This window comes from Brachypodium distachyon, chromosome 3 (genome assembly GCF_000005505.3).
Source record: "Brachypodium distachyon strain Bd21 chromosome 3, Brachypodium_distachyon_v3.0, whole genome shotgun sequence".
Taxonomy (NCBI): domain Eukaryota; kingdom Viridiplantae; phylum Streptophyta; class Magnoliopsida; order Poales; family Poaceae; genus Brachypodium; species Brachypodium distachyon.
The window spans coordinates 2,871,402-2,993,948 of record NC_016133.3 but is presented as its reverse complement, the minus strand read 5'-3'; the positions used below and the strand labels follow the sequence as shown (position 1 = coordinate 2,993,948).

At 44.8% G+C, this 122,547-nt stretch overlaps 11 protein-coding genes, 4 long non-coding RNA genes, 2 other non-coding genes and 9 pseudogenes across 33 annotated transcripts; 18 read left to right on the top strand and 8 right to left on the bottom strand.

The window, feature by feature from the left end:
• The first annotated feature begins 5,379 nt into the window (after positions 1 to 5,379).
• On the top strand, positions 5,380 to 7,023 carry LOC100834505 (senescence associated gene 20). Its single transcript, XM_024462238.1, has one exon. The coding sequence runs from the start codon at positions 5,602 to 5,604 to the stop codon at positions 6,136 to 6,138; it is 537 nt and encodes a 178-aa protein (XP_024318006.1). The 5' UTR covers positions 5,380 to 5,601; the 3' UTR covers positions 6,139 to 7,023.
• Positions 7,024 to 7,153: 130 nt separating this feature from the next.
• LOC100834206 lies at positions 7,154 to 10,167 on the top strand (annotated as a pseudogene).
• Positions 10,168 to 10,989: 822 nt separating this feature from the next.
• On the bottom strand, positions 10,990 to 12,170 carry LOC100833896 (thiosulfate sulfurtransferase 18). 2 transcript variants are annotated; one of them, XM_024461559.1, is made up of 4 exons: positions 11,807 to 12,170; positions 11,616 to 11,686; positions 11,350 to 11,403; positions 10,990 to 11,242 (listed from the first exon to the last, which is right to left on the bottom strand). In XM_024461559.1, the coding sequence occupies exons 1-4, from the start codon at positions 11,994 to 11,996 to the stop codon at positions 11,048 to 11,050; spliced, it is 510 nt and encodes a 169-aa protein (XP_024317327.1). In that variant the 5' UTR covers positions 11,997 to 12,170; the 3' UTR covers positions 10,990 to 11,047. The 2 variants fall into 2 exon arrangements, with proteins under 2 accessions (XP_024317327.1, XP_024317328.1); XM_024461560.1 differs by having other exon boundaries at positions 11,099 to 11,264.
• Positions 12,171 to 12,835: 665 nt separating this feature from the next.
• LOC112272138 lies at positions 12,836 to 13,032 on the top strand. Its single transcript, XR_002965833.1, has one exon. It is a non-coding gene; the product is annotated as a U2 spliceosomal RNA (small nuclear RNA).
• A 3,312-nt stretch (positions 13,033 to 16,344) lies between these two features.
• On the top strand, positions 16,345 to 17,670 carry LOC100843795 (pathogenesis-related protein 5). The gene is made up of 3 exons (XM_003574936.4): positions 16,345 to 16,507; positions 16,603 to 17,281; positions 17,363 to 17,670. The coding sequence occupies exons 1-3, from the start codon at positions 16,444 to 16,446 to the stop codon at positions 17,490 to 17,492; spliced, it is 873 nt and encodes a 290-aa protein (XP_003574984.1). The 5' UTR covers positions 16,345 to 16,443; the 3' UTR covers positions 17,493 to 17,670.
• Positions 17,671 to 17,767: 97 nt separating this feature from the next.
• Positions 17,768 to 17,964, bottom strand: LOC112272123. Its single transcript, XR_002965819.1, has one exon. It is a non-coding gene; the product is annotated as a U2 spliceosomal RNA (small nuclear RNA).
• Positions 17,768 to 26,783, bottom strand: LOC100825844. Of its 5 annotated transcripts, XR_002965009.1 has the most exons (11): positions 26,544 to 26,783; positions 26,346 to 26,404; positions 25,995 to 26,249; positions 25,733 to 25,790; positions 25,537 to 25,661; positions 25,053 to 25,115; positions 24,827 to 24,951; positions 24,010 to 24,151; positions 23,383 to 23,929; positions 18,561 to 21,009; positions 17,768 to 18,181 (listed from the first exon to the last, which is right to left on the bottom strand). XR_002965009.1 is itself a non-coding variant. In XM_010235528.2 (9 exons), the coding sequence occupies exons 1-8, from the start codon at positions 26,584 to 26,586 to the stop codon at positions 24,010 to 24,012; spliced, it is 870 nt and encodes a 289-aa protein (XP_010233830.1). In that variant the 5' UTR covers positions 26,587 to 26,783; the 3' UTR covers positions 23,147 to 23,929. The 5 variants fall into 5 exon arrangements, 4 of the variants coding, with proteins under 4 accessions (XP_010233830.1, XP_024317326.1, XP_024317325.1 ...); XM_010235528.2 differs by lacking the exons at positions 17,768 to 18,181; positions 18,561 to 21,009 and having other exon boundaries at positions 23,147 to 23,929; XM_024461558.1 differs by lacking the exons at positions 17,768 to 18,181; positions 18,561 to 21,009 and having other exon boundaries at positions 23,157 to 23,929; positions 25,995 to 26,241; positions 26,346 to 26,456.
• On the top strand, positions 18,999 to 21,195 carry LOC100833913 (annotated as a pseudogene).
• Positions 26,784 to 28,774: 1,991 nt separating the features above from the next.
• LOC100833587 lies at positions 28,775 to 30,601 on the top strand (annotated as a pseudogene).
• Positions 30,602 to 32,931: 2,330 nt separating this feature from the next.
• LOC100825532 (receptor like protein 3) lies at positions 32,932 to 35,765 on the top strand. The gene has a single exon (XM_014900611.2). The coding sequence runs from the start codon at positions 33,066 to 33,068 to the stop codon at positions 35,205 to 35,207; it is 2,142 nt and encodes a 713-aa protein (XP_014756097.1). The 5' UTR covers positions 32,932 to 33,065; the 3' UTR covers positions 35,208 to 35,765.
• A 1,447-nt stretch (positions 35,766 to 37,212) lies between these two features.
• Positions 37,213 to 43,065, bottom strand: LOC112271724. Its single transcript, XR_002965013.1, has 2 exons — positions 42,753 to 43,065; positions 37,213 to 37,939 (listed from the first exon to the last, which is right to left on the bottom strand). It is a non-coding gene; the product is annotated as an uncharacterized LOC112271724 (long non-coding RNA).
• On the top strand, positions 38,287 to 40,595 carry LOC104583934 (annotated as a pseudogene).
• On the top strand, positions 40,973 to 42,696 carry LOC112268570 (annotated as a pseudogene).
• An 806-nt stretch (positions 43,066 to 43,871) lies between the features above and the next one.
• Positions 43,872 to 45,261, top strand: LOC112271725. Its single transcript, XR_002965014.1, has 2 exons — positions 43,872 to 43,968; positions 44,040 to 45,261. It is a non-coding gene; the product is annotated as an uncharacterized LOC112271725 (long non-coding RNA).
• Positions 45,262 to 45,989: 728 nt separating this feature from the next.
• Positions 45,990 to 47,217, bottom strand: LOC100821225 (heavy metal-associated isoprenylated plant protein 20). Its single transcript, XM_003574947.4, has 3 exons — positions 46,870 to 47,217; positions 46,616 to 46,691; positions 45,990 to 46,490 (listed from the first exon to the last, which is right to left on the bottom strand). The coding sequence occupies exons 1-3, from the start codon at positions 46,954 to 46,956 to the stop codon at positions 46,195 to 46,197; spliced, it is 459 nt and encodes a 152-aa protein (XP_003574995.1). The 5' UTR covers positions 46,957 to 47,217; the 3' UTR covers positions 45,990 to 46,194.
• An 11,695-nt stretch (positions 47,218 to 58,912) lies between these two features.
• On the bottom strand, positions 58,913 to 62,728 carry LOC104583428. Of its 3 annotated transcripts, XR_002965012.1 has the most exons (4): positions 62,426 to 62,728; positions 60,954 to 61,151; positions 59,812 to 60,734; positions 58,913 to 59,274 (listed from the first exon to the last, which is right to left on the bottom strand). It is a non-coding gene; the product is annotated as an uncharacterized LOC104583428 (long non-coding RNA). The 3 variants fall into 3 exon arrangements; XR_002965010.1 differs by having other exon boundaries at positions 58,913 to 60,734; positions 62,426 to 62,721; XR_002965011.1 differs by having other exon boundaries at positions 58,913 to 60,724; positions 62,426 to 62,721.
• LOC104583427 lies at positions 59,726 to 62,005 on the top strand (annotated as a pseudogene).
• A 1,879-nt stretch (positions 62,729 to 64,607) lies between the features above and the next one.
• LOC100832339 (protein SRG1) lies at positions 64,608 to 67,650 on the top strand. Its single transcript, XM_003570900.2, has 5 exons — positions 64,608 to 64,726; positions 64,800 to 65,040; positions 66,231 to 66,490; positions 66,765 to 67,092; positions 67,339 to 67,650. Exons 2-5 carry the CDS (start codon positions 64,810 to 64,812, stop codon positions 67,579 to 67,581), a joined length of 1,062 nt encoding a protein of 353 aa, XP_003570948.1. The 5' UTR covers positions 64,608 to 64,726; positions 64,800 to 64,809; the 3' UTR covers positions 67,582 to 67,650.
• A 1,938-nt stretch (positions 67,651 to 69,588) lies between these two features.
• Positions 69,589 to 80,253, top strand: LOC100832169 (annotated as a pseudogene).
• Positions 80,254 to 87,758: 7,505 nt separating this feature from the next.
• On the bottom strand, positions 87,759 to 92,612 carry LOC104583426. Of its 8 annotated transcripts, none has more exons than XR_002965004.1 (8): positions 91,821 to 92,608; positions 89,784 to 89,955; positions 89,467 to 89,575; positions 89,134 to 89,315; positions 88,589 to 88,673; positions 88,449 to 88,473; positions 88,247 to 88,316; positions 87,759 to 88,109 (listed from the first exon to the last, which is right to left on the bottom strand). It is a non-coding gene; the product is annotated as an uncharacterized LOC104583426 (long non-coding RNA). The 8 variants fall into 8 exon arrangements; XR_001406743.2 differs by having other exon boundaries at positions 87,762 to 88,109; positions 89,467 to 89,593; XR_002965005.1 differs by having other exon boundaries at positions 89,134 to 89,207; positions 89,467 to 89,955; positions 91,821 to 92,612.
• A 2,905-nt stretch (positions 92,613 to 95,517) lies between these two features.
• On the top strand, positions 95,518 to 99,040 carry LOC100831741 (annotated as a pseudogene).
• A 1,662-nt stretch (positions 99,041 to 100,702) lies between these two features.
• Positions 100,703 to 112,178, bottom strand: LOC106866519. Of its 2 annotated transcripts, XM_014900879.2 has the most exons (3): positions 111,452 to 112,178; positions 106,165 to 106,266; positions 100,703 to 101,286 (listed from the first exon to the last, which is right to left on the bottom strand). In XM_014900879.2, exons 1-3 carry the CDS (start codon positions 111,854 to 111,856, stop codon positions 101,218 to 101,220), a joined length of 576 nt encoding a protein of 191 aa, XP_014756365.1. In that variant the 5' UTR covers positions 111,857 to 112,178; the 3' UTR covers positions 100,703 to 101,217. The 2 variants fall into 2 exon arrangements, 1 of the variants encoding a protein (XP_014756365.1); XR_001406913.2 differs by lacking the exon at positions 106,165 to 106,266.
• LOC106866518 (tyrosine-sulfated glycopeptide receptor 1) lies at positions 101,662 to 105,191 on the top strand. 2 transcript variants are annotated; one of them, XM_024461555.1, is made up of 2 exons: positions 102,080 to 102,216; positions 102,402 to 105,191. In XM_024461555.1, exons 1-2 carry the CDS (start codon positions 102,167 to 102,169, stop codon positions 104,914 to 104,916), a joined length of 2,565 nt encoding a protein of 854 aa, XP_024317323.1. In that variant the 5' UTR covers positions 102,080 to 102,166; the 3' UTR covers positions 104,917 to 105,191. The 2 variants fall into 2 exon arrangements, with proteins under 2 accessions (XP_014756364.1, XP_024317323.1); XM_014900878.2 differs by having other exon boundaries at positions 101,662 to 105,191.
• On the top strand, positions 106,699 to 110,920 carry LOC100830828 (annotated as a pseudogene).
• Positions 112,179 to 112,205: 27 nt separating the features above from the next.
• LOC112268550 (tyrosine-sulfated glycopeptide receptor 1-like) lies at positions 112,206 to 116,907 on the top strand. Its single transcript, XM_024461554.1, has 2 exons — positions 112,206 to 115,981; positions 116,818 to 116,907. The coding sequence occupies exons 1-2, from the start codon at positions 112,822 to 112,824 to the stop codon at positions 116,844 to 116,846; spliced, it is 3,189 nt and encodes a 1,062-aa protein (XP_024317322.1). The 5' UTR covers positions 112,206 to 112,821; the 3' UTR covers positions 116,847 to 116,907.
• Positions 116,908 to 118,719: 1,812 nt separating this feature from the next.
• On the top strand, positions 118,720 to 122,254 carry LOC100830520 (tyrosine-sulfated glycopeptide receptor 1-like). Its single transcript, XM_024461556.1, has one exon. It carries the CDS (start codon positions 118,941 to 118,943, stop codon positions 122,070 to 122,072), a length of 3,132 nt encoding a protein of 1,043 aa, XP_024317324.1. The 5' UTR covers positions 118,720 to 118,940; the 3' UTR covers positions 122,073 to 122,254.
• The last annotated feature ends 293 nt before the right edge of the window (positions 122,255 to 122,547 follow it).

Below are 122,547 nucleotides of genomic sequence, written 5' to 3'. Positions count from 1 at the left end.
ACCACTCCAGAAAAGTAGTGACCAATGCCACAGGAAGGATCGCCGTCGATAAGGTGGACGAGGAGTCAGAAAAACCTTATTCGCCGCCATCATCACCATAGCTCGACTGCCGGTCGACGAAACCCTAATTTTTGAGGACCTACTGTAGCACTAATTAAACGTAGAAGAAGAGACGTTGTTCCACGGCCGGCCGGGAGACGAGATCTGTCGGGAGCGGGTGCAGTCTCCGGATCAATCATTCGGAAGCCATGACGTTCAGGGCTTCAAGCCTACTAAAATTTTTGCTTCAAATCAAGTTGGCCTCTTGAGGAATCTTGTTGACCATTGTAGGGCACGGCGTATCTAGCGCTCCCGGCGGCGCTACACACGCACGCGGCGCAGCAGGGTTACAGGGATAGGATAGGGGCACCTGCGTTCGATGGCCCGTCGTGTGCTGAAACACCCGTTGTAGGGCACGGCGTAGCGCAGGACTGGACAGGGGAGGATCATGTCATGTGGCAGCGGAGCGAGGAGCCCCGAGCGCGCGGGCCGCTGAGAGCGCAGCTGGCCGGGCAGTGCGAGTCGCGCGCAACCGGTCAATGGAGGCCGAGCAGTGTCCCGGAGAATGCAACATGGGGGCGCAGCGTACAGTACATACTCGGCATTGTGTGCGGGTGCGGCCGGACCAAAAGCGCCAACCAATAGCGCCGCCCGCTGAGGAAAGGTAGTAAAGTCAAAACGTAACCTGGCACGCTAGCTGTACGTACTGGCCAGTGCATGCCCCAAAACCAACCAAAATGCTCTGGTTCTCCCGGGGGTTTTTGAATAAGTGAAACGTGCAGTGGGCTTTTATGTAAAATGAAGGCAAGCCACGTGTTGCCCTTTCATTGGTTATGACCAAACGTGCACCCGCAAGTCAAGTTATTATATCGCCTGATCCGATTTTACAACTTGTTATACTAAACTGTTCGCGTAATACAAGTTCTTGTACTTGTAGCGTTATTACCTCAAATTCCGCCGATGCAAGACAAATGTTGGTCATCAATAAATACTGTACGATCGAATCTAGACACGACTAGTACGTGCAGGGAGGGACTGGAGAGTTGACCGGCCTGGCCACATATGTCTCGATCGGATCAGCCCTGTATTTGTATATGACCATCTGGATCGTGCATGCGCGCAGATATGCATGCATCCATCTCAGGCCATCTCAGGCTGCGGGTGTATCGGGAGCACCCTCTGGATCGGATCCGCGCACTGGGGGCCTGTAGATCGATGGCTTCAGGGGCCGGCCTGTATATTTCCTGGGGAATCGACTGACCATATATATAGAGACGAGGCGAGCTGCAGGAGGGGGGGACACAGGACTAGCCAGGGTCCAGGGTCAGCAGGGATACTGTACCGGCCACGAATCGCTTCTTCTCTTTGTCCTCTTCAGTATAGCCAGGATTTGAGCTGAGGTTGCAGGAGAGATCGATGGTGGTCACTGGCACAGCTGCGGAGAGCGTCCAGCATCGAGCCGTGGATGCTGCTGCCGCGACGGCGGCGGAGCACGAGGAATTAGCTGCGCATGCGGCGGCCGGTGGTACAAGGAAGAAGAGGAAGATCAAGGCTAGGCCGGAGGCCCGGACCGAGTTCCGCGGCGTGTCCCGGCAGCGGAGCGGCAGGTACAGGGCGCAGATCAAGCACCTGGGGGTCACGCTGTACCTCGGCACCTTCGACACCGCCCACGGCGCCAAAGGCCGTCACTAACTTCCAGCGGCGGCAAGAGCAACCTCCACCCAGGGCCGCCGCTGCGGCCAATGACGGCGAGGCAATGGACTTCAGCGGCTTCCCGGAGGTGCCGCCGGAGCTCGGCTTCCTCCCGTACTACGGCATCATGCAGCTGCCGCCAGGGGCAGTGTCAGTGCGTCGACGATCGATCTCTTGAAAGACTCTTGCCGCCGACGGAGCGGCGGCAGGTGGTGGACGAGCTGCTGAATGACATGGTTTCATAGCGGATGCAAAACGGGCATGCATTAGTAGCCTCACTAAACTGGAGTACTCCCTTCGTTTTCTAGAAATTTAAGCGTTTGGCCAGATTTATAAAAAAATATCAAAGGTGGGAGCAATTAACCCCAGCGAGAGCTAACAGTGTGCCAATGTCCAAAATTGCCACCAAAACAAAAATCCACACTTTGTAAATTCGGGATTGTGTGCGTGTGCCGCCGTGGCGGTGTGCTGGCAGGGTCTTCGTTTCTTCGGGCCGGATTGTGTCATTGTGTGCGGTTTGCTCCGATCTGCGGTTGCCTGGGATGCGCGGCGCAATGCACTGTTTGTTCAGATCGCAAAGTTCGGCGACAGACACAAGATCAGATCCGCCTTTTGCAAGCTGCTGCTGAGCAGGGCTGATCGATCCGGCGAGACCGAAGCAAATCCATTGATTACTGCTCTGTTCTAAATTGTTGTCGAAATATTGCATGTATATAGACATTTTTTAAGAATAGATATGTTCATATTTGAGCAAATTTGAATTAAATTTTTTGGATCAGAAGATACTACTGTAGTACTAGTACGCATACGTACACGTGAGAATTTCGATTTAGACATATTACAGGCCCGTATATATCCTTCTTGCGGAGGGAAAAAAGAGACCGGGAACAGAGGGGATGACAAAACTTGGAAGTGTTTTCGTTCGAGGAGAGGGGTGTACCGGATATCAAGTGCAATATTTTCCTATGATTTTGGTGCGGTGCTACCGTGACCTGCAGCTAAATATGCCACATCCCATCCAGATGGTGGCTCAATCATTTCCTGAGGCATCGTAAGAAAATTACTACCACGTGCTACAGTACAATGTTTTATCGTGCATATATGTAACTGGGCCGAATAAAAAAGGTAAAGAACGAGCGTTCTTTCGTTGTCCTCCTCGCGTGACGCCTTGTGAGCCCCGGCTGCCGGCCACTCGCGGTATTTCTGCCGGCGCACCGTCCCCGCCGCGCGCTGCCGCCGCAAGCCCCGTTGCCGCCGTGCCGTGCTCCATGTCAATGTGGAGGCCGGCGAACGAGGCCGCCGCCAATGGCTCGATCGACAAGTCAAAAAGTAACCTGACAAGCTGCGGTGCACATATAATGCGTAGAGCTACGGCAACGCGAAACCTTCCGCGCGCACTGCAAGCACGTCTCGTTGTACTGTGGAGGCCGGCTTTCACAACGTATCAAATGCTAAATTTGCCATCTCATATTATTTGACAGCGGTGCTAAAACTATCATTTTAACATAGTGTAGCCAAAACTAAATTTCTCCATGTATGGGACCCATCATTGTTAAAACTCATGTATAAAATGTTCTCCCTCTCTTCCCTCATCTACTTTCAACCAACATGGAAGAAGATGCATGCATAAATATTATTTTATATTATTTGGAGGAATTTGACACCGGGAGCAAGTAGGTGATCCGGTTCCATCTTTTTCTTAATTTGGCAACCTCTCCACGGTGGCATGAAGTGGTGCTAAAAGCTAAATTTACAATTTGGCACACACTGTGAAGGCCCTTAGCTTAGTAAGGGCATCTCCAACTCTCCAAGGGAACCTCCAAATCCTTCCCATTTGTCCAAATCTGTCCATATGGGGATCCAAAAGCAAAATACACAACCCAATGGGAACCTTCATTTGTTCAAAAGTAGTCCACACTCCCGTTTCTTTCCCAAATTTGGAAAGAGTATGAGGACTCCCCATTTGTGCAAAACTCATCCAAATCATGTCCACCTGTCTTCTTGGACCAAGGGCATCTCGAAGGGTGAGCCCCTATTCCTCATTTGTCCATTTGAGAGGTCTTTAGACAAATATGGGTGTACAAAATATCAAGTTGTCTAATGATAACTCCTCATTTATCTCTTCATGGGTCTTTGACGTGTGGGCCAAGAAGACAAGTGCACAAGATTCAGGTGAATTTTGCACAAATGAGGACTCCACATACTCTCCCCAAATTTGGGGAAGAAATGGGTGATGTGGATCACTTTTGGACAAATGGAGGTTTCTGTTGGGTTGTGTATTTTGCTCATGAACCCCATATGGACATATTTGGAATGGAGGTTTCCGTTGGGTTGTGTATTTTGCTCATGAACCTCATATGAACAGATTTAGACAAATGGAAAAGATTTGGGTTCCCTTGGAGATGATCGCTGCCTGTTTGTTTCTTGTCCGTGTGTGAAGGATAGCATGCGAAGAAGGAGCCCAACACAAGTCACAGAGAAAAATTTGAATTTTTCAGCTCGAGGCAAAGACGAAGCCACGAGCGTGAGCCTTTTTGTTTAACATTAGTGTTTCTGGAGTTTTATCCCTGCAAATTCAAATATTTAGCCAGAGGCAATAAGTTTTGCAATGAAGAAATGGAAAGCCCACGTGCACTAGCGCGTGAAATTTGGGCCGCAGCAGCCAAACTAGGCCTCTCGCGGGCTGGCTCGTACCTGCCCTGTTCTCTTTGTGTGTTCAGTTCAATTATAAGTACCCCCTTGCCCTCAATTTTTTTTTATAAATACCTCCTTTCGCTCAATTTTTTTTTATAAGTACCCCCTAGAAGAAAAAAATCAATCACAAGTCGCCGTTTTCAGACCATCGCCTTTCGTTACCAGAGCCGCAGTGCCAATTCCGATGCCCATAAACGTCCAAGTTCACGTCGTCATTGTCTCGTGGAGTTGTGGTCGCCAAGTCTGGTTTTCTCAGTCGTCAGACCCTTTTTATGCACCAATGAACATTCTGATTGATCAATAAAACTACTCGTTTGTTTCACACTTTCTCTCGATAAAACTACATCAAGCTTCGTTGTCCTCTGTTTTTATCCCTTTCACGTCCCACTTGTCAATTCCTCGTCCCCTGGATCAAAATAACAATACGGAAATGAACCTGTCGATTTCTTCAGAAACAACAGAGAGTCTTACGTACCCGAGTACGTGGCGTATGCCAATGCGAGCGCCTAATGTTAAGCTGTGCGTGGCATATGCTCTTGTAGTCCTGAACTGTCCTGTCCTGTCCTGTCCTATTGCGTGCTCCAACGGACTCCTATATGTAGAGATTGGGCTAGATAGTACAGAGACAGTCAGACATGGACAGCAAGTTAAGCAAGTCGTCTGTTCTATAGCAGCTAGCGCCGAACCGTGTACGTGGGTGCGTCTGCCTCTTGACTCTCAATTACACTCGCAAATCTTTTAATTATCTTGCGTGCTAGCGCAGTTTTGAAACCAATCAAATAAATTCCTACGTGTAAATTCATTAATCAACCCCAGATGGATCGATACATCGAAAATAAAGATCAAACCTGGCGTTCCACTGCAATTTTCTGCTCCCCCATTTATATATTAATTGGGGTAATATTAATCTTGGAGAAAACGACTTGCAGTTCTTGGACAGAAAATCAAAAAGCCGGCCGTTCACCTCGATGTCTCAGAGAACCATGCCGTCGAGAATGCATGCATATGGGAGCTAGCGTATCTATAACCTATAAATGCTCCCTCTCCCTTCTTGTTCTTCAAGCTCAACTCACACTACTCAGCTCAGCTCTCTCTCTCTCTCTCTCTCTCTCTCAAATTCTCAATCCCCAATTCCCCACCAAGCTTGTTCTTCACGTGGATCGATAAAAGCAAATCATGGGCATCCCATCCGCGCAATCGACGAGATCCAACAAGACGACGAGCGGCACCGGCGCCGGGGCGCGGGCCGTGGTGGAGTCGCTGTACGCGTCGCTGGCCCGGGGCGACGCGGCGGCGGCGACGGCGCTTCTGGCGGCGGACGTCGACTGGTGGTTCCACGGCCCGCGGCGGTGCCAGCAGCACATGCGCCGCCTGCTCACCGGCGAGCTCTCGTCGGCCACGGCCACCGCCGCGTTCCGCTTCGCGCCGGCGCGGGTGGCGGACGTCGGCGAGGGCTGGGTGCTGGCGGAGGGCTGGGCCGCCGGAGCCGGAGAAGAAGGCGAGAAGGACTACTGGGTGCACGCGTGGCGGGTCCGCGGCGGCGTCATCAGCGGCTTCCGGGAGTACTTCAACACGTGCGTCACCGTCAGGGAGCTGGGCCGACGGCCCGGGCCTGTTAAGGAGGAGGGGGATGTGCTGTGGGCCGTCTGGGAGAGCCAGAATCCCTGGCCCAAGGCCCAGCGGTGCATGCCTGGCCTTGTGCTCGCCATTTGAGCCTGCATGTTGCTTTTGGTCAAGAAGGACAAGGCCTGCGATGATGCTGAGATGGTTTTGTTTTTGGAGAAAGAGAAACGAGAGGGAGTGGGATGGTTGTAAAGAGATAAATTGCTCTTCTTGTTAAGATTAGGTACTTGTTAATATTACTAGCACTGCTTGTAGATGATGCTCTTGTGTTGATGAAAATCTCAGATAATCATAATCTCACTTGCGCACTTCTTCAACTATCTTCAATTCATACATGTCATACGTCACCATCTCCTACGCAAAACATACATGCATCAAAGTATCAAACTGAAGCACTCTTAGCTATGACGCAAAAAATGCATGCATCAAACAACAGAATGGCGATGCAAAGCAAGCAGAAAAAAAAAAGTCCAATTACGTACCAATACTAGTTCATATCCATGGGAAAACCAGGGAATAAAGAAGTGCCAAGGGTCCAGAAGAATTGGTGTAAGCAGAGTGATGTTCAGATACATGTATAATGATAGCTAAGAAAAGGAGCAGCTGTGGCAACAAAATCGGCAACGTTCAAAAGAGTAACACAGTGACAATATTCTGCTATGGCCTGCAAAATACTTCTCAGCTCGAACCTCATGCCGAGTCTCAAGCACCTCAAAAGAATTATACCAAGAATGGGAGGTGGCAATGCATCAAGCTAAGTAAAATAAAATATGATTACAATGTCCTGAGAAAAAATTAACTGGAGAACAATTATCGTCATTATTCAACACGTAAACTCGACCTGCCGAGCAGAGGGACAGCAGGAACCCATGCATCCCTGTACATCAAGCTCCAAAAGAAGAAAAGGAAAATAACAAGAGAAAGGAGCCAGAAGTACATCTGTGCATCTGAAATACATTGATGCATGATGCCGCTTTCCGTCCCAGAACACAAAAGGGGAATAACAACAACAACAAAAAAGCCAGATGAAGTCTGTGCATCTGAAATACAGATTGATAAATGAAGCATGATGCACACCTCTCCCCAAGGAAATGACACAAATATGATTTGTACTATACATGAAAAGACACAAAACACAACCATGGAACAGTTCCAAACTGATATAATGGTAATGGACATTTATTCACAAGCTACAAAGAGCTGGTCCCCGCCCCCAACCACTCACACATCCTCCCTCCAGTTAAACATGAAACACAAGTTTTCAAAATGATCTGTGAAGCACGAGTTGGATTTGGCAACCTATGTAGGCATCTTTTCAGAAGTGCACGGGTAGGTACCCCAGGCTATCAATGACAGCCTGGCACTAGCTTATACCATGATGACACTAGTACTGTATGTACTAATGGGCAGAAATACAATAAACAGGTCAGTCAAGATGAGCAAACTAGCAGTAATTAACCTTACCCTCCAAGATATTCTTGGCATGTACAATAACCAGAACCTTGGGGCAGGGTAACAGATTGATTTCTTGTTACCTTTTTTGCTATTTAATTCATCCACAACTATGTTTCGCTACTAGTTGCTAGCCTTTTTACATAGCTAATTGATAGGCATGGATGCTGCTTTCCCATGCTAGTGTTGCTGTCTTTTGTGCACTGTGGCCCAGGGCCAAGCTGCATGGAGAATTTCTTAATGGTGTTATGTAGTTCTGATATGCAAATGGAGACACTGCTAGAAGATAACTAGTACCAGTGCTGCATGCATTCTTCAGACGACAACACAACAAGAAGGGGGTCGATGTGTTCCATCACCGTTCCTCCGGTCGTACTGCAGCTGCTCCTGCTGCTCTCCTTGGCCTCTCCCGCCACCTCATGCACCGAGGAGGAGAAGCGGCCGCTCCTTCAGTTCCTCGCGGGGCTGTCACGAGACGGCGGCCTTGCCGTGTCGTGGCGCGACGACACAGATTGCTGCGAGTGGGAAGGCATCACCTGCAATGGGGATGGGGCCGTCACGGAGCTCTCCCTGGCATCTAAAGGACTCGAAGGGCACATCACACCGTTCCTCGCCAACCTCACCAGCCTACTGTGTGTCGACCTCTCACACAACTCCTTCTCTGGTGGCCTTCCGCCGGAGCTAATGTTCTCCACAAGCATCATCGTCCTCAATGTCAGCTTCAACCAACTCTACGAGGCGCTGCACGAGCTGCAGCCTTCGGTTACCACCAGCCGGCCTCTGCAGGTACTCAACATCTCAAGCAAACAGTTCAGCTCAGAATTTCCATCAGCCACGTGGAAGGTGATGAAGAACCTGATCGCTCTCAATGCCAGCAACAACAGCTTCACTGGGCATGTACCATCTTCTATCTGCCTTGGCTCGCCATCTTTGTCTCTGCTTGACCTCTGTTACAACAAATTGAGTGGCGACATTCCCACTACGTTTGGTAATTGCTCCAAGCTCAAAGTGCTCAAGGCTGGTCACAACAACCTAAGTGGGATTCTCCCTGTTGAAATTTTCCGCGCTACCTCGCTGGAATACCTCTCCTTTCCCAATAATGGTTTGCAAGGAGAACTTGATGGAGCACATATTGTCAAACTCAGTAATCTGGCTACTCTTGACCTTGGAGGGAACCACTTCACTGGCAACATCCCACAGTCCATAGGTCAGCTCAAGAGGCTGAGGGAGCTCCATTTGGGTTGCAACAACATATCTGGGGAGGTGCCATCAGCTCTGAGCAACTGCACACATCTCATATCCATTGTTCTCAACCTCAACAACTTCAGTGGAGATCTAAGCAAGGTCAACTTCTCTACCCTAAACAGCCTTAAAAGTTTAGATCTCATGGGGAATACTCTCAGTGGCATATTTCCAGAAAGCATCTACACATGCAGCAATTTGACTGCACTGCGGCTGTCAACCAACCATTTCCATGGTGAGATCTCATCAAGGATAGGCAATCTGAAGCACCTGTCCTTCCTATCATTGGCTGATAATTCCTTCACGAATATCACACAAGCTTTTCATGCCCTTAAGAGATGCAGGAACATCAGCGCCCTGCTTATTGGCGGTAATTTCATGAATGAGGCCATGCCACAAGATGAAACCATTGACAGTTTCCAGAATCTTCAAGTTCTAAACATGCGCCGGTGTTCGTTGACTGGAAAGATACCAATTTGGCTGTCAAAGCTCCCAAATCTGAAGATCTTAGTATTATTCAACAATCGTCTCACTGGACCAATACCAAGCTGGATCAACTCCCTAAACCACCTCTTCTATCTGGATGTATCTAACAATGGTCTCACTGGAGAAATCCCAATCAACTAGATGCAGATGCCAATGCTGAAATCAAATAAGACTGGCATCTATTTGGACCCTATCCTCCTTGACCTTGATCTACCTATTTATCAAGCTCCATCACTTCAATACCGCATAGGCAGTGCTTGGCCCAAAGGGCTGAATCTTGGTCAGAACAAATTCACCGGTGTGATACCCTCGGAGATTGGTCAGTTGAAAGAGCTCCTTTACCTGAACTTGAGTTTCAACAACTTATATGGAGGGATCCCACAATCGATTTGCAACCTCATGAACCTGCAGGGGCTAGATTTGTCTAATAACCATCTGACAGGTGCAATCCCTGCAGCATTGGAGAACCTTAACTTCCTTTCGCAATTCAACGTTTCAAACAACGACCTAGAAGGACCTATTCCAACAAGCGGCCAGCTGAGCACATTTCAAAATTCTAGTTTCGATGGGAACCCAAAGCTGTGTGGCCCTATGCTTATGCACCATTGTGGTTCGGTTGAAGCAGCTCCCGTCTCCATCATCTCTGCAAAACAATGCAGCAACGAGGTCATCTTTGCAATTTCTTTCGGTGTGTTCTTTGGGGTAGGAGTGCTATATGACCAGCTAGTATTATCCAGATATTTTGGCTAAGCTAGCCCATTTCAACTGTGGTTTGGTCTAGTATGCAATGGATTGGATAGAGGTAAGCATGCCTTAATTGTTCACATCTTTTTATCCACCTGCAATTGGGTGTTACTATTATATTTGTCGAATCTACCAAAGTTGTGTATTGTTCGCTTGCTGAATGCATAATAAATGTAAATGATGTCTGTTTCTCTAGCCAGCAGCCTTGATAGAAAACAAAAGGTGTACAAAAACAACCCCGTGTACAAAATGAACAGCTCAAATCGAGTACAAAGAGGGCTGCTGATATGATAAATGTTCCTATAAAAGCAACTACGGGCAAAATCGACATAAAAATGCGATTACCTGCACCCAAAAATTCAAACTGTAACTTCAAGTTCACCAAAGAAAAAAAACTAGGCGAATTACCTCTGAGCCACATCCGCAGCCGCAGACTGTGGAATCATCTGCGCTACACCGGCCTCCAGCTTCCCGAGGTTTGATGTCCGATTCCCAGGCGGCCGCACGCGCCGGGTGGCTGCGGGCGCGAAGATGCGCTAGGGAAAATCAATCAGGAGCCGCCGTGTCACGCGGGAGTGTTGACTGGGAGACGAACGTAGACGAGAATGGCTGGGGATGAGGTGCTGCGGCCACCGGAATCGAGGGAGGAGGAGGCGGAGCAGCGCAACCTACCTTTTTTTTTTAAGGGGAAGCAGCGCAGCCTACCGGAGTGCGCCATATGGGCCGGAGCCTATCGGTGTTGCGATGTGTTCCAGACTTCCAGTCGAGGAACGTTACTATTGGGCTCGAATTTTATCCATGGACCAAATGCGAGAGGAGAATATGACGTCACTTATATTTGGGCTTTGAAGTTCTCAAAAAACAGTTGGGCTTTTTAATTAGCCCAGTTCAGCTTTGCTTTCTTATTTCCCTTTTTTTTTATTGAAGCTTCGTTTTCTTTTACACTGATTGTAAATTTAAACGAGCATTTTAGCATTTTTTTGGAGATAACTGAGAGTTCATCCTTTAGTCTCTGCATTCATCACATACACACGGTCATTTTATTACAAGATTCGCTCAAATGAACATAAACAGCTCAGGCACATAAAGGCTGAACAAAGCAGAGGATAAAACACGGCTTGGACCTTGAACTAGCAATATAATTCCCAGCTCGTTTAATCTCCCATGGGCATGGCTTTGCCTTTGCTACTGCTGCTGCCCAGCGGGCTGCTGGTCTGCCGCTGCACTCTGCAGGAAGGCCACGTAGCCGCCTTGCAGGCTCCTCGCATTGCTGAACCCCAGCACGCTCAAATCTGAACTTGTGAGCCAGTGAACATCGCTGATTGCAAACTAATTGCCGAGTGAGGATTAATCCCAATGCAAGCCAAAGATAATTACCGCGTTTATGAGGTCCGATGTCGCCAGTTTCGCCCGAACCCCCGTGCGGCAACCCTACGATTTAAGCGAGCACATACACACACAGAATTATTACTACCTGAGAGAGTGAGATTGACAGTATGTAAGTTATTTGATAATTTTGAGATCTCAGTCAATAAAACTGTAAGCATATACACAAGTGTAATATAAGAGAGATCAGTTCATTTTCCACAAGAGGGAAGGGCTGAGAATATGATCATGGGTTAATTAATGTCCTAATTGATTACCACAATCAACTGTTGTTCCTTCCCATACAGCACGGCCACATCATCCACAAAGCATGGGTTCTTCTCCTTCCCTTGGAACAGTTAAACAGAAAAGCAAAAAATCACCAGGGGCAAGTAACCATATATCAAGAGAAGGAGAAAGGCAATTGTTGGAAGACCAGGAAACGAGAAGATAGAAGACGCTGGCTGACCCTGGGGAGTGACGCAGAGGTAGTAGGGGACGTTGCGGGCGCCAGCGGCATGGTCCTTGTCGAAGTCCTCTTGCATCCTGACGTCCAGATAGGCGCCGCCGGAGCTCAGCACAGCGCGCGCTTCGCCGGCATCGACGGCCGGAACGCCGCCTCCCTGCACCTCCTTGCCGGCAGCCGACGCCATTGACATGGTGATTCAGAGATCAATGTATGTATATATGGTCTTGCTTGAAAGTTGAAACCAGCCCAGCTAGCTAGCTCGAGTTGGATCCTGCTCTGGTTCTTAGGATCGTTTATATTGGCAGGGACAAGTCGAGGAGGATCTGAATTCCCCAAAGCCAAATAAAGTCTTCGCCTGCTTAATCAATTCCTGTGTTTCTGTACATGTCGTCATTGCTTAATTAAGTGCCAATGGCAACCAATGTATGAAGGCAAAAAATAGACAATGCTGAAGTTAGTTGTATTTGGTTACAGTGGAAAAAGAAGTCGTATCTGGTTGCCTGCGCTGTCAGCAAATGCAACCTGCCAACATGCAAGCGTTTGTTGGGTTGGGTTGACTTTTTTAGCATTTTTAGATGGCATTGCACAATCAAAGCATGTATTTCTACAATCAAAGGAGTATACAGAAGTGAAGAGCTGGTGTCTACTTTTATCAATATCCAGATGTTTCAAATGGAAGTAGTCTTATTATTGTTGTTCCTAATTGAGATGTCGATGTTAATCTAATGCAGCTCTACGACGAACTTGAGATAATCGTGGCCAGCTCACCTCAGTGTACTCCAGGAAAACACGGAGCAGCATATGTTGAACTTCTGAGAAGAAACCCATCATGTACATGGGCCGTTCAAAGATTAGGGCTGCTTTTAGCTTGTTGGGCTTTGGAGCCCAGTCAATCGGGAGGCGCAGAGGTTGCGCTGGTACCTCTTAAAAAAAAAGGTTGCGCAGGTTAATTAGTACCACCTCGCCTGTTGAGAAGGAGTACTCCGTTGATAGGGCTATAAACTGAGGCAGAGGGCAACGTTTTGAAGCATACCTTTCTCGGCCTTTTGGCTAAGATCAAGTGTAGTATCTGTTCTTATCAGTTTAATATCTGATATGTGGGCCATGTGCCCACAACGATATTAAATTTATTTTTTGTGGGGGAGTGTCCACCACAGTGGCTTGCCATTGGGGCCCTCATGTGTCGCTTGGGTGTTGCACTGCTGCCCAGGCCTGGCGCACCCCAACCAATTCAAATTCGAAATATTTTTATGAATTGAAAAACTTATTATTAGCTCAACCAGTCTTTGATGTGGAAAGAGTGCAGTTTACTGAAATCTTATTTTTTTTCCATGCACTGAATTTCTGCTATTATGACGAGTCTAAATCGAACATACATTTTGTCAGCTCTTGTATTGCCTTTGGGCCTAAAGTTCTATCTCCGGTATGTACTGATTTATTACACGTCACTACTAGCTAGTTTACACATGGAAAACATTGGATAATATTATCTAATATCTAATTAAAATAGCAGAAATTTTAAGGTCCAGATTTTGCAAAAGTTATCGAACGGCGGAGATTCAATCTAGCAATAAGTCACAATACCTAGATTATATACACGCACACAAAGCGCAGACACGTCCGATGGAAATACAAAGTATTCGTAGCTTGCAAGCAAGAGTTCCGATCCAAAACAGAAACCGGGGTCCGATACAATCCTTTTCTGATCCGGCGCAAAAAGATAATCCGTCGATCTATGCATCTCCAGTTCTCCACGTTGATGAGGTTAGCCGCTAAAAAGGAATTCACAAAGATCAACTTTTGGGGATAAAGGTGACCGGAAGAAACAAAAATTTGGAGTATATATCCATCTATTTGGAACACTTCTACGTGCTATGCTTGACATCTAATAGTCTGACTTACACTTGTACGTGCTTGACATCTAATAATCTCACTTAGCTCAAGGATGCAGAGAAGACATTGTAGAATACAACTTTTATGTATATATCAAACTTGAAAAAATAAAAAGTACAATAAATTGATATTTTTTAGTTCCACTTGACTCCAGTAAATATATAAAAAAAATTCAAAATTACGCATAAGCTCATGCTAGGGTAGTAGGGTGAATAAAGCATACAACTCGATTTGGTATGAAATTTGAAATAAATAAGTTATTAGAAAATTGCTTACATATACAAATCTTTAGATAGCTAAATATAGGAGTAAACTTTATATGAATGAAACTCAACCCAAAGATGATAAGCAGGATAGAACTAAATCACGTCCGCGAATTAAAAACTGCATGATCAATGGAGGAATGCATGGTTATTTCCGTCGACAAAATAAACAAAACCTGCATTAGATGTACCAACAGGAATATGCAAGGTTTGCATATTCAAAAAGGAAAAGAGTTCTACATGATTCAAATCAACACGGACAGAAGCGTTCATGAATTGGTTTTCATGTCAACTTCCGGATGCACACGCCACCAGAATTCAATCCAAATCAACTTTCACACACGGGCGGCTGCAACCAATAGAGGGGGAGACCGAGGGACCTGCAAAGCGATGACGAAAGCACGGGCGAGCGGCGGTGTGCGGTGGCGCCCAAATCAGAGACGGTGGCAGCCGCTGGCGTTGCAACGCTAGGTGAGTAATGAGTGAGAGAAACTCGCTGGATACGGGCAAAATACTTACTAGGCGTAGCTAGGCGTATTGCCGTATACGACCAGCAGTATCGGACGCCGATACACGGCCTTGAAGCTTTAGCCGTGAAACCAAGTGCAAAGTAAAAAACCCCATATTTCAAATCTAAGAATCAATTAAAACAATGACATAAATCAACTACAAAGAAAAAAAAAGGAAAATTGTAATTGATGCAAAATTATCATATATTTGTGATCTTAAGACTCGAGTGAAAAAAGCAAGCCGAAACCGGCTATTGCCATTGCCGGTGACAACCTGACATGCCACAACCACGTGATGTTGAAATGGAATAGATTTAAAAAAATAGAAAAGGAGACGACGTGGGTAGATGCTATGTGTATCAGATGAAAATTAAAACACGGTTATCAGGCACATTCAGCTTCCATGCATCCACAGATGCACCGTCGTCGAATCCATGCCTACGTCAACATCCACAGGCCCGCCGGTAGAAGCACCCAAATCGGATTTCTCGACCACATCCGCAAAAGCAGTACCAGAAACAACAGTACGAAATAAGGGAAATTTCGTGTCAAACTTAAATAACCGTATATGAAGATTCATCTGGATACAAATTGTGCCGGATAGAAACCAATACTTACCGCATCATCCATGCAAAAAATAATTAAGGATAAAAAAAAAATCTAAACTTCTATATCCGACGTCTAAAATGAAACTTTTCTAAAATAAAAAAAGTATGCCACGCAAATTGAAATGCAACAAAAACACATATGTTATCTATAGGAGCTCAACACTTTTGTATTGCACACAAAGTTAATAAAATAAAACTCTCTTGCGAAAACATGTATGGAATATATAATCTACAATATATTGTGTTATGAATTTAAATCCATCTAACCGTCTGAAACCATATATTTTGGTTGGTACAAATATAACAATTTTTTTTCAAAAAATCATTGAACCATTCCAAATACATGACATCTCATAAAAAATGAATCTATTAGAAAACAAAAACATAAAGATATTATTTTATTATACAAGTTTAGCCGCGCAATTTGCACGGGTCACCCCGCTAGTTGCAAATATTACTGCCTGCTCTGCTCGACCTCTCCTGATCTACATTGGAAAAGCATGATCCGTTGGCCTGATCGCATCACATATTTACCAAAAGAATTTCCATTGTGTTTGATCAGTGTTATTATCCATGCAAAGATTGCTTGAAGTGTCATCATGAGCTCAAGAGATTCTAGGCCAACGAGAAATTTATTCGATCGTTTAGGCATGTGGGCTGTTATTCCCAGTGATTATTGGTGTGTTCGCTATGCAGAAACCTTTAGGAGTCAGGGCTGCACGTAATTCTTGACCTGTGAATTTGCCCGCGAATGTGGAGGTTTCATCTCGATTTGGTTACGGGTGCCTGCCCTTTGCCCTTTGATCTCAAGGTCGCAGTACCTGGGCGAGAGCTGGAGCCAAAGGACTTTAAAATCCTCCGGTTTTCTGAAGGTAGTTTTGGCGGATGCAGAGGCAGCCTGCCGCAGGAATCCGAGGAAGGATGATGACTGCAGCAAGCAGGCTGCAGGGAGGTAAAGCAGGAGCAGTACACAAGAAAGGAATGGGAGAGGTTTTCCTCACAAACAACCCCTCAAAATCTTTTTACCAGAACAGAACAACAAGGCCTGCTTGCCTGCCTGGCCGCCTTCATGGCCTGATCCCCAGCAAAGCAAGCAAGGTTTTTGTTTGTTTGTTTTTGGTCTCCAAGTACTCCCACCTCCACTTCTTCCATCTCCTCCCTCTCACGTATTCATATTTGTTCCTTTCTTCCTCCGTCAACTTCTCGATCCTTGTTCTCTAGTAATGGGCATGCTGCGTGCGCCTCGCCGATGCTTCCGGCCACCGTATTTATACCCGTGTGCGCCACATCGCCGCCTTGATAGAAGCACTTTGGGAGCCTTGATTTCTCGGGGGAGTGGAGGCAAAAGAAAGAAAGAAAGAAACATGGGTCGTTGCTCGCCGAGAGCCGCCGTGATGCTCGCTCTCCCTCTTATTTGCTTCTTGTCAGGTATGTTAATCTACGTTTCCTCCTATGCCAATTTAAACTGGAGTAGCCTAATTTTAGGCACGCAAAAGGTATATATATACATTTTTAATGTGCAGGCACAGCGAGACTTGCCGAGTCAGCCAGGGTATTCACGATCATCAACCAGTGCAAAACCACAGTCTGGCCAGCGGCGACACCCGGCGACAGCTTCGGCGGCGGCGGCTTCGCTCTCAAACCGGGCCAATCCGCCGTCTTCACAGCCCCTCCCAAATGGTCCGGCCGAATCTGGGGCCGCACGGACTGCTCCTTCGACGCCACCTCCGGCACCGGCAAGTGCGGCACGGGCGCCTGCGGCGACACGCTGAAATGCGGCGCGTCCGGGGACCCTCCGGCGAGCCTCGCCGAGTTCACGCTCGCCTCGCCCGACTTCTACGACGTGAGCCTCGTGGACGGCTTCAATCTCCCCATCACGGTGCGGCCGGTCAACGGCCGCGCACCGGGGAATTGCTCGGCGGCGGGCTGCGACGGCGATCTCAGGGAGACTTGCCCCGATGAGCTCGCCGTCAAGGGCGCCGGGGGGAAGACGATTGCGTGCCGTAGCGCGTGTGATGTGTTTAATACCGATGAGTACTGCTGCCGGGGACAGTTTGGGAACCCCTCGACGTGCCCGCCGACAAAGTACTCGAAGAAGTTCAAGGAGGCCTGCCCCACGGCGTATAGCTATGCCTATGATGATCCCAGCTCACTGTTCAGCTGCTCCGGCTCTGATTACATCGTCACCTTCTGCTCTAACAGGTGTTAAACATAGTTACTACGTAATCCTATTATATATGTGCTTGATTATTCAGGTGCTAACAGTTTTGGTTTGGGTTTCAGGAAGCAGTCGGCGTGCTCCTACCATAACAACCAGCTGGTGTGCAGCGGCTCTAGCAGATACCTGCCGGTTGTGTCTGCCCTGCTGGCCGTGCTGCTCTTCAGCTTTGTGGCTCTGCAGTTTCGGGCGTGATTTTAATTGATCAAGGACGGGTCAAGAGCAATGAAATTGAGGTGCCTTTGATCCATCGGATTTGTGGGTTCTGATGACTTGTGGGAGTATATCAGTGTTTCTTCCGAGAGGAAACAAGAGTGATTTTTTCTTTTGTTTTTTAATCGCATGTTTGTTCATCGTCAGATCGTGCCTGAGATGCCCGAGCGTTTGAGAGTTCAGCTAGACAAAATCTAAACACAGGTTTCTATTCTGCGAAATACAGGAGAGAAAACAAAAACTTATATTTGATTTGGTTGGGGTGCGCCAGGCCTGGGCAGCAGTGCAACGCCCAGACGACACGTGAGGGCCCCAGTGGCAAGCCATTGTGCTGGGCCCTCCCCCACAAAAAATAAATTTAATATCGTTGTGGGCACATGGCCCACATATCAGATATTAAACTGATAAGAACAGATACTACACTTGATCTTAGCCAAAAGGCCGAGAAAGGTATTATATGTACGCTGCCCTCCTTCGACCTTTATAGCTCCCTCGTCCGGCTCCTTCCTTGTACGCAAGCGAGGTGGTACTAAACGAACCAGCAACAAACAAGCCCCTTGCAGACCTGCTGCCGAGTGTCGCACCTCCCTGGCGCCTGGACTCTGAAGCCCAACAAGACGGTAGCAGCCCACACGCCTGGACGGCCCGACATAGTTCTTACTGGCCCAGATCTACACCCAATACAGAATTACACCCAAAAGGGAAATGCGATTCTTATCAAACAGATTAGTGGCAGTAAAATAATAAAGTGCACACATGTCATGGTGCGTGGTGTTCAGGCAATTGATTAGGAGTCTTAGCAGCTCAGGGGCTATTTGATGCATGCTTAACTAGTGATGACCATGACATGCACTCAAATACTCAAGTACAATCAAAGCTACTCCTTCCGATCCAAAATGATAAGTGTCGCAGTTTTGAACTAGGAGGCATGTTATGGTCATCACTAGCCCTAGTTCAAAACTACGACACTTATTTTGGATCGGAGGTAGTACTATCTAGCGTTATGAACTTATGGAGTCAAAAAGGCATACACCATGAAAACAAATGTACCTGGAAAACTCACATGAGAACAGAAGGTCAACTCCATGTGACAGATGCAAAATCCTCACATGCTATCCGGTCAAGAATTTATACACCAGGTCACCATCCACCAAATCCATTTAGCTAGAAAGTTCTTGCTGGGTGCAGATTTTCTACAAAACTTCAAAAAGGATGTGCTTGAATGTTCCAAAAAGGTATACACCAATACGTACCTGTGTATGTTCTGCAATATCTTTTCCATCCGGCCATCCGGGCACACTGCAGCCCGAGCGCCATCACGAATTTTTTTTGTTTGTTTGCATCTTGCCCTCATATTCTAGCTTTACAAGACCATTGCCACTTTGCCAGTCACCCAGCCAGGATAAGACATAAGCATCTGGCCATCAACCTAGTTTCATTAGAAAACCTTGCAGCACTCCACGGTCCATACATGAAGTACAACAGAAATTTGCCATGTCCACCCTTGGCCTTGCCTTTGTGTTGCTGATCACCTTGGCCTCTCCAACCAGTTCCTGCACAGAGCAGGAGAAGACCTCCCTTCTCCAGTTCCTCGCTGGCCTCTCACCGAAAAGTGGTCTCCTCGAGTTGTGGCAAAATGCCACAGCCTGCTGCATGTGGGAAGGGATCACCTGCGGCACAGATGGAATGGTTGTCGATGTCTCGCTTGCTTCCAGGAGTCTTCAGGGGCATATCTCACCTTCTCTTGGCAACCTCACCAGATTGCTGAGCCTCAATCTGTCAAACAACCTGCTATCTGGTGAACTGCCGCAGGAACTGGTGTCTTCTGGTAGCATCACCGCCATTGATGTTAGCTCTAACCGCCTGGAAGGAGAACTGCACGAGTTTCCCTCTTCAACCCCTGACCAGCCACTGAAGGTACTGAACATCTCCAGCAACTTTTTTACAGGAGACTTTCCATTCTCCATATGGGGGGTGATGAAAAATACGATTGCACTTAATGCTAGCAACAACAGTTTTACTGGGCAGCTACCAAGTAATTTGTGCACCAGCTCGCCACTGTTTGATGTGATTGATCTCTCTTACAACCAATTCAATGGGAACATTCCACCAGAACTCGGAAGTTGTTCGATGCTCAGAGTGCTGAAGGTTGGCCACAACAACCTCAGTGGGACTCTCCCAGATGAACTCTTTAATGCTACCTCGTTGGAGTTCCTCTCTTTTCCCAGGAACACCTTACAAGGAACACTTGAGGGCACAAATGCCATCAAACTCAGTAATCTGGCTACCCTTGATCTTGGATGAAACAACTTCAATGGCAGTATTCCGGAGTCTATAGGTCATCTCAAGAGGTTACAAGAACTCCATTTGAACCACAACCTGATGTCTGGGCAGCTTCCATCAACTCTGACTAACTGCACAAATTTGACAACTATTGACCTCAAGAGCAACAATTTCAGTGGAGAACTTGCCAAGGTCAATTTCTCCAAGCTGCCCAATCTGAAGACTTTAGATCTAATGTCGAACACATTCAGTGGCACAATTCCAGAAAGCATCTACTCATGCATGAATCTAACTGCACTGCGGCTATCTTCCAATAAATTCCACGGCCAGTTAGGTGAAGGACTAGGTAATCTGAAGTTCCTCTCCTTCCTGTCACTTGGTAACAACAACCTTACAAATATAACAAATGCACTTCAGATACTTGGAAGCTCAAAGAACCTTACCACCCTTCTTATTGCGCACAACTTCATGTATGAGGACATGCCAGACGATGGTATCATTAAAGGTTTTGAGAATCTTCAGGTTTTTGCCTTAAATAGTTGTTCATTGTCTGGAGAAATACCGCGTTGGTTATCAAAGCTCACAAATTTGGGGGTGTTAGTGTTACATGACAATCAACTAACTGGATCCATACCTGACTGGATCAGCAGCCTAAACTTCCTCGTCTTTCTAAAAATATCAAATAACAGTCTGATAGGGGAAATTCTGACAGCCTTAATGCAGATGCCAATGCTGAGATCAAAGGAGGCCACAACCCATTTGGACCCGAGAGACTTTCAGTTACCAATTTATTTAGGTCCATCGCTTCAAATAAGCTCAGATAGTGCTTTCAGAAAAGTGCTGGATCTAAGTGTGAATAAATAAACTCACTGGTAAAATCCCTCCAGAGATCGGTATGTTGCAAGCAATCTGGGGACTCAACTTGAGCTCCAACTTATTGTCTGGAGATATTCCACAGTCGATCTGCGACCTCACAAGCCTGCAGGTGCTAGACTTGTCCAGCAACAATCTTACTGGCACCATCCCATCAGCACTGAACCACCTGCACTTCCTTTCTGAGTTCAACATTTCTAATAATGAGCTACAAGGGCCAATTCCGGTAGGAGGACAAATCAGTACATTTCAGAGCTCTAGCTTCGATGGTAATTCAAGGCTGTGTGGCCCTGTGCTCAACCGCTGCGGTGCTTCAGTAGAGCAACTCCCGTTTCCATCGTCTCTGCAAACAGATGGAGCATGAAGGTCATCTTTTCCATTGCATTCACCGTGTTCTTTGGAATAGGAGTGCTATATGACCAGTTGGTGCTATCAAAATATTTTGGTTAAGGAAGTTGTAATTTGTTCTAGCTCATATAGATATCCATAGATAGAGAGCTAAACTGAGACATGCAGGAAAATAATTTTAGTTGTTCACATCTTTCAAGCCACCTGCAATTCGATCTTATTATTTATCGAATCTAATAAAGTTGCATATTATTCATCTGCTGAATGGTTGAAGTGTATGGTACTCTCTCCGATTGATAATAAGTGTCTCAGATTTAGTACAACTTTGCACTAAGTTAGTGAAGTCAGAAACATCTCCATACTCCATGGTAGACTCCAATTATCAACTTATCATGCGAGACAACTTTCTGAAGTTCTGAACAATCAATTATGCTACATTCCCTCAAATCTAATCAGAGCAAACAAATCGGACTGAGCAAACATATGAATAAGAAGGTAAGAATAACCCTAGCTACTGTCCATCCCCTATCTATTTCTGCTTAGAGCAAAAGGCGCCATTTCATTCCGTATCTGTATGCGATAAATGTACTGGCCGGAGCGAATTACCTCCGTGACGCAGAGCGCCGGATTATGTGCGCTACACCAGACGACGGCTCGCCGCCTCCCTGAGCCGGGCGCCGGGCGTGCACTGGTGGGAAGATTCGCTAGGGTGCGCGCCGCGAGCCCCCGTGTCGCCTGGGAGGCGGGGAGCGGGGGATTGGTAGATGAACACGAGGAATAATGGCACGGGCAGCGCGCGCGTCGTGTGTTGGCCGACTTAAGCGGGAGGTCACCGTGTCTGCCGGGCTCGACGGAGGAGACGAGGGGGCCGGCGGCCGGCGAAGCAGCGAGCGGCCTACCGGAGTCTGGAACATTCTTGTTTTAGTTTTTTGAGCGAGCCGGTCTTTTTTTTTTTTAGCGAATGAGCTGGTCGTTCCCAGGCCCAGGAGCGAGGAAGTTGGGCTCGGTATTTTTCGCATGGGACAGAACCTTAAAATGGGCTTATTCTAAAAAGAAACCTTGATATGGGCTTTGGAATATTTTAGCCCAGCTTGAACAAGGGCTCGTCAAATGATTTTTCTTAACCTAATCGCCAATTTATTTTGGTTTGCACGGATTCAACTTAAAGAACGTGGACGACCTAGCGTCAACTGGCGTGATCTAGCTTTTGCTTTTTTGAACTTCTAGTTTACTCGTTTCGCTATTGTAATCAGGAGTGTAATAAGGAAGTTGATGTCCTGCTGTCAAAAAAAAAAATGCTGTAAAAAAAGGGAAGTTGATGCCCTATCGGCGCCAGGTGTGAAGATGGTGCTTGCATCCCAATTGAGTCTACGGCAACTATCTAAAATCTACCCGAGGTATTGTTTGGATGCTATCTGATTTCTAGATACCGTCAGATAGTGTCAAAACATCACCGTATTTGGCAACTATCCAGTTTACAGACTGAATACCATCCGAGACCTTTAGATCAGTCGGTCAACCAATCCTTTGCAGGGCATAAAATGGTAATCACAAGAGATAGGAAGAAGATGGCGCATTATCACAATTCCTTATCTCGTCTAACTACCACTCAATTCGATGCCAACTGAAACAGTATTATACTCACTCAGGGTTTAGCAAAGCCTTAATGCACACTTTGTAAACTGAACCATCTCACCCTCATCAGTTCGTTGATGCATGCATACCACCTGCAAACTTAATTACTGTGTTGGTAAAATGAAAATAGTGATTCACACCTTACTTGCTAGAATTAACAACAGAAGATAGAAAGCCTTTTTGACGAACATCTATATGTTGTCTTAGCAAAGAAAAAACGATTTACTGGTTGCATTCTTTCCTTCCATTCTTCCTAATCCTCACCTGTCGAAAGGACACTGAACAACCACGATTAAACACATATATGTAGGCTGTCATCTTAAGCCTCGATCATGTTGCTAAACCAACAACCAAGCTCAAGATGTCTACCAGCAGCAGCTACAGTTACAAAGCCATTTTGCTGGGCATAGTTTGCCTTCTACTAACCCTTGGTTTTCTTTCTCTCGCGCCACCATTTCCAACAGCTAGCTCGAACAACACTCGGAAGTCCCGGTACATTGTTATAACTGGTAATCGATGAAACTGTTGTATCTCCATCATATCAATCTGTGCATTTCATGCTTTTCGCAATGCTTTCCACAGATTACAAGCTTTGAAGTGCTTTTCTATAACATTCAGCTCCTTTTGCAGTTAAGTCATAATGACCTAGCTATATAGGTTTGTCAAAGTCTTTAGAATATACTGCGTTGGAACTTACAAGATGTGCAGAGATGATATATAGCTCTGAACTGACCTGATAAAATTTACAGGTTGCAACAACTACTGCAATGTGGCCTGCTGCTACTGTAACATTCATAGGTTCCCACCAGTTTGCGAGAAGTGCTGCAAGTAGTTCGAAGCTGATCCACGAATGATACCAGAATCGTGTCTTTCATCTCGGAAACAGGGCCTGAGAAACTGAGATATTTCCGTTCGTGCTTCCGCAACATGATTTTGTTGTAAATAAATCACGATGCCAGAGTTTCAGCTACATGGAAATCCCAAGAATTCCTCCATTTTTCAGTTTGTTACTTTTCGGATAACACATTATGTTCGTTACTTTGAAGCATAATGACAGTTCTGAATCTGACAATACCAGAACCTGCCCCTCTTGTTAACCAAATGATGGTTTCAGGCCCGGTATAAGCTAGAGAATCAGCAGCTCAAAAAACATAGAACATAACATGGCACAAGGGGAATAGTTATCACTAGCTTACTTCACGCCCAAATGATCTGAAGACTGCTTATCCTCAGCTAATACAGTCAGGTAGCATCAAAATAGAGACCAGCAACAATATTAACTGAAACAACCAACAAGTACTGTAAGAACTAATGATACTAACAAATGGAAACTTTTGTTAAAGATGTACAAAGGTCCAACCTATATTTCTCTTTCTGAGTTGTCAGTGAAGCGCCAAATTAAGCCTCCAATAATATTATTTATGGAGTGAGAGGCCACTGGGACAATGATGCTCGAGGAAGCTATGGTTGCTACACCATACGCAAGGCCAACAAATGTTGCCCTGGAAACACACACACACAAAAAAGAAAAGAAATGTAAGAACACACATAAATAATTTGGGTGGTAACTGGCATATCTATATAACCTATAAAGTTGATCCCCACTAAGTGCAATTAATGTTTGCAAGCTTGACATGTAAGCTGTCCACATCATCATGCACATCATGCACATCATGGGCATTCAAAGGCTCCACACATCACCATCCACATCATGTGTTGTTGTACACTAGAAATCCATTTTGATGGTACATTCAAATTTAATATTTTGATATTTAAGATTTTTCATCTTCACGTTGCATATAACTATTTCACCAAACACAAGTTTTTTCATGATATGTATGTCAATTTTTCTAAGATCTGCAAATATTCAGATTGACGAAACTTCACTTTTCGGTTTCTTCGATATTGTTAATGTTCATGCACCTCAAAATCACAACTATTGTTTTGTTGCATACGTGTTATGAATGATAAAATCGTTTTGTCCTACAATATTCATATTTATTTTACATTAAATCATATTATTATCATTTGTTCTAAAATCATATTCAGACGTGCATATAGAGTTTTCTATGGCAACGCGCGGGGAATCACCTAGTTCTAAGAACTGCAAAGAAACCTAAGGCCCTTGCACTATACATGAACAAAAATACTGCAAGGACAAGGAGAACAGTAATCACCATATAGCAAATGAATATCTCCTGCCGTTGCCCAAGTGAAGAATGCCAAAAAAGGCTCCAGTTACTAGGGCACTTATCCAGTTCAGTCCAAAGATCGGCATCAATGCCCCTCGAAACAGGAACTCCTGAGATATCAAAAGTAGACGTGAAGATATAAAAAAAAGAAGAAGCCATGAAGATTTTGTTCTCAACAAAAGAAGAAACTCTAAAGAAAATTTATGCTCACTTCGCTTATCCCAGGTAGACAAGCAACAACAATGTAATCCAGAGGCTCCAGGGAAGTAAGGATCTAATGGAAAGAATAAAATAATTAGAAATTAGTGTTATACAACGCGACTTGCCAGAAATTAAGTAAGTTTGCCAGGACCGAATTAAGTAAAAAATAACATCAGAAGCTAATGGACACGTTGAAGTAATTACAAATGATTTTTATTGGCTATTTAAATAAAATTCTCAAATTTGCGAAAAAACAATTAAGGCACCTGCATCTGGATACATAAAATAAGGGCCTCGGTTGATGCTGTCAAAACGTATAAATCATTCAATTTTGCCTCTCATATGAACGATCAAGGCTGTAATACTCTCTAAAATTATTTTCTTTGAAATAACGCACCAGATGATACAATTTATCGAGCGAGCGTATTTTTCGGTGTTCAATACTCCGTATAATGGTTGTCATCGCACAGGCCCTCATGACAGAGTAAACGCACCTGTGTGTTTGCAGCTTCACTTGAGTCTCTGAAATCCGGCCATGTCTGTAGTAGAATGTATCTGCTAGAGGATATCAATATTACAAGCCCAGCGACCAACTCGAGATGCCAAGTTTCGAAACTGACTGTAGAAAAGAATTGGATTAGTTTTCTTTCATTATCTCACTCATTTTAATTAGAAAACAAGCAAACTTACATGATACAACCGTAGAGTCAGCTAATGGCCATCCATTTAACGATGCAAAATGTGATGCCTGAACACAAACAATCAGTTAATTTCATCCCAAAGAACTTCAGGATTCTTCAGAAAGGCTTCTGTTAAAGCAACATTTGATTAGCCTCTTAGACGTTACCAATCACAGCAATCTCAATTAGCTGAACTTTGGTGCAGACAGAAAAAAAAAACTAGCTAATCTCAGCTTTGCCAGCACCAGACATGCACACAAACTTAATTTTACCTGACGAAGAACGAGACCTAGTGCAAACAGCAAACCAGATGTGAGCGTGCAAGCCTGAAGAATGGCACTCCTTGGGGCGGCTACAGCTTTCTCACCAGCATCGCCATTGGCCTCAAGGCTACTGCTGGTGGTGGGATTTTCGCTGCTGCCTGAAGAACCTTCTTCACCAATCAATACTGGAGGGCTATTGGACATATTCCGTGAGCGGCGTCTCCGTTTCCCCTCATTATTCTTTGCTGCGGATATTCTGAACACCTTCAACATCACATAAGAAACTTACTGATTTTGTTCTCTTCCTGCTAGCAAGAAAACTGGAAAAAACTTTGAGGATTGAAAATGAAACACACTTACATTACGTGGGACAGAGCGCAGATGTTTCCAGGTAACAGCTGGGATCTGACATTTCCAACCTGATCAAAGCATGATCTGCCAATGTAAGGATACCATCGAACGAACAAAGGCCTATTGTACATGGCAGCAACAAGATGGATGGAAGATTAATTCCAGGCTAAAATCTGAAAAGGGGAATAAATTAGGGGTAGCACTTACACAGCGGATAGCTTGACTGCAAACTTGATGGCAACCTAGCCATGTACTATGTCCCTCCCAGTTGCCCGCCCGACCAAAGAACTTGGAAATTGAATCAGGCCAAGGAAAAGAGGAGCAGGAGCTAGCAGGGATGGTAAATTATGCACGCCTTGAAGGCAGTGCGCTCGCTGCGTCTGCGAGCATCATCATCCGCAACGGGTGGCCACAGTGTGCTAGCGTTTTTTTACTTCCCTTGATTAGTAGTAAGCTGTTGTGTGGTCACTCCGAGGAGACCAGTCGTTTTTTGTTTCGTTGGTTGTTCTATTTTCTTTGTCCGAAAAGAAAAGAAAAAGAAAAGAAAAGAAAAGAAAAGAAAAGAAAAAAGACTGAATTTAGGACTGAAAGATTACAGCAGCAATACACTTGTGGATTTAGGAGTACCAAGATTTATTTTGCTAGGGATGGCTAGTCCCCTGTGTCGGGAGTGTGGGGACTGGGAGATGAACACCAGAGAAAATGGGCTCGAGGTAAGAGTCGACGGGGCAGCCCGGCTGGCCGGAATATGCAACATGGGCTGGAGTGCTGGATCTCCGGATCTAGCTTCGCTTCGGTCGGTCGCTTTCAGGAGGAAGCTGGGTCGGTGTTTCGGCGGAAAAAAATTTAGCCCAGCTTGAACAAGAAGGGTTCGTCATTTCATTTGGGTGTGCAGGCAATCCACTTCAAGAACGTATCCGCCAAAAAAGAAAAATCCACTTCAAGAACGAGATGAACCCTCTTGTAAAGGTGGCTAGGTCACATTATCCAAAAATGCCCAACGTACATATGCCAGTTGAGAGGAAATGTTGCCACATGATTCTCTGCCATGTTCATGTCAACTCCAGTGTGAGAGCCTGACAGGATGTACATTATCTCCTGTCTTCTCTTCAAATTTAAAACTGAACTACTCTACAGTGATCAATGCCAGATGAACAACTGGGAGAAATTACACTGCGGCCACACATGGGGAACAGACTGAACACAATATCATCTAAACATCATAGCAGAAAATATGGTATGCCAAAGGAATGCAATTCTTTTTATTTTGGAGGAAAAAGACGGTCGATTGCCGTCCTTCGATTAGAAAAAAGCATGGTACAAAGGGGACCTAAGAAATGCAATTCTTTACACCAACAATACACATATTCAAAAATCAAAACTGAAGTTACTAAATTGGCAAGTAAATAGACCGATTCCGCTTTGTCAGAACTCAGAATCACTCATCTTGCCACACCGCAAGTCCTGCACGGTATGCCACCAGGTCTAATTGAACTCGCAATCCATGGTAAGAATAGAAAACAACCACAGACGTATGCACCCCAGACAATAAAAGCCACATGATAGCAGAGCAAAGAGAGATGGACTGACTCATCACCAGGGACGACTAGTTCCAACATCTTAATCTAAAGTGGTGATAGGCTGATAGCTGCAACAAAGGGAGACCATCTGACTATAACTACATATATTTCATCAACGTCTTAATCTTATGTGAAAAAAAATGCATACAATGTTCGGAACCAACCCCTTCATGTTTTTTTTTTCAAAAAGTAGCTTGAAACCCCGGTCTATGCATCAAAATTTTGCACACACCAAGCTCTTCCTTCATCAGACAATTTGGCACCTCATCCTGGCAGACCAAAGATTAGGCTCTGGTTTCCAAGCTAGTTTCTTGACAAAAACCATGCAGCCACTTGATTGCTCATACTGGAAATACTGGAACTTCCTTTTGGCTCTTGTGCTGCTCGTCTCTTTGGCTTCTCTCACCAGCTCCTGCATGGAGCAGGAGAAGGCCTCCCTTCTCCACCTCCTTGCTGGGCTCTCACGGGACGGTGGGCTCGCAGCATCATGGGAGAGCCACAAGGACTGCTGCAGGTGGGAAGGGATCACCTGCAGCCCCAATAGAATGGTAACTGATGTCTCGCTGGCTTCTCAAGGTCTCGAGGGGTCCATCTCGCCACACCTTGGCAATCTCACTGGCCAGTTGCGCCTCAATCTGTCCTGCAACTGGCTGTCTGGCGTCCTGCCGCTGGAATTGGTGTTATCGAGCAGCATCATTGTCCTCGACATTAGTTTCAACTGCCTAACAGGAGGCCTGAGTGAGCTACCATCTTCAACCCCTGCACGGCCTCTTCAGGTACTGAACATCTCAAGCAACTTGTTTACATGAAGGTTCCCATCCACTATATGGGAGGTAATGAAGAGCCTAGTTGCGATCAATGCCAGTACCAACAGTTTTACTGGGCAGATACCAACTATTCCCTGTGCTAGCTCACCATATTTTACTGTGCTAGAACTCAGTTTTAACCAATTCAGTGGAAATATCCCTCCAGGGCTCAGTAATTGCTCTGAGCTGAAAATACTCAGCACTGGCTACAACAACCTCAATGGGACTCTTCCAGATGAGCTTTTCAACATTACCTCATTAGAGCACCGTTCTTTACCTAACAATTGGATAAAAGGAGCACTCAATGGCATCAACAAGCTCACAAATCTGGTCACCCTTGATCTTGGGATGAATGAGCTGAGCAGCAACATTCCAGATTCTATAGGTGAGCTGAAGAGATTGGTGGAGTTGCATTTGGGCCACAATAACATGTCAGGGGACCTGCCAACAGCTCTCAGCAACTGCACAGGTCTCATAACCATTGATCTCAAGCCTGTCCAATCTAGAGAATTTAGATCTTCTGTACAATAATTTCACTGGCACCATTCCAGAAAGCATATACTCCTCAAGCAAGATGACTGCACTACGGCTATCACAAAATCATTTCCATGGCAAGTTGTCAGAAAAAATAGGCAACCTGAAGTCCCTCTCATTCCTATCACTTCGTAACATTTCTCTTACAAATATGACAAGAACACTTCAGATCCTTGGGAGTTCCAGGAGCCTAACCACCCTTCTTATTGGGTTCAACTTCATGGATGATACCATGCCAGAGGATGACAGAATTGATGGTTTTCAGAATCTTCAGATTCTTGCTATAAATGATTGTTCATTGTCTGGAAAAATACCTCATTGGTTATCAAAGTTCAGAAATTTGAGGATGTTATTTTTACAGAACAATCAACTAACCGGACCAATACCTGACTGGATCAGCAGCCTAAACGCCCTCTTCTATCTAGACATAACAAACAATAGTATTAAAGGGGAAATTCCGATATCCTTAATGGATGTGCCAATGCTAAAATCAGACAATACTGCGCCAAAGGTCTTTGAGCTTCCTGTTTATGATAAGAGCCCATTTATGCAATACCTCAGACTTGGTTCTTTTCCGAAAGTGCTCTATTTAGGCCTCAATAACCTCAGTGGTGTGATCCCCAAGGAGATCGGTCAGTTACAAGCACTTGTTGCACTCAATTTGAGTTTCAACAGATTATCGGGAGAGATCCCACAACAGTTGTGCACCCTCACGAACATGCAGATGCTAGACTTATCTGGTAATCATCTCACTGGTACAATTCCATCTGCACTGAACAATCTGCACTTCCTTTCCAAATTCAACATTTCCAATAACGACCTAGAAGGGCCTATACCAACTGTCGGCCAGCTTAGCACGTTTCCGTATTCTAGCTTTGATGGCAACCCAAAATTGTGTGGTCCCGTGCTTGTAAACCAATGCGGTTTGGCAGAAGCAGATCCAGTCTCCATTGTCTCCACAAAACAGTATGGCACGGAGGTCATCTTCGCGATCGCGTTTGGTGTTTTCTTTGGAGTCGGAGTGCTATATGATCAGATGGTCTTAGCCAGATATTTTGGCTAAAGACTTGTAACTACTATCACCACCCCCAACCATGATGTGGTTCTCAATTCAGCAAGATCAACATCCCTGGTAAACCTGGTATATCTTGACTTTCAGTATGTTCTGCATTCCACAAGGTCCAGATGAGAAGGGATTGAAGCCATTTGATGTATCGGTGAAGCCATAAACCACCTCGAACAATGTAATTTGGAAATGGTTAGTGATTGAGCCATGTCAACAGTGTGTAACTCTTTGTTCAGTATTTATTTACTTTGATACACATGCGAAGGGTGACGAATGTTTGACAGGATGTCTGTTACTTACCAGAGTACCATCCACTTGCTGCTTCTCTCAATCAGAAACACTCACCGGAGCGAATTACCTCCGGGCCGCAGATTTCGCTGCGGGTGGCCGCGGGTGCGAAGATTTCGCTAGGGTTCGCGCGCGAGATTCCGTATCGCACACGCGGGAATGAGGACTGTGGGATGAGCATGAGAGATAATGGCACGGACCACGGATAGTGCGCTTGCGTCGCGTGGTTCGACAGCTCGAGCGGGAGGTCGCCGCCCGGCGAGGGGGCACCGCCGGCCTGCGGCGGCTGAAATCTGCCATATGGGCTGGACATCCGGAACTAGCCTCGGCGACTCGCTGTGGGCCGGTCGTTTCCAGCAGGCGGGGAGGTTGGGCTCGGCATCGGCAGGGACGCAACTGAAAGCGGATACCTTAATAAATTGGGCCTCGGAATATTAGCCCAGCTTGAACAAGAAAGAATGGTTCGCCATTTCATTTGGGTATGCAGCAGTCCTGACATATTTTGTATCCCTATGAACATCTATGATCCCCTAAAAAAAAGCAGTGCAGGTGCATGGACTCAGCTTGAAGAACGTATTTGACTTGTCGCAGAGTACGCAAGTCAGGTCAGAGAAAATTTGGCGAGACCAAGCCCCTGTCATGTTCATGTCAATTCAGTGTGCCGTATTCATAAGGCTGCAGGTACCAGCCACTTGCCAGATCTCTACATCCTCCAGGACTCCAGGTGGTAGGAGCGTCAGAATAACATCATCTGAAATTTATTAATTTACAACAGAAACATACCCAAAAGAAAAGAAATGCACTTCTACCAAAAAAAAGAATGAGTAAATATCATAAAACCCCTAATTTCTGACGAACTATAACATAGAATTCCACCTTTTGGAGTTTTTATCACTTACCCTGTATTCTTGGACAAAACTGTATCGCAAAACCCGTAATCCCGCTGTCAACACAACTATCAACGTTACTGACATTGGGACCCACCTGTCGGCCTCAGACACAAAAACTGGCTTATCTAGTTCGGTCCGGTTCGGTTTTCTCCCATTTTTCTGCCGGTTCAGGTGGGTTCGGGCCTGCTCTGTTCTTCCTTCTGTCCTGCACCCTCGCTCACGCCACGCGGACTCCTGCGGCTCGTCGTTGTGTGGTGCTCGACCAGGTTGGCGCCGGCGGAGAGTCGTCCCATGAGCAGAGGACAACAGTAGCAGAGGAGGAGGAGGAACAGCAGCTGCTGTACCGCGTGCCGGTCTTTGACCCCGCCTTCAGCGGTTGACAATTGTTACACCGTGCAGGTCTCCATGACCTCGTCAGGCTATGGCAGGAAAGATGCCATGGGTGGCAACGACAACGCCTTCATGGTGGTTCATGCTCTTCGCCTGGGTGTGCCCGCCGCTGGCCCGCGTCTTGCTAGAGCTAGAGATTCGGTGGGTGCGGGCCAGCGATCCTCCTGAGGACGGAGCTAGTGCACCTTTTGGGCCACTGCTCTTCTTCCACCTCACGCTCTGCATCGGCGGCGGACGCTACGGGCAGCCCAGCCCTCTGTCCATCGACTTGCCTCGCAGCGAGGAGCTCCCCGATTGCTTTGCCGGTTTCGGGCCGACAAACGTGGAACTGAAGGAGTTCCGGGCCAACAGACGAGAGAAAACCGAACCAGACCAAACTAGCTAAACCACTTTTCGTGTGTGAGGCCGACAGGTGGGCCCCAGTGTCAGTAACGCTGTTACCTATGTTGACAGCGAGATTACGGGTTTTGCAATACAATTTTGTCCAAGAATACGGGTTAAGTGATTAAAAACCGAAAAGGTGTAGCTCTCTGATAAAATTCGTCAGAAATTAGGAGTTTTGTGATACTTACTAAAAAGAAAAGAAAAAAAGAAATACACTTCTTTATATATAGCCCGATTTCGTTCTGTCTATCCTTCTGCTACTGCAAGTCCTCAAACGCTACGCAACTCGGTCTACTTGAACTCCCAATCCCATGGGTCCGGGGTGATGCGCCAGTGGTATACATCAATACTCGTATACACCAGGCAAACCCTGCAAGATAACAGGGCACCAGGTCCATTAAGCTATAAATAAACTTGTCATTGTTGCCCTCTGAATGTTCCTTGGCTAGACCATCCATGCTGTACCCAGTCAGGGCACAGAATATCTCTGTTTGGTAGCTCAGTTTTTTCTCGGTATTTTGAGAATACTACAGTTTTTAGATATACTCTAGTTTTATAAGCGTTTGGTTTCGTCAAAAAAAAAAAGAAACCTGCAAGCTGCATGTCATATCACTAAGATTTGGAAACAAAGGTCTACCAGGAATTTGGTTTTAGTCAAGCGAGTCGGTCTTAGCAAGGCGACCTGCTCTGTACTTGTAAGAACTCCAACAAGGGGCACTACTGTTTAATACAGTAGAAGAAACCAGCCAAAGAATGAACATCTATTTTCATCCTAGTTTCATAAGAACACCATGCAGCCACTCAAGCTTTCATATGTGACCAGAAAATTACACATACCTTCCCTCGTCCTTGCTCTTGTGCTGCTCATCGGCTTGCCCTCTACCACCAGATCCTGCAACCAGCAGGAGAAGACCTCCCTTTTCCAGTTCCTCGCCGAGCTCACACAGGATGGTGATCTCGCCACGTCCTGGCACAACAACAAGGACTGTTGCACATGGGAAGGGATCACCTGTAACATGGATGGGAGGGTTACGGCAGTCTCGCTGGCTTCCAGGAGTCTTCAGGGCCACATTTCACCTTTTCTTGGTAACCTCACCGAATTACTGCACATCAACCTGTCAAACAATCTGCTGTCTGGTGGACTGCCGAAGGAGCTGGTGTCTTCTGGCAGCATAATCGTCATCGACATCAGCTTTAACCGCCTGGATGGAGAACTGCAGTTATCCTCTTCCACCGCTTACCAGCCACTGAAGGTACTGAACATCTCCAGCAATTTGTTTACAGGGCAGTTTCCATCCTCCTCCACATGGGAGGTGCTGAAAAACCTGGTTGCACTCAATGCTAGCAACAATAGCTTCACTGGGCAGCTACCAACTCATTTCTGTACCAGCTCGCCGTCCTTGGCTATTCTTGAACTCAGTTACAACCAATTCAGTGGGAACATTCCCCCTGGACTTGGTCGTTGCTCTATGTTAAGAGTGCTCAAGATTGGTCATAACAGCCTCAGCGGGACTCTTCCAGGCGAACTCTTCGATGCTACCTCGCTGGAGTTACTCTCTTTTCCCAGGAACGATTTACAAGGGACACTGGAAGGCCAAAATTTTGTCAAACTCAGTAACCTAGCTGCCCTTGATCTGGGAGAGAACAACTTCAGTGGCAAGATTCCAGAGTCTATAGGCAACCTGAGGAGATTAAAAGAACTCTATTTGAATGATAACAACATGTATGGGGAGCTACCGTCAACTCTGACCAACTGCACAGATCTCATAATCATCGGACTCAAGTGCAACAATTTCAGTGGAGAACTCGCCAAGGTCAATTTCTCCAACCTAGCCAAATTGAAAACTTTAGATCTCATGCAGAACAGGTTCAGTGGAAAAATTCCAGAAAGCATTTACTCATGCAGCAATCTAAATGCACTGCGACTATCTTCAAATAACTTCCATGGACAGTTAGCAAAAGGACTAGACAAACTGAAGTCCCTCTCCTTCCTGTCAATTGGTAAAAACAGTCTCACAAATATAACAAATGCACTTCAGATTCTTAGAAGCTCCAAGAACCTCACTACAATTCTTATTGGGCACAACTTCATCCATGAGCCCATGCCAGAGGATGACATAATTGATGGTTTTGAGAATCTTCGGGTTCTTGCCATAAATGATTGCTCATTATCTGGACAAATACCTCAGTGGTTATCAAAGCTCAAATATTTGGGGATATTATTTCTACACAACAATCGATTAGCTGGACCAATACCTGACTGGATCAGTAGCCTAAATTCCCTTTTCTATATAGACATATCAAACAACAGCCTTACAGGAGAAATCCCAGCAGCCTTAATGCAGATGCCAATGCTAAAATCAGGCAAAACGGCACCAGAGGTCTTTGAGTTGCCGGTTTATTACAAGGGCCTACAACTACAATACCTTACGCCCGGTGCTTTTCCTAAAGTGCTGAATTTAGGCATGAATAACTTCACTGGTGTGATCCCTGAGGAGATCGGCCAATTACAGGCACTCCTTTCGCTCAATTTAAGCTCCAACAAATTATCTGGCGAGATCCCACAATCGATTTGTACCCTCATGAGCCTACAGGTGCTTGACTTGTCCAACAATCATCTCAACGGTACAATTCCAGACGCACTGAATAATCTACACTTCCTTTCTAAATTCAACATCTCTAATAATGACCTAGAAGGCCATATTCCAACGAGGGGGCAGCTTGGCACATTTCCAGAATCTAGCTTTGATGGAAACCCAAAATTGTGTGGCCCTATGGTTGAAAACCATTGCGGTTCAGCAGAAGCACGTCCAGTCTCCATTGTCTCCACAAAACAAAGTGGCAGTAAGGTCATCTTTGCAATCACCTTTGGTGTTTTCTTTGGACTAGGAGTGCTATATGATCAGATAGTCTTGTCCAGATATTTTGGCTAAACCTACTTCAGTTGGAGTGGGACATAATATTGTGCCCTGCCTTGTAGTATGCAACAGAGGCTGAGGCTAGCAGCAAACATCTACTCCCTCCGTCTGGAAATAAGTGACTTGGATTTGAATCTATACAAATCCAAGTCACTTATTTCCAGACGGAGGGAGTACAATCTTTCTAATTGTCACTTATCATCATTCCAAACCATGATGTGATCTCACTTCAGCAAAACTCAGTCTCTCTGGAAGCAGTGTTTTATCAACAACATTCGGTCTTGACTCCCATTTCCAGACACTAGAATTGGAAGGAATTGAAACGGTGGACCAACTGCCAGATAGGTAGAAAGTAGAAACAATCTGGAACTATGTAATCTGAAAATGATTGGAAGGCGAGGAACTTCAGTGATATGAAAAATGATTTTTGGAGAATGTGCGGTTATTTGTTAACATTTATGTGGAATAGCGAAATTGTTATGGACACCAATGCACAGCCATGGTTTCACTGCGTGTAACTTGTAATTTAGCATGATAACATGCACATTGATATTTTAGAGCTGTACCAAATAACAAACAGAGTTGGCAACCACAGGCCTCTGGGTGTTGCCGTTGTGCAAATTTAAGTAGCAAGCGTTCAGGGTAACATATCTTTCTTTCGTTCAGGTTGGACCCAGTGTGGAAAACCAGTCATTGATTCACCGGAAAGGCTGCCGTGCCAATAATTAAGGGTATGCCGAGTGAATGAACCTTGTACTCCGTTCCATAATTCTTGTCGAAATATTACATGTATCTAGACACTTTTTAGGAATAGATACATCCATTTTTAAGCAAATTTGAGACAAGAATTATGGAACGGAGGGAGTAGTTTATATCATGAAATGAATATTCCATACTTAAGAGGGCAGTATGCTAAAAATATACCAATATGCCATAGGCTTAAGATCTAACAATGCTACGGAGTATTATTAATAGCCGGAACATCCCCATGGTACATAAATAGACAATACATGATGCTAGACAACTATCTGGACTACTGAGCACAAAGCGTGAGGTTATGCTACATCCTACATTAGACAAAGAGGCCGATCCCTCAATCTACACGGAGTAAACAAATTGCTGACTGAGCTACACTTCATATGAAGAAAAAAAGAATCGCAAACTAAGCTACCATCCATTTCTATCGCATCTATATACGCGGTAAAACATTTACCTCCGGGCCGCAGAGCGCCGCGCCGGATCATGCGCGCTACACCAGACGACGGGTCGCCATTCCCGAGCTCGCTGTTCAATTCCGGCCGGGTACGGGAGCGGAGATTTCACTAGGGTTCAAGCACGAGCCCGGCCCCGTGTCGGGAGTGGGGACTGGGAGATGAAGACGAGAGATAACGGAGCAGGGTGCTTTGCTCGCGTCGCGTGCCGGGCTCTCGAGGGAGAGGAGGAGGCGAGGGGGCACCGGCGAGCGGCGGAGCAGCACGGCCGGCCGGCCGGAATCTGCGATATGGGCTTGGACGTGCGGAACTAGCTTCTTTGCAGGCCGGTCGTTTCCAGCAGGCTGAGAAGTTGGGCTCGGCCTTTTTCGGATGGGACGGAGCTGAAAGCAGATAATAATACATTTAACTGGGCCTTGAAAATTCAGCCCAGCTTCAACAAGAAAGAAGGGTCCGCCATTTCATTTGGGCAGGGTTTCAACTTGAAGAACGTCTTGAAGTAAAAAACCCTTCAAGAACGTCTTGACTTATCCCAAAGTATAAAGCTGCAGATCATGATCATGTCTATTCACAGTGTGCCGTATTCATAAGGCTGCAGAATACCAGCCACTGGCTGTATCTCTCAATCAGTATTACCGGCCACATGTATAGTGACAATACTACTAGTAACATCTACTCATGCATACAATCTTACAGTTGTAAAAAAGAACATGCGCTTCCGATTCTTGGAAGCTCCAAGAACCTCACTACCATTCTTTGTTGGGGGTAACTTCGGGCATTATCCCCATCATCACTTTTCAGAATTTTAGTTCCTTGCCATTAGTATTTGCTTATTGTCCGGAAAAATACCTCAGTGGTTAACAGAGCTCGAGGATTTAATGATTTACCGATGATATTATTTTTACACGACAATCGACTAACTGGACCAATACATGACTGGATCAGCAACCTAAATTTCCTATTCTATGTAAACAAATACAGTAGCAACCAACATGCATTGGTCTATTCTAACACCGAAGTGAACAGTCAGCACATCCTTTCTGGATTCTGCATTCCAAAAATGTTCAGAATATCTGACAATGACTTGCATAGGAGGGGCTATTCCAACTGTCTGCACAGCTTAGCACATCCCTGGCTTCTATTCCAACTTTGAAGGAAACCCAAAATTGTGTGGCCATATGCAGAAGCAGATCCGGTCTCCATTTGTGTCCACAAAACAGTGTTGCAGGACCCTTTCTAAACCAACCAGAAGAAACCTTCAAGGCTGGAACATTTGACTTTTGTCAACCACGTGGTCGGACAACGTAGAAAAGAAGAAAAATGAAAATTTTGACTTTTGAGTAACCCCCCGGACGAACGAGAGTGGAATGCAATCTGCAACGTAAAATTTCAGTATTTACTTTTGAGTAGCAGACATGCCGGTGCTCAGACGCAATGCATGAGTGGACGCAAATGGCAAATACTCCCTTTTTTTTGTCTGTTCTTGCGAGCAAGCCCCTTGCTGTTTATCCTCAATGAACAAGCATTATTGGCCACCTGTATAATTAATCAGCATGACAAATTGACAATTTCTCTCCGTCCCATATCAAGTGATTTTCTATTACATGTATCTAGACGTCTTTTAAGCATAGATACATCCATATTTGGACAAATTTAAGTCACTTAATATGGGACGGAAGGAGTATATGTACTCCTACAGCAACTGGAAAGAAATTAGGTTGCATCAAAACGACATCACCGAAAAATTCAAACGAAACTACTCAACTAAACTGCAAAGTCACTATGCTCAGCTGACTTCGTTCTACAACAAGCATCACAATCAGACTGCCACCGCCGCCAGTCCTTCCACGCCATGCGGTTTAATTTAATCATAATGGGGCATTTCTTTCTCGTGCTCTTTCTTCATTAGAGCATTGAGACATGACTTCAGGCACAGTTTTAAAGCATATGGTCTTCAAGCTAGTTTCATCACAACATCATGCAGCCACTCCATGTCCCATACAGCAAGCATATCGAAAAAATTCACATGCCTTACCATGGCCTTGCTCTTGTGCTGCTGGTCACCTTGGTTCATCCCACCAGTTCCTGCACACAGCAGGAGAAGGGCTCCCTTCTTCAGTTCCTAGCGGGGCTCTCACAGGACGGTGGCCTTGCCATGGCGTGGCGGAGCAACACGGACTGCTGCACATGGGAAGGGATCACCTGCAACCAAGATAGGAGGGTCACTGGTATTTCGCTGGCGTCTCGAGGCTTCGAGGGCTCCATCTCGCCGTTCCTTGGCAACCTCACCAGCCTGTTGCGCATCAATCTGTCCCGCAACTCGCTGTCCGGTGGCTTGCCGTTGGAATTGGTGTCGTCCAGAAGCATCGTTATCCTTGATGTCAGTTTTAACTACCTGACAGGAGGCCTGAGTGAGCTGCCTACTTCAACCCCAGCGCGGCCTCTGCAGGTACTGAACATCTAAAGCAACCTGTTTACAGGAAGGTTTCCATTTACTGCATGGGAGGTTATGAAGAGTCTGGTAGCGCTAAATGCTAGCAACAACAGTTTTACTGGGCAGATACCGACTGCTTCCTGTCTTAGCGCGCCATCATTTGCTGTCCTTGAACTCAGTTACAACCAACTCAGTGGAAGCATCCCTCTCGGGCTCAGTAATTGCTCCAAGCTGACATTGCTTAGTGCTGGCCACAACGAACTCAGTGGAACTCTTCCAGATGAGCTCTTTGATGCTACCTCGTTAGAGCACCTCTCGTTACCTAACAACCGTTTAGAAGGATCACTGGATGGCATTATCAAACTCACAAATCTGGTCACCCTTGATCTTCGAGGGAATGGGCTCAACGGCAACATTCCAGATTCTATAGGTGAGCTCAAGAGACTTGAGGAGCTTTATTTGGACCACAACAACATGTCAGGGGAGCTGCCATCAGGTCTGGGCAACTGCACAAATCTCATGACAATTGACCTCAAGAGCAACTACTTCAGTGGAGAACTTAAGGTCAACTTCTCAAACCTGCCCAATCTTACAAAAATAGATCTTGTGTACAATAACTTTACTGGTACTATTCCAGAAAGTATATACTCCTGTAGCAGGCTGACTGCACTACGGCTATCTGAGAATAATTTCCATGGGCAGTTGTCAGAAAAAATAGGCAATCTGAAGTCTCTCTCATTCCTATCACTTGTTAAAAACTCTCTTACAAATGTCACAAGAACACTTCAGATCCTTGGGAGCTCCAGGAGCCTCACCACCCTTCTTATTGGGTTCAACTTCATGCATGAGACCATGCCAGATGATGACAGTATTGATGGTTTTGAGAATCTTCAGGTTCTTGCAATGAATGATTGTTCATTGTCTGGAAAAATACCTCATTGGTTATCAAAGCTCACAAATTTGAGGATGTTATTTTTACTCAACAATCAACTCACTGAACCAATACCTGACTGGATAAGCAGCCTAGGCTTCCTCTTTTCTCTAGACTTATCAAACAACAGCCTTACAGGGGTAATTCCATCAGCCTTAATGGAGATGCCAATGCTAAAATCAGACAAGACTGCACCAATGGTCTTCGAGCTTCCTGTTTATAATAAGATTCCAACGCTTCCGTATTTTAGACCTGGCGCTTTCCCGAAAGTGCTGAATTTAGGCATCAATAACCTCACTGGTGTGAACCCCAAGGAATTCGGTCAGTTGCAAGCACTCCAGTCACTCAATTTAAGCTCCAATAAATTATCTGGAGAGATCCCACAACCGTTATGCACCCTCACAAACCTGCAGGTTCTTGACTTGTCAAACAATCATCTCACTGGGGCAATTCCAGCCGCACTGAATAATCTGCACTTCCTGTCTAAATTCAACATTGCTAATAATGACTTAGAAGGACCTATTCCAACTGCTGGCCAGCTTAGCACATTCCTGGATTCTAGCTTTGGTGGAAACCCAAAACTGTGCGGTCATATGCTTGTAAACCATTGCAGATCAGCAGTAGCAGACCAAATCTCCATTATCTCCACAAATCTATGTGGCAGTGAGGTCTTCTTCGCGATCGCCTTCGGTGTTTTCTTTGGAGTAGGAGTGCTATATGATCAGATAGTCTTAGCCAGATATTTTGGCTAAACACTTCTAACTGTTATCAACTTATCATCACCCGAAACCATGATGTGATCTCAAGTGGTTCTCCATTCAGCAAGATCAACATCCCTAGTAAACCTGGTATCTTGAGTTTCGGTGTGTACTCCGCATTCCAAAAGGTCCAGTTCGGAAGGGATTGAGGCGATTTGACCAATCAGTGAAGTCGAAAAAACCTGGAACAATGTAAACTGGAAATTATTAGTGAATTAGCAATGCCAACAGTGTGTAATCAGATATGCTTTTTTCAATAGAATGGGTAACTACTTGTTCAGTATTTACTTTGATACACATGCAAAGGGTGTTTATCCAGGAGTGGATACATAACATGCAAAATCGCCATGGATACCATATAACCATGAGCAATCTGCAGTTTAGCACACTAGTATCATGCAGTTGAGATTTTAGAGCTCCACCAGCAACCTGAGGTATTTAAACAATTTAGCAAGGCTAAAGCTCGAGAACTAAAGTTACCATCTAACTCAAATACAGTACTACAATCCAGGATCACAATTATCTAGCAAACAAAATCCGCTTAGGAAAAACATAAAACATCCACAAATTTAACAATAGAGATGCTAGATGTTGGAGCGGTAGTACAACATTGCACAAAATAAGGAACTGCTCCGTGATTTCTGCAATAGCTCACCATCCTTAACTGTGCTTGACCACTCTTTCAACAAGTTCAGTGGTAACCTTCCCCCAGGGATTGGTGATTGCTCCATGCTGAGAGTGCTCAGGGCCACCTATAACAATCTCAGTGAAACACTCCCAGATGAACTCTTCAATGCTACCTCGTTGGGGTACCTATCATTTCCTAACAATGATTTTGATGGAGTTCTTGATGGTGCACACATAATCAACCTAAGAAGTCTCGTAACCCTTGATCTTGGAGGGAACAACTTCAGTGGCAAAATTCCGGATTCTATAGGCCAGCTCAAGAGACTGGAGGAGTTCCATTTGGAATACAACATGACAGGTGAGCTGCCATCTGCTCTGAGCAACACAAATCTGATAACAATTGACCTCAAGAAAAACAATTCATTGATAACTATTGATGGTTTTGTGAATCTTCAGGTTTTGGACATGAAAGGTTGCGAATTGACCGGAAAAATACCCCTATGGATATCAAGGGTCACAAAATTGGAGATGTTTTTGTTAAATATCAACCAACTCAGTGGACCAATTCCAGGATGGCAGGATGGATCTACTCCCTAAGCAGTCTATTATATATGGATGTGTCAAACAACAGTCGTAAAGGAGAAATCCCGTTAACCTTGATGGAGATGCCAATGCTAAAATCAACTGAGACTGAGCATGCAACTCATTTGGACCCTAGGGTCTTTGAGCTGCCTCTTTATAATGGTCCATCACTTCAATACCGTGTGATTACATCTTTCCTTACAGTGTTAAATCTAAGCAAGAATAACTTCACAGGTGTGATTCCCCCACAGATTGGTCAGTTGAAAGGGCTTGTTGTACTCGATTTCAGCTTCAACAAGTTATCTGGACAGATGCCACAATCGATTTTCAACCTCACAAACTTGCAGGTGCTAGACTTGTCCAACAACAATCTGACAGGTGGTATCCTCTCCCAGCTGCATTGAATAGCCTGCACTTCCTTTCAGCATTCAACATTTCAAACAATGCCCTAGAAGGGCCTATTCCATCTGGAGGCCAGTTTGATACATTTCAGAATTCTAGTTTCGATGGGAATCCAAAGCTGTGTGGTTCTATGCTCACTCACAAATGTAGTTCAACAGAAGCATATCCAGCCTCCACTCTGTCAAGAAAAGAAATTGACTGCAAGACGGCCTTCGTGATTGCCTTCAGTGCGTTCTTTGGTGTAGGGGTGTTGTACGATTAGCTAGTTTTATCAAGGTATTTTGTCTAGACCTTCATTTTTAGATGTTGGTCCATGAAAACCTCATTCAGATTAGGCTGCTACTCAGGTGGCAACATGTCCAGTGAATAAGCTTCTCCTCTAGGTGTGAGGCATAATGCGGTTCACAAAAATATTGTAGGGTGAAGAGTGATTCCATTTCGGGGAGATGTAAAAGTATGTCACAGTGTGAGACGATTTAAACTGATGCACTGTAAACATGCTAAAAACTCATTCGTTTCGGATCCCCAAGTACTGATCAACGACGACGCTAATATGAAATCGCGAGCCCCATTGTGTTTCCCCCGGCAAGTTTATATTCTCAGGTCAGGACGTACCTCGAGGGAGCGCGTCGACGGCGCTGTTTCCCTAGCCCCGGCATCCATCGATTCGCCGGCACGGGTAGCACAGCACACCCCGAGATCCCGCCGCTGCGCCTGGTCACGGTGAATTGAATCCCCCGCCCCCGCGGGTAGATCCACGATCCCCTTCATAGCCTCCGGCCAGTCGGGCCACCGGACGAGGAGGGGGGCACGGCCGCACGGGGCACCTGTGCGTCGGGCCGCTGCCCGCCGGCGTACCGGGCCGCCGCGTGCGGGGAGTGGCTCCGTTTTGCTTCGTCCGATCGGAGCTGGAGTGCTGGGCTGAGGATCGGAAGTGGGCCGGGCTGCGAGGTAGACAAGACTCTGTGTTGGCCCGTGCGACATGCATGGACATTTGGGCCGAAAGGTTTCGCTCAAAAAACATTTGGGCCGAAAGGCATAGTTTTAACTAACGGGGAAAAGAAAGGTACTCCGTACTCGCTTATACTCCGTACTTCAACACAACCAATGGACAGAAATTACTCTAAAAAAAAACAATGGACAGAAAAAGATTAAACTGATGACAAAAAAGAACAATTAACTTATACTTCAACAATTTAGGCTTGTCTTGTTAGACTATAACTGGGATGAAGATTCTTCAAAAAAGCGAGATGAATAGTCATATTAAAGTTTAGAAGAATAAAGCTCCCCATTCCTCTCCCTCAAGAAGAAAAACAGTCCAATCAAAGTGGGATACCGGGATAAACCAACAAAAAGAAAATGATACCATGATGGGATACAAAGAAAATGACACCAAGATGCTCGTCTATGATACTGTACTACTGGACAACTAAGAACATAGTTGAGAGCATTAGGAGGGCAATAGTTGAGAGCATTAGCAGGGCAAAACATGCATCTTTCATGACAGTAACCCTTGCCATTTTCTGCAAAGCATGCATATCTTTCGTGACAACAACAACTTCAAAGGAAACCAGCGCAACTGGATCGACTATTAAAGAGCATGAAAACAACGTCATCCGAAAATTAAACCAGATCATCTAAGAGAATAGACACATGAAGCTATGAAAACAGCCTGTCGCTTTCCATCACAGAAAACACAAGAGAGCACATAAGTTCAGCCAGCAGCACTAGAAACAAAAGTTGGCAACCACACACGTCTGGCCGGGCTCGAATCTCTCGAACACTCCTTTACACCAGAATCCCAAAGTTTCCAATAGCATTCCCACACAAGGTACGCCAATGCCTTTGAGCTGCCGAACCCCTTCATCCTTCGTCTCATCATCTCCCATCCTTTTGCAAAAGATCATCTTTATGCAGGCCCAAGATCCAGTCCACGTCCGTAGGCCGTAGCCACACTGTGCAGCTGCAGCCATCAGGAGATTCGTGGGCCGCGGTTGATCCTTAGCGGCCAAGAAGTCCAAGTTTATCCTTAGGAAGTGTACTGGAAGTTAGGTAGGAAAATATCCCTAAGTTAGGAACCATTATTTTTCTTTTTATCTGTATTATACTCTCTCCGATCCATAAAAAATTGTCGTTTACTTAGTACTTCCTCCGTTTCATAATTCTTGTCGAAATATTACATGTATCTAAACATTTTTTAAGAATAGATACATCCATTTTTTTTGACAAATTTAAGACAAGAATTATGGAACGGAGGGAGTACAAAATTTGTGCCAACTTTAGAAAATGGACGATATTTTTTATGGATCGGAGGAAGTAAATGGTCTCTCGGCCACTCATTTCAAAACCAGGGGCAGAGGCAGCACCCAGGCCAGCACGGGCCCTGACCCCCCTAAAATTTGAAATTTTTAGTTAAGCCTTTTCATAACCTTTGCAATAGTTTCAGTATTTATGCTTCGGCCTCCCAATAAATCATTTCTTCTCTTCTGGCTCTTCCTATGCTTTTTTTTTCTGCCTCTGCCCCCGTCCAAACCGTTAGATCGAAATTAACGGTTTACATTACAGACTTGATTTATAGGTCCTTCTTACCGCGCCCAAATTGCACCATTCAGATTTCAGACTTGATCTCGAGTACGGCCTCCGCTTGTCCTCTTTTACGGTATGTAGTGAGCGAACGGACAGGTCGGTCTTCCTCTTCCCGTATGCACCTATAACCTATTGCGAGCAATCTGAGGCTGGCTGAACCGTCCACTGTAGTAGTCGCCTTTCTTCCCCCTGAAACTCTCGCTGCCACCGCGTAATACGGGCAGTAAACTCGGTTACAACGACTTGGATTCTTGGAGGCTCTTGCTTCAGAGTGTCAGGTCAGTTCGGATAGCATGTGTGAGTGCTTCTAAGAGCATCTCCAATGTATTTTATATGTAACTTGGTATGTAATGGCCACAACATCAACCAAAACTGTTGCATAAAACTACTCTAATAGCTTGTATTTACGTTCCTAGTAGTCCGTATCATATGTTTTATACTCCGTATTATAATTTTATCTTTGCTTGCGTGCAACCCTTGTACTACTGTATAAGTTTTCCTTTTTTCAAAAAAATATTGTTTCAAGTTTAAGCAACAATGAAGGATCTTTCTGCTAAGTATTACTCCTTCCGTTTCATAATTATTTTCTCAAATTTGCCAAAAAATGGATGTATCTATACCTAAAAAACGTTTACGTACATGTAGACAAAAATTATGAAACGGAGGGATTACTTTTTTTGTGCGGAGATACTAATTATTACCTTTCCACGTACTCTCCCGTCCCATATTAAGTGACTAAACTTTGTCCAAATATGAATGTATTTATGTCTAAAAAACGTCCAGATACATGTAATAGAAAGTCAATTGATACTTGATACGAGACAGTGAGTGAATTTTGTTTTTTTTGGGAGTAGAATTTTTTTAATGCGGACAAGCACCGCAACGATGACATGCTACTAGTATCAGAGATGCCCTAAGTTAATTAGTGCACGTGGCACAAGTAATTAACTAGTGCTAGAAAGCGGGCAGGAACACGCACGCGTCAAAAATACATGCCGTCCCATCCGTGATATTGTAACACGTACGGATTTACGGCGTATATTTTAGATTTTCTCTCTTCACTCACCCGATGAGTTGGAGGACTCGGGTTTGTGTGCTTGCCTTTTTTTAGTCAGTGAGTGTAGGCCAAAAAAAAGAAGAATGGAATTGGAAGATAATGATGTTCAGTGAGCAGTCAGGTCAGGATAGACGTAGGATCTAGATTGAAAGTGATGTCTATATTGAGATGATGAGATCATATATAGAACGGGTAGCCCGACAGTATTATTATTATTATTATTATTATTATTAAACTAATTATAAACTCTTAATCCGAAGCAGTACTATGTTACTAGATCGTGCAGTACACAGCACAATTCATGCTCCGTATGTATATATCTTGGGACAATTGAACATGACAAAAGCATATATATATATATATATATATATATATATGCATATATATGCATATATAGATCATCAGATATTTAGATCACATGACGGCACAGGCGTTGACATTCTCGTCGTTGAACATGTTCATGTACTGGACCTCTGGGGCGGAGGGATCCGCCATGGCCTGGGGCGCGCTGCGGATGAAGCCCGCGGGGGCCTTCTTGTCGTAGGCGCCGCCGACGTAAGGGTACGTGGCGAGCGAGTAGGGCACGTAGGGCCACATCTCCGCCGACTTCCCCGTGCTGCTCTTCACCCGCTCCAGCACCTTCCGCGGCTCAACGTACCCCGTCACCGTCAGCTTGCTCATCTTCGGGGTCACCGCCACCGACGTCACGCCTTCAGATTTTTGCAAAAAATCATCAATTTAGGCAAAAGATTTCTTACAAAAGAAGAAGTTAATTAAGGTTGCTAGCTACATATTGTTCGTTCCCTTGTTTGTTTGGGATGTTTATGCGTGTTACCTCGGATGGATTTGGCAGCGCTCTTCACCCTCCGCTCGCAGCCCTCGCAGTCCATCTTTATCTTGATGTTCACCGTCTGCGCATCAAGGTTAACTAATGTTAACTCCAGTACTTAATCATGTGTACAACAGCTCAACCAGAACGGCAAAAAGGCATATCAGTTGATCTCTTCACATGATCACAAGTTTGAAACAGCACTAGCTACTAGATGTTTCCAAGAAAACGAATTGAGTGTGGAATTCCAGAAAGCTCACCTGAAGTGGCCGCTTCTTCCGGAGCTTGAGGGCTTCCTTGGTCTCCGTCATACTGCACAGATGAGAAAGGTGATCCAAGGCGCCCATGGTCTCTGAAACAGCTTCAATTTGCTTCCAACAAGAAGCAGGATCAATCAAGAGTTCTTGTGCCTGCCTGTTTGTTTGGCTGTTTGTACTACTTCGGTGTGCAAGGCCAATTTTTCTTGGGGTACAGGGCTTTGGATGAACGATGAAAAGGTGATATATATAAAGAGGCAGGCAGAATAAACAAAGGCAAAAACCAAAAGGGAGAGAGTATCTAGCCCAGCCCCGGTGGCTCGTTTTGTATGGTCAGGTTGGATGCAATCATGCAAGTCAGTCCATGTAAGGTGCTTCTAGGCTAACACACACGGAGCGAGCGACCGATTAAACCACTGAGCTTTCGGATTAAATGAGTTGAGTTGTCACACGATGGACCAACATGCCCGCCTTCTCAGGCCAGCTCTTTAATTCCATAGGCTGGTCGGTCGACTAAATGAGTGAGTTGTCTGCAAACCTCCGGTCCTGTGGGCGCTGTGGCCACTGCCTGCTTGACTGGTTGGAGCAGCTGATTGGCCACCGGGTCTCCCTGCCTGGCACATATAGAGACAGTAAGAGAGAGACAGAGTTTTTTGGTGCTAGGGATGACAATTGTCAAGTAAATAACAAATTAACTCAAAGAAGCAAATTGACCTTGTAGAAACTTTGAGATTCCGCTTTGTATCTCTGGGAAGGAGGGAGTATCAGATATATGACATGTATGCATGTATGTATGTATTAGTGGTGTAACCAGCGTTTGCATTCACTCAAGAAAAACAAAATTTAAAAATAGTTTGCATAACAAATGGTGTTTTATTTCTCGAACACACCGAGTGACGTGTCTTTTTCATTAAGAAGAACGCACAAGAAGCGCAAGTACAGGCAACAACAAAAACCCCAAGAGGGGCCAAAAGAAAAACAAAGAAAACAGAAAAAGAGGAAACAGAGAAGAAGAAGAAGAAAAACGCCTTAGGCAACTATACAAGGAGAGGGAGAGGCCCAACATCCAGGGGACGGGCATGAAGAGGGAGACAGCACGGCTGGCTAAGGCCACGCGCACCGGCGACACGTCACAAGTCCGCCTCTGCTAAGATGTCTTCGACAAGCCAAGCAGCGGCCGGGTTGGCCCCCTCAAAGATGCAGGCATTCCGAAGCTTCCAAATCCGCCAGAGGGAGAGATTGATGAGCGACCGAACAGTCTTCACCTTGCCTTGGAGCCGTCTAGCCCCAGCCGAGAGCCACTCAACAAGGTCCTCCGAGGGGAGAGGGAGACAACAAAGAGCCCCAGCCCTGGACAGCACCTCGTGAAGAACCGACTTCGTGAAGGCACAGTCCATGAGAAGATGAGTCATGGTTTCTGACGCCTGATCACACAACGGGCAGCGCGCGTTGAAGGGGAGATGTCGCGTTCCAGCCGGTCCGCTATCCAGCAGCGGTTGGCACAGGCAAGCCAAAGCCAAATCCGGCATTTCAACGGTGGCCAACAGCGCCAAATGTGCGACCAAGGTGGGAAAGTCGGGCATTCCTCAAAGAAATGAAGGTACGCCGATTTGGCGGAGTAGACACCAGAGGACGACCACCTCCAGCGGAGCACATCCTCCTGGCCCGGAATAAGAACCATGGCCTCCAAGGTGCCCACGAGCTGAAGAAATCGACCATGCCTTGGGCATTCAGGGGACCCGAGATGTCCCTAATCCAAGCACTCCCAGCAAGAGCATCCGCAACAGAACAAGTACGGGTGATCCTCCGGCCAACGGCCGCGAAGACAACCGGAGCGAGAAACTCCACTGATTTCCCATCAATCCAGTTATCCGATCAGAACAGTGTGGAGCGACCATTTCCGACAACCGAATAGCAAGCCTCACGAAAGAGAGCAAGAATCCGCGAACTGAAACGGATGCGGAAGGAGGCCCAAGGTTTGTCGACCTCAGAGCGCTGTAACCAAGGCCAACGAAGCTGAAGGGCGGTACTCACCAGATTGGCGTCCCTCTGTTGGGAATATGCCCTAGAGGCAATCATGTATGATGTAATTCCCAATGTATTCATAAAGATTATTAAGTTGTCCTTGTTTGATCATCTGATATGTATCATTGAATATGTGATTTGATTGTGGAACTATGTATTCATGTTGTTCATACTAAATTGTCCTTAGTCACTGAGGTTGTGCTGGACACATAACCTAGACTAATGTGAAAGTTGGCTGATGACTCGGTTCCACTTGTCATGGGCATGGTGATGTCATTCCAGCTTACATGGACTCGGCTAAAGAGTTTAGCGAGTCGGACTGACCCATATTGAGATGCAACGAGTAGGTCGTCATTTGCATGTCTCAATCAATGTAATCCTTAGACCTGAGGTTATCGCACAATCCGAGTTGTGGATCACCAACTTAGGTTCTGTCAAACGTTGTTCCGTAACAGGGCAGTTATAAAGGCAGAGTTTGGGTTGACTGAGAATCAAGCTGTGTGATGTGGATAATCAAGATGGGATTTTGCCCCTCCGACTGGAGAGATATTCTCTGGGCCCTCTCGAGTCATATGATTCAGGAAGCATGGCCATGCGCGACTCGGTTAACTGTTAACCGGGTCAATCGACTAAGAGTTAGTCGGATGAATCGTATATCACAGATCGAGAAGAGAGTTGAACTATTAAAGGGATGACGATTAATCGCCTATAGTTCGACAAGGTATATCGTGAGGCAAAAATGACTAAGACGTATGTCACATTGGAAGGTACGTCGTCATGACTTGATGGTACTTGGGAGTCGGCACGTTCTGCTCGGAGCCACTACCGATTGATCGATTGAGAGTCGGACTCTAATCGTGTCCAAGTCGCCATGAGCCTGCAGGGTCACACACTTAAGAGCGGGAGCAAGTATTTGGTCGGGTTGGACCCGAACCGGAAATGGACTGACAATGCGAGTTGGACTCGCAGAGTGGATGGGCCACAAGTGCTGGAGCCCACTTCCACTCGGTATTTAAGCAGGGGCGTGGGATGCCTAAGGGGCACGGTTCGCCACTCTCATGCGTTGAGAACCCTAGCCCCATTCAGTCCAACCGTCGCACCGGACCTAGCAGTCCGCCGCCGGAGCTCCTCCTCGCACGTGTGGATACCGGCAGAGGTGCTGCTGTACGTTCAGCACTTCGACAATCGCGAGATTGGATCGGCTGGATCGGATCGAGGGACTGCTCTGCATCAAGGCGCTGCATTGATAATCCGCAACTGCGCGTCTAGTGGTAATCCTCATGGCCTTCTACCTCGGCTAGATCTTGAGAGTTCGTGTAGGAAAAGTTTTTGTTTATCTCTATGAGATAGATCGGTTTTGTACAAGGTTGATTGGATCAATCATACTCGGGGAAATGGATGATCTGTTGTCCGTGATCATACTGCTAAGGTCGTGGAACGACATACCCCTACCGGTTGGTTTCCGCCATCGGGGTATACTATGACACGTAAATCCAGTTGCGGTGATCGAAGATCAAAGAGTTTGGTCGAATCGGGGACCGCCGGCTTCGCCCTGTCGTAGCGCCTTAGATGTCGTTGCGAGGTTCACAACGCCGGTAGATATCGTTTCTATGCATAACTTGTTTTTGCAGGATGTTGTGAATGGTATGGCTTATGTGCATGTGATGTGTGTAATCCATACGTGATCTGCGTGTCACGTTTTTTGTCAGCCGGCTAGAGCCTAGGTGCTGTCATTTATTGTATAACGACCCGCGTGTCGAATTCTCCATGTAATTTCCGTTCACTAGCTAGTGTAGCTATTTGGAGAACCTGGAGGACATGCAATCCGATGTACAAGTCGGCGACATGGAGTAAGGCGGCACGTGACAAGAGTTGGCACGAGTCTACTTACAAGCTTTGTGGAGATGGAGATCACCATGAAGAGAGCCATACCATTTCACATTATAATTGCTTTATTTGTGTTATTGTTATGTCTCAGTTTTACCTCTATTAGATAGTTGGTAGTTTAAATCTCTCAAAGAAGGTCTAGTCGGTCGCCCCGCCAAGTGCTGCACCATCACAAGTTGGACATTCTTGGTAGTGGGCTCATGAAATTGAGGTGCTACCAATTCTTTCCAACTAGGTGGGTTTGAGTCGGACTCTTACAGCGGAAGCACTTGGTAAGCTAGACGAGTCCATCACAACGGTTGTGGGGCTCGGGGCGAGGTAGGTCGGGAGCCGGGGCATGTGATGCCACCCGACTAACAGGAGTCGTATGAGATGCGATTGGCAAGGTGTTGCCTACCTAGATCACTTGGCGGCTAGCGGTGATGCTAAAGCTCACTAGTCGTTTTGCTTATTTAGGATCCTGAATCACTTAGTAACCATCAGAGAGATGTTGGTTCTAGTGGGAGCATAAGTATTAAAGCGTTTAATATTCCTGCTCTTTTATGAATACATGTCTTAAGTGTTTTGCATATTTTCTGTTGTAGATCAATGGCACCTAGCAACCTTCCTCATTTGTCCACTTTTGCGTTGAGGTCGATCCTAGAGAAAGATAAACTTAATGGAACTAATTTCACCAACTGGTATCGTAATCTGAGGATAGTCCTCAAGCAAGAAAAGAAGGACCATGTTCTAGACACTCCACTTCCAGATGAGCCTGATGATGATGCGACAGTCGCTGTCATGAATGCCCACCGTAAGGCTAGAGATGAGTCTACGGAAATTAGCTGTCTTATGCTTGCACACATGGAACCGGACTTGCAGCAGCAGTTCGAGAATGTTGAGGCCTACGATATGATCGAAATCGAAAGCCTCAAAAGAATGTTCCAGGCTCAGGCAAAGACCGAGAGGTATCAAGTCTCTCAAGCTTTGCTTGGCTATAAGCTCAAAGACGGCGATCCACTGAGTCCGCACGTGATCAAGATGACTGGTTACGTGCAGTCTTTGGATAGGCTGGGTTTTCCCATAAGCGATGAGTTCACTACAGATATAGTTCTGAACTCTCTTCCTAGTGCATATGGTCCGTTCATCTCGAACTATCACATGCATGGTATGGATAAGAAGCTCACTGAACTACATGGGATGCTCAAGACAGCAGAGGCTGACCTCAAGAAAGGCACCAGTCAAGTGTTGATGGTGCAGAATAAGGCTAAGTTCAAGAAGGGTTCTTGGACTAAGAAGAAGAAGGCTAAGTCAGGAGGCAAAACTCAGGACTCTGTCCCGAGCGCTGCCTCAGGGACTAAGCCGTCTCCTGCAGCTGGATCCACTTGCTTCTATTGCAAGACGGATGGGCACTGGAAGAGGAACTGCAGCAAGTTTTTGGCTGACAAAGCCAAGAGTCGAAGTGGGACTTCTAACTCAGGTACGCTTGTTTGTAATGTTATAGACATTTATCTTGCTGATGCACCTAACAGTTCATGGGTATATGATACCGGATCAGTAATTCACATCTGCAACTCGTTGCAGGGGCTGGTAAGAACTAGGAGCGTGGCAAGAGGCGAGGTTGATATTCGAGTCGGCAACAAGGCGAGAGTCGCTGCGTTGGAAGTCGGCACGATGCAACTTCATTTACCTTCAGGACTCTTAATGGAGCTGAATAATTGTTATTATGTTCCAGTGCTTAGTCGAAACATTATTTCCGCCTCATGTTTAATGAGACAAGGTTATGAGTCGAATATTAAGAATAATGGTTGTTCTTTATATTTGAAAGATATGTTTCACGGCTTTGCACCCATCCAGGACGGGTTATTTATTTTGAATCTTGATAGTGAATCAGTTTATAACATAAATGTGAAAAGGTTAAAACCAAATGATCTGAATATGACTTACTTTTGGCACTGTCGGCTTGGTCATATAAGTTGGAAGCGCATGAAGAAGCTCCATGAGGATGGACTTTTAACTTCGTTCGACTTGGAGTCGTTCGAGACATGCGAGTCATGCCTACTCGGCAAAATGACCAAGACGCCTTTTGCACGGAGTTGTGAAAGGGCGTCCGACTTGTTGGAACTAATCATAGTGATGTATGTGGCCCAATGAGCACGACAACCAGAGGTGGTTATGAGTACTTCATTACCTTCACTGATGATTTGAGTAGATATGGATATGTCTATTTAATGAAACACAAGTCGGAAGCCTTTGAGAAATTCAAGGAATTCCAGAGTGAGGTACAAAATCAACTCGGCAAGAAAATAAAGTTTCTACGGTCGGACCGTGGAGGCGAGTACATGAGCCATGAGTTTGATGACCATCTAAAGAGTTGTGGAATAGTTCCTCAGCTCACTCCACCGGGTACGCCGCAGAGGAACGGTGTATCAGAACGGCGGAATCGGACCTTGTTGGACATGGTACGATCAATGATGAGTCGAACAGATCTACCTTTGTCATTTTGGGGATATTGTCTAGAAACTGCAGCGTTCACACTAAACAGAGTACCATCGAAATCGGTAGAGAAGACACCGCATGAGATGTGGACTGGCAAAAGGCCGAGTTTGTCTTTTCTTAAGATTTGGGGCTGTGAAGCATTTGTCAAGCGACTTCAGTCGGACAAGCTCACGGCCAAGTCGGATAAGTGTATTTTCGTGGGGTATCCAAGGGAAACCTTAGTGTACTACTTCTACAACCGAGAAGAGGGCAAAGTGTTTGTCGCTCGGAACGGTGTCTTCCTTGAGAAAGAGTTTCTCAGTCGGGGAGTCAGTGGGAGCACAGTGCAACTCGAAGAAATTCGGGAGGAACCTGCTAGAAGCGAGTCGGCTACAGTCTTAGAGGCTGAGCCGGTCGTGGTATCTATGCCGATAACAGCACCAGAACCACGGAGATCTGCTAGATTGCAAAGTGCTCGTGAAGTATTACTGTTAGACAGTGATGAGCCGACAACTTATTCAGAAGCGATGGTGGGATCTGATTCTGAGTCATGGCTTGGAGCCATGAGATCTGAGTTAAAGTCCATGGATGAAAATCAAGTTTGGACCTTGGTTGATCTGCCAGACGGTGCAAGACCCGTCGAGAGCAAATGGGTCTTTAAGAAGAAAACTGACATGGATGGAAATGTTTCTGTCTATAAAGCACGGCTTGTCGCGAAGGGGTTCCGACAGGTTCAAGGAGTTGACTACGACGAGACCTTCTCGCCCGTAGCGATGCTTAAGTCGGTTCGGATCATGTTAGCTATAGCAGCTTATTTTGACTATGAGATATGGCAGATGGATGTCAAGACGGCTTTCCTCAATGGAAATTTAACTGAGGACGTGTATATGATACAGCCCGAAGGTTTTGTCGATCCGGCTAACGCTGACAAGGTATGCAAACTTCAGAAATCCATTTATGGACTGAAGCAAGCATCTTGGAGTTGGAACATTCGCTTTGATGAGGTAGTCAAATCGTTTGGCTTCATCAAGAGTGATCATGATTCTTGTTTGTACAAGAAGTTTAGTGGGAGCAAAGTAAATTTTCTAATCTTATATGTGGACGACATATTATTGATGGGAAATGATGTCCTGATGTTGCAAGAAACCAAAGAATCATTGGAAAGGAGTTTCTCGATGAAAGATTTGGGTGAGGCAACTTACATACTGGGAATCAGGATCTATAGAGATAGATCTAGGCGGCTCATTGGATTGAGTCAAAGTACATATTTGGACAAAGTGTTGAAGAAATTCAACATGGAATCGTCTAAGAAGGGGTTCTTACCGATGTCCCATGGTGTAAAGCTTAGCAAGACTCAGTGTCCTTCGACAACTGATGAGCGAAATCGGATGAGTGCGATCCCGTATGCTTCGGCAGTCGGATCCATCATGTATGCCATGATTTGTACTAGGCCTGATGTTTCCTATGATCTAAGTGCAACGAGCAGATACCAGGCTGACCCTGGCGAAAGCCACTGGGTAGTAGTTAAAAACATCCTTAAGTACTTGAGAAGGACTAAGGACATGTTCCTAGTTTATGGAGGTGAGGATGAACTCAGTGTAAAGGGTTACACGGATGCGAGTTATCTCACCGACTCAGATGATTCTCGTTCGCAATCTGGATATGTGTTCGTGATGAACGGAGGGGCTGTGAGCTGGAAGAGTTCCAAGCAAGATACTGTGTCTGCGTCTACAACAGAGGCTGAGTATATTGCTGCCTAAGGCAGCAAAGGAAGCCGTTTGGATCAGGAACCTCCTGATTGATCTTGGTGTGGTTCAGGGCGCGTCCAATTCATTGGACGTATATTGTGACAACAATGGTGCTATCGCACAAGCCAAGGAACCTAGACAACACCAGAAGAACAAACATATACTCATGCGTTACCACCTCATTCGCTAGTTTGTCGAACAAGGTGATATCAAGTTATGCAAGGTACACACGGATGCAAACATTGCAGATCCGTTGACAAAGGCACTACCACAGCCTAAGCATGAGGCGCACATGAGAGGTATGGGCATTAGATGTCTAGACATATGATGTCGAGATGATTGACTCTAGTGCAAGTGGGAAACTGTTGGGAATATGCCCTAGAGGCAATCATGTATGATGTAATTCCCAATGTATTCATAAAGATTATTAAGTTGTCCTTGTTTGAACATCTGATATGTATCATTGAATATGTGATTTGATTGTGAAACTATGTATTCATGTTGTTCATACTAAATTGTTCTTAGTCATTGAGGTTGTGCTGGACACATAACCTAGACTAATGTGAAAGTTGGCCGATGACTCGGTTCCACTTGTCATGGGCATGGTGATGTCATTCCAGATTACACGGACTCAGCTTACAGGAGGAGAAGAATAGGCCGGTGAAGCCGTCGGGACCAGGGGCGCGGTCACAAGGCATGGCCCTGATGGCAGCCCAAATCTCCTCCTCCGAGAAAGGTTCCTCCAAAACACTCAGATCCAGACGAGGAACTTGAAGGAACTCAAAGTCCAGAGTGCACGACCTCTCCTCGGGGGAGTCCAAGACTTCCTCAAAAAAAGGAAGTGATCGCCTCCTCAATGCGATCCTGATCGAACAAATCCTGACCTGCATGATGGAGTTGCGCAATAAAATTGTGCCCCCGACGAGCACCTGCATGGAAATGGAAATAGCTGGTGTTAGCATCACCATCTCGCAACCAAGTAATTCGGGCTCTGTGACAGGCAATGGTCCGCTGCAGCGAGCACAAGGCCAAGTACTTAAGCTTCAGGTTTTTGCGAGCCAAATCCAATGGGGAGAGGGGACGGCGCTCCTGGGCGACCTCAAACCAGGAAATAAGCTCCACAGCACAGTCGATCTGGAGGTGGGTGTCGCCAATGTGCTTGGCACTCCAGGACTGCAGGTGCCGGCTAACATTCCGAAGCTTAGCATTGAGATTGAAGGCAGGAGAGGAGCTCGGGGTGGGGATGGCCCAAGCAGTGGCCACGACCTCAAAGAAGCCATCCAACTTCGGCCAGAAGGGCTCAAAATGGAAGCGCCTGAGCTGCACCCGGACCACCTCCGTGTGCACAAGAAGGGGGCAGTGAATCAAAACCAAAATGGTGGTTAACTAAACAGTAAATCAAAACCAAAATGAATCATATCTTACAAAGTTTTACAATGAAATCTTTTTAGATGTAATTTTAGCATTTAAATACATAAATTCCACATGAGGTGGGATCTACCTCATGAATTACAACCCATCCTATGCTTTTTAGTTTTTGCATCTTGCCATTGAGTCGGCATGAAATTGCGAACAATGGTCAAGATGTTTAGGAATGACTTTATATACTTGGGAGGGGAACTTAACTAACAGTTGTCATATGTTGGTACCTTGGTGGAACTTATTATGGTAGATAGAAATTAAGATGGCGGAACTTGATTTCACGGTGAAACTAATAATTGTCATAATATGACATGGTCGAATCTAACATGGTAGATGGTCGAATCTGGTATGAAGATTATCGAGGTGGTCTAGGTTCCAGTATAACAATGCGACTTCAGGCCGGGCTTTAGGTTGAAAAGTGGAGCCCAGCCTGGCTGTTGGGCTTTCAGACCAGGCCGGGCTGCCCAGGTCTAGGTGGACTGAGCTCCAAAGGTGAGCATAGAGTTGCATAGTTGATCATTCATCTGCACAGGGTGCGCAGGAGGTGGCCAGCGGCGTGGCACCTGCATCCTGCTTCCGGGCCTAGGGCTGCCGTTCGGTAGGCTACGGTCATACGGATAACCCCAGCTGACGTTCATACCCATACCCATGGAACTTTCATCAGCACTGTCGACAACCTAAAATTGGTATATTACCCAATGAATATGGGCAACCCCAATGGGGAACGAATTGTTGAGGCAGAATTAAGTTAGCAGGCTCGGTTAGAACTTGAGGTGTGGAATGAGATGAGTGAAAAATGGCCGGCAAGATGACACACCAAGAGATATCAAGAGAGCAGAGAGGGAAACCAGAGGAAAAAATGGGTTGCAGCGAGATAGAAGCCGACGGCAATATACAAATCCTTGGCATCGAGAAGATTTTTAGAGAGAGAAACCAATCAGAGATTCAGAGATGTTAGGTTCTAGGGTGATAGGGGGGAGGGGGGGGGGGGTAGAAAAGATATCGGATAATGCAAGAGTTCCTTTTTCATTTAAAGAGGGAACGTTGGATTGGTATACTCCACGGGAGAGAGAGACCCAGCAGTGCATGGGCTAATATCTACTGCAGAGAGCGATATGCAGAGATAGGAATGAGAAAATACCGGCAGAACTGAATGTACATACAGATTGATTGATTTTTTATTGAATGGGTATGGGTAACGAATGGATAATTAATAGGGTAATACCCATCTTATCCCCAGATTTATATGGGTATTAAATCTCTTGCCCATACGGCCATACCCTACCGAATAACATGGGTATGGATATGGATGTGGGTAGTCAGTACAAAATAACCACTGAAAACCCAAAAAATGTTCAGTGGGCATAGATGATAAAAAACCGGGCTGAATCAGTCCATACAAAGTTAACAGAAGAGAGGAATAAGAAAAATATGCTTACAGGTCCAGGGGAAAATTCTGTTATGCTCCTGTCCAGGTGACTTCCACTTCCCAGGTTGTTGCTAAAAATGATGCTTTCCGTGTCCTATGTCAATTCCGAAAGAACAAAATATTAGTGCAACATTGCGACAGGGCAAGATCTCTGGTTCTCTGCAGCTTAAAAATTCACCTCAGATTCCCGCTATAAAGACAAAAGATGTAGATGTCAGTGTCATAAGCCACAATTCACTCCGGTACTTACCAGAAGCAAAACCCCAATATCTTTCAAATTCTCAGCATCAAATAAACAATCTGATGAACCTTCAAATGTAGTACTCCCTCCGATCCATAATAAGTGTCTTGGATTTAGTACAAAGGCTCCCTCCGATCCATAATTAGTGTCTTGGATTTAGTACAAAGTCTAGTATTATTCAGCTACCAGGAAATTAACCATTCATATGTTATTACTGTCAGTGGTAAGGATTTTCGAAAAGAACGCCATTGAGTGGGAAGCTTCCTCTCATTGCTGTCCAACATGGTGTCTGCCTGAATTTTGATGAAACAATGATATCTTTGGTTTGTTCATTGGTATAATTTAAGAAAACAAAATACTTACATAACTCGCATGGAACTTTCTGGAATTGGTCATCGGTCTTGCCCCCACTGGCAGCAACACATAACCCACAAGAGAACTGGGAGGCGTCAAGAGGACACACCTTCACTCCTGGAGATTTGGTGACGTAGAATGAAGAACAGAAGAAAATGATTCAAGATGCTGGACCATGTGCCATGCCAAAAGCTATGCTGATAATACTGCACATGGACATGCAAAAAAACATATGATAAATAGTTGAGATCATTAGCAATGCAAAAACATGCCTCTTTCCAAAGCCTTAATAACATACAGTGCCAGCCACTTGCTATTTTTCTCAATCATAACGGGGTACCTTCGGCCACATGTACAATTATCAAAGAAAGATGCATATACTCCTAAAACAACCAGAAAGAAATTGAAGTGCAGCTCCATGAAGACAACATCACACAAAAGTCAACACAAAGCTATCAGTCGATATTTACTTTTGACAAAGAAAAGAGCAACCACTGATTTCCATAAGAGTGACTGCCAAAATAGTACAGAGTTCAACAGCTTAAAAAAGACGATATAAAACAGAGTTGACGGCCAAATGTGATATCGCAGCCTCGCAGACACACAGCTGGAGCAAATTACAACCATTGAACAGCTACAAGCTAAACAAGAGTAGTAGAAAAACTAGCACACCCCAAAACAGGACCATTGAGCTTCTAGGTTCCAGCATCTGTCAATTTAGCCATCCGAGAGAGATACTTCACCAGAGCTTAGCCATGCACCTGGTGGTACACCTCCTGCACCACCTCGGCCTTGAGCTGCCGAACCCCTTCAGTTCAGAGTGCATCGATCCCATCTCGCTCTTCCTGGAAGATTGCCCAAGCATCAAGCCATGCGCATATGATGGAAATCAGTGATGTTGGGTCCTCTGGTCTTTTAAAAAAAATAAAAGATAGATACAGAGCTATCCAACTAAACTGACAATCCCTGAATGATAACTTGAGTCTATTATACAGACCATTTGGACACACAATCATAATCTAGTGACCGTAGCCTTGCAGTGCCAGTCCTTACACGCTAGATGCTATCCAATCCTAGATAGGGTGGTCACAAATTCATCTTCCACGGTAACCACAAATCACAGTCAATGGTCCGTGATAATGAGATCGTGAAAACAGTAGAACCTCAGAAACAACAGCAAACGGAATCCTTGACCCAATCTAAGCATATAACAGAAGCAGAGCTGCTTCTTTGTTCATCTCATACTCTTTGTTCATTAGACAACTTATGCATTACCTAGCCAGGGCACAACCTTAAGAGTCTGAATTCCATACTAGTTTCATCAGAAACCATGCAGCGACTACATTTTTCAGACAAGGCATACAGCAACAAATTGCACATACCTTCCCTCAGCCTTGCTCTTGTGCTACTTATCTCCTTGCCCTCTCCAACCAGCTCCTGCAAAGAGCACGAGAAGGGCTCCCTTCTCAAGTTCCTCGACGGGCTGTCACAGGATGGTGGCCTCACCAGCTCATGGAAGGATGGCACGGATTGCTGCAAGTGGGAAGGCATTGTCTGCAGTTTAGATGGGACGATCACTGGTATCCTGTTGGCTTCAAAGAGCCTTGAGGGGCCTATCTCAGGGTCCCTTGGGAACCTAACTGAGCTGCGGCACCTTAACCTCTCCCACAATTCACTGTCCGGTGGCCTGCCGATGGAATTGGTATCATCCAGAAGCATCGCCATTCTTGACATCAGCTTTAACCAGCTCAATGGAGAATTGCATTCCCTGCCATCTTCAAACCCTGCCCAACCTCTGCAGGTACTGAACATATCAAGCAACTTATTCACGGGGTCGTTTCCATCCACCATATGGAAGGCCATGGAGAATCTGATAGCACTCAATGCCAGCAACAACAGCTTTACTGGGGCGATGCCAACTGGTTTCTGTAAGAGCTCCCCATCCTTCACTGTTCTTGAGCTCTATTTCAATAAACTCAGTGGCAGCATCCCCCTAGAGCTTGGTGATTGCACCATGCTGACGGTGCTCAGAGCAGGCTACAACCTCAGTGGAACACTCCCAGATGAACTCTTCAATGCTATCTCATTGGAGCACCTCGCTTTTCCTAACAATGATTTGCATGGTGCCCTTGATGGTGCGTGCATAATCAACCTCAGAAATCTCCAAACCCTTGATCTTGGAGGGAATAACTTCCGCGGCAAGATTCCAGATTCTATAGGCCAGCTCAAGAGATTGGAGATGTTCCATTTGGACTATAACAACATGTCAGGGGAGCTGCCATCTGCTCTGAGCAACTGCACAAATCTGATAACAGTTGACCTCAAAGAAAACAATTTCAATGGAGAGCTCGGCAAGGTCAATTTCTCTAATCTGCCCAATCTAGAAAGTTTAGATATTTATTTTAACAACTTCACTGGCACAGTTCCAGAAAGCATATACTCTTGCGGCAATCTGACTGCGCTGCGGCTATCTAGCAACAACTTACAAGGGCAGCTTTCACCAAGAATAAGAGATGTGACATACCTCATCTTCCTATCACTTCAAACTCTTTCAGTAATATCACAAATGCACTTTACATCCTTAAGAGCAGCAGGAACCTTGCCACCCTGCTTATCGCGGAGAACTTCAGGGGAGAGGTCATGCCCGAGGACGACCGACTTGATGGTTTTGATAATCTTCAATTTCTCAGCATGCAAGGTTGCTCATTGTCTGGGAAGATACCTGTTTGGACATCAAAAATACCAAATTTAGAGGTGTTAGTCTTATCTCACAACCACCTCACTGGATCAATACCAGCTTGTATCAAAGCCCTTAGCTACCTATTCTATCTAGACGTATCAAACAACAATCTTACAGGGAAAATTCCAACAGCACTCATGGATATGCCAATGCTAAAGTCAGAGAAGACTGTAGTCCATCTAAAACCAAGGGCCTTCGTACTACCTGTTTATGCAGGTCCATCACTTCAATACCGCATGTCAACTGCTCTCCCAAAAGTGTTGTGTCTAAGCAACAATAAGTTCACCGGTGAGATCCCCCAGGAGGTCGGGCAGTTGAAAGCCCTCCTTTCACTCAATCTCAGCTTCAACCACTTAACAGGACAGATCCCACAATCAATATGCAACCTTGCAAACTTGCAGGTGCTAGACTTTTCCAACAACAATCTCACAGGTACAATCCCTGCTGTATTGAGCAATCTGCACTTTCTATCCAGATTCAATGTTTCCAACAATGACCTAGAAGGTCCTATTCCATCTGGAAGCCAGTTCAACACATTTCCGACTTCCAGCTTCGATGGGAACAACAAGCTCTGTGGCCCTATGATCATTCAGAAATGTGGTTCAGCAGAAGCACCCCCAGCCAGTATTTTGTCAGCAAAAAAAAACTGACTACAAGGCAGCCTTCATGATTGCCTTCAGTGCGTTCTTTGGTGTAGGGGTGCTATATGATCAGATAGTCTTATCAAGATATTTTGGCTAGTACCAATCCAGTCTACAGATCGATTTATCTCGGGTTTAGCAACATGCCCATCAAACAAAGCTTCTTCTAGGTGTGATGTGAGTCCTATTAAGTTTACAAAAGTATTATTTGGTGAAGGGGGATTACCTTTTGTGGAAATGTAAAAAGTATGTACAATGTAAGACTTTGAAAGGAAACATTATAAATGTTTCCGACAACTCAGTCTTGTCAGAATTCTGTACAACCATTATCAGGAAAACCAAATCTGAACTGTAACTTCGATTTCATCATTTCCTTTTAGTGCTGAACAATAGCACTACGCAGTTGAGGCATCCTAAATCCATAACTCGCAGCATTAAAAAAACAGCACGTTCAAAAATCCATCACAAAATCTTCTTAGGGTAACTAGGACGCTAGCTACGACGGCGACAATCCACTGAACAGACTTTATATGCAGTGCGTCTCAAAATTTTGAGCAACAAGGACGCTAATTACGGGGCCCAAATTTGTGCAGCCCGTGTTTTCGCAGGACGTACCTCGGCAGCGCGCGTCACTGGACTGCTGCCCTGGCCTCCGGCGTCCGCTCGCTCGCCGGCGCGCGCAGCAAACTCCGAGACTACGGTGTTCGACCGCGCGCTTGCTGCCTCGCCCCTCGCGCTGGCGAGAATCTGCGGAGCCAGAGCCAGGCTCCGTACATGCCTGGCTCCAGGCTCCAGTCCAGGGCCCGCCGGCGACCGCCGGCCGCCGCAGCACAGGTTCACGTGCCGTCGCCGCTCGGATTTTCGTGTGATGGACCGGGCACGTGAGCCGGCCTGTATGTGGTGCACTCGATATTGGGCCGTAGCCCGTAGGGACTGAATGTATGGACCAAGAGTTGGGCTTCAAGATTTGTGTCGGACAAGAGATCCCAAAGATGCAGCAATGAGTCCAACGCTGGATTTTTGGCGTTGGGTATTATATGATTTTTTTCCCCAAAAGCAAAACATGTTAAGAGCATTCTTTGGGATTAATTTGTTATCTACAAGATATGATTCAGTCATATACATATCATCGATTCCTAGCTACACAACAATCCTGCACTCCAAGCCATCCGCCGTGTACTCTCTATATAGATTAAATTTCAAATAACCACAAAACTACACATTTTGGGGTTAGGATTTCACAAACTACATGTCTTTAGATAGGAATTCTCAAATAATCCAAAACTTCCAGTTTGGTGGGTTTGACTATGTTTCCACATGTGTGGCCTACATGTAAGTGTCTATATAGCAAAAAGACTCGATCAGGGACTCGACCCGTTAACCCTTATCCGACCCTGTTTGTCTCAAAAAAAAAACCCTTATCCAACCCTGAACATAAAGGAGACCAAGAACAGTGAGTGCAGGTCGAGTAAACAAGCCCGTTAAGAGATGATATGGCACTTGCATGTAGGCCCAGCTGTTAGAGACACGGTCAGAACTCACTAATTAAATCGGTGGATTTAGGTGTTTTTTGAACACGTGTCTCAAGAGTGCTGATTCTGTGAGAAAATTAGCGTCAACCATTGTTCCGTGAAACCCTAATCACAAAATATGTGATTATGTGAAATTTACTGCCCCTATATATATAATCGTCCACGAAGCTCGATGTGAATATCTGCCATGCAATATTTGTCCTCTTACCTTGTTTTTCAAGCCACTAGCTCTCTGGTCAGTAGCGTTTACCTGCACGTCTCCGATAATTTCCATGAGTGCATTCATCGATTCTATGAACTTTCAAAGTTACAGTGTCCAGCAGACAGAGTTTGTCGACTAATCACAGTTATCATGGAAACGCAATCACATGATGAACTCCGGACTGTTGATCGATGGGAGATTTGCTAAACCCTCTCTGCCCCATTCATCAAACGAATGAACATGATGCACAGTTCATCACGATGAGGTCGAGCTTCCGCCGTGGTCAAATTTTGCCATTGAGGATGAACCCTAGCTTTTAGAAGGGAATGGTGGGAATTGAAAAATAACAAGGGAATGGGTAATATTAAGGAGACAGGAGGGGAAGTTGAGGGGATCCCCCTAGAGCCAACTAATTCCACCCTAAAATTGACGGTGTGACATTTTCTAGCCGCCGCATTAGTAAAACCGCCTATGAAAACACACTACACCACGTACCAAAATTTGTGGGCCCAAACTGCTGGCAAAGATGAACATATGGTGGCAATATGCCTGCCAGTGTAGGTTACCTGCTGGGAAAGGTTTAGGACGGCAATCTATCTACCGGCAAAAATTGGCAATCACCGGTAGACAAATGCCTGCCCGCAAAACTAGTTCCAGGGCACGCTATCTGCCGCCAAAGGTCACTTTTCCTGGCAGTTTATCTGTCTCCACAACTGGGACGTCGTGTAGTGACAACTTAGTTTGGTTTTAGAGAATGATTTGTCTGGCTTTGCAGATTTCAAGGGACTAGGTACCCGGTTTTCAAGTTCAAAGGGTAAAATAGTCTCATCCTCATAGTTCAGGTGGTTACATAGACTTAACTCTAATCTAGCTAATTGGTTAGGCTTGTACTAGTATCTAATGGAGGTGCTAAGCTGTTGTACCTAACTCTCTCTTGTACTGTACTGTTGTACGGTTCCACTCAAGGCATCAATATCATCAGCTGCGCAATACCAAACATCTTCCACGCTTTCATATATGTCGTACATTAGTGGGAAGAGATATAGAAGGAGAATCTCTTGAAGATAGATGCTATACGTACGTAAGACATGCATGGAAAAACGGAGACTTAGAGAGTCTTGGAGATGCTCTTACTTAATTATTCCAGCAGCCCCTTATTCCACACGGTCTCTATAAATACAGGTAGCTAGCTTCTCTTCTCTCGATCTATTCCGGTGAACACATGCAAAAGTAACCAAAGGAATTATATATCCAGGAAAAAAGCCATGGCCGACGAGCAATGGAGTGTGCCGAAGACAGTGCAAGAGCTGGCGGCCGGTGTCAACGAGCTGCCGAGCCAGTACTTGCTGCCGGAGAAGAAAAATCGTCACGGCGGTCGACTCTTGGTGGCGGAGGAGATGCTGGAGTCCATCCCCGTCATCGACCTCAGCCGGCTGCCGGCCGCCGACGAGGACGACAAGCTCCGGGCGGCTCTGCAGAGCTGGGGGCTCTTCCTGGTTATAGCTTAATCTCCCTCCCTGAACATTTACTTAATTTTGGTTTGCTTCATGCATGTGATCGTGGAACGGGTTCACAGTTTTGACAATAAATAACCAGCTGATGGTTGTTTCATAAAAAAGAACTAACTGGCAGCTGTACTGCAGATAATTGCTTGCCGCCACTTGGACCATCCTGGATTTCATCATACTTTTGACAAAATTTTCATCCGGAATTCCCAAAGATTGGAACCCCATGCATGTGTATAAATTTTTTGAATAAAAGAGAGCAAACTACGAGCGTTTGGAGACGTATGTTTGTATATAATAAGTTTCAGTTGTCATGTCTAACCAAGCTACATCACTTATCGGTGTGCGGTTTTTCATCTGATTCAACCAACAAGCAAACATGCCGGACCTAACTTATCGGAGCTCCGATTATTAGTCTACATCATTGTTTTTGAGGCAATATCCATGCTATCGGTAGCTATGTTTATCCATCCTTTTTTCTTTAGGCAATCTCTATCCATCCTAACTTGATCTTGAACCAAATACAATCTCCACAGAAACCATTGGTTAGATGGTCGTTGCACTCTTGGTCCACTTGGGATAGAATCCTAGATTTGACGTGTGTGTCTCTTGTTAAAATGACTTTCAGTAGTAGGTGATGTATGTGCACGCAGTGGCGCTTGGTGCCTTGCCCTTGAACTCCATTTTTAATTTAGTGTCTATTGTCCTTGAAAAGGTTTTTAATTTGTACTAGTTGACATTAATTGTTAGCTGTCCGATTAAGATCATGTCATCTCTTTTGTAGTTGCATGCATGGATCTCAAGTTTAGATCGGATGATGGTTCTTAGCGGTGACTTAGAAAAAATATATTTTCTTTGCATGCACGTTGATTTTATTTCCCTTTTCATTTTCTACTGTGTTTTACGGTTCTCCCTTGCATCTTGTATAATTTAGCTGTTTCTGGTTGGAGTTTCAAAAATAATATTTACGGTTGCGCAAGCTGTAATTTATCTTTAAAAACTTATTGCTTCCTCCGTCCAACAAAGGATGTCTCAATTTTAACTAAATTTGAATGCATCTATGCACTAAGTCATGTTTAGATACATCCAAATTTTGACAAACTTGAAACATCTTTTGTTGGACGGAGGGAGTACTATGTTTTGACTAACTCGATGCAGCTTGTTATACATGGACTGTCTAGGTTACCAACCATGGAATAGAATCCTCTCTGATGGATGATGTGATGAACGCATCAAAGGAATTTTTCCACCAGCCACTAGAAGAGAAACAGAAATGCAGCAACCTGGTAGACGGCAAGCATTTCCAAGTGGAAGGGTACGGTAATGACCAGATTAAAATCCAAAATCAGACCCTAGACTGGTCCGATCGGCTGCATCTCAGGGTGGGGCCAGAAAAGGAGATAAACCTTGCCAATTGGCCCAAACAACCTGAATCTTTCAGGTCAGTAGCTCCAAGCGTTCCAGAATTTCAAATACTGTAAACTCGGTATGCTCAAAATACACCGATTTTTTATACTCCATCCGATTCATAATAAGTGTCACTGATTTAGCACTGCAAGTTATTTTGTCTCAACTTTGATGTCAAACATCTCAGTTGTTTGCGATGAATATAATGGCTTTCACAAAAAAAAAGTAAGGATTGCCGCCACTGATCATATCAATCAATGTTTTTATATAGGAGGAAAAATTAATACGGATCAGAGTCTTTTTCGCAGGGATGTCCTACAAGAGTATACATCAAGAAGCAAGAGAATGAAACACATCATCCTTGGGGCAATGGCCAGACTTCTGGAGCTTGATGAAGAGTACTTCATTAGCCAATTCAGTGAAAGGGCTCCCACAACTGTTAGGATAAACCACTACGTCCCGTGTCCGAGACCAGATCTTGTCCTTGGCTTCAAGGCTCACTCTGATGATGGTGTTCTCGCGACTCTTCTTGTGGACAATGATGTTGCTGCGCTGCAGGTTCTTAGAGACGGCGTGTGGTACGACGTTCCAACCAATCCACGTACCTTGCTCGTGAACGTTGGAGACTTCATGGAGGTATCTGTAGGATCTTTCGTTATCGCGATTCCTATCTTGTGTGAATTTTCATAAAATACACTGCATTTGATCCGTTTATTTGAGATCTAATGTTTAGATTGAAAGTTTTCATGTTTTTGCTGAATAGATGTTTTCATCTGATAAATCCCCTATATATAATGATAATTAATTAAGCTAGTGCAACTAGTTTTTAGAACTTTTGATGCTTTGAACTGACCGTTGACTCTTGTTGATATCTTGACTTAGATAATGAGCAATGGGATCTTCAAGAGCCCAGTGCACAGGGTCGTGGCAAATGCGGAGACGGAGAGGTCCTCCTTAGCCATGTTCTACGGTCTGGATACGGAGAAAGAGATCGGGCCAGCGGCTCATCTGTTGCACGAGAATCAACCGGCACGGTATAGAAAGGTGAAAATCAAGGATTACATGGCCGGATTCTATGAACACTTTGCTCGAGGAACTAGGGTTCTCGACACTATGAAGACCTAAGATCATTATCCTTAGTTTCGAAGGAGCAAATACAGAAAATAAATAAAGTGCTCTTATTTTGGGTGTCAATTGTTGTCCTTTTTTAAGCGGTCTTCCCAGTTCTACAGCTTGTGATCTGCATATATATTATTCCCTCTAATATTCAATAAGTAAATCATAGTTGAATATTGTCTCCTTTTCTTCTTTTGAATGCAGGTTTTAGCCTCTGGTTTTGCATTCTTGGATTCAGAAAACCAAAATTCTTTACCCCTGTAAAGAGTGAATTAATTGGTGGCATGTTGATTCGACACAAATCAATAAGATAAGAACAAAAATAGATTATATAAGATAAGATGATAATAAAACATTCTCTTTAATTAAAAACGTAGTATAGTTTTTTAGTCCTTCGCAAGGCATGGGTATTGTGCTAGTATTTGCTAAGGTAGAACATCTTATAACTCTAAATTAGTTTTATTAAATTTGTCATGATATATTATCTTCATAGTATACTCATTAGATATTGTGGATATTAGTTTGTTTTTCAATAAAAAATTGGTCAAACTTCAATAAATTTGACTCAGGACAAAATTAGAACGTATTATATATTCAAGAACGGAGGTAGTAACGCGTTAAAAAAAACCATTACAAAATCTTCTTAGCGTAACCACTACGGCAACAATCCATTTAACATATATACATATATATATATATATATATATCACACTTTAAGGACTGCATTGCACATCAAAGTTTTGAGCGACAAGGAGTCGAGGACGCTAATTACGCATCCCAAAAAAATTCATCACATGTTTTTCACGAGGATTTGATCGTTTGCAGCACTTTAATTTTCAGTTTGGTCACTTACATCGCCCATAACCCAAGTTTAATTATTTTTTTAGGGGAATAACCCAAGTTTAAATGGCAAAGGGCGAAGCAAATCATCATCAAAGTACATGCAAAGTAAAAGGAGGCGCGCGCCCACTGGGCTGCTGCCCTGGCATCCGGTGTCCCCTTGCCGTGTGATGGACCGGGCTCGGGAAGTTTTTGTTTTTTTCAGGGGAACTAGCCTGTATGTGGTGGACATCACTCAAATATTGGGCCGTAGCTCGTAGAGACTGGATGTAGAGACCCACCTTCATTTCACATTATAAGGCTTCTTCGGTTTTTCCAACGTTACCATTAGGCCCCGATTAGAATCGATGATACACCAGCTTCGGTGTTCTAAAAAAAAATGCATCGAGAAGGTTGTACCATAACATCACCGTACATTCAAAGACAACACTTGAGCAACAATGCATTGGAAGGGGCCTAATCCCTCCAAGAACAAAATCATGTCCCTCATTTTATTATCAATTCTAATTGAGTTACAAGAATACAAGATACGACTGAACAGTAGATTAGGAGTACGAGTATCTCGCGTGAGTATTCCGTCAGGACAAAGATACATAGTCACGTACGAAATGCAAGGAGTCCGATACCGATTTTTGTGGAGCAAAGGGGGTTAATTTTAATCTAAATGATTTTACGTTCGAGAGAACAACAAAGTCAGACAAAAGCATGGCATGGAAAAAAGAATCCAAAGTTGGTAAAAAACTGAACACAAGTACTTCAAGTCTGAATCCACTACAAAGAGGAAACCATCCCATCCAACTGATCGACACGAATACGATCAACCAAGCCTTCGCATCCACAAGCCTCGTCCACAAAAGACAGGGTCAGACTTGCTGTTAAAAAAAAAGAACACAAGGTCAGACTCTTACTCCTTTTACATAGAGAACAAGAAGATTGTTGAAACAAGACTATTCAAATTCCGTCGACTCACCCAAGCACCAGGACCAAAACCCACAAGTGGCACACGCGGTTTACTAGAATCCCAACTCCGAATTCAGAATCCCAGATGGGAAGCATGTGCCCAGCCAGCGATGGCACAATATATAAACACGTACCATCCCAGATGACAAGACGCAGACGCTCTCATCTTTCATACAATGAACTGAAACACACAAAGGAAAACATAGCCCACCAACAATGCCTTCTTCGCTTGGCCTTGCTGTAGCGCTGCTGGTCAGCTTTGTCTCTGCCGTGAGTTCCTGCACGCAGCAGGAGAAGGGGTACCTTCTCCAGTTCCACGCAGCGATGGCCTCGCCGCGGCGTGGCAGGAGGCTGGCCACGATTGCTGCAGCTGGGAAGGGATCACCTGTAATGCCAAAATGATGATCATTGGCATCTCGCTGGCTTCTAGGGGCCTTGAGGGGAACATCTCAGTGTCCCTGGGCAATCTCACCGCCCTGAAGCTCCTTACCCTCTCCCGCAACTCGCTCTCCAGTGGCGGAATTGGTGTCGTCTCGCAGCATCGCCGTTCTCGATGTCAGCTTTAACCGCCTCACCGGAGCGCTGCGGGAACTGCCACCATCCCCAGCCCCCGGTCGTCCTCTGCAGGTACTCAGGATGGCAACGGATCGGGTCTGGACGGGTCGACCAAATCCATATCCATATCCATATCCATCGCCGGACCAATTATCCATCCACGAAAATATCCGTGGATACAAAACAATATCCATATCCATATCCACCGGGTATCCATAGATTATCTATATCCATGCAATATTCTCTTTCCGTCCAATATTAAGTGACTCTAATTTGTGACGGAGTTTAGACGGCAAAAAATTATATGCATAACTATGCGAAAGCTCATTAGATTACTAAGATATATATATATATATATATGTATATATATATATATTACTTTGTGTTCAACAAAAATAATAATAATCCAAAAATGAGATATTGCTATTATCTCAATAGATGAAACTTACGGAAGAGTACATCTATCGAGCAGTGGATCCACGTCTCGGTAATTTATTTATTTTAATAAACACCAGGTATCCACGAATCAAATATGATATCCATACCCGCTCCACGAATTGGCGGGTATCCATACGTGGATATCCATGGATCGAAAACCCGATCCATATCCACGATCCATGGACTGGATATCCATGGATGGATATCCGCATTTTGACTATCCATTGCCATCTTGAGCAGGTACTGGACATCTCTAGCAACTTATTTGCAGGAGACTTCCCGTCATGGAAGGCGATGGAAAATATGATCGCCCTCAATGCCAGCAATAACAGCTTCGCTGGGCCGATACCAACTCATTTCTGCGACAGCTCGCCGTCTCTCGCCGTGCTTGATCTGAGTCGCAACAAATTCAGTGGTGGAATCCCCCAAGCGCTCGGTGATTGCTCCATGCTGAGAGTACTCAATGCTGGTTACAACAACCTCAGGGGGACACTCCCGGATGAACTCTTCAATGCTACCTCATTGGAGCACCTGTCTTTTCGTGACAATGAGTTGCATGGAGTACTTGATGAAGCACATGTAATCAACCTCAGAAATCTCGTGACCCTGAATCTTGGGAGGAACAATTTCAGTGGCAGGATTCCAGATTCTATAGGTGAGCTCAAGAGAATGGAGGCGGCCTATTTTGACCAGAACATCATGTCAGGGGAGCTGCCAGCAGCTCTGAGCAACTGCACATACCTCGTAACAGTTGACCTCAAGATCAACGTATTCAGTGGAGAACTCAGCAAGTTCAATTTCTCCAACTTGCCCAATCTCAAAACTTTTGACCTTATGGACAACAACTTCACTGGCACAATTCCAGAAAGCATATACTCTTGCAGCAATCTGACTGCACTGAGGCTATCTGCCAATAACCTGCATGGGCAACTTTTGCCAAGAATAAGCGATCTGAAGCACCTCACTTTCCTTTCACTTTCTGTCAACTCTTTCAAAAATATCACAAATGCACTTCACATCCTAAAGAACTGCAGGCAGCTTACCATCTTGCTTATCGGGAAGAACTTCAGGGGAGAGCTCATGCCTGAGTATGAAAGATTTGATGGTTTCGAGAACCTTCAGGTTTTAGACATTGGAGCTTGCCAATTGTTAGGTAAAATACCTCTTTGGATATCGAAGCTAGCAAAATTAGAGATGTCGAGGTTATCTAACAATCAACTCAGTGGATCAATACCAGACTGGATCAAAGCCCTAAAGTATCTCTTCTATCTAGACATATCAAACAACAGCCTCACCGGAGAAATCCCAACAGCACTAATGGATATGCCAATGTTAAAGTCAGAGAAGACAGAAGCCCATTTAGATCCAAGGGTCTTCAAACTACCAGTTTATATTGGTATATCACGTCAATACTGCAAACCCATTGCTTTACCTAAAGTGCTGGATCTAGGCAACAATAAATTCACTGGTGAGATCCCAGTGGAGATTGGTCGGTTGAAATCCCTCCTTTCACTCAACTTGAGTTCGAATGACTTGACAGGACAGATCCCACAATCAATATGCAATCTCACAAGACTGCTGGTACTGGACTTGTCCAACAACAATCTCACAGGTGCAATCCCATCTGCATTGAACAGCCTGCACTCCCTTTCAGCGTTCAATGTTTCTAGCAATGACCTAGAAGGCCCTATACCATCTGGAGGCTAGTTTAGTACATTTGAGGCTTCTAGCTTCAATGGTAATACAAAGCTCTGCGGGTCTATGCTCATTCACAAATGCAATTCAGCAGAAGCACCTTCAGCCACCATTCTGTCAACAAAACAAACAGACTATAAGGCTGCATTCATGATTGCTTTCAGTGCTTTCTTTGTTGTAGGGGTGTTGTATGATCAGATAGTTTTATCAAGATATTTCGGCTAGTACTACTGCAGTTTACATATCTGGTAATGTTAACATTGTTCAGACTAGGCTCCTATTCAGGCTTAGCAACATGTCCATAGAAGAAGCTTCTTCTCTAGTTGTGACTTGTGAGTCATAATATAAAATCAAGACGAGTTGAACTGAAGCATTCTAAATTCTAACTGAGTCGAAAACTCAATCTCCCTGGGATTGAGTTTGCATATTGATTGGTTGAATCATACTGATGTTTTTTAGGTACGAGTAACAAACCAAGAGGAATTGATGAAACGTAAGCTGTCAGCACCACTACTAACCATGGAATGCTAATGCTGCATTTACTGGAAGCCTAAATAATGTAGAGCATCAAGAGAGTATGGTCCAAAATTAAATCAATGCAGAAAGAGATGTGATTCTTGAGCCCTGCATCATATTATCACACCTACCCGCTGATAGGAAGAGCACAAATTTATTGAGAATGGTTTCTGGAAACAGAGAGAATGAGTTGGTTCATGCGCACTGTGTTAGGCAATGAAGAACAGTGAATGAACTAGAAAATAGCAGGGGGAAACACTGAAAGAATCTGCTTTACGGTGCCCTCAAATGAATATGAGCCCTCCATTTTAGTCAATCTGATGGATGAAAGTAAATGGTACTGCAATACAAATAGGAGAAGTAACTCAGAACAGGGATCAACCAAGGCTTGATAGATGCACATAACACTTGGTAGAACATGCTAGAACAACAACCGATTCATGAATGTATGGTTCTTTGATGCAAAAAAAAAGTCAAATAAAAAAGTAGTATGAAATTTATTTTTTATGAAGGTATGACTAAGCCCTGAATTGTTGACATTGACATGTGAATTAAGTTTCTTACAATGATGATGAGGTTATTTTGTCAAACCCAGTACATAGCTATTAATCACCATGTCAGATCGATTACACTCCTGAAATTGTTAACCATTATAGAAGTTCAGGAAATTAACAATTCAATAAAGCTTTTAAAAAGCAACAATGTATTTTTCAATTCAATAATTGAAATATGTCAACTAAGTTCCTTGCAATGATCATGTGATTAGTTTTTCTATCTCAGTTTATAGCAATTGATCCTTAATTCCTTATTCATGTGTGGAACTATCAAAAAGAATAAATTTTCGAATGATGGACAACACAATGACACTGAATGGAGCATTGGAGCATGCAACGACCATGATGCTATCTCACTCTGCAAATTATCTATCAGAACATACAGTAACTATTTATTTTCAGTAGATTTAAGTTTTTCTTTTCCACTACCGGTTGAGATTTCTCCAACTTGCTCAAATACTTGCACCAACTATTATCCAAAAGTTGTTAGAGGTTCCCAAAGGTTTCACCAGATGTTTCTAAAAATCTGTTCATCTTGGCATAGAACAACTGGCATGGTGGTGTCTTTCGATAATGGTCCATGTCAGGTTGCATGTGTAGAAAGAAGTAGTCACAAATATAGCGAGGAATACAAGGGCAAGCAAAAAAATGAGTTGGGTATGCCTATTTAACTTTTTCCCCATCTTGGCACCAGTCTAGTTTTTATGAATGTGAGCGTGAAAAGGCCGCTTGAGAACCTACTACAGTTGGTACTATTATGAGGTCATTCAACCATCTATCATAGGTGAGTCGCTTTCGTAGGCTTGTTGTTGTAGGAGGTCTATAACATAGGAGAGTCGCTATGTGATATATTAAAAATATGAATGCATGTGGACTTCAATATGAACGTATCGCATTTAAAATACTTGCTTGTGTAATTGCAGCTTAAAGACATGTACCTCCCAGGAAGAAATCCGATATGGCAGGCTGATGTCGCCTTTTAGATTAGTGGTCATATAGGTTTACAATAATTTTGAAGGGTGAAGAGAGACTCCATTAGTTTTGTTGGAGATGTAAAAGTACTCCCTCCAATCCATAACAATTGTCGCAGATTTAGTACAACTTTGTACTAAATTAACGACACTTATTATGGATCGGAGGAAGTACATACGCCCTTCGACCCATATTACTTGTCGAAATATTCAGGACCAAAATCCGTGTAGCTTTAATTTCAACATTTCCTTTGCTTGCCAAACAGCAAGACTCGACGCGTGCAGAATTTCTAGGTATAAAAGTAACCAAACAAGAAAAAATGTAAGCTGTAAGCACAACTAGCAGTGACCATTATTCCCAGGAGCGTGCGACACAGCACGCAAAAATTCCATGACAAGATCTTCTAGTTGCAACTAGTTGCTACAGATCTATTTTTCAGGGAAGAAGTGCAGTCCAAAGTTGCAACAGGCAGGCTAATTACCTTGAGAGCGCGCGTCATTGGCCATCCTGCTCTGTCCTCCGGCATCCGTCCGCCGCCGCGGCGGCGTCGGGGCCGCCGCAAATTGAAGCCTCCCGCCGGTGAAGAGCAAAGGTCAGAGGATGTACCCGTCGGCCCTGAAACGATTCTTCCACCGGTCCGCCTGACGCGGGTGCCCTGAACCTTGGCTCCGCCAGCCGGTCCATCTGGCCGCCGCGACGCCGCCGCCGGGTGTGTGGAGTTGCGTTTTTCTCGCCCCGTTTTTCCTTCCAGTGAACCACAGAAAACAACTCTTGGGAGAACTTTTAATACCCCATGATTTTCTAGGTACTGTTTCAATTTTAGAAAATACGGAAAGTATGTAATCCTTATCTTAACTTTATAAGATTGTCGAGCAAAAATATCCAGCCAAAAATCATCTCTACGGTGCAAACTGTGAAAACTTAAAAATTTCTGCAGCGATTCAAGTGCACTTATTTAGTAGTTAACAAGTTTCATTCACTTGTCAGTCTGGCCCATATGTTAAGATTAATGAGAGGGACAAATGAGGACTCTCATTGAATATCATGATGTTTTCTCCATCCTTATTTTCCAAACAACCTCAAATGGACAAACAGGGAGGACAAATGAGAGCTCTCACTTGGAGATGCGTCCTAATAGACTGCGATGATTAGAGGTTACCTTTAAACCCTTAAATGTACCCATAGAGACAGACCGAGACAAAAAAATCAGTTACTGTAAATACTCTATTATCGCTCTTCAACAAAAACAAAAAACAGACCGTCTTTATAGCTTGCACTCTGAAAACAGATCTGAATGGCCCACTTTCTAGTGTTTTTGCCTATGTGGACTACGCGTACCGGAACCAACGACAAGGAAGAAGACGGTCGGTCGACTGCGCGTTTGCAGCAATAAGCAGGAGCACGTCAAAGCATCGATCTGAGATCTGTACCATCGCCGAGTAGTCGGGTCGGGTCGGGTCTCGCCGCCATTTTCAGTATTGCAAGTGACCAAGTCCAAGTGTGAATATTCTGGGTGCCATTTTCAGTATTCCATTGTCGTCCGGCCGGCTGTTGCACGTTGCAGAGACCGGAGTCCCGACACGTTTGGTCCCCAGCCAAACATTTTGTGCAACACCTTTTTTTGTCTTTCCAATCGGTCATGTTATCTGATAAGAATTGTATGTTGTAAACAATTATTTGGCTGGACCGATTAACAACCTGTTTTCCACACCACAGGCCAACAGAACACCACGGGATCATCAATCTTTCTGATAAGCCACTGCCGGTACTCACACGCTACCCAGTTTTACCAGAACAGCTTCCAGATTCAGATGATAACAACACAGAGTCATGGTCCATGGTCCACAATAGTGTGCCGGAGGAGCCAGGATAATGGAAAACAGCAGCAATTTGACGTATCCGACAAGCAAAGCTCGCGCGATCAGAGGAAGCAAACGCCTCCGAGGTCAGAAGGATTGGAACATGGAAGAGAGCACATGTCGCCTGGTCCATTAAGCCTAGAATGCGCTTTCACGTCAATTAAGCTTTAGAAGATTGCACTTTCTTCTTACCCTCTCCACTTAAGCTTGTCCACACACTGACCGAGACCGAGACGCCCATGCATGATTGCTCTGTATATCGCAGGCGCCTTTCAGGATGATCTTGCAGTGTACCTATTTCGCCGATCAAATCTTCTTCAGTGGCTGTTGCATTCCCCTAATAACGCCTTTTTCCTGCTCACCAAATGATGCATCCAGAAGAGATATTATGTGTCAGTGGGAAGAGTTCAGATTTTTTTTTAAATGGAGCCGGTAAAAAAGTGATGTCAAATCAAGTAAATTAAGGCATGTAGTAAAGGATTGGGACAAGAATGGTTACAGAAGACCATTTCTGTAGGGTCAGTATTCTGGAAGATTGGCCAATTGACTTGTCAGTAGATTAGATTTATATGAGGCAGCAGATAGTGAAACACTGAAACGTCATACTGTCATAGTGTGAACTAGGAAGCTGCTGGTGTCAGTTGTCTAAAGTCCAATTTTCTTGAGCCCAATTTTCTTCGTGGTGGCTCTGACTACAAGGGACAAAACAAATGCGAGCAAGGACCGCTTCTTTCTTTCATGACTAGACCACCATTGATGCTTTATCCAGTCAGGGCTCAGTTTAAAGCTCTTGCTCCGATGCTAGTTTCACCAGAAAATCATGCAGACATTCCATTTTTCCAACAAGACACGCAGCAAGAAACTGCACACTCCTTCTCTTGGCCTTGCTCTCGTTCTGCTGATCTCCTTGGTCTCTACCACCAGTTCGTGCACAGAGCAGGAGAAGAGCTCCCTTCTCCAGTTCCTCGCCGGGCTATCACAAGACGGTGGCCTCACAGCCTCATGGAGAAATGGCACAGATTGCTGCGAGTGGGAAGGAATCACCTGCAGGCAAGATAGGACGGTCACCAATGTCTTTCTGGCTTCTAAGGGCCTTGAGGGACACATCTCGCAGTCCCTGGGGACCCTTGCCGGGCTGCAGTACCTTAACCTCTCTCACAATCTGCTATCCGGAGGTCTGCCGCTGGAATTGGTGTCGTCCAGCAGCATGACTATCCTTGACGTCAGCTTTAACCAGCTCAGTGGAACACTCAACAAGCTGTCATCTTCAAACCCTGCCCGGCCTCTGCAGGTACTGAACATCTCAAGCAACTTATTTGCAGGAGAGTTCCCGTCCACCTTATGGAAAACAACAGAGAATCTGGTTGCACTCAATGCCAGTAATAACAGCTTTACTGGGTCGATACCAACTGATTTCTGCAACAGCTCGTCATCCTTCACCGTGCTTGAGCTCTGTTTCAACAAATTCAGTGGCACCATTCCCCCAGGGCTTGGTGATTGCTCCAGGCTGAGAGAGCTCCGAGCCGGCTACAACAATCTCAGCGGAACACTCCCAGATGAACTCTTTGATGCCACCTCGTTGGAGTACCTTTCTTTTCCTAACAATGACTTGCATGGAGCTATTCATGGTACGCGCATAATCAAACTCAAAAATCTTGTAAATGTTGATCTTGGAGGGAATAACTTCAGTGGCAAGATTCCAGATTCCATATGTCAGCTCAAGAAGTTGAAGGAGCTCCATTTGGGCAACAACAACATGTCAGGGGAGCTGCCATCAGCTCTGAGCAATTGCACAAATATGATAACACTTGACCTCAAGAGCAACAATTTTAGTGGAGAACTTACCAATGTCAATTTCTCCAGCCTGCCCAATATAAAAACTATAGATCTTTACTCAAACAACTTCAACGGCCCAATTCCAGAAAGCATGTACACTTGCAGCAATCTGAATGCACTGCGGGTATCTACTAATAACTTAGATGGGCAGCTTTCGCCAAGAATAAGCAATCTGAAGTATCTCACCTTCCTATCACTTGCCACAAACTCTTTCAGTAACATCACAAATGCACTTTACATCCTTAAGAGCAGCAGGAACCTCGCCACCCTACTTATCGGGGAGAACTTCAGGGGAGAGCTCATGCCAGACGATGACGGAATTGTTGGTTTTGAGAATCTCAAGGTTTTTGACATTGGAGGTTGCCAATTGACAGGAAAAATACCTCTATGGATATCAAGGGTAACAAATATGGAGATGTTACTTTTAAGTGACAATCAACTAACTGGACCAATGCCAGGATGGATCAACTCCCTAAGCCATCTCTTCTTTATGGATGTGTCAAACAACAGTCTTACAGGAGAAATCCCGTTAACCTTGATGGAGATGCCAATGCTAAAATCAACTGAGAATGCAACTCATTCGGACCCAAGGGTCTTTGAGCTGCCTGTTTATGGTGCTCCAGCACTTCAATACCGAGTGGTTACAGCTTTCAAAACAGTGTTGAATCTAAGCTACAATAACTTCACAGGTGTGATTCCCCCACAGATTGGTCAGTTGAAAGTGCTTGCTGTACTTGATCTAAGCTTCAACAAATTATCTGGAAAGATCCCAAATTCAATTTGCAACCTCACAAGCTTGCAGGTGCTAGACTTGTCCAGCAACAATCTCACAGGTGGTATCCCAGCTGCACTGAACAGCCTGCACTTCCTTTCAGCATTCAACATCTCGAACAATAACATAGAAGGGCCTATTCCATATGGAAGCCAGTTTAATACATTTCAGAGTACTAGTTTTGATGGGAACCCAAAGTTGTGTGGCTCCATGCTCACTCAAAAGTGTGATTCAACTTCAATACCCCCGACCTCGAGAAAACGAGATAAGAAGGCTGTTTTAGCAATTGCATTAAGTGTGTTCTTTGGGGGCATCGCTATTCTTTCATTGCTAGGGCATCTCCTTGTCTCAATCAGTATGAAGGGTTTTACAGCAAAACATAGAAGGGACAATAATGGAGATGTTGAAGAATCTTCATTTTACTCCAGTTCAGAGCAAACACTAGTAGTGATGCGGATGCCACAAGGAACAGGAGAAGAAAATATCCTCAAATTCGCTGACATTTTGAGAGCTACAAACAACTTCGATAAAGAGAACATAGTTGGATGTGGAGGTTATGGATCAGTCTACAAGGCAGAGCTACCAGATGGCTCCAAACTGGCAATCAAAAAGCTCAACGGTGAAATGTGTCTGATGGAAAGGGAATTCACTGCAGAGGTTGATGCGCTCTCCATGGCACAACATGAAAATCTTGTACCACTGTGGGGTTACTGCATCCAGGGAAACTCAAGGTTCCTCATATATTCCTACATGGAGAATGGCAGTCTCGATGATTGGCTTCATAACAGGGATGATGATGCTAGCACATTTCTTGACTGGCCGACTCGCCTCAAGATTGCACGAGGAGCAAGCCTGGGTCTTTCTTATATCCATGATGTCTGCAACCCTCAAATTGTCCACCGTGACATCAAATCCAGTAACATCCTACTGGACAAAGAATTTAAAGCTTATGTTGCAGATTTTGGGCTAGCCAGATTGATCCTTCCCAACAAAACTCATGTCACAACTGAGATGGTCGGTACTATGGGTTACATTCCACCTGAGTATGGGCAAGCATGGATTGCTACATTGAGAGGTGATATGTACAGTTTCGGAGTACTTCTGCTTGAGCTGCTAACAGGAAGGCGACCTGTTCCAGTTCTGTCTACATCAAAAGAACTTGTCCCATGGGTTCTACAGATGAGGTCTGAGGGAAAGCAGATTGAAGTCCTGGATCCAACACTTCGAGGAACAGGGTTTGAAGAACAAATGCTGAAGGTGCTTGAAGCCGCTTGCAAGTGTGTTGACAATAATCAATTCAGGAGGCCAACTATCATGGAAGTAGTCTCCTGCCTCGCAAGTATAGACGCTCACCTGGAGACAAAAAACAGCCAAGATAGGATGAATTGCACATGATAGATAATTGTGTACTTCAGGTGCACGGAGTAGATGTAGTTTTCCCAGCTTCACTAGAAGTGCTACTTCTGATTAGTCTTGCAGTTTGTTTTGTACAGCACCTCACAGATTGTCATTTTGAACTTTACGTACTTTTCTTAGGAAAGCATTTTTCTAAAACTTATCTTCCTTTAGGATGTTTCTTGAAGTATCATGTATGCTCATGCTTTGCAGGCGCGGGAGGAAGTGTAAAATAAGTGAAATGATTGCCTTGTTTTCACAGTGAAAGAGTGGAAGGATTTCAATTGAAGTGACGAGTGCAAATACTGTACTGTACTACTGTATGTCTTTTTTTTAGGGAGAAGACAGTAGATCTTTTGATCTACTGCCATTATCTTAAAATTAAAATGGTTATGTACAGGTAAAATAGAAGAACTATCTAAAAGCATCAATCCAGTCCTTAAATGCAGAGTTCAAGTTGGGTTGGTAGAGACCACAGATGTTTGGGCCGAGCAAGGGATCAAATGTAATTTGAATGCAATGCAACCAGGTTTCAAATGTCAGTAGATCTTATCCAAAAAAAAAAAGTGTCAGTAGATCAACATGATAACAGTACAGCCACTAAGCAGTACAGACAGGAAAGGCGATCAGATTAGCCTACCACGTCGAAGGATTCGTGCAGTCAAGAAGAAAACGCGGACCTCGCATTGCAGATTTGCAGGCACAGTGCACACGGCTGATTGGCCGTCCGTCCCAAAATTTGTACGACGGCCATCATGGTCGCCATCCAAGAAACGAACAGCCGGCTCGACATTTCGTCGAACACAGCCTGAGCGTGCTGCGCTGCTGCCGATCGAGACGGCGGCGTGGCGCTCCCCACGGACGGCATGGCGTCAGAGCGACAGTCCCCCGGCGCGCACTTGGGCGGGAAGCGGGCATGGATGGAAGCTAGGCCGTGGCGCGCATGCTGTGGCGGAGAAGAGAGGAGGCACCGCTGATGAGAGCGCTGAAGCTGCGGGCTCGTCGGGAGTCACTCGGGTATCGCCACACAGCGAAGAAAAAATCAGGTGTTTTCTACTCTCCTTTTTTTTAAGAAAGGAGATTTCCTTTATTCGTACCTTTTGGCCAAAACATACCATTCTCCCACTTTTGGCTAAGATCAAGTGTAATAGGTGTTTTCTAATCGTAAAGAAGTTTTCATTGACGATCACACACACACCACTCGGGTACCCTCCGGTCAAAAAGGTTTGGGACTTGGAGGTGTGTCAAAGCAACTCTAGCCATTACCGAACCCGAGCGAATCGAGTTCGGATCAACCGAACTCCAGAATTTGGTACCGTCCGAGTTTCGGCAGAACAAATACCGAATACGAAAACCGAAACACACAAAAAACTTGAAACTTTGCGCGAAATTCATATAAATAGGGGGCTGGTTTTTCGCGATTCACATCGCAGATCATCGGAATTCGTCATTCGTCGACATACTTAAGTTCCACTACATCTACTAGTTCGACATTTACGAATAGTTAGCTAAATTAGAGGAGAAAACACCCAAAAACAAAATTGCTCCTTGCCGGCCCCATCGGCTTCCGGTCCCCTCGCCGGAAATGCTTACTTAAAGGACGATGATCGGGGGAGCCGCGTTGAAGAGGTTGTAGGCCTCCACGAGCATCCTCTCGATGGCGAGGCGGCACGCATCGTCATTGGCGATGGAGTGCTTCGACGTCTCAATGGCGCGCGTGATGTTCTCGAGGTCAAACCCCCGCCTCCGCCGCATCCTCCCCCTCCTCCTCCTCCCCCCCCCCCCCCTCCCGCATCCACCTTCCCAACCGCAACCGCCGGCGCCTCCCCGACTATCTTCACCGACGAATCGGAGGAAGAAGGGGAGGGCATAGCCAGCCGGAGCCAATCACTCGCCGGCTTGGGGCAGAGGCCGCTCGAGCTCCCCTCCAAAATCATGGGCTAAGATCAACGCTGCCGAGCAGTCTTGTTGGACCTAGTTCAAATGGATGTTTTATATGCCATGACAAGGGCTTGGAATAAGACTAATTTTTTTCATTGCACAAGATAAAGGACTGTGCTATTTGGCAAACGTTTCGTACCTAGAATATGTACCGAACACTCCTAGCGATTGCGGGGTGCATACATCTTTTTAAATGAGGGCTTGATGCCTACTTTTTTTCCGTCTCATTTTCTTCACACGGATGCATGTACATGCATGCAGTGCCAAAGGAGCTGATGTCAGCAAGATTCATTCACATTTCAAAAGTTCAAAATGTTTTAACTCTCAAACGACACGTCTGATCTACAATCTGTTTTCACCATTATTCTCATTGCAACGAGAACTCCAAAACTAGATCCCACTTGGATATATTTCGATGACTTTATTTTCGGGCACAAAGTTACTAGCTAGTAATAGCTAAGTTACCGGACTATTCACAAAAAGTTACCAGCTTCAAAATTAGACCTTACTAGGAGATGCGCCGACGACTTTTTTGATCTAAAAAGTTATCAACTATTATTATGCTGTAATGTTATCCACCTGGAGCAAAAACCGACATATGTAGCCACATAAATTACCCGTTGTAATATCTAACAAAAAAGACTCATATTTACCCCCCCCCACCACCCGTTCAACGTCGATCTTGTACATAAGACTGAAAGCACATCCCACTCCGTCCTTATCAACACACAATGCAAGGGAAATCCTACATGTTGCAAAAGTTACCAACATACAATGCATGAGCTTCCCAACAAATAATTGAGTAGTGCAGATAGCTACCGACCAATTGTAAATAAAGTTACCAACACACAACACACATAAAGGTACCGACATAGTGCATAAGTTACCGACATAGTGTACAAAAGCTAGCCGCATTCAAATGGGGGAGGGAAGAATTACCAACCCCCCCCCCCCCCCCGCCCCCCACATGGTACAAAAACTACCAAGATACAATGCATATAGTTACCAACAGGCGATGAATAAAGTTATCAATCCTCAATGCATGAAGTTATCAACCACGCAAACTGCAAAAAAGTTACATTTAATGAGAAGGAGAAAGATTACCATCCTTATAGGGTACAAACTCACATGTTACAAAAGCTACCAACATGCAATGAATGCAATGAATGAACTGACCAGCACATGATGCATAAGGTTACCGACCTACACAGTTCATAAAAGTTTGCATTCAATGGGAGGGACAAAATTGGACAAAATTACCATCCCATAGGGTACAAACTTATGTGGTACAAAAGCTAGCAACATCCGATGCATGGGCTTACCAACACACCATGCATATAGTTACCAACAAGCAATGAATAAAGTAACCAACAACGGATGCATGAAGTTACCAACCCCGCACAATGCACAAAAAGGTTGAATTTCAAACTGGAGGGACAGAGTTACCACCCCCAGAGGGTACAAACCTACATGGATAACTATATTGATGTCATGTGATAACTATAACCTGAACAACCGCATTAGTTGTTGGATAACTATGTCGATGTCAGGTTGGTAAATATAACCTGAACAGTTGGGTAACTAAATTGTTGCTAGGGAGGTAAGTATGGCCTCGACAACTGATAAATACATCTATTTTAGGTTGATAACTATAGCCTGAACAATCGGATAACTACATCGGTGTTGGGGTGATAAGTATACCCTCAACAGTTGGGTAACTACATCAATAATGAGTTGATAACTATAGCCTAAAATGGTCCTCCTATCCCCCACACTGCCACATCGGCGGCCGCTCCCTCCTCGCCGATGTCACGCACCGCTCTGTCAGCACCAGCATCCTCTCCATCGCCCCCATCGACGTCGGTCTCATCTTTATCCTTGGGCCCATGGTCACCACCGTGTCTCCTCCCCTGTAATATGTACTTCCACAACGTCTGCACCACATCAAGGTAGGAATACACGAAAAATATGTACACGCTAATGGCCTATCAAGAATCAAGTACCATTGGATCGTGCCTTACACATTTGGTGGTGCCAATAGGGCTCGAGATTGCGGTGATGCTCGATAGGAGGGGGGGGGGGGGGGACGACCAGGACGCCGAAGGAGTAGACGCTGGTCTTGTTCATGGGATGGGCTATGCCTGGGTGCTCCTCCGGGTCCACGTACCCGACGGCAAGGGCTCGGCATCGTCGGCCATCGCCGCAAGCCCTCGAAATCCTCTCTGATCTCAAGGTGGATGGCAGTGGGGAGGCCCACGTCGCCGGGTCCTTCTTGTTCCTCTTCTTCACCTTTGCTCTCCATCCACCGACGTCGAGTTGCCCGACTCCTTCGTCCTCGTGCGTACAGGAGCCACTAGCGGGTGCTAGGTCGAGGCTGCGCACGCGCCTCCATGTACAACGGATGGCAGAGGTAGCACCACCGGACAAGGAGGAGACGAAGGGGGGCATGGTGGTGCGGAGGTGAGACGCGAGGAGAAAGAGGAGGGGATCGGCGATTTGGGGATGGGTTGCTGTGTGTGCGTGCGTGGTCAAGGCGTCGAGCAGAGGAGAAGGAAGACGAAGCAACAAGCAAGAGGGTGGGCTGCGCTGGCTGCTAACTAGGCCTTGGCCCAAGCGGAAGAAGGAAAGATGGGCTCAACCCAGGCCGAGAATAGATCGATAAGATCGTTCGGTAGGGAAGTAAGTACGGAACGTTCTCCCAATAGATTAATTGATAATAATAACGTGTGAATCCTGAATCTGAGCCGAGTAGCAGAAACTTCCGGTGCTGATACATAGATGGATAAACAGAGCTGCAAAGCTGATGCGATTTTTCTAGAGCATAAAAATGAAATGACAATTATACAGTTTCTGAAAGCAATAAATCTAAACGGACTAGGGACAACCGGGTTTTTTTCAGCCACATGCACACGGCCGACCAATGATAGGGTGCAGCACCACCTACTATAGAGCATTAAGACTAATTTGAGCATCATCCAGAAACTAAACTAAAACTACACACACTGAACCACAATTTTGATCATTAACGCCACGGGGTCAGAACGACCACCACAGATCATTCACTAACCTACTATTAAGCTTAGAAGATTGCGATTTCATGTCCGTTATTAAAGCTTTAGAAGATTGCACTTTCTGATTACCCTCTCCACTTGGGCTTGTCCACACACTGACCGAGAACGAGATGCCCATGGATGAGTGCTCTCCATCGCAGCCGCCTTTCTTAAATCTTCCGCAGTGGCTCTTTCTTTCCAATAATACGCGCCTTTTCCTGTGCACAAAATGCTGAATCCAGAAGAGATATTCTATGTTAGTGGTAAGAGTTGAGGGTTTGTTTAGTGAAGCCGGTAAGAAGTGATGTCAGTTCAAGTAAATTAAGGCATGTTGTAAAGGATTGGGACAAGGATGGCTACAAAAGACCACTTCTGTAGGGTCCCCCCTCTTCTTTCTTCTACCTTGAGCTGACTCTCACAACTCACACAATAGCAATGCACAATACAGACTAGAGTTTTGGCCTCAGCTGCCTCACGCAACCTGAGCTTTTCCTCTCCCTATTTCTCTTGGCTTTATCTCAAAATAACACAAGATGATTGCATGACCTTAAATAGGCATACGCACACACGGCCTAGGCGCCACACTCGCCACTAACACATGCACGCACACCACACCTAACACCATGACCTCCATGCACTAACTAACTAACTCTTGACTGGACCTTTCCCCCATCCTCTAGCTTCTCCTTCCTCCCTGCTGTTGTTTCTCTTTTCTAAACTCCCTTGTATCTCTGAATCTGCTACTGCTTGCATCGCTGTGATCTGTAGAATATTGGGGAACCATAACAGAATCGCTCCAGGATCTAACAGACCCAGCCACTTGCAGCTAACAACTTTTGACTAGTTCACATCCATCTTGCACTGTAGCTTCACGCCACCGCCCTCGGACGCCGCATCACACCACAGCCCGGCATCTCAACTCGATCACGCGGCTCCACAGAAACTCCCACCGGCAGCGACTCAGGAGGCCAAGATGCTAGATGTAGGGTGAAGACAGTGACATGGGCACCAGAATGGGTCCATAATCGATGACATTGATGGAATTTAGGCAGCAACGAATGGCTTGGTCTCTAGCTCTACACGAAAAGGCAACAACAAATAAGGAGCAGCTATGTCTTTCATATGCCCGTAAATCACACCATATGCAACTATCGTAAGAGATTAAAAAAAGAATCAAAGAAAACCTCACTATTTTCCATTTTTAAAGCTTAAAACCCACGATTATGTCAAAGAAGATACCATACAACTGTTGGCGAGACATGGCAAAAAATATAAACCAAATTATAACAGTACCCTTCCACCTTTCTATTTTGGTGAAACATGAAGAGTTAACATTGTTTACCGTGGGATGTATTCAAACAATAAAATAAAATGAACTTCTTGCATGTACAAATTCAATATTTACAATGTTAATAATCCCTTTACTGCAGATATCCAGTTATGGTGAAGAAAATAGATTCAAACAAAGAAACATACAAAAACTTAACAAACACAAACCTGACATAGTTGTAGTAAAGTTCCGGCAAAAACACTGATCACCTAACCTCCTGAATTTTTTGCACCAACAAGCAAAAACATCTATTTCGTTAACAAGGATTAAATCATGAGAAAAATATATATTACTTTACACTTATTCACCAGCGTTTCTCCTGTAAAATATTAGGGAAAGCTTTGTTTGCTCTCGAGCGTGCTACTCCCCTTGTCAGCCACCGCACATCACTTAACATGCACCAAACGTCCGTCAAACGGCAGATTCACGGAAGTATTACGGTGTTTACCACGTCAATTCTTCTGTACCGATCCCATCCATGATCCCATACAGGCAGCCAGAGAAATAGCAACGAGATGCAGCAGTCCACAGATTTTCTTTATTCGACCCAATCACGAAGGCTCTCCCACCAATGGCAACAGTGAGTCCAGTACATCCAGAATGTTTTTGACCGGTAGCACATTGCAAGTGAGTGGGTATTTTCTTTCTTTGAAAAAAAGTAGCATGTGTGTGAGGAGGTCAGGTCATGTGTTATATATATATACGTGTGTGTGTGTCAGCCTTAATAAAAATATGTGTGTGGATGACTTTGACCATGCATATATGTGTTGGCCTTTGCCATATATATAAGTGTGTGTAGACATGTGTGGTACTCCCTCTGTCCATATTTTAAAATACCTATTTGTGGATCGAAGATCTCGAAGATCTGAGAAGTACCTTTATTTGTTCTTGCATGTATGTCGGAGCTGTATAGTGATTTGACCCTTTTGCAGACGCGTGTCGCTGTTGTTTGTCTCAACTAACGCTTACTCCATGCCGTTCGTGTGTACGAATACTGAATACTTTTTTTTGCCGGTACACAGGATATGGGGAGGTATCGAGGTAAGAGAGAGACTAAGATATGTCTACGACATGTCTAGAGAGAGACATAGCTCAGGAGCAGTAGTCGATCTGGATCGAATAGAGAATTGGTGCAGCCCAACCGGATCAGCAACGGAACAGTACTCACGGCCGTCACTTTTCAGTCTAACGGAGTCGCAGTGGAGCCCGAGGACTTTTCCTCCTCTGAGATCGAACGGTACTCGCGCAGCCGCCGGACGACCATGATAGCATGCGCAGTGTGCTCGGGTGTAGAAAAATCACTCTCAAAATATTATGGTTAATAGGAGGGGACCTAAAATACCAAGGCTGACCAGCAACAAACCTGATTTGTTCAGTATAACTACATAAAAAACAATAAAATCAATACATTAAGAGTTTCCATTAGCTTGTAGTAAGTCTGAACAAGACGCCTTAAGCTAATCTAAAGGGAACTCAGAAAGTAAAACATAACAATTTGATTAATTCTCAAGTTATATTCCCACAATTGGATATTCTCAGTAACAGCACATGTTGCAAAGTGTTTCTATATAAAATATTTTCTAATGATGGCATGGTGAAGTTATTATATTTCAGAGTTACATTCAGCATTCATTTGATCATTAAGAAATTATGACTAAAACGCCACTGGAAAAGACTTCAGTACTAAGCAGAATGAGGTGGAGCACGACGAAGTAGCCGATGAGGTGGAGCATGGTGCAGGCAGCTGGGTCTGAGAGGAGTCACGATCGCCGTAGCCGCGGCCGGAAGAGAGGTCGCAGAAGCCTTACACGCCTGCTCGTCCATCTGGTGCACCAAAAAAGCCAGAGATCCCGTAACATGTGATGGAACGTATCAATGAGTTTTCTAATTGTTTATTACAAAAGTACATCAAGTTATCAAAACATAAAAAATAGAAGGGCTAAATTAGGGGTCAGACTAACCTTCCTTGAGGCCCGATACCAACTTCATCTTTTGCAGGTTTATCTTTCTTAGGTCTACCATCAGGATCCCCTCAAAAAAAAAAGGTGTATAATCAGGAAACTGCTTACAATCTCAACTTCTGTACACACCATGAACAAGAGCAAACCAGAATTAAAAATTATATTACAAAGAGTAAATATACATGCACGCTTTTCAGGCTACCTGTTTTAATGGACTTAGAGGATTGCTGTTATCCCGGAGAGGACCAATTATCAAATGACATGAAAAAGATAAAAGGACATAATCAGAATCTTGAATCTTGATTCATTCATACAAGGAGCAAAGAAATAACTGCTACACACCATACAACTTTCAGTTTCGTTAGTATATCGTCAAATTGGGTGGGTATTGTTTGCCCATTTGTTTTGAGCTGTCTACACCAAACACCTGCATATGAGAATGGTAAGTAGGAAATATCAAATATATACTTGTGGAAAGGTAGGCGAAAAAGTAGCCTGGAAATTTCTCATGAAAATGATAAATCTTTTTCCCAATCAGATGAGATGGTATTATACATTCTCTTGAATTACACATAGAAAATACTTATGTACAGGAAAATAATGTTTTTTTCATTGCAGCTTAAAATCACTCGACGTATTATGACTTCAAATATCTGCAACTACTTTATTGCATCCAGGGAAGGATTTGCTACTACAGATATGGACAAATGTTTACTACAAGAAATACATTATATGTTAATGTCGTCGCTACGATAAGATGCATAGAATCTATTTGTTTCCAACTCATGACAGTAATCCAATTGTTACAGTTCAGAGAAGATCAACATATCTGAGGCAAGAATGACATGAGAAACTCCAGGCTGCTGCTCAACACAAAGCCATCTTACCAGCCGAGCTCCTCTATTGCTGGGACTTGCCATCGAATCGCGGAACGGCGGAAGCAGTCACGCATCAGTCATCACTAGTGTGGAAGACATCCATGTTGAGCTTCTAAATTATAAAATAGTACCACACCTAATTGCTTCCATGTTGTAATATGTACGCCTCGGTTCAATCAGGATGTATTTATCTAATTCATAAAAGAACTGCCGTGCTTTAGTTGTACATGAGACAGAGCATAAGTTGAGATAGGAAAACGTGGATGTAAAGACCATCTGTTGGATCATAAGACTGGAACAATGATAAAGGGATTGCAATGGTGAGCAGTAAGAAGCAATCACCTGAAGGTGGAATCAGTCACCGACGATCCATCACGACAATTTTCACCAAATAGGACCCCCCTGGCCTGGCGGCAGATACTCCGTCCACGAGACCTGTTACCTGCACGATCTGCAGCGACAGTTTGTTCTGACACAACAGTCGTTACATCAATCAGCATACTATTCCGAATATGAAAATCAATTGAATATGCCATTACAAATGGTAACGATGACCATTCCGCTGTTTGGCCAGTACGAAGTCAATAAACATAGCTTCAGGCATTGAACTAACAGACCTCTGACTTCAAATGAACAACAGAGACATAAATACATATAACCTCACGGAAGAGACCAGAACAAGCCGCTTGATATCAGCCACCAAGCGGGAGCCCTCGATGTCCGTCCAGCGAGACGGTGAGAGCCAGCGGGCGGATGTCTTCCGGGTTGTCACGCGCCTCCCCTCGCCTTCCACCACCACTCCTGGGCACTCCTCGGGCGCCACTCCCCTTCCTGATTCAGAAGTAGCAGTTTCGGAGATGAAATCCATGAAGCCGATGGCGGTTCCATCTCCGCCGCCGCGCACTGCCGCTCCGATCCACCACGGCCACTCACGCCGTCGACACTCCTCCTCCTCTATCTCCATGGCGGCACCTGCAGTCGTCATCCCACAGATATACATTCCTATAAATATGAAACTATTTATTAACTTCGGGGCTGTCGGGGATGACGATGATGCATGCGCGTGCAGGTCATAGCATTCAGCATGCAGTGCCGGTGGCAGCGACGGCGGGAAAAGCCAAGGCCGCCGCCGCACCACCACAATCTTCATCACGGTAATTAAAGGATCATCGGTAGCTAGTACTGTACGTGCATTTGTACGTCGTACGTGCTCTCCTCTCCAGATCTGTTTCGATTTCGTTCTCACTCAACATTCCTACGATTGTACACTATAGTAATATACGTTGTCAATATCGATATATCATTGGATGTTTTATTTCCTATTATTTTTTCCCCTATATATATATAGGTAGTCATGGCTCCCGAGTACTGCGAACAACGCTGGCCAATACCCACGACGATGTTGAAGCCAAACATTATACTAGCTACAGTAGTGTATATATATTATCACTACTTGATCGGATCATTAATTAATTAGGTCGCCATTCGAAATATATCTTTTAAATGGCGAACTAATTAATTAATGAACCGATCAAGGAATGATAATATATATATATATATATATATATATATATATATATATAATACTGTAGCTAGTATAATCTTTGCCTTGAACATCGTGGTGTGTACTGGCCGGCGTTGTTGGCAGTATTCGAGAGCCATGACGCCCTAAATATATAGGGGAGGGGGGAAATAACAGGAAATAAAACATCCAACGATATATCGATCTCGACGACGTATATTACTATAATGTACGGTGGTAGGGATGTTGAGTGAGAATGAAATCGAAATAGATCTGGAGTGGAAAGCACGTACAACGTACAAATGCACCGATGATCGTTTAATTAACGTGGCGCGGCGACGGCGGCCTTGGCTTTTCCCGCCACCGTCCTTTTCGCCATCCTCGCCACAGCCACCACCACCGGTGGCTGGTTGCTATGACCTGCGCGCGCATGCATCATCGTAATCCCTCGACAGCCCCACGTTAATAATTATAGTTCCGTAACGATTGATGACGATACGTATACGTCATACCGAATGGACTACGAATGTATACTTGGCGGGATGACGACGACTATAGGTGCCGCTATGGAGATGGAGGAGGAGGGTCGACGGCGTGACAACTCTTTGGTGGTGGTGGGCCGTTGATCGGCCGCCATGGAGATGAAGGAGAAGCGTCGACGACATGAGTCAGACATGGTGGATCGGAGCGGAGCGGCAGAGCGCGGCTGCGGGAGACGCGTGTGATGATGCATTGTTGTTCGTAGGAGGAGACCGCTTAGAGTGATGACAGTTGCGGCCGATGAGGAGGCCGGCTGCCACCCTATTATTAATGGATGGAGCTAGCGCGCTCTCCGATATATCCTAAGTAGTACTCCCTCCGTCCAACAAAAAATGTCTCAAATTTGTCAAAATTTGAATGTATTTAGACATGACTCAGTGTATAGATGCATTCAAATTTAATCAAAGTTAAGACATCTTTTGTTGAACGGAGGGAGTATATAGATATACTCGGAAATAGATCTGTTGTGCCAGGTGATGTGTTATAATATATTCCTCCGATCCTAAATTCTTACTCAAATTTGCTCAAATATAAATGTATATATTCTTAAAAAGTGTCTAGATACATACATGTAATATTTCGACAACAATTTAAGATGGGGGGAGGAATACAAATTAAAATTTCCAAATAAGACCTGGTACAGATAATTGTAGCTTCCATCAAAGACGAACAACTACGGATGCACAAACTCCAGCAACTGTCATCTGAGCCATCAAAAGTTAATTAACGAAATAAACATTTAGACTCCAATGTTCTGCTCCGATGAGAGAGATCAAATCTATCAAATCTAGGAGAAAGAAGTGAATCATTGAAGGATTCATCCAAGAAAACCTTACCAGATAGAAAGGAAAAAAAATTCAGAATCTCAGCCTTTTAGAGGAACCGCACCGCAAGCACGAAATGTGTGCAGCTACACATCCCAATCAAGAGCCTGCATCGCACCAGATCCGTTCCACATCTCCTCGAAATAAATTGGAAAAGATATAAGAAGAGAAAACAAAAAAAAGGGGGAATAGGAAGAGGGGGTCGAGGTCCTCGCCTGCCTTGGCTCGCGCTCGCGGAGTGTCTCGCCGGCAGGAGCCCCGGCTGGAGCGGGGCGACAGTGGTTCGCCCCGAACAAGGTGCAGCACGTCCTCGCCTGCCTCCTCGTCCCGCTCGCCTACACGGAGCTCGCTGGCCGGAGGTCACGGCCTATCCCCCGCCGCCGCGCGCTTGCCATGGGAGTGGAGGAGGTGGAAGGAGGCCATACCCATGCAGCGGAGGACTCTTCGGGCTTCGCCTCCGCCTGACCGACCGCCTCAAATCCCTCTCAATCCTGCCGGGAATCTTGCAAACGAACAGGGGCATCGGTGGGGCCTACAATCTGCGTGCTCGTGCTCAAAAGGGTAACGTGAAATATTATGGCCCCGCCTCCCGGTCACGTTGACGTGAAAATACGAAATGTCATCGTCATCTAAAAAAACGTGACATGGAACAAAATTGAACTATGCAAAATTCAAGTTTGAAATTGATTCGAAGGCAAAGTAAAATACACTCCTGATCCTAGTATTATTGACAAGGTGTCAAATTAGTTTTAAGATTATTAAAATGCATACTTAGGTCCCGATTTTTTTAAGGAGCCCGCTGGACATGACTGATGCTATAAAAATTATACTCCCTCCGTCCAACAAAAGATGTCTCAAGTTTATCAAAATTTAAATGTATCTAAACATGACTTAATGTATAGATACATTCAAATTTAGTCAAAGTTGAGATATCCTTTGTTGGACGGAGGAATAGAATAAAATGCACCCTCGGTCCTAATATTATTGACGAGCTGCCATGTTAGTCATAAACTTACTAAAATACATATTTAAGTCCTACTTTTTTTTGTTAAGTAGGTCACGACTCATGACAGGTCGTAACCTCGTTCACCGTGACGCCTAGGGGAACTCCAGCGACTCGCGGCGGTGTTCCGGCAAGAACCACAATGATGGGTGAGACAACACACTTTCATACGTCACTTATGTCCAGCGGCCCCCTTAGCTGACATGTATTCGGCCCGCGCGCCACGTAGGCCGGTCAAACGCTCCTAAATGAGCTTAGGACATGTCGTGACAAAAAAATGTGACCTAAATATGCATTTTATTAATTCGACTAACTCGTAATATCCATTTTTGTGGTGTCTATATTCTTAAAAAATAGCTATACTTATATTTGTGTTGTCTCGTATATACTCAAATTTGCTCAAAAATGTATGTATCTATTCCTAAAAAACATCTAAATACATGTAATATTATATAAGAATTATGGAACGGATGGAGTAATATATACTCCGTACAAAGCTAGCGTCGCACCCCAGTGACCAAATTCTAGGCTCCTTTGTTTAAGCTTTTGCTGGAGCTTATTTGGCTTCCACGGGCTAGAAGCCACCTGGCTTAAACGTGCGGAATTTCATGCTATTGATTGTATACGTGTTGCTCCAAGGTTTCCATTTTGGGGGAATTTTGTGAGTACATGCTGTTCATTCCATTTTGTATGGGTCAACTGTGGGTGAAATCAATCAATTCATGCTAAATCTTGGGAAAACACACAATTTAATAATTAACATAAGTCCAGGCAATTTGGTATTTTACGTTGAAATCAACTTTTCAGATTAACAACAAACAAGGACCTTTTTCAGACAAACAAGGACATTTCAGACATTCCCCTCTCATCCAGCTGCAGCCACAGTTTCACAATCACTAAACGATCAGCAAATCAGGTTCCAGCTCCAGTCTTACAGCTCCAGCAGAAATATAGCTTCTTCCAGGTCCAGCTAACTTGTTTTCAGCTCCAGCCTAAACAAAGGCAGCCTAGATCTGGCACTGACGACGGTTGACTATGCGTACTGGAATCAACAAGGAAGAAGAAAACGGTCAAACGGTTGACTACGCGTTCACAGCAATACGGAGGAGCACGCCAAAGCAACGATATGAAACCTGAATCATCGCCGGGGTAGTCGGGTCGGGTCTCGCCGCCATTTCTAGCACTACCATTGCAAGTGACCAAAGTCCAAGTGTGAATAGATTCTGGGTGGTCCGTTCCACTCCATTGTCGCCCTGCCGGCCGTTGCACGTTGCAGAGACCGGAGTTCTCTCCCGACACGTCAAACATTTTCTGCAACGCCTTTCTTTCTCTTTCCAATCTGGTCCTGTTATCTGACTAGAATTGTATGTAAAAAAGATGATGCACCTGAACTGGAGTAGCAGAAAATGCCGGTGCTGGAGCGCAGAACAAAATACTGAAGAAAAACACACACATGCAACGCCAAACTCTGTAGTTTATGAAATCCTTTTCATTATGCTGAATTCCAGACACCCGCTGTTTTCTCTCAGTCAGAACACAAAGTCAAATAGTACTACGAGCCACATGCGCATTGATCAATGATAGATGTAACAGCAAATGCAATTCATTGGCTGGACCTATTAACAATCCGTGCACTGCACCACTACCTGGTTCCGGCTAGAAGACCATGTCCACACAGGCATCACAAGTTCAGAACACCAAGGGATCGATCATTCTGACATGCCACTGCCAGCACTCACACGCTACCCAGTTTTACCAGAACAGCTTCCAGATTCAGACGATAGCAACAAAGATTCAAAGAGCCATCGTCCACAAGTGGAGCCCGAAGGATGGAAAACAGCAGCAAATTAACGTATCCATCAGGCAAAGCTGCCGTGTTAAGAGGAACGCCTCGGGTCAGAAGGATTGGAACATGGAAGAGAGCACTTCCACATCCATTAAGCTTAAGAAGATTGAACTTCCACATCCATTAAGCTTTGGAAGATTGCGCTTTCTGATTATCCTCTCCACTTGGGCTTGTCCACACACTAACCGAGACGCCCCGTGCATGATTGCTCTCCATCGCAGGCGCATTTCGCCGATCAAATCTTCCGCAGTGGCTGTTGCTTTCTGATAATATGCGCCTTTTCCTGTGCACAAAATGCTGAATCCAAAAGATATATTCTCTGTTAGTGGTAAGAGTTGAGGGTTTATTTAGTGAAGCCGGTAAGAGAAGTGATGTCAGTTCAAGTAAATTAAGGCATGTTGTAAAGGATTGGGACAAGGATGGCTACAAAAGACCATTTCTGTAGGGTCAGTATTCAGGAAGATTGGGCAATTGACTTGTCAGTAGATTAGATTATACGAGGCAGACGATAGTGAAACACTGAAAACGTCATACTGTCATAGTGTGAACTAGGAAGCTGCTGGTGGAAGTTGTAAAAAATCCAATTTTCTTGACCCCAATTTTCTTTGTGGTGACAACGACAAGGGACAAAACAAAATGGGAGCAAGATCCTCTTCTTTCTTTCATGACTAGACGACCATTGATGCTTTATCCAGCCAGGGCTCAAATTAAAGCTCTGGTTCCCATGCTAGTTTCACCAGAAAATTATGCAGACAATCCATTTCTCCATTGGCCTTGTTCTCGTTCTGCTGATCTCCTTGGCCTCTCCCACCAGTTCGTGCACAGAGCAGGAGAAGGGCTCCCTTCTTCAGTTCCTCGCTGGGCTCTCACAAGACAGTGGCCTTGCCGTCTCATGGAGAAATGGCACAGATTGCTGCGAGTGGGAAGGGATCGCCTGCAGGCAAGATAGGACGGTCACCAATGTCTCGCTGGCTTTAAAGGGCCTTGAGGGGCACATCTACAGTCCCTGGGGATCCTTAGCGGGCTGCAGTACCTTAACCTCTCCCGCAATTTGCTGTCTGGAGGTCTGCCGCTGGAACTGGTATTTTCCGGCAGCATTCTTGTCATTGATGTCAGCTTTAATCGCCTGGACGGAAACCTGCATGAGTTTTCATCTTCAACCCCTGAGCGGCCTCTGCAGGTATTGAACATCTCAAGCAACTTATTTACAGGGCAGTTTCCATCGACTACATGGAAGGTGATGAACAATCTTGTGGCACTCAATGCCAGCAATAACAGCTTCACTGGGAAGATACCAACTCATATCTGCAACAGCTCGCCATCTTTTGCTGTGCTTGAGCTCTGTTTCAACCACTTCAGTGGCAGCATCCCCCCAGGGATTGGTAATTGTTCCATGCTGAAAGTACTCAAGGCTGGCCACAACAACTTAAGTGGGACACTCCCAGAGGAAATCTTCAATGCTACTTCATTGGAGTGCCTCTCTTTTCCTAACAATGCTTTACATGGAGTGCTTGATGGTCCACACATCATCAACCTAAGAAATCTGTCTACCCTTGATCTTGGAGGGAATAGATTCCATGGAATTATCCCAGATTCTGTAGGCGAGCTCAAGAGATTGGAGGAGCTTCACTTGGACCACAACAACATGTCAGGGGAATTACCATCAGCTCTGAGCAACTGCACAAATCTCATAACAATTGACCTCAAGAGCAACAATTTCAGTGGAGAACTTACCAAGGTCAATTTCTCCAACTTGCCCAATCTAAAAACATTAGACCTTCTGTACAACAACTTCACTGGCACAATTCCAGAAAGTATATACTCTTGCAGCACTCAAATTGCATTGCGGCTATCTGGTAACAAATTACACGGGCAGCTTTCACCACGGATAGGTGATCTGAAGTACCTCAGCTTCCTGTCACTAGCTGAAAATTCTTTGAGAAACATCACAAATGCACTTCAGATCCTTAAGAGCTGCAGGAAGCTTACCACCCTTCTTATTGGAGGAAATTTCAAGGGAGAGCTTATGCCAGAGGATGACACACTTGATGGTTTTGAGATTCTTCAGGTTCTTGCCATAAATCGGTGCTCATTGTTGGGAAAAATACCTCATTGGTTATCAAAGATAACAAATTTGCAAATGTTAATTCTATCTGACAATCAACTTACTGGGCCGACACCTGATTGGATCAGCAGCCTAAGATTCCTCTTCCATCTGAAGATATCAAATAACAGCATGACAGGGGAAATTCCGACAGCTTTAACGCAGATGCCGATGCTAACATCAGAGAATACTGCAGCCCAATTGGACCCCAGATTCTTTGAGTTACCAATTTATGACTCATCACAACAATACCGCATACTGATGGCTTTCCCTAAAGTGCTGGATCTAAGCAAAAATAAATTTACTGGTGAGATGCCCCTGGAAATTGGACAGTTAAAAGCCCTTATTTCACTCAATTTCAGCTTCGACAACTTGACAGGACAGATCCCACAATCAATATGCAACCTCACGGACCTTCAGGTGTTAGATTTGTCGAACAACAATCTCACAGGTGGAATCCCATCCGCATTGAATGGGCTGCACTTCCTTTCCATATTCAACATTTCTTACAATGACCTAGAAGGGCCTATTCCATCAGGAGGACAATTTAATACATTTCAGAATTCAAGTTTTGATGGAAATCCTAAGCTGTGTGGCTCTATGCTCTCTCACAAATGTGGCACAGCTTCAATACCCCCGGCCTCCAGAAAAGAACGAGCTAAGATTTTAGCAATTGCATTAGGTGTGTTCTTTGCGAGCATCACTATTCTTTTGTTGCTGGGGCGTTTCCTTGTCTCAATCAGGACAAAGGGTTCTACAGAAAAACATAGAAGGGATGATAATGGAGATGTCGAAGCAACTTCATTTTACTCCAGTTCAGAGCAAACAGTAGTAGTGATGCGAATGCCACAAGGAAAAGGAGAAGAAAATAAACTCAAATTCAGCGATATATTGAGAGCTACAAACAACTTTGATAAGGAGAACATAGTTGGGTGTGGAGGTTATGGATTAGTCTACAAGGCAGAGCTACTTGATGGCTCCAAACTGGCAATAAAAAAGCTCAACGGTGAAATGTGCGTGATGGAAAGGGAGTTCAGTGCAGAGGTTGACACGCTCTCCATGGCAGAACATGAAAATCTTGTACCACTGTGGGGTTACTGCATCCAGGGAAACTTAAGGCTTCTCATATATTCCTACATGGAGAATGGCAGTCTGGATGATTGGCTTCATAACAGGGACGATGATGCTAGCACATTTCTTGACTGGCCAACTCGCCTCAAGATCGCACGAGGGGCAAGCCTGGGCCTATCTTATATCCATGATGTCTGCAAGCCTCAGATTGTCCACCGTGACATCAAATCCAGTAACATCCTACTGGACAAAGAATTTAAAGCTTATGTTGCAGATTTTGGGCTAGCCAGATTAATCCTTCCCAACAAAACTCATGTCACAACTGAGCTGGTTGGTACTATGGGTTACATTCCACCTGAGTATGGGCAAGCATGGGTTGCTACGTTGAGAGGTGATATGTACAGTTTCGGAGTAGTCCTACTTGAGCTTCTCACAGGAAGGCGGCCTGTTCCAGTTCTGTCTACGTCAAAAGAACTTATCCCATGGGTTCTACAGATGAGGTCCGAGAAAAAGCAGATTGAAGTCCTGGATCCAACGCTTCGAGGAACAGGATATGATGAGAAAATGCTGAAGGTGCTCGAAGCCGCTTGCGAGTGTGTTGACAATAATCAATTCAGGAGGCCAACTATCATGGAAGTGGTCTCCTGCCTGGCAAGTATAGACAATAACCTGGAGACTAAAAACAGCCAAGATATGATGGATTGTACATCATAGATAATTTTGTACTTCCGGCGGACAGAGTAGACGTAGTTTTCCCAGCTTTACTAGAAGTACTAGTATTTCTTACTAGTCTTACAGCGCCTCACAGATTGTCATTTTGAGCTTTACGTACATTTCTTAGGAAAGCAGTTTTCTAAATCCATCTTCCTTTTCAATGTTTCTTGAAGTATCATGTATGCTCATGCTTCCCAAGCGTGGGAAGAAGTGTAAACAAGTGAGATGATTGCCTTGTTTCACAGTGAAAGAGTGTGGAAGGGTTTCAATTCAAGTACAGATACTATGGGTATGTTTGGTTTGTGACTATAGTTGGCAAACAGCACAACAGGTCCACTCTGTTGACTATTCTGATATTCTCAAAAGAAAAAAAGGGTCCACTTTGTTTTACCAAGTAAAGTACTCACTCCGTTTTTAAATACAAAACAGCGACAAGTATTTAGAAACGGAGGGAGTACCTCTTTATTCACTCGATATAAGGATTACATCGTGCAAGAGAAGAGGTACAAAACGCTCAGGAGTTTCTAGCCAAATCCGAGGAGGAGAGCACCTAGCTGATTGCGCTAATTCATGAGCCACCTCGTTAGCCTCACTGGGACAGTGGACAAAAAAGATTCTCGGACAATCAGAAGCAAGATAAAAACAATCATCGTAAACCGCAGCACCAAGACCTGCAGATCTACCTCCTTGATTCATAGCCTCGATCACTTCCATACTATCTGAATTGACGAGAAGATGATTGCATCCCGCCGTATGCGCTAGTTCCAAACCCAGCCGGAGAGCCATAGCTTCGGCTACCGAAACTATGGGACAACAAGTGATCCGCTGATTAGCAGCTGCCACAAACTCACCCTTAGGGCATGTACAATGATTGATAAGACTGTCTTATCTTCGGTGTTCCACGTCATTTAGAAAAATCAACAAAAACATGTTCCACAATGGGCTATCTCTTGATGTTATATCTTAGAATTAATGATTAGATGAATAAAATTAACTAGATAAATGCTAAGAAAAGGCAAAATCCAGTACAATGGGAAATTTGCCTTATCTTTGTCTTATCATTCTTGTGAAGAGATCATCTCTTAATTAAGAGAAGGCTTGTACCTTTTCTTCATTTTTCTCCCTTCCACGTCAGATTTTATCTTATGTGACATCGATAAGAAAAGACTGACGTCATCCCATTGTACATGTCCTAATGGTTACGAAGAATAGCACCAGTAGTCCCGTAAGGGTCCACTCTGTTGACACGCTACCTTCCCCTCTAGTTGACACACTACCGGCTTAAGTCCCCTAAAAAAAAAACTAGCGGCTTAAGTCCCCTAAAACAAAACTACCAGCTTAAGTTCGCTCAAAAAAAAAATGCCGGCTTAAGCAGGACTACTGGGATGATTTTTTTTCTTTTAAGAATATACTTTTTTTAGAGGAAATATACTTGGATGATGTTTTGCTCCACCTACAGGCTACACAGTTTGTATTCCAAGATAAGATGGGCCAAGATCAAGGGTACCTTGCCTAGGTTTTGATGGACCTTCTGAATCTAAGCTGAGTAAAGTTAATTCCACCTACAGTCAAAACTTTCTGAATCTTGTATTGCATAAAGGACTACCAAATGTTAATATGAAATTTTTGTGCTAGTTAATAACAATAATAATAATTTGTATGAATTCTGAATCTAAGCTGTTGATACATAGATGGATAAAAAGAGCTACAATTCTTTTTTTAGGAATCGAAAGCTTTATTACCCGGTATCTGCATCCAGGATTCTTTGATGCAAAGTCTTTATAATCCAAAGTCTTTGATGCAACTTTTCCGCGACAACAAAAAGATGCAATACCAATTCTGAATCAGACGGACCGCCAGCCACTTGCTGTTTTTATTTCAGCCACACGCACGCTGATCAATGATAGGGTGCAGCTCCACCTACTAAAGAGCATTAAAACAAATTCGAGCATCATTCAAAAGCAAAAATAATACTATACACAAACTGACTTTTGATCATTAGCAGCAATTATTCAGCTCAAGTGGTACCAGCTAGCTGGTTCCGTTCTGAATACACATACACACAAGCATCGGAAGTCCAGCAAGAAATGAACAAATCGTTCTGCCAACTGCCAGAACTCACACGCTACCCAGTTTTACCAGAACCCCTTCCAGATTCAGAGTTTCAGATGATAACCAAAAAGAGGTCACGGTCCATGGTCCACAATAGTGCGCCAGTGGAGCCAGGATAACAGAAAACGGCAGCAAACGTATCCATCAGACAAAGCCCGCGTGCTAAGGAGAAGTAAACGCCTCGGGTCAGAGAGATGGAAGAGCGCACACAGATCACAAGGTCACCCACCCACCACGTCCATTAAGCTTAGAAGAAGGTTGCACTCCTTCTTGCCCTCCACTTGGCCTTGTGTACACACTGGCTGAGCCGATGATCGCTCTCGACCTGATGCGCCTTTCGCCATGATTGCCGTGTACTTATTTCGCCCATCGGATCGTTGCAAATATCTTCAGTGACTCTTTATTTTCCTGAAAGCATCTCTTTTCCTGTTCACAAAAGGGTGCATCAAGTGGTAATTTTTTTGTCAGTGTTAGTGGGATGATATGGGATTTGTTTAGTGAAGCCGGTAAGAGAAGCTGACATCAGGTAAGTAAATTAAGGGGTGTTGTGCTGTAAGAAATAAGTAAGAATTGAGTCAAGCAAGCACGACTACAAAAGCAATTTTTGTGTACGGTAGGTACATTAGATTATATCATGTGCAGCGAAACACTGAAACATCATACTATCATAATGTGAACTAGGAAGCCTCTGGTGACCAGGTGGCAGTTGTGTTAAATCCAATTTTCTTCGTGGTGACAGCGACTACAAGGGACAAAACAAAATGGGAGCCAAATCTGCTCTTTTCTTCCCCGTCATGCTCTTTCATGACTAGACCACCATTGATGATTTATCCAATCAGGGCACAACATAAGCCCTGGCTCCCATACTAGTTTCACCAAGGAACCATGCAGACACTCCATTTTTCCAACAAAACATACAGCAAGAAATTGCACATACCTTCCGTTGGCCTAGCTCTCGTTCTGCTGATCTCCTTGGCTTCTCCTACCAGTTCCTGCACGGAGCAGGAGAAGGGCTCCCTCCTCCAGTTCCTCGCCGGGCTCTCAAAGGATGGTGACCTCGCTGCATCCTGGCAGGATGGCACAGATTGCTGCGACTGGGAAGGGATCGCCTGCAGGCAAGATAAGACAGTCACCGATGTCTTGCTGGCTTCAAAGGGACTTGAGGGGCACATCTCAGAGTCCCTTGGGAACCTCACCAGGCTCCAGCACCTTAACCTCTCCCACAACTCCTTGTCCGGTGGTCTGCCGCTGGAATTGGTGTCTTCCAGCAGCATCCTTGTCATTGACGTCAGCTTTAACCAGCTCAATGGAACACTCCTTGAGCTGCCATCTTCAACCCCTGCCCGGCCTCTGCAGGTACTAAATGTCTCAAGCAATTTATTTGCAGGACAGTTTCCATCAACCACATGGAAAGCAATGGAGAATCTTATCACACTCAATGCCAGCAATAACAGCTTTTCTGGACCGATACCAACTGAATTCTGCAACAGCTCGCAATTCTTCACTGTGCTTGACCTTTGTCTCAACAAATTCAATGGCAGCATTCCCCCAGGGCTTGGTGATTGCTCCATGCTGAGAGTGCTCAAGGCCGGCTATAACAACCTCAGTGGAAAACTCCCGGATGAACTCTTTAATGCTACTTCATTGGAATACCTGTCTTTTCCTAACAATCATTTACATGGAGTGCTTGATGACACACACATAATCGACCTCAGAAATCTTGTAACCCTTGATCTTGGAGGGAACAACTTCAGTGGCAAGCTTCCAGATTATATAGGTCAGCTCAAGAAATTGGAGGAGTTCCATTTGGACCGCAACATGATGTCAGGGGAGCTGCCATCTTCTCTGAGCAACTGCACAAATCTCATAACAATTGACCTCAAGAACAACCAGTTCACTGGAGAACTCACCAAGGTCAATTTCTCCAACCTGACCAATTTAAAAACTTTAGATCTTTGGTCAAACAACTTCATCGGTACAGTTCCAGAAAGCATGTACTCATGCAGCAATCTGACTGCACTGCGTCTATCTAACAACAGCTTACATGGGCAGCTCTCATCGAGAATAGGCAATCTGAAGTATCTGTCCTTCTTGTCACTTGGTAAAAACAATTTCACAAACATCACAAATGCACTTCAGATCCTTAAGAGCAGTAAGAAACTTACCACCCTACTTATTGGGCACAACTTCCAGGGAGAAATCCTGCCACAGGATGAAACTATTGGTGGTTTTGAGAATCTTCAGGTTTTGGACATTGAAGGTTGCAACTTTACCGGGAAAATACCCCTATGGATATCAAGGGTCACAAATTTGGAGATGTTACTTTTAAATAGCAACCAGCTCACTGGATCAATACCAGAATGGATCAATTCCTTAAGCAATCTCTTCTTTGTGGATGTGTCAGACAACAGTCTTACAGGAGAAATCCCGTTAACCCTGATGGAGATGCCAATGTTAAAATCAACTGAGAATGCAATTAATTTGGACCCAAGGGTCTTTGAGTTGCCTGTTTATAATGGTCCATCACTTCAATACCGTGTGCTTACATCTTTCCCAACAGTGTTGAATCTAAGCAAGAACAACTTCACGGGTTTGATTCCCCCGGAGATTGGTCAGTTGAAAGTGCTTGCTGTACTTGATTTCAGCTTCAACAAGTTATCTGGACAGATCCCAAGATCGATTTGCAACCTAACAAACTTGCAGGTGCTAGATTTGTCCAGCAACAATCTGACAGGTAGTATCCCAGCTGCATTGAACAGTCTGCACTTCCTTTCAGCATTCAACATTTCAAACAATGACCTAGAAGGGCCAATTCCATCTGGAGGACAATTTCATACATTTGAGAACTCTAGTTTCGATGGGAATCCAAAGCTGTGTGGTTCTATGCTCACTCACAAATGTGGTTCAACCTCAATACCTACATCCTCCACAAAACGAGATAAGGTTGTTTTTGCAATTGCATTTAGCGTGTTGTTTGGAGGCATCACTATTCTTTTGTTGCTGGGGTGTCTCATTGTCTCAGTCAGGATGAAGGGTTTTACAGCAAAAAATAGAAGAGAGAATAATGGAGATGTTGAGGCAACTTCATCCTACTCCAGTTCAGAGCAAATATTAGTGGTGACGTGGTTGCCACAAGGCAAGGGAGAAGAAAACAAGCTAAACTTCACCGACATTTTGAGAGCAACGGACAACTTTGATAAGGAGAACATCATTGGATCTGGAGGTTATGGATTAGTCTACAAGGCAGATCTACCTGATGGATCCAAACTGGCAATCAAAAAGCTCCATGGTGAAATGTGTCTGATGGAAAGGGAGTTCAGTGCAGAGGTTGATGCACTCTCCATGGCACGACATGAAAATCTTGTACCACTGTGGGGTTACTGCATCCAGGGAAACTCAAGGTTCCTCATATATTCCTACATGGAGAATGGCAGCCTGGATGATTGGCTTCATAACAGGGATGACGATGCTACCTCATTTCTTGACTGGCCAATAAGGCTCAAGATCGCACAAGGAGCAAGCATGGGCCTTTCTTATATCCATGATGTTTGCAAGCCTCATATTGTCCACCGTGACATCAAATCCAGTAACATCCTGCTGGACAAAGAATTTAAAGCTTATGTTGCAGATTTTGGACTAGCCAGATTGATCCTTCCTAACAAAACTCACGTCACAACTGAGCTGGTTGGCACTATGGGTTACATTCCTCCTGAGTATGGGCAAGCATGGGTTTCAACGTTGAGAGGTGATATGTACAGTTTCGGAGTAGTCCTGCTTGAGCTGCTCACAGGAAGGCGACCTGTTCCAGTCCTGTCTACATCAAAAGAACTTGTCCCATGGGTTCTACAGATGAGGTCTGAGGGAAAGCAGATTGAGGTCCTGGATCCAAAACTTCAAGGAACAGGGTACGAAGAGCAAATGCTAAAGGTTCTTGAAGCCGCCTGCAAGTGCGTTGACAATGATCAATTCAGGAGGCCAACTATCATGGAAGTAGTCTCCTGCCTGGCCAATATAGAGGGTGATTTGCAGACACAAAAATTGGCCAAGACAGGCTGAATTGCACATCATAGTACTCTTGTATTTTCGGTGCACGTAGTAGATGTAGTTTTCACAGCTTCTTAGAAGTAGTATTTCTGACTAGCCTTACATTTCAATTTGTACAGCGCACCTAACAGATAGTCATTCTGAACTTGACATACTTAGTTAGGAAACCTTTTTTCTAAATTCATCTTCTTTTCGGATGTATCTCAAAGTATTGTGTATGGTCAAGCTTCGCAAGCATGGGACAAAGAATAAACAAGTGAAATGATTGCTTTGTTTTCTCAGTAAAAGAGTAAAGTTGGTTTCCATTCAAGTGCAGATACTATTTGCTGTTCAGCTGTTTGCTTTGGATTAACGGGTTTACTAGAAACCACCGGAAATTTGGATCTGTAGATACTACAGATGTTTGGTCCAAACAAATAACTGAACGCATACAAATCAAATATGATGTTTGGAATATCTGTAGATCGCTGTGCATAACAGTACAGAGAGGATTGGCGATCAGAAGCGCCTACCATGTTCAATGATTCCTGCTGTCAAGAAACCATGGACCTGCATTGCAGCATGCAGAACTGCCCATAGGCATATACAAAGTACAGACACATGGCATAAAGCGCTCTAAGCATGATGGATGCACAGTCCAGAGCTCCATTATTGTCACGGTCGCCATCCGTATTTCACCGAACAGCCTGAGCGCACCGCGCTGTTGCAGAGACCGCGGCATGGTGCCATGGCAGCTCCGCAAGGTATTGTGTCTGAGACATTGTCATCCGGCACGCACTAAGGTGGAAACGCTAGTGGATCCTATGACGCAGCGTACTGCGTATGTATGGTGTCAGGAGAGGAGGAGGCACTTTCAATGAGAGCAGTGGAAATGCAGCTCGTCGTGACTTGGGAAGGATGGCGATAGAGCGGAAGAAGCAAAGGCTGTGGGAAATCCATGGAGAGGAGCTTCAACAGTCTGGGCTCGGACATGGCCATTTTCAAGATGCGCTTTTTGAGGCCGTATCAAAGTCCATCCCGTATCTATGGTTGAATGAGTCTATCCCCTTTGTTCTTTTTAACTCAACGTCCCCAGCAATCCACAACACCATAGGCAACATGGCAAAACCAAAAAAGAATATATTTGATAACTAGAGTTAGTATTTGACCAGGATATGTTTGAAACATTATGTAGTTTTTTCCCAAAAGAAACAAATAATTTCCCAAAAAAGATGTTATACAATGCAACACTGAAGATAAAAGTTCAGCAATCCAAGAAACCTGCAGTAGACAATTTGTAAACCGCACACACTGCAGGAGACCATGACTGCAACTTTTTGAAGAATATATGGCCTTCTCAGAATAATCTTTCCATGTACTATCCTGTCCACCAAAGGATGCATCATGAAATGATATTTATTTTCAGTATTAGTGGGAAGATGTAAGAGTTATTTAATTAATGAAGCTGGTAAGAGAAGTGGTGTCAGGTTAAGTAAATTAAGGAATGCTGCATGAAATAGGTAAGGATTGAGTCAACGGTGTCTCTGAAAGCAATTTTAAGGCTAGCAATTGACTTTTCAGAAGATTATAGCAGACATACAATAGTGACACTCAAACGTCAGTATGAACTAGGAAGCTGCTGGTGGACTGGTGGCAGTTCTGTAAAATTTAACTTTGTTAGCCACAATTTTCCTTTGTGGTGGCTACGACTACAAGAGATAAAACAAAATGGCAGCAAGATATGACTTAGTCAAGCATTGATGCTTTATCCAGTCAGGGCACAACTCAAGCTCGAGTTTCCATGTTAGTTTCACCAGAAAACCTTGCAGACACTCCATTTTTCCATCCAGACAGACCACAAGAAATTGAGCATGCCTTCCCTTGGCCTCGTTCTTGTGCTGCTGATCTCCTTTGCCTCTCGTACAGTTCCTGCACACCACAGGAGAAGGGTTTCCTTCTCCAGTTCATCAATGGCCTCTCACATGACGGTGGCCTCGCCACCTCATGGCAAGATGTCACGGATTGCTGCAAGTGGGAAGGGATCACCTGCAGGCAGGCTAATACAGTCACCGATGTCTTGCTGGTTTCAAAAGGCCTTGAGGGGTACATCTCAGAGTCTCTTGGGAACCTCACCGGACTGAAGCACCTTAACCTCTCTCACAACTTGCTGTCCGGTGGCCTGCCACTGGGATTGGTGTCATCTCACAGCATCACCGTCCTTGATGTCAGTTTTAACCTCCTCAATGGAGCACTGCAAGAGCTGCCGACTTCAATCTCTGCCCAGCCTCTGCAGGTACTGAAGATCTCAAGCAACTTATTTACAGGAGAATTCCCGTCCACCATATGGAAAGCAATGGAGAATTTGATCTTACTCAATGCCAGCAACAACAGCTTCTCTGGGTCAATACCAACTGTGATATGGACATGCTAACCATGGATACGACCATTAGAACTCTAATTGTTGGTGTCTCTAATAATTATAATCAGGTGAATTCAATTACAAAATGTTTTCAATATGTTACTTGCAAAGAGGCGGAGCTAGTATCTTGTGTAATCTTATTATGTAGGCATCTTATTGAACTTTACAAGTCCAAAGTGAAGATGAAGTGTTATAGCCTGCAAAGGGAGATTCAAAGTGAAGCCTATCAAGTCTACTTTCCAACAAATCAAACGGCACATGATTCGGAGCTTGCTAGAGAAAGATATCACGAATTAAAGTTGAATCCGATTCGGGTCCGAGCTGTCAGGAGACCCGAATTTGTTTTAATCACCCAGGCCGCATCCGGAGTCCAAATCAAGCAAACAAGTACTTGTTGGAAAGGTAATTACAAGACCTTTCCAACGGATCTGGCCCCATCAAGAGATTCGACTCGTGCTGACCGTGACGGACAAAACAAGCTGACGGATCTGTTTTTCTGTTTCCTAAAGAGTTGTAGTTTGTTAGGAAAGTTAGAGATAGAGTTGGATTTCGGCCTCCTTACTCAAGGTGGACGAAAATATCTCTCCCTCCTCCTTTATATACCCCATGAGCAACCCCTAAGGAGCCTTGGGTTTTGTTTAGTTAAAAGTTAGCCATCGCTACTACTTCGTGTAATCGCGTGTGTCGGTTAGACCACCTGTTTTACCGCTTTCGGAACCCCAACTTATCGTCTCGTTGAGACATTGGTTTGATATAGTATATTCGCAATTTTAGATTGCATCCGCTATTTATCTTGTTCTTGCTTGTTCTTCGATTGCTTGCAGGAACAAAGACCTTCGTGGTCAGGTTGATCGTGCCCCCGCGTGATCAATAACCCTTTGGAGTTGGTGTATCGATTGCTAAGGCGCTGCCTCCTAGGCCGTAGTCGGATCGTCAACGTCACCTCCTACCCAAATCGAGAGTTACCAATCTCATCGAAAGATCGGGCCACCCGCACCCGTATCAAACTGACTTCTGTAACAGCTCGCCCTCCTTCACTGTGCTTGACCTCTGTTTGAATAAATTCAGTGGCAGCATCCCCCCAGGGATTGGCGATTGCTCCAAGCTGAAAGTACTCAGGGCTGGGTACAACAACCTCAGTGGAACAATCCCAGATGAACTCTTCAATACTACCTTGTTGGAATACCTGTCTTTTCCTAACAATAATTTACATGGAGCTCTTGGGGAAGCACGCATAATCAACTTAAGCTATCTCGAAACCCTTGATCTTGGAGGTAACAAATTCAATGGCGAGATTCCAGATTCTATTGGCCAGCTCAAGAAATTGAAGGAGTTCCATTTGAACAACAACAAAATGTCAGGTGAGTTGCCATCAGCTCTGAGCAATTGCACAAATCTGATAACAATTGACCTCAAGAGCAACAATTTTAGTGGAGAACTTACCAAGGTCAATTTCTCCAAGCTTCCTAATCTAAAAACTTTAGATCTTTATTTCAACAACTTCAACGGCATAGTTCCAGAAAGCATATACTCTTGCAGCAATCTGACTGCACTGCGGCTAGCTGGCAACAAATTACATGGGCAGCTTTCCCCACAAATAGGCAACCTGAAGGACCTCACCTTCATGTCACTTTCACACAACTCTTTCCAAAACATCACAAATGCACTTCACATCCTTCAGAGTTGCAGGAAACTTACCACCCTGCTTATCGCGTTCAATTTCATAGGAGAGACCATACCAGAGGATGAAAATTTTGACGGTTTAGAGAATCTTCAGGTTTTGGGTATGGAAGGATGCCAGTTGTTTGGACAAATACCTCTTTGGATATCGAAGCTAGTAAATTTAGAGGTGTTAATCTTGTCAAGCAATCAACTCATTGGATCAATACCAGCATGGATCGAAAACCTAGGCAAACTCTTCTATCTAGACATATCAAACAACAGTCTCATGGCAGTAATTCCAACAGAAATGATGGATATGGCAATGCTAAATTCAAACAAGACTGAAGTGCATTTAGACGCAAGGTTCTTTGAGCTACCTGTTTATGCAGGTCCATCACTTCAATACCGTGTGCCTATTGCTCTGCGAAAACTGCTGAATCTAAGCAAGAATAAACTCACTGGTGAGATCCCCTTGGAGATCGGTCAGTTGAAAGCCCTCCTTGCACTCAATTTCAGCTACAACCGCTTGACAGGACAGATCCCACAATCAATTTGCAATCTCACAAACCTGCAGGTGCTAGATTTATCCAGCAACAATCTCACAGGTACGATCCCAGGTGCATTGAATAGCCTGTACTTCCTTTCAGCATTCAACGTTTCAAACAATGGCTTAGAAGGGCCAATTCCATCCGGAGGCCAGTTTAATGCATTTCAGAATAGTAGTTTCGATGGGAATCCTAAGCTGTGTGGCTCTACGCTCCCTCACAAATGCAGTTCAGCTCCAATACCTCTACGCTCCACAAAACACCGAAAATAAGGCCATTTTCGCTATTGCATTTGGTGTGTTCTTTGGGGGCATCGCTATTCCTTTGTTGCTGGGGTGTCTCCTTCTCTTAATCAGGAAGAATGGTTTTACAACAAAAAACAGAAGGGGGGAGAGCGGAGATGTCGAAGAAACTTCATTCTACTCCAGATCAGAGCAAACATTAGTACTGATGCGGATGCCACATGGTAAGGGAGAAGAAAACAAGCTCAAATTCACTGACATTTTGAAAGCTACAAACAACTTTGATAAGGAAAACATCATTGGATGTGGAGGTTATGGATTAGTCTACAAAGCAGAGCTACCTGATGGCTCCAAGCTAGCAATCAAAAAGCTCAACGGCGAAATTTGTCTGATGGAAAGGGAGTTCAGTGCAGAGGTTGATGCACTCTCCATGGCACCACATGAAAATCTTGTACCACTCTTGGGTTACAGCATCCAGGGAAACTCGAGGCTCCTCATATATTCCTACATGGAGAATGGCAGCCTGGATGATTGGCTTCATAACAGGGATGATAATGCTAGCTCATTTCTTGACTGGCCGACTCGGCTCAAGATCGCACAAGGAACAAGCCTGGGCATTTCTTATATCCATGATGTCTGCAACCCTCAAATTGTCCACCGCAACATCAAATCCAGTAAATCCTCCTGGACAAAGAATTTAAAGCTTATGTTGCAGATTTTGGGCTAGCCAGATTGGTCCTTCCCAACAAAACTCATGTCACAACTGAGCTGGTCGGTACTACAGGTTACATTCCACCCGAGTATGGGCAAGCATGGGTTGCTACACTGAGAGGCGATATGTACAGTTTAGGTGTAGTCCTGCTTGAGCTGCTCACGGGAATGCGGCCTCTTCCAGTCCTTTCTAAATCAAAAGAACTTGTCCCATGGGTGCTGGACATGAGGTCTCAGGGAAAGCTGGTTGAGGTCCTGGATCCAACACTTCGAGGCACAGGATACGAAGACCAAATGCTGAAGATGCTTGAAGCCGCTTGCAAATGTATCGACCACAATCAATTCATGAGGCCGACTATCATGGAAGTAGTCTCCTGCCTGGCCAGTATAGACGCTGACTCACAGATGCAAAATGCCAAAGAATAGCCAAGATACAATGAACTACACATGAGAGATAATCTTGTATTTCCGTGTGGGATGTACTTGTACTTTTCCTACTACTTCTGATGATCGCACAGTTTGTTTTGTAGAGCCGAACAGATATCCCTTTTTAGCTTTACGAACTTCTTTAAGGAAAGATTTTTGTAAAAATGCATCTTCCTTCAGATGTTTCTTGAATTCCTATATACTCCTATATACTTAAGTTTCAAGCATGGAAAAAGGTATCAACGTATGAACTGGTTGTCCTTTTTTCTCATTGAAAGATCGAAAATGCTTTCCACTCAAGTGCAGATACTGTGTGAAGTCAGCTGTTTGTTTCCGGTCAACCGATTTTATAGACCACGCCGGAGTTGGACGAGAATTAGCGAGCTACCACAAATGTTTCATGTTTGTTCAGACCAAGCATCCAATGGAACGGAATAAGAAAACAGAGAATGCAATACGCCTACCATGTCTGGAATGCGAATAACTCAGCATGGATGCACAACAGTACGCAGATACTAGCAGAAGACGAGAGGAAGGAATGGGCGATCAGAAGAAGCACTAACCACGTGGAACGATTCGCGCGGTGCAGAGACCACGGACGTCCTTGCATTTGCAGCACGCAGCAGAGCCACCCTCGAATTGGCCTGGGTCGGCATTCCGCCGAACAGCCTGAGTGCTGCCGACACAGCAGCGTGGGGCGCGGTGGCCCTCCATGGTCGCTGCAGGCATTGCATCGGAAAGACAGTCGCCGGCCCGCGCTTGGGCTGAAGCAGTGACGCGGCAGAGAATGAGGCACTCTCCGGCTTGTCGGGACTGATGGCGATGGAGCGGCGGAAGCAGAGACCGGGGGAAGAGGCTTCTCTGTCTTTTTTTTTTTTTGAGGGGAAGAGGCCTCTCTGTCTATTGGGCTTGGTTATGTCATGGCCATTTCGTGCTAGGGTCCCTTTTGGGCCGCGTAGAAAGCCCATTCTTACTGGGCTGTAGAACTAGTCCATTCTGTTCTTCTCAAACGTATATTCTCAACAACAAAATAACAGGTCATCCGCATCATCATTTTTTAAAGCATCTGCAGCAATACAGATAATCAATGCAATATTGGATGATTAGAGTCATCTTTGAAGAAACAGTAACTTTTCACCCAAAAGGAACAAATATATGTCCCCTAAATAATGGTTCGGCAATCCAACAAAGGCGACCTTCAGTAAACAAACTGGAAAATCACACATACCGCACGAGATTAACACTGCAATTTTTTGAAAAATATATAAGTTCCACATATCGAATAAAATGTCTTTCTCGACACAGCAGCACCTTGGCCTGGAATAAACATGGCAAAATTGACCGCCAGTAGCTAATTAAATCCTATAGAATAACTACCAAGAGAACACACCAGAAAGTAGAAAGAACACCAGAAATGGCCACCACTCAGTCACAGACCAGTTACACACTAGCACCTGCCATAAGAAAAGACTAATATTGGTCAACTTGGTGAAAGTTCTCCATTTCATATCGTATCCTATCGTACCTATCAGATCATAATGTAATTAAACAATTACATCATGTACCATTACCAATTCAATAATCACATAATCAAGGGTGGCTACCAAAAGCAGCAATTAGTTTTGTGCAAGAGGGTTTGGGCTTTTCAATTGATTATTGCTGGCAGCCAGAACCGAAACGTGATGGGTGTGAACCAGGAAGCTGCTGAGGTCTGAGGCCATTGTGCAAGAACATCAGTGTGGATGTGTGCCCACGCCCTCTAGTCCTTGACCCAATCCCCCTTCTCTTTTGTAGCCATCACGGCCGGTCGCGAGAAATTGCCCAATGGAGAGCCAAATCCTCCTTCCTCCTCCTCGTGCTCTTTCCTGATTAGGGTCGATCAGAATCAAGTTTAAGCATCTGTTTTTCGTGCTAAAACTTTGATTAGGGAATCATGCAGAAGCAGCAGCTCCATTTCTCATGCAAGACGAAGTACAGCAATGGATTCCCTATACCTTTCCATGGCCTCGCTCTTGTGCTGCTCCTACTGCTCTCCATGGCCTTTATCGCCAGTTCTTGCACAGAGCAGGAGAATGGCTCCCTCCTGCAATTCCTCGCTGGGCTGTCACGGAATGGTGGCCTCGCGTCATCGTGGAAGAGAAACGAAACGGAGTGCTGCGCATGGGAAGGAATCACCTGCAACAAGGACGGGATAGTCACCGACGTCTCTCTGGCTTCGAAGGGCCTTGAGGGGCCTGTATCCCTGGCGCTGGGCAACCTCGCCAGCCTGCTACGCCTCAACCTGTCCCACAACTCGCTGTCCGGTGGCCTGCCGTTGGAGTTGCTGTCGTCTGATAGCATCATCGTCCTCGATGTCAGCTTCAACCGCCTCACCGGAGAAATGCAAGAGCTGCCATCTTCAACCCCTGCCCAGCCCCTGCAGGTACTGAACATCTCGAGCAACTTGTTCACAGGACGGTTTCCATCCTCCACGACGTGGGACGTGATGAACAATCTGGTCACACTGAACACCAGCAACAACAGCTTCACTGGACAGATACCGACTCATTTCTGCAGCAGCTCACCATCCCTCTCTGTGCTTGAGCTCTGCTACAATCACTTTACAGGCAGCATCCCCCCTGGACTTGGTAATTGTTCCATGCTCAGTGTGCTCAAGGCTGGTCACAACAAGCTCAACGGGACTCTCCCAGATGAACTCTTCAATGCTTCCTCATTGGAGTACCTGTCATTTCCTGACAATCGTTTACATGGAATGCTCGATGGCGCACAAATAATCAGGCTCAGAAATCTGTCTATCCTTGATCTTGGAGGGAATAGGCTAAATGGCACGATTCCAGACTCCATAGGTCAGCTCAAGAGACTAGAGGAGCTCCATTTGAACCACAACAATATGTCAGGGGAGCTGCCATCAGCTCTCAGTAACTGCACAAGTCTCATAACAGTTGACCTGAAGGGCAACAACTTCAGTGGTGAACTTACCAAGGTCAACTTCTCAAACCTGCCCAATATGAAGAATTTAGATCTTCTTTATAACAACTTCACCGGCACAATTCCAGAAAGTATATACTCCTGCAGCAAGCTGACAGCACTACGGGTGTCTGGCAACAAGTTACATGGACAGCTTTCGCCAAGAATAGGCGAATTGAAATCCCTTACTTTCCTATCACTTGGCTCCAACAATTTTACAAATATCACAAATACGCTCCGGATACTCAAGAACTCTAGGAAACTCACGTCCCTGCTTATTGGGGGGACCAACTTCAAGGGTGAAGCCATGCCAGAAGATGAAGTAATAGATGGTTTTCAGAATCTTCAGGTTCTTTCCATAGGTGATTGCTCATTGTCTGGAAAAATACCCCTTTGGCTATCGAAGCTGACAAAGTTGCAGATGTTGTTTTTGCCAAAGAACCAACTCAGTGGACCAATACCAGACTGGATTAAAAGCCTAAATGTACTTTTCCATCTGGACATATCAGAGAATAACCTTACAGGGGCGATTCCAACAGCCTTAATGGAGATGCCCATGCTAAAGACTGAGAAGACAGCACCCCATCTGGACCCAAGAATCTTTGAGCTACCTGTTTATACATCTCCGTCGCTTCAATACCGGATAACCAGTGCTTTCCCTAAAGTGCTGAATCTAGGTAATAATAACTTCACAGGTTTGATCCCTGAGGAGATTGGTCAGTTGAAGTCGCTCGTTATACTGAACTTCAGTTCCAATAGCCTATCAGGAGAGATACCACAGCAGCTCTGCAACCTGACGAATCTGCGGGTTCTGGACTTGTCTAACAACCACCTCACAGGTTCAATCCCATCAGCACTGAAGAACCTGCACTTCCTTTCTGCATTCAACATTTCACACAATGACCTCGAAGGACCAATTCCAGATGGAGTCCAGTTTAGTACATTCCCAAATTCTAGCTTTGAAGGGAATCTGAAGTTGTGTGGCCCTATTCTAAACCGAAGTTGCCGTTCAGTAGAACAACCATCAAGATCCAGAAAACACGGAAACAAGAAATCCATTTTAGCAATTACATTTGGTGTGTTCTTCGGAGGAACTTTAGTGTTTTTCCTGCTGGGGTGTCTCCTTGTCTCAATCAACCGTGGTACTCTCAAAACCAGAAACGGGAACAGCAGAAATGGAGATGTGGAAGCAACTTCGTTCGAAACTGGTTCAGAACAATCATTAGTCATAGTGCCACGAGGCAAGGGAGAAGAAAACAACCTCAAGTTTGCTGACATAGTGAAGGCTACAAACAACTTTCACCAGGAGAACATCATTGGGTGTGGAGGCTATGGGCTCGTCTACAAGGCTGATCTACCGGATGGCTCCAAGCTGGCCATCAAGAAGCTTCATGATGAAATGTGCCTGATGGACAGGGAATTCACGGCAGAGGTTGAAGCACTCTCAATGGCACAGCATGACAACCTCGTACCACTCTGGGGTTACGGCATACAAGGAGAATCGAGGTTCCTTATGTATCCTTACATGGAGAATGGCAGCCTGGACGATTGGCTTCACAACATGGATGGTGATGCCAGTTCATTTCTTGACTGGCCGACAAGGCTCAAGATCGCACAAGGAGCGAGCCGAGGACTTTCTTATATCCATGATGTCTGCAAGCCTCACATTGTCCACCGTGACATCAAATCCAGTAACATCCTTCTTGACAAAGAATTCAAGGCTTATGTTGCAGATTTTGGGCTCTCCAGATTGATTGACAGTAAGACTCATGTCACAACTGAGCTAGTTGGTACTCTGGGGTACATCCCGCCTGAGTATGGGCAAGGATGGGTTGCTACATTGAGAGGTGATATGTACAGTTTTGGCATGGTCCTGCTTGAGCTGCTCACGGGAAGACGGCCTGTCCTGGTCTTGTCTTCATCAAAAGAACTCGTCAATTGGGTGCAGGAGATGAAATCAGAAGGGAAACAGCTTGAGGTCCTGGATCCTACACTCCAAGGCACAGGCTATGACGAGCAGATGATGAAGGTGCTTGAAGCTGCTTGCAAGTGTGTGAACCGTAATCCTTGCATGAGGCCAACCATACAGGAAGTAGTCTCCTTCCTGGATAGTATCGACAGCCAAACTGCAGGTGCAAAATTCAGTTAAGACAGAATGCTGTTAGACATGATTATCTTGTAGTCCAGTGCACTAGCAGATATAGCTTCCATATAACTACTACTGATTAGCCCTATAGTTCTTTCTTTTCAAAGCTTCTAACAGGTTAAAAATTTGTAGTTCATTCTCATCTTTCCCTTTTCTCAAACTATTCTATTTCATGGTAATCGAGCGTACTGATTATGAGCAGTTACCCAGTTCATCTTCAGCATGCTCCTTAAGAATTCCACATAAAAGGAGAGAATCGAAGCACAAAACCTCCATATTGTCAGGATTCAATTGAGTGAGCAAATTGGCCTTTTACAGAATTACAATGAACTCAATACTAGACAAGAATACAAGAATATACATGAATGCTGCCACGCCACAAACTTCACATCATCAATGTAAAGAGCAGGATACATGCTTCTTAAATACCCAATTGTCACCAAATACTGAAAACTATTGAGAGGGAACCCAGGCCACAAACTTCACATCATCAATGTAAAAATTGTCAGCAAATGTTAGGGTTCATAGTTGACCCAGGTCCGTTAAAAAAAATTAGGTCAACAATATGACCATGCCCAACAGCCCAATGGCGTTTTACTGAATCGGAGCCTACATAAGAGTTCGTTTCTATTCCTTCTGTTCTAGTACAAAATTTGAGAGCATGGTTTGGGTTAATCCCTGAGCAATTGAGGAAACCGCGATAGATAATCACGGAGGGGCAGCATCGAAAACCACAAATCGACCACGCCACACCGCGCAATCAGCATCTACAAAGCAGGGGTCACGAACAGAGGTCACGGTGAAGTTATCGCTGACCTTCGCTCTCTGCGTGGCTGCTCGGTTGACGGAAGAGATGGCGGTAGCCGCCGTTCGCCGCCGGCTCCGGTGTTCATCTCGAGGTTTTTTTTTAGGGGGACTGTCCATCTCGAGGTTGCCCAGTGGCTCCGTTTGTCAGAAACAAGGCTGGCCCGGTGGCGACGTTCAGTGGCCTCGCCACAGGCCCACAGGCCACAGCCCAATGGCCTTTCTTTTTACCAAATCGTTTTCTTTTGTAAAAAGAAAAGTCTTCGTTCTTTTTTTTTAGTACGGAGTACACAAGTCTTCGTTTTTTTTAAGAAAGCTACGAGTGGGAAGTTCCAAATTCAAACTGATGGTTGGAATTGCACGTTGAAAACGAGCATTCTTCAATGCGAGGGATTGTTCTCCGTCTCTCAAAATCCGTGCGAGTTGAAAGGAGCCGCCAAATCCTCCCTGTTGAAAGTTCAAGGTTTCTACCCGCAAAAAAAAGAAAAAGAAAGTTCAAGGTTTCAAAAGGATTCAAAGCTCAACTGGATCCAAACCCTCCCGTGGAATTCTATACCCCCGTAGTATTCCACGTGAAAAGTTTCTAACGGTCAACCGCCAACCGCGAGATAGCATCTAATCGATGGTAAGTTGTACTTTGGACAAATTGCCCATCTATGCATCCAATCTCCGCAAATCCTCTTTGAAAGTCTTGTAAAATTCTGTCTGTAAAACATAGATACAACGTACTCCTATGTGCACCATGCTATAAAAGTTCCAAATGTGAACTCAAAACACAGCACTGGTGCACCAGATACGCTCTCCATCAGAGCAGTCCTTTTTTTCATACTACAACTCACGGCAGCCCTTGTACTCCCTCTGTCCCATAATATGAGGCACGCACGCACTCCTAAATCATCAATTTGATTAGTTAAATATGTATATTTTTAACAAAAATATACCATTAGATTCGTTATCGAAAGAACTTTCTAATGATTTAATTATTTAATTTATATTTAGTTAACTAAATTAGCAATTTAAGGATGCGTGCGTGTCTCGTATTATGAGACGAAGGGAGTATACTGTATAGATCAAGCCGCGTGGAGTCGGTCAAGTTGACATTTGACAACTGGCCGACCCAATAACGACTTGCCATGCTAATAGCTGTCATTTGTAGAAGAGCACTGATTCGGCCATTTGCAGAGTTATTAGTAAAGAAAGTAAGCAACTGCGACTCTGGTTTTCTGAAAATCTTGCAAGCCGTGCAATTTTGAGTGCCTGACCACTTGCACAGAAAATCGTATGGTATCAGCCAGCCGTACTGACCGCTGACTGATGATGGCTACAGCAACAAGCATCCATTTTAATACTGTCAACAACAACAAAAAAGAATCCATTTTGGCACACAAAAAAAAATGCAAAGGAGGCATATAAATATTTAACGGCAACCTCTCCATTAATCTGTGTCACGGCGTCTTGCCCCCTCCACTTGCTCTTTCTCCTTCAAATCATGTTCACATATTGCCCTTCCACTTGCTCCTCTACAGATCATGGACACGTAGTTCGCCGCGACATCTACAATGGCGTCGAATTATGCAGTAGCAGTACCTCTGGATGTTGATGATAATGCCTTGCGGACTGTAAATAGTTGGATCTTCTCGCGAGAACACATCACCGAAAAAGTGGTTCATCAAGAGGTGAATTTTTCTATTCGGGTTCGTCACTGAATAAGACAAAGAGCCCAAGATATAGTTAAGTGGGTTATAAGAGAGGTGATGTCAGTCAGAGATTGAATCTAAAAAAAAAGTCAGTCAGACCAAGTAAATCAAATGCATGTGGTAACGGATCATCAAGGAGTTAACCACGGATGACTGCTAAGTTATTATTATTAACACACCAATCCATGCATGCAAAAAGTCAACTTCTTACCAATAGACTAGCAGGCACCAAGGCGAAAATGTCATTGTGTGAACATGGGAAATGATGTTAGCGGATAGGAAATAGCAGCCAATTCTTGACCCCATTTTTTTAGTTTCTTGGGCACGACCTGAAAAGATCAAACAAAACGGATGCATGAGCTGGCTGGTTGTTCCATTCCCTCTGGTCCTCTTTCTTCACCAGCCAATCGGTTCCCTTGCTAGCTTCTTGAGAAAATCATGCAGACACACCATTGTTCATACTGGAGCAGATTTCCTGTGGCTTTCATCGGCTTGGCTGTTGTTCTACTGATCTCCTTGCCCTCTCCGACCAGCTCCTGCACGGAGCAGGAGAAGAGCTCGCTTCTCCAGTTCCTTGCTGAGCTATCGCAGGACGGCAGCCTTACAGTGTCATGGCGACGCAACGGAACAGATTGCTGCACATGGGAAGGGATCATCTGCGGCCTCAACGGGACGGTCACTGATGTCTCGCTGGCTTCTCGAGGCCTCGAGGGATCCATCTCTCCGTTCCTTGGCAATCTCACCGGCCTGTCGCGCCTCAACCTGTCCCACAATTTGCTGTCCGGTGGCTTGCCACTGGAATTGGTGTCATCCAGCAGCATCACTGTCCTTGATGTCAGTTTTAACCACCTGACAGGAGGTCTGAGAGAGCTGCCATATTCAACGCCTCCCCGGCCTCTGCAGGTACTGAACATCTCGAGCAACTTGTTTACAGGAAGGTTTCCATCCACTATATGGGAGGTGATGAAGAGCCTGGTTGCACTCAATGCCAGCACAAACAGTTTTACTGGGCAGATACCGACTATACCATGTGTTAGCGCTCCATCTTTTGCTGTGCTTGAAATCAGTTTTAACGAATTCAGTGGAAATGTCCCTACAGGCCTCAGTAATTGTTCCGTGCTGAAAGTGCTCAGCGCTGGGTCCAACAATCTGACTGGGACTCTTCCAGATGAGCTCTTCAAAGTTACCTCATTAGAGCACCTGTCTTTACCTGGCAATTTGTTAGAAGGAGCACTCAATGGCATCATCAGGCTGACAAATCTGGTCACACTTGATCTTGGGGGGAATGATCTTAGTGGTAGTATTCCAGATGCTATAGGTGAGCTGAAGAGATTGGAGGAGCTGCATTTGGAACACAACAACATGTCAGGGGAGCTGCCATCATCTCTTAGTAACTGCACAAGTCTCATAACAATTGACCTCAAGAGCAACCACTTCAGTGGAGAACTTACCAAGGTCAACTTCTCAAGCCTGCCCAGTCTAAAGAATTTAGATCTTCTGTACAATAACTTCAATGGGACAATTCCAGAAAGTATCTACACATGCAGGAACCTGAGAGCGCTGCGACTATCTTCCAATAATTTCCACGGCCAGTTGTCCGAAAGCATAGGCAATCTGAAGTCCCTCTCCTTCCTATCAATTGTTAACAGCTCTCTTACAAATATCACAAGAACACTTCAGATCCTTAGGAGTTCCAGGAGCCTCACCACCCTTCTTATTGGGTTCAACTTCATGCATGAGGCCATGCCAGAGGAAATCAGCACTGACGGTTTTGAGAATCTCCAGGTTCTTGCTATAAATGATTGTTCATTGTCTGGAAAAATACCTCATTGGTTATCAAAGCTCACAAATTTGGAGATGTTATTTTTAGACGACAATCAACTCACTGGACCAATACCTGACTGGATCAGCAGCCTAAACTTCCTATTCTATCTAGACATATCAAACAACAGCCTTACAGGGGAAATTCCAAGTGCCTTAATGGATATGCCAATGCTAAAATCAGACAAGACTGCACCAAAGGTCTTTGAGCTTCCTGTTTATAATAAGAGTCCATTTATGCAATACCTCATGCCCAGTGCTTTTCCTAAAATACTGAATCTATGCATGAATAACTTCACTGGTCTGATACCTGAGAAGATCGGTCAGTTGAAAGCACTCATTTCCCTCAACTTGAGCTCCAATACATTATCTGGAGAGATCCCCGAACCAATCAGCAACCTCACGAACCTGCAGGTGCTAGATTTGTCTGGTAATCATCTGACTGGTACAATTCCAGCAGCACTGAACAATCTGCACTTCCTTTCCAAATTCAACATTTCCAACAATGACCTAGAAGGGCCTATTCCAACTGTAGGCCAACTTAGCACATTTACGAGTTCCAGCTTTGATGGCAACCCAAAATTGTGTGGTCATGTGCTTTTAAACAATTGCAGTTCAGCTGGAACACCTTCAATCATCCAGAAACGGCATACAAAGAATAGTGTCTTTGCACTTGCATTTGGTGTATTTTTTGGAGGGGTGGCCATCATTTTCTTGCTAGCTCGCCTCCTTGTGTCGCTCAGGGGTAAAAAGAGAAGCAGCAACAATGATGATATAGAAGCAACATCTTCCAACTTCAATTCAGAATACTCCATGGTGATTGTTCAGCGAGGAAAGGGAGAACAAAACAAACTCACAGTCACCGATCTCCTGAAGGCTACAAAGAACTTTGACAAGGAGCATATCATTGGTTGTGGAGGCTATGGCCTAGTCTACAAGGCGGAGCTACCTGATGGCTCAAAGGTCGCTATCAAAAAGCTCAACAGTGAAATGTGTCTGATGGCAAGGGAGTTTAGTGCAGAGGTTGATGCACTCTCCATGGCACAGCATGACAATCTTGTACCACTCTGGGGTTACTGCATACAGGGAGATACAAGGCTCCTGATATACTCCTACATGGAGAATGGCAGCCTGGACGATTGGCTTCACAACAGGGACGATGATGGCGGCTCATTTCTTGACTGGCCGACACGGCTGAAGATTGCACAAGGAGCAAGCCGGGGTCTATCTTACATCCACGATGTATGTAAGCCTCACATTGTTCACCGCGACATCAAGTCCAGCAACATCCTACTAGACAAAGAATTCAAAGCTTATATTGCAGACTTTGGGCTATCCAGATTGATCTTTCACAACAAAACACATGTCACGACTGAGTTGGTTGGCACTCTCGGTTACATCCCCCCTGAGTATGGGCAAGGATGGGTGGCTACACTGAGAGGTGATATGTACAGTTTTGGAGTGGTCCTGCTTGAGTTGCTAACGGGGAGGCGGCCTGTTCAAATCTGTCCTAGGTCAAAAGAACTTGTCCAGTGGGTACAGGAGATGATATCCAAAGAAAAGCACATTGAAGTCCTGGATCCAACACTTCAAGGCGCAGGACATGAAGAACAGATGCTGAAGGTGCTTGAAGTTGCTTGCCGGTGTGTCAACCGTAATCCTAGTTTGAGGCCAGCTATCCAGGAGGTAGTATCTGCCCTGAGTAGCAGAGATGGTAATCTTCAGAAGCAAAATTCAGTCAGAATATGATGTAAATAGGAAATTATACTACAGCACACAGAGTAGATGTATAGTTTTTGCAACATCTACTACTTTTGTTCTCACTGGTCTCATTAGTGTTCTTTTTTTGTACAGCTTGTGACACCAATATTGCGGAACTATTGTAATTCATCTGGATTTTCCCTTTTCCCAAATTATGTGTCCCATGTCCATGAGAAAAAATTGTGCGTAGTCGCCTGGTCCATCAATCTAAGCATTTCCCTTGTGAATTGTGCACAATAAGAACAGCAACAAACCGTAAATATGCCGGCTAATTGAGGGGCACCATGACAGAAACAAAAGTGCCGAATCAAAAATACAGGCTGGGGAAAATATATACTCCCTCTGATCCATAAAAAGTGTCGTCCACTTGTACAAAATTTGTACTAACTTAGTACAAAATGAGCGGCATTTTTTATGGATCTGAGGGAGTATATACTAATCATAATTTCATAACAAGTGAAGT

What these genes read in the sequence shown, in the direction of transcription:
- LOC100834505 (XM_024462238.1), top strand. Translation starts at nt 5,602, where the DNA reads ATGGGCATCCCATCCGCGCAATCGACGAGATCCAACAAGACGACGAGC.
- LOC100833896 (XM_024461559.1), bottom strand. Translation starts at nt 11,996, where the DNA reads ATGTCAATGGCGTCGGCTGCCGGCAAGGAGGTGCAGGGAGGCGGCGTT. An exon ending in CCTCTGCGTCACTCCCCAGG is followed by an intron (nt 11,687 to 11,806) that starts GTCAGCCAGCGT and finishes AACTGTTCCAAG; the next exon opens with GGAAGGAGAAGAACCCATGC. An exon ending in CATCGGACCTCATAAACGCG is followed by an intron (nt 11,243 to 11,349) that starts GTAATTATCTTT and finishes GCTGGGGTTCAG; the next exon opens with CAATGCGAGGAGCCTGCAAG.
- LOC100843795 (XM_003574936.4), top strand. Translation starts at nt 16,444, where the DNA reads ATGGGTCGTTGCTCGCCGAGAGCCGCCGTGATGCTCGCTCTCCCTCTT. An exon ending in TCTTATTTGCTTCTTGTCAG is followed by an intron (nt 16,508 to 16,602) that starts GTATGTTAATCT and finishes TTTAATGTGCAG; the next exon opens with GCACAGCGAGACTTGCCGAG. An exon ending in GTCACCTTCTGCTCTAACAG is followed by an intron (nt 17,282 to 17,362) that starts GTGTTAAACATA and finishes TTTGGGTTTCAG; the next exon opens with GAAGCAGTCGGCGTGCTCCT.
- LOC100825844 (XM_010235528.2), bottom strand. Translation starts at nt 26,586, where the DNA reads ATGGCTAGGTTGCCATCAAGTTTGCAGTCAAGCTATCCGCTGT. An exon ending in TGCGCTCTGTCCCACGTAAT is followed by an intron (nt 26,250 to 26,345) that starts GTAAGTGTGTTT and finishes GTGATGTTGAAG; the next exon opens with GTGTTCAGAATATCCGCAGC. An exon ending in GTGAAGCTGCAAACACACAG is followed by an intron (nt 25,116 to 25,536) that starts GTGCGTTTACTC and finishes TCTTTCCATTAG; the next exon opens with ATCCTTACTTCCCTGGAGCC.
- LOC100825532 (XM_014900611.2), top strand. Translation starts at nt 33,066, where the DNA reads ATGCAGCCACTCAAGCTTTCATATGTGACCAGAAAATTACACATACCT.
- LOC100821225 (XM_003574947.4), bottom strand. Translation starts at nt 46,956, where the DNA reads ATGGGCGCCTTGGATCACCTTTCTCATCTGTGCAGTATGACGGAGACC. An exon ending in GGAAGAAGCGGCCACTTCAG is followed by an intron (nt 46,692 to 46,869) that starts GTGAGCTTTCTG and finishes CTTGATGCGCAG; the next exon opens with ACGGTGAACATCAAGATAAA. An exon ending in CGCTGCCAAATCCATCCGAG is followed by an intron (nt 46,491 to 46,615) that starts GTAACACGCATA and finishes AAAAATCTGAAG; the next exon opens with GCGTGACGTCGGTGGCGGTG.
- LOC100832339 (XM_003570900.2), top strand. Translation starts at nt 64,810, where the DNA reads ATGGCCGACGAGCAATGGAGTGTGCCGAAGACAGTGCAAGAGCTGGCG. An exon ending in AAACAACCTGAATCTTTCAG is followed by an intron (nt 66,491 to 66,764) that starts GTCAGTAGCTCC and finishes TCTTTTTCGCAG; the next exon opens with GGATGTCCTACAAGAGTATA. An exon ending in ACGTTGGAGACTTCATGGAG is followed by an intron (nt 67,093 to 67,338) that starts GTATCTGTAGGA and finishes ATCTTGACTTAG; the next exon opens with ATAATGAGCAATGGGATCTT.
- LOC106866518 (XM_014900878.2), top strand. Translation starts at nt 101,746, where the DNA reads ATGCAGACACTCCATTTTTCCAACAAAACATACAGCAAGAAATTGCAC.
- LOC106866519 (XM_014900879.2), bottom strand. Translation starts at nt 111,856, where the DNA reads ATGGGCTTTCTACGCGGCCCAAAAGGGACCCTAGCACGAAATGGCCAT. An exon ending in CGCGCGAATCGTTCCACGTG is followed by an intron (nt 106,267 to 111,451) that starts GTTAGTGCTTCT and finishes TTTGGTGGACAG; the next exon opens with GATAGTACATGGAAAGATTA. An exon ending in TTACAAATTGTCTACTGCAG is followed by an intron (nt 101,287 to 106,164) that starts GTTTCTTGGATT and finishes TTTTGTGAACAG; the next exon opens with GAAAAGAGATGCTTTCAGGA.
- LOC112268550 (XM_024461554.1), top strand. Translation starts at nt 112,822, where the DNA reads ATGCAGAAGCAGCAGCTCCATTTCTCATGCAAGACGAAGTACAGCAAT. An exon ending in GGATAGTATCGACAGCCAAA is followed by an intron (nt 115,982 to 116,817) that starts CTGCAGGTGCAA and finishes GTTATCGCTGAC; the next exon opens with CTTCGCTCTCTGCGTGGCTG.
- LOC100830520 (XM_024461556.1), top strand. Translation starts at nt 118,941, where the DNA reads ATGCAGACACACCATTGTTCATACTGGAGCAGATTTCCTGTGGCTTTC.